The 144,179-nt window shown below is 30.9% G+C and overlaps 13 protein-coding genes and 1 non-coding gene across 20 annotated transcripts; 6 read left to right on the top strand and 8 right to left on the bottom strand.

The window, feature by feature from the left end:
• Positions 1–6,177: 6,177 nt before the first annotated feature.
• LOC130802340 (probable inactive purple acid phosphatase 29) lies at positions 6,178–12,030 on the bottom strand. Its single transcript, XM_057666312.1, has 4 exons — positions 11,615–12,030; positions 9,730–10,151; positions 7,316–7,757; positions 6,178–6,378 (listed from the first exon to the last, which is right to left on the bottom strand). Exons 1-4 carry the CDS (start codon positions 11,958–11,960, stop codon positions 6,332–6,334), a joined length of 1,257 nt encoding a protein of 418 aa, XP_057522295.1. The 5' UTR covers positions 11,961–12,030; the 3' UTR covers positions 6,178–6,331.
• Positions 12,031–23,602: 11,572 nt separating this feature from the next.
• On the bottom strand, positions 23,603–34,168 carry LOC130802339 (protein trichome birefringence-like 19). The gene is made up of 2 exons (XM_057666311.1): positions 33,547–34,168; positions 23,603–24,748 (listed from the first exon to the last, which is right to left on the bottom strand). Exons 1-2 carry the CDS (start codon positions 34,048–34,050, stop codon positions 23,924–23,926), a joined length of 1,329 nt encoding a protein of 442 aa, XP_057522294.1. The 5' UTR covers positions 34,051–34,168; the 3' UTR covers positions 23,603–23,923.
• An 11,406-nt stretch (positions 34,169–45,574) lies between these two features.
• On the top strand, positions 45,575–45,648 carry TRNAN-GUU (transfer RNA asparagine (anticodon GUU)). The gene has a single exon. It is a non-coding gene; the product is annotated as a tRNA-Asn (tRNA).
• A 1,476-nt stretch (positions 45,649–47,124) lies between these two features.
• On the bottom strand, positions 47,125–50,075 carry LOC130802338 (late embryogenesis abundant protein 2-like). The gene is made up of 3 exons (XM_057666310.1): positions 49,980–50,075; positions 49,090–49,158; positions 47,125–47,392 (listed from the first exon to the last, which is right to left on the bottom strand). The coding sequence occupies exons 1-3, from the start codon at positions 50,031–50,033 to the stop codon at positions 47,318–47,320; spliced, it is 198 nt and encodes a 65-aa protein (XP_057522293.1). The 5' UTR covers positions 50,034–50,075; the 3' UTR covers positions 47,125–47,317.
• A 2,284-nt stretch (positions 50,076–52,359) lies between these two features.
• On the top strand, positions 52,360–56,284 carry LOC130802337 (uncharacterized). The gene is made up of 3 exons (XM_057666309.1): positions 52,360–52,815; positions 54,543–54,911; positions 55,680–56,284. The coding sequence occupies exons 1-3, from the start codon at positions 52,496–52,498 to the stop codon at positions 56,185–56,187; spliced, it is 1,197 nt and encodes a 398-aa protein (XP_057522292.1). The 5' UTR covers positions 52,360–52,495; the 3' UTR covers positions 56,188–56,284.
• Positions 56,285–62,506: 6,222 nt separating this feature from the next.
• On the bottom strand, positions 62,507–66,917 carry LOC130802336 (proline dehydrogenase 2, mitochondrial-like). Its single transcript, XM_057666307.1, has 4 exons — positions 66,245–66,917; positions 64,180–64,831; positions 63,261–63,501; positions 62,507–62,683 (listed from the first exon to the last, which is right to left on the bottom strand). The coding sequence occupies exons 1-4, from the start codon at positions 66,770–66,772 to the stop codon at positions 62,641–62,643; spliced, it is 1,464 nt and encodes a 487-aa protein (XP_057522290.1). The 5' UTR covers positions 66,773–66,917; the 3' UTR covers positions 62,507–62,640.
• Positions 66,918–69,699: 2,782 nt separating this feature from the next.
• On the bottom strand, positions 69,700–71,867 carry LOC130802335 (ribosomal RNA-processing protein 14-like). Of its 2 annotated transcripts, none has more exons than XM_057666306.1 (2): positions 71,115–71,867; positions 69,700–70,280 (listed from the first exon to the last, which is right to left on the bottom strand). In XM_057666306.1, the coding sequence occupies exons 1-2, from the start codon at positions 71,782–71,784 to the stop codon at positions 69,874–69,876; spliced, it is 1,077 nt and encodes a 358-aa protein (XP_057522289.1). In that variant the 5' UTR covers positions 71,785–71,867; the 3' UTR covers positions 69,700–69,873. The 2 variants fall into 2 exon arrangements, with proteins under 2 accessions (XP_057522289.1, XP_057522288.1); XM_057666305.1 differs by having other exon boundaries at positions 69,700–70,283; positions 71,115–71,861.
• Positions 71,868–73,377: 1,510 nt separating this feature from the next.
• Positions 73,378–79,953, top strand: LOC130802334 (uncharacterized). Its single transcript, XM_057666303.1, has 9 exons — positions 73,378–73,670; positions 74,049–74,290; positions 75,287–75,482; positions 76,232–76,402; positions 76,481–76,597; positions 78,346–78,543; positions 78,718–78,777; positions 78,865–78,963; positions 79,406–79,953. Exons 2-9 carry the CDS (start codon positions 74,151–74,153, stop codon positions 79,721–79,723), a joined length of 1,299 nt encoding a protein of 432 aa, XP_057522286.1. The 5' UTR covers positions 73,378–73,670; positions 74,049–74,150; the 3' UTR covers positions 79,724–79,953.
• A 1,241-nt stretch (positions 79,954–81,194) lies between these two features.
• Positions 81,195–86,594, bottom strand: LOC130802332 (pentatricopeptide repeat-containing protein At5g38730). 4 transcript variants are annotated; one of them, XM_057666299.1, is made up of 4 exons: positions 84,241–86,594; positions 83,919–83,990; positions 83,649–83,829; positions 81,195–82,226 (listed from the first exon to the last, which is right to left on the bottom strand). In XM_057666299.1, exon 1 carries the CDS (start codon positions 86,343–86,345, stop codon positions 84,591–84,593), a length of 1,755 nt encoding a protein of 584 aa, XP_057522282.1. In that variant the 5' UTR covers positions 86,346–86,594; the 3' UTR covers positions 81,195–82,226; positions 83,649–83,829; positions 83,919–83,990; positions 84,241–84,590. The 4 variants fall into 4 exon arrangements, with proteins under 4 accessions (XP_057522282.1, XP_057522283.1, XP_057522284.1 ...); XM_057666300.1 differs by having other exon boundaries at positions 83,919–83,987; XM_057666301.1 differs by having other exon boundaries at positions 82,400–83,829; positions 83,919–86,594.
• On the top strand, positions 81,458–82,504 carry LOC130802333 (S-adenosylmethionine decarboxylase proenzyme-like). The gene is given in 3 exon segments (XM_057666302.1): positions 81,458–82,119; positions 82,121–82,257; positions 82,260–82,504. Coding segments are annotated over 3 exon segments (1,044 nt in total).
• A 13,348-nt stretch (positions 86,595–99,942) lies between the features above and the next one.
• LOC130802331 (nuclear matrix constituent protein 1-like) lies at positions 99,943–107,861 on the top strand. The gene is made up of 8 exons (XM_057666297.1): positions 99,943–100,503; positions 101,893–102,102; positions 102,298–102,551; positions 102,646–102,916; positions 103,006–103,089; positions 103,937–106,017; positions 106,370–106,526; positions 107,073–107,861. Exons 1-8 carry the CDS (start codon positions 100,321–100,323, stop codon positions 107,316–107,318), a joined length of 3,486 nt encoding a protein of 1,161 aa, XP_057522280.1. The 5' UTR covers positions 99,943–100,320; the 3' UTR covers positions 107,319–107,861.
• A 2,137-nt stretch (positions 107,862–109,998) lies between these two features.
• Positions 109,999–118,456, top strand: LOC130802329 (protein decapping 5-like). The gene is made up of 8 exons (XM_057666293.1): positions 109,999–110,408; positions 113,234–113,334; positions 113,940–114,011; positions 115,822–116,730; positions 116,973–117,041; positions 117,137–117,310; positions 117,403–117,513; positions 118,132–118,456. Exons 1-8 carry the CDS (start codon positions 110,255–110,257, stop codon positions 118,324–118,326), a joined length of 1,785 nt encoding a protein of 594 aa, XP_057522276.1. The 5' UTR covers positions 109,999–110,254; the 3' UTR covers positions 118,327–118,456.
• Positions 118,457–119,392: 936 nt separating this feature from the next.
• LOC130802330 (UDP glycosyltransferase 9-like) lies at positions 119,393–122,028 on the bottom strand. 2 transcript variants are annotated; one of them, XM_057666296.1, is made up of 2 exons: positions 121,086–122,028; positions 119,393–120,465 (listed from the first exon to the last, which is right to left on the bottom strand). In XM_057666296.1, the coding sequence occupies exon 1, from the start codon at positions 121,903–121,905 to the stop codon at positions 121,105–121,107; it is 801 nt and encodes a 266-aa protein (XP_057522279.1). In that variant the 5' UTR covers positions 121,906–122,028; the 3' UTR covers positions 119,393–120,465; positions 121,086–121,104. The 2 variants fall into 2 exon arrangements, with proteins under 2 accessions (XP_057522279.1, XP_057522277.1); XM_057666294.1 differs by having other exon boundaries at positions 121,386–122,028.
• A 2,967-nt stretch (positions 122,029–124,995) lies between these two features.
• On the bottom strand, positions 124,996–132,505 carry LOC130802328 (uncharacterized). Of its 2 annotated transcripts, none has more exons than XM_057666291.1 (7): positions 131,770–132,505; positions 129,161–129,283; positions 127,826–128,160; positions 126,557–127,301; positions 126,369–126,456; positions 126,194–126,248; positions 124,996–125,451 (listed from the first exon to the last, which is right to left on the bottom strand). In XM_057666291.1, exons 1-7 carry the CDS (start codon positions 132,293–132,295, stop codon positions 125,389–125,391), a joined length of 1,935 nt encoding a protein of 644 aa, XP_057522274.1. In that variant the 5' UTR covers positions 132,296–132,505; the 3' UTR covers positions 124,996–125,388. The 2 variants fall into 2 exon arrangements, with proteins under 2 accessions (XP_057522274.1, XP_057522275.1); XM_057666292.1 differs by lacking the exon at positions 131,770–132,505 and adding an exon at positions 129,947–131,747.
• Between the last annotated feature and the right edge of the window lie 11,674 nt (positions 132,506–144,179).

Here is a 144,179-nt window from a genome sequence, read left to right as displayed (position 1 = left end):
TAATTGTTTCAATGCTCACCTTAGTTAGCAAGTGTTGAAGTGAATCAACAACCAAGACTTTGTCCACTGACAAATAATCTAGCAATGTTCCTTCTCTTGCTTGTTTGGTTTTGTTCATGTGTGGTATGTGGTAGTCAAAACCACCTTTTCTTTGTATGACTTCAATCATGCAAGCTTGTAAGCTAATGAACACAAATCTCAAAGACTGAGGATTTAAATTCTCAAATGCCAAATTCACAACTCTTAATAATTGTCTTACGTTGTATGTTGCCTTTTGAAATTGTAATGCTTGAATAGATCTAAAGAAACCAAGATCTAACACATTCATGTCAGGTGAATTTGGTGGTTGTTGCACAAGTTGTATATTAAATCCATCTTTTGTTGCTTCATCAACAAAATCCTTGTCATTGGGTGCTATGTAAGGCTTTGCATGATCTTGTTGAATGATAATGTCTTTTGAAAGCATACTAGGCCATTTAGCTCTGATTTTTGGTATGACATTGGTTATGAGCGTTGCCCTCATATGCTCTTTGGTGATTAATTGAATCGGATTAGTTTCTAATTCTCCCTTCCTCCTGTTCTTTGAGCTCCTCTTCGCAGGTTCCTGACTTATAAAAGGCAACATACCTATCTTTCAATCAGAAATCACATCACCATTAGATGAATATATTGGTTTTGCTACAGCACACATAAACATGATTTTAGGAATGAACCTTTTCGATTGAATTTCCCTATGTGGCTCTACTTCACCCGGAGCAAGATAGTAAGTCTGTGTTTCACGGGTTAGATAGAAATGCTTTTCATCTATGTAAATAATGTTATCTTGTGAGTTGAATATATATGCATCAATTTGTTCATCATAGTATCACTTAGAAATCGCAAAAAATAACTTGTGCAACTTATTTTTTTCAGTAAGGGCAGGTTTTAGAGGATTTGTGTGCTTCCTTATGATTTTCTTCTTCTTCCATCTAAATACAGTTGATTGTGAGACCCCCCCCCCCCCCATTTGTTTTGCCACTGAATGTTGCGTTGTCTTGAGTTCATATTTGATTGCTTTGAATTTGTCATCATCGAATTGAATCTTGTTACTTGGTTCTCTTTCAATCCTCTTACTCCCCAAGTTGATTACTGTTTGGTTGGTGTTGATTTGTCTTTGAACTTCCTTCCATAACCTTGTTATGGTTTTCCTACAAAGTTGAAATTCAGTAGCTAGTTTATTGATTGTGCCAAGCTCTGGTCTTCCTTTTTTGTTCATGGATGAGAGGAGTTTTTGCATAATTTGGTTTTTTTTATGTGGAGTAACATCTTTTGTTTTACCCATTATGTTTGTTTGGTGTGCAATTAATGTGTGCAATTAATAGAGCATATATAGAGGATTTTTTATTTTTTTCCCTCCTGAGTTGCTATTTTTAGCTTTGGATGTTTTGGATTTTCATTTTTTCATGGTTCCCTCTCAAATTCTGTTTAGCTTATTTTTGAATTTTTTCCTCATGAGTTTCTGTTTTTAGTTTTGGATGTTTTGGATTTTCCTTTTTCATGGTTCCCTCTCAAATTTTATTATAACTTATAAATATACTAGTACTAGTTTATAACATAAATCATACTTAATATCATTAGATCATATAATTTTGTACCCAACTTCCTAAACTCGTTCAAAGATTATTAAATTAACAAACTAAAAATACTTTTAGCATACACATACTTAATATAATCTTGATCTTAATTTCATTAAACTAACTTCCTAATAAAACATATCAACATATTTCATACTTTGCATATTATAAAGTAAATATAATGTAAAATTTCACAAAAAGAGTAGGGCAAAAAGTTATACCATACTAACACCAAGGATTAGTACTAAGTACTAATTAGAAAAATAATAAAAAATAGGACCTCCAAGATAGATAATAATGTTCCAAAGATAAGTAATACAAACTCCCAAAATACTGATGATCTTATAAGCTCCCAAAATCATTAAATCTAAACTCGAAAAATAGTGATACATTAAGTATTCAGAGTAATAACCCAATAATGCTCCATAATGACGATGATTTAAGCTAAATAAAGAATATTCTAAGCTCCATCTTCTTTAATTTCTTCAACTAATAATAATGGTATTAAGGTAGTAGGAGTTTCATGAAGTGAAAATATAAGAAAGAATGTTAGAAAGATTTGATGATGGTGGTGTAAGTGATCTCATGGCTAAAGGGGTAGTTATAATGGGTTTGGGCAACTTCGTAGTTCATTAGATTGTATGAAAAAGAGTGTTAGGAGTATAGAATAAGGGTAACTTGTGTGAGTGATTTAGAGTGTGTAAATAAGTGTGTAAGATTTGGAGTGTGTAAGTGAATGTGTAAGAGTTTGGAGCGTAAAAGAAAGTTAGCTTGTGTAAGGCATTAGTGATAGCTTGTGTAAGTGATGAACATCATGGGTTACTATAGAAAGGATTTTGGTTCATCAAATTTTTGTTCTAATATGTACAAGTGTATATACTTTATAATAACGAGTAAATTTGATCATGAAAATATGTAGTTTACTTAGAAAATTTTGCTTAAACTATACTTAAAGTTAATAATAAAAATACGACTCATTTTTATGTAATAAAATAATTAAATCAAAATCATAAGGTAAATTATTTCACTTGCTAGTAGTCGGCTCACAACCACTGTTGCCGACATTACCGCCGCCACTGCACCATTGTTGCCCACAGTCTAGAGCCCCCACAATACAATCCCCCATATATATATATATATATATATATATATATATATATATATATATATATATATATATATATATATATATATATATATTAGGTAAATTATTAAATTGAATTAGAATTTAGAATTTTTTTAGAGTTTAATTAACTATTGTATTGTGAATTTGAGTATAATTTGATTAGGGTTTAATTTTAATTTGCTTTAAATTATTATATAATCAATTTTTTTTGTGTATGATTTGGGTATTATTACAATGCAATCCCCCATACTGCACCATGTTCGCGGGAATTAAAAAATATTAAAAGAAAGTTAGTGGAAAAAATATTAAAAGTGAGGACCACAGCTAATAAAAAATGATTTTATAAAGTTAGTGTAAAATATAAGCATTATTAAAATATTAAAATGATGATGAACAATGTTATTTTTTCCAAAATTTGTGAAATAAATTGAAAAATTCTGTATAGGAACAACATATAAAACGCTTTAAAATGACAAATGGGAACTTATTTAAGGAATGGAGGCAGTTTGTGTTAGAGTATATAGCATATCCTGGGACTTCAGCCCAGTGGCGAACCCAGGAATTTCAAATTGGGGGGTCAAAATCCGAACGTCACGTCGTTCGGATAATCTGATCGTCATCCGAATAATTTTTTTTAAAGAAAAATAGAAAACATAATAGAAACAATATTTACAATTTACAATATCAAATCCGATGTTAAAAGTTTTACAATCCAAAATATAAAAAAAAAATATACAAGCGTTCAAATGAAAATTACAAATTCATCCTTCGAATTTTCATAATTTTAAAGCGATCAATAATCTTTTCATCAGAAACTTGTAGAAACACTTCCTTCTCAATGTAAGTAACCAAACAATCATTCACTAGTCGATCACCCATGCTATTTCTCAACTTATTTTTGACAAACGTCATTGCGGAAAACACTCTTTCTACACTTGCCGTAGCAACAGGAAGAATCAACATCAACTTGTTTAGCAAATGTATAAGAGGAAAAGTCTCATGTCTCCTTGTTTTAACAAGCATCATGGAAAGACAATTGATATCTTGCAAATCATGAAATCTTTCATCATTTTGCATAGAATCCAAGAAGACATCAAGTTGAAGATCAAGAGCCGTTAAATCATAGCATGAAAACTCTTCGGGATATAAAGAAGCAAGTTTAAGTATCCTCTCTTTATCAAAAGATGAAAAGTTACCTCTAGGACTCAGGGAAGCCATGCATGTAAGTAACTCCATGTTCTTCTCATTAAAACGGTTATCAATCTCTTGAAGATGCAAAACGTCTTGATCTTCCTTGAGGTACATATTGAGCATCCATAGATGGAACATCAATCTCGTGTTTAGTACAAAATAAAATGACTTTGTCTAAGAGACTATTCCATCCTTGATCCCTCATCTTTTGCAACACATTCGTTGTACTTTTAACAAGGCTAATGGCATTCACAATATCTTGTTCCTTTCTTTGTAAAGCAACACATAAATCATTAGTGTAGCCAAAAATAGTCAACATGAAATGAGCCATAAAAATAAAATCAAAGGACTCCAAAGATCCTAAAACAACTTGAGCTTTGAGCTTATCATTCGGAGAGCCATTTTAATTCCTCCAACATGCTTCTCAAGCCTCTCAGGTTTATTCCACGCTCTAAACCCTCCAACAATAAATGCATCACCCCCCCTTGTTAATTTCAACATCCCTCTTGAACAAATAACAAACAAAACAAAATGCGGCATCCATTTCAACACTATATTCAAGCCAATCCCATTTTTTGAACCAATTCAAACTAAAACGGCGTAACCTACCGGAGATATTTGTTTGAGGGAAATCATGTGTTTTTGGTTGGCAAGGTTTTTTAAGAATATATGCTCTCATAACCGGATTTCTTTCATTAGGGGGATAATCCATTATGTTTTTCCTCAATCCCGGGTCATGAGGAAGAAGTTCAACATCATACACCCATTCATCATCCAATGGTTCATCACAACTACTTGAACCACCTACTTCCATATTAACATCTTCACTTGGAGGGGAACTTAAAGGAGGACTTAGAGGGGAACTTAAGGGGGAAGATTCATTGCCTTCGTTAGATGTTTGTTGGGATTTCATTCTTTTAAACAATAATTCACGAAGATCGGGTTGTCTTCCCTTTGCTTTTGACTTTTTCGAACAAGGTGAACTTGAATTACTTGACATTTCCTAATTAAATTAAAAATATGACTCAATTATCAAATTCAATAAGACAACGTTATCAACGTCAAATTTTCCAATGCAAAAATCAGTTTATAAACCCACATCAAAAAGGAGGAATTTGAGATGGATTGTTCTTATTTAAGGTGGGTAAATTTATACAAATGAGGGATTCAATTTATGCTAATGATTGTAATGCTCCATCAACAATTCAACATAGGAGAAAATCAACTAAAACAATAATGAAAAATGAAAACCCCACAAATTTTACAAACCAATGCAAAACCCTAGAAAAAAACAAGAATTACCAGTAATCAACCATCAATTGAAAAGAGCAAGTAATCAACAAATTAACAATTAAATAAGTAATGGAATTGAAGGTCACGAAGGTCACGATGAGACGAAGGTCACGAAGCTCACCATTGACGAACAGAGTCAGACGAAGTGTCGAAGTCGGACAGTGAACAGTCGAAGCGAAGGCTGAGCTCGAAGCAAAGAGGAAGGAGCCGGCGTCGTCAGCAAGGAGAACAGCCGGCGTCGGCGCGTCGGAGTGCAAGGACCAGTCGAACTGTCGAAGTATGGAATTGAAGAGGATTGAGGAAGAGGAAGGCAGGAAGGCCGAAGGTTAGGGTTTGTTTTTTATGGTTTTCCTCTTTCTTCCGCCTCCAGCACGCTTCTTTTCAATTTATTTATTTATTTATTTATTTTAAAACCGAATTTAATTTTTTCAGATTGGGGGGTCCACTGCCCCCCTGCCCCTAGTTGGGTCCGCCCCTGCTTCAGCCATCAACTTAATCTTTTGGTTGAGTTGGTTCCTTGACATTGTATTAGAAGTCAAGGTGACAAGAGGTCTCAGGTTGAATCTCAATCACCTCTCATTAAAAGTGGAATATTTAGCGCCAAGTATGAGGAGGTCTTGTGGTGCATTCACACTTCTAACCTAAAAGACTCTCGTAGTCTCGTGTGAGAGGGCGTGTTAGAGTATATAACATATCTTGGGACCTCAACCATCAGTTTTTGATTGAATTGGTTCCTTGACAGTTTGTTACTATTTTTGCAAACAATTACTATGTAAATGTGTACTTTACCTATACTTTTTTACTACTTCATACGTTTACACCTATGATCTCTTTCTAGATTACGAGGATCTTTTTAACTCAAAAATACACATTTCTTAGTTTTTGTGCAAAAATCGTATGTAGCAACTAAAAGCAAAAATAAGTATTAAATCATAAACAAAACACTAATTAACATTTTAAGATAATGTGAAGTTTTCATAACATTAGTAAATTGTGAATTATTAAGAGTGACTACATAACATTATTAAAAGGATAGAAAACAACAAAAATATCATTTTGGAGTATTTCCGTACAGAGTCTTTCAATACAACCGTAAAGTCTAAAACCTTCATTCACTTTGAACCGGGTTCAACAGCGATTTAGATCCCTCGCGGTCTGCATTCAAAATGACAACAATTATTAGGATGATCAACATAATCAGTGGTTGATCTTAAATCTTAAATTAAGGGGTCAAAGTTATTTAAAACAACTAGTGGATGTATAATTATCTTAAATTATTAAAAGAATATTTTTTAATGTAAAAGTTGGACAATATTTTAATTTTAATAAATGATCCAAAAAATTTTCATTGGCCAAGCACTTTCCAAGTTTCCATATCGTTTTATAAACTATCTCCAAATTACGTGTCAAAATATTATCTTTTTATTTTTAATTTTGTTTTCTAATTTACTCTTTCAAATATATTATTTTTCTAATTTACTCTGTTAAATATATTATTGCTATTGTAACGAACGTCTCAGCCTTAGGGGTATCCTTAAGCATTTGCAATAATTAAGCATTTGCAATAATTAAATATTAACGAAAGCTGCATGTTGTTTATTTATGAAATTTCCATAAGGAATATATATTCCTTCCGTTTCTTAATGAAGTTTCCATAAGGAATGTTTACTACAATTAAGAAAAATAGAATCTTTTAGACATAAAGATATTATTTTTTTTGAATAATAAATTTGATAGAGGAAATATGAGGACTATAGATATTAAAAATATATTAAAAGAAAGTTAGTAGAAAAATATGGGGAAAACTGATAAAAAGGTTTTTTTTATAAAGTTAGTGGAAAACACGTGGGGGCGATAAGGAATATAAAAAATGTTAAATTAGAGTTAATGAAAGATATGTGAAGGCTAAAGCAATGAGAATGAACAAGGTTATTTTTGTCTAAATTTGTAATATAAATAGAAAGATTCTTTATAAGAACAACAAATAAAAGACTTCAAAATAAAAAGTGAGAACGTTTTTGAGTAATTTATAGCTTCATAACAAACTATTTAAAGACTTTCATTAGTTAGATAAAGAGTAGAAAAAACTTACTAGAAGTCCAAAGGACTTCAGGATCGATAATAGTGAGATGATCATCATGAATTCTCTTCCAAGTAACAATAGACTTAACTGGACCCCAGTTACCATCCTCAGTTTTATCAAGTTTAATATGGATAACTCTAGCTCTTCTGGGCCAACCCGCCAACCCGTATCCGTGGTACCCGAATCCAGCAGCATTACAAAGTTGAATGTCACAAAGCTTACCACAATAGTCATTTAAGTGACCATGTCCTACAAAAGCCGCTTTAATGTCACCTGCCTTGACCATAGTATCAAAAAAACCCGAATTGTATCCGGGGCAACTGACATCCTCTTGTCTTACACCGACCATATTTGATTCGGTTATGTTGGTGAATTCGGGTATTGGGATGTGGAAGAACACCAACCCTGGTGCGGCTTTGTCTTGTGGCAGTACCCCAGTCTTGTACGTTTCCTATATCATCAATACATTCTAGAAGCGTGTAATACACGAATTTATAAGTGTATAACATATAAAAATATAACTTTAAAAAATAATGAAAGTATATTATCGCCATTAAATTGATCGAATGTATGATTTTTTTAAAGCAAAAATTAAATACTGATTTATTTTAAATTATTTGTTGAATACATTACTTTTTTATTTAATTAAATATATTAAATTTTAGGTTAGTTATATAGAATTGCTATAATAAATTATACTTCATACTGCACTTAATTTTAGCTCTAATTTTATAAAGTTATCAAATTCTAAATCAGATAAATATTGTCATGTAATCAACAATCAACCACTAAAATAATTATATTTGTCATGTTTTCTTAGAGAATGACACTTGAAATTTTCCAACTTTTTTATAGTATTGTATGATTTATCGAATACATGACTTTTTTAAAGCAAAAATTAAATGCTGATTTATTTTGAATTATTTATTGAATACATCACTTTATTTAATTAAATATATTAAATTGTAGGTTAGTTATATAGAATTGCTATAATAAATTATACTCCATACTATACCTAATTTTAGCTCTAATTTTAAAATTTATCAACTTCTAAATTAGGTAAATATTGTCATGTAATTAACAATCATCCACTAAAATAATTATATTTTTCATGTGTTCTTAGAGGATGACACTTGAAATTTTCTAACTTTTTTTATAGTATTGTATGATGTTTTTCGTAGAGGATGACACTTGAAATTTTCCAACTTTTTTATAGTATTGTATGATTATTAGGCAGAGTAAAAATTAAAAAATATTTTTAAAATTCTATGCACTTTTAATATTTAAGGCGAATATTATTTTGTATCAAAACTTTTTACATCTATTTTTTGAAAAGTTAAAAATTGGTAAACTAGCTAAAAAATTAAGGTTGATATTATTTTAGGAAAAAATCCCTCTAATTTGGTATTATTTACCGTTATTAAAAGTTGATATTATTATACTTTCTCTGTTTCACTGCACTTGTTACATTTGACTTTTTATGCAATATAATATGTTATTTTAATTACTTATATATTGAAATATGTACATCTAGAAATTAAATAAAAGTTAATTTTATGAAACTATGGGATTAAACAATTCAAACAAGATTCCACTTGTCTATATTTTTTCTTACATATAAGTCGTAATATATAAAATAAGCATAAACGATGAATAATATTAATAATCGTCCATTCTACCACTGCGATTCATAATATATTTTAATATAATATAATATAATATACTCAGTATTAGTTGATGACTTAGCATATAGTAATTCTTACGTGTGCATTGCTTTTTTAAATTTCAAGTAGTTTCAAGATTCCTAGCTGGCTCCATATGAGACTAAAGAATTTGAAATTAATTCCAAGTTGTTGTAATAATAATAAGGGATGGAAAAATAAAGGGGCAGGTGCACATACTTTCTTTTATATTTTATTATATTTTTATAAATTTTTTTACTATCTTATTTATTATCTATTGCAAGTTGAATTTTCATATATATGCTTGTTCATATAGGAAAGTATTTCTATTAAGTCATCACTATTATAATTATTTTATACGCGCCTCATATGCATTCAGTATTCGTAAATATGCACCATATACCATCATAATAGCAAGCACCTACCCACTAGTATGGTGGGTTATACTTTTTAGACATTGAATTCACACTCACACCCACTCTAACTAGGATGGATGCGGTACGAAATTCGTAAAATTATACCGCCTGCCATCTCTAACTCTAGATCCCTAGCTTAAGATGAGAATAATGACAATTAAGGATTTAAGTTTAAAATTTGTAAATTGTTTGAAATTCACATTGAATCAAATTTTCAAACTCAAATTCACTATAAAATATAATAAAAATAAATTAAATTGAAAACAAGTGCAGTAAAACTGAACAAAATAAGGTTGAATTGAAGAAAAGTATGAAATTAACATACCTGAAGTTTCTTAGAAGTGCGAAGAAACCAAGATTGTTGAGACGGTTTAATCCAATCATAACCGACATAAAAAGATGGAGCATGACTATAAGTAACTTCACCACTATCCAGAAAATAAAGGTTCAGAATAGACTTATCTTGAAAAGATGAACCATTAACTCCACCAACCTCTAAATTGAAATTGCCAAATCCCCAAATTGATTCATCTTCTTCAAGATTTGTAGGGTTTTTAAAGGCTATGATGTTCTTCATCCCAATTATGTAATCCATAATTGCCTCTTTTGGGTATCCGGTTGCGATTTCATTAGCATCATGGTTTCCTAAAATAGCAGTCCATGGAATGTTGGACTCTATAGCGGGTGCAAATGCTTCATCCATGGATTTATTATAGTTTTTTGAGTCTAATGCATGCACATTGTCACCTACATCATGTATGCATGTTTTCATTCATCAATAATCATAATTCATAAAAAAAAATTTAATCCCAAAAGTTCGACCATTAATAAGGAATTACTTCCTTCATTCTGAAATAGTCGCTATATAGTAGGTTGTTGTAGGTTATTTCAAAAAAAATTGTCACATGCATGTCCAATTATAATTGGTTATTTGGCTGTTTTTTACATTGAAAACTATTCTCTTTAACTTCATTTTAAATGTCTCATTTGCTTTATGCATATTTATCAATACACAAATTTAATCTTAAATATCTTTAATTATACATAATTTAAAATAATGAAAAATAGATATTAATATTCCTTACGTTGAGATCAATCAAATAACATCCCATTTGACTATATTCTCATTTATAAATTAAGAATAAATTATAAATTAAAAGTGATTAATAAATAGTATAAAAAGCAAATAAATTGTTTGAAAAGAGATAAAAGAAATATAAAACTAATACTCGAAAATAAGAAGTTAATTTAAAAAAAGTAAATCACAAAAAAAAATCTAATTGTGGGCAAGTTTTAACTTTTAACTGCCCATTCGTACACCACCCTGTAGGGCACTACCCATCTACTTCCTTCGTTTCGTTTTAGTTGCTACATTTGCAAGGGCACGAGATTTAAGAAAAGTGATTGACCTACATTATAGCTGATTGGTTACTTTATAGAGTATAGTATTTTATTATTGTTAATTGAAAAAGAAAAAGGAAAAATATGTTAAGGTTACTTTAGAGTATTGTATAGTAATTTATTATAAAGTATAGAGTATAGAGTAGGATAAAAATAGGGATAGGTAGAACTTTAAATGATTGTTTTATTATTAAAAATAGAAATGTAGCAAGTAATATGAAATTGTCAAAAATAAAAAATATAACGGATATTATAATTTATTATTGTTTTATTACTAAAAGTATGATCTCAACATCTACCCACCGTATTGTCCCCACCTCTCCACCCTCCCCTTTCACATAGACTATTATAATGACTTTTACGATATATTTTCTCTGATTTTAATAATAGTTACATTTTTGTTTTTTACTAATTTTATATGATAAAAATTCTTAAAGTTAATATTATGAAAATATGTGTTAAGATAAATCAAAATAAAATCTCATTTGATTTTGTTTTATATTATATATGGAGAATTATATGTCAAATAAGATCAGTTGATGAACAGTATTTGCTACAGAAACTGTAACAACTATTAAAATCGAAGAAGTATAAATCAATATTTCTCGCATCGTAAAGATGTAAAAAACTAAATATTTTTAGGCTATATTAAGGAACATCTTATGATTTTGACAGATATTTAGATATTACGATAACCGCATCATCCCAAACATAACCATTACCGCATTTTTACAAGATGGGTGAGAACTTTAGAATAAATTAAATAAATAAGCAATAATTAGACAATAAAAAGAGGAAAAAATATATACCAGAGAAAATGATGAAGTCAGGATTCTCAGCCTGAATATAACGACGGAGAAAATCGGTAGTATTAAGATCAGAGCAACCTTGTTGAATTTGAGAAGGTAAGATATCACTACATGGAGTATCTTTACCATTGGCATAATGCATATCTGATACTTGCAATATCTTGAATTCTCCATTTTTATTAAATTTCAATTTTACATCATTATCATCATTATGTGATGATGGTGATGGTGATGATGATGATGATGATGTTGAGATCCCAAGAATGGACATAAAAATGATAAGAAAACTCAATAATTGCATCTTACTCCATGCTTTAGAAAAGCTCAATATTGTTGACTTACTCATCTTTGTGTGTATTATTCTAGATTTCCCACTTGCTATATTTACTTGAAATCACTAATTTGTTGGTTCATACGAGCTAACTAAGGATGTGGTAGGGTTATATTTATAATATGCTTGATGGCATGACCATGTAGCACGTGGCCCTTATTTTTTTAGTGTTGGAAAATATAATGTAGATTAAAATAAAGATATTATTTTATAATATTATGTTTTAGAAAGTTAGAATCTTTTTAATATTTATGATATTAAGGTTATTTTGTTTTTTGTTATTTAAGTTTAGGTTAATATTTTGTTTTCTTATTTTAGTCCTAATCTTCTGTATAGATAGAGGTGTTACATCTCATTAATAATTAATACAAATCCACTACTCACCAAACTAAACTCCAACCAAATTCCGCATTATGATTTTCTACATGGTATCAGCGCCGCAAGGTTTTCCTGGACGGAAAAACTCTACCTGTATTTTATCATTGATCATAATCGACCAAAATTGATCCAAACAAAAACCAAATCAAAACAAAAAAAAAAAAAAAAAATCAAACCAAACTAAAACAAAACAAACCAAAAAAAATAATTTCAATGGCACATGTGGAACAAATGTTCTTCCTCTTCCAAAAATTTAACCAAAAAATCAATACAAGACCAATAGTATCAGAAAAATTAAACTACCAAAATTACACCAAGTATTGTAAAAGAAACAAAGACCGAAATTAGTGATCAGGGAGGCTCAATCATATCACTATCGTCCCTCCAACCACCACAAACGATTAATGGGAGCAAAATGATAGTATGGTGATGTCATGGATCATCGAAAATATTGACAGATACCTTATAAAATGTTTTCTTGACTACACTACCAGCGCTCACGAACTATGGACAAGAATTCAATTCATTCTCGGACGAATTTCGCTACCTCCCATAAATGACCTCATTCAGCGTGAGATCGCAAGGGGAGAAATAGAGAAAAGGGAGAAGAACCAAAAGAGAACCGAGGAGACCACTCAACAATCGCCCACGGCCCACCCCAACAATGAGTGAACGCCAACAACGCTAAGATAAACCGAACCGGCAGCAAGACCAAATTCAACCAGACACCTTCCGATGACTGGCCAACGCCTGAAATTCTCAACAAAAAATTGAGACAAGCCACTTATGTGGAAAATGTGGTCAACATCCACAAGAGTTTGAATGCTTCTTTCTCTCTCTCTATATATATATATACTCAATTCAGATATTGAAGGGAATGAAAAAAAGTAAGTCAAACTGGAGAGAGAAATGTGGTTGGGGGTAATTAGGGCAAGAATTTACTTTCCAAAATGAATCCTACCCATTTCTCTTGACCCACACAAATCCCATGACCCACAAAAATCAATCCTACTAATTTTCCTCATGAAAATCCACTACTCATCTACCTTACAAAAATCCCTTCTTACAAAACAAAATAAAAAGAAAAATCTTACTTCACCCATAAAACCTAAACTCAAAACTCAATTAAGACCACACCCTAAAATTAGAATCTTTGATCCAAATAACAAAATAAACCAGCCCAATTTATTTCTTGACCTTTTATCTAAATCCGAAGATTTGAAAGTTAATTATGAAAAAATTTGCAGAAGAGATAATCAAAATTTCCTTTGTATAATCAAAAGATCAACTAGCGGATTTTCTATTAAAGGCGATTGGATTTGAAGACTTGAAAACTATTGTGCAAGCTCGGTTTCAGTGATCCCGAGACCTAACACTTGAGGAGGAGTGTAGGAAAATATAAAGTAGAATAAAATAAAGATATTATTTAATAACGTTATGTTTTAGGAAGTTAAGATTTTTTTAATATTTAGGATATTAAGATTATTTTGTTTCCTATAATTTGGGTTTAGGTTAATATTTTGTTTCCTTATTTTAGTCCTAATCTTCTGTATAAATAGAGGTGTTACCTCTCATTAATAATTAATACAAATCTAGTATTCACCAAACTAAATCCTAATTAATCAAATTGCGCCATTATGATTTTCTACATGTAGCATTTTAGATTATTGGGGGTGTTTGGTGATTGGTTGTTGGTTGTTGGCATTTTTAGTTGACTTATTTGACTAGCTGAAAATATTGGCTGTTTTTGTTGGCTTTTAAGTTAGCTGAAAAAGCTAGCTGTTTATGGAGATGTTTTATAAATTTAGATATTGGTTGTGTATTAGAGAAAAAGTGATTCAATAAGCAAAAAGCCAATAAAAAAGCTAGCTTTTCAGCTAGCTTAAAAGTCATTTAACAAATAATTTTTTTGGCTGTTTAACCAATCAACATGCCAAAAGTCAAAAGTCACTCAAAAAACTAAGCAAAAAGCAATGAATCAAACGCTTTCTTTGATATGAGAGCTTTTTAACTTAATTGTTGTAAAAATAATTGGAAAATAGAAATAATAAATACTTCCTACGTTTAATAAAGTTGTTTGTATATGTCATTTTGAATTGTTTTATTTGTTCTTTTTATAAAAAATCTTTCTAATTATATCATAAATTTTGGACAAAATTAACATAATTCATCCTCATTTTAATAATTTAATAATGTTTATGATCTTCAAATATCTTCCACTAACTTTATTTTGGCATTTTTATATTGTTTATGGTCCACAGAAAGAATATTATGTTATAAATTATGAATAGTTTTAGATTTAAAACATAGTATCCTTTTTGTATATTAGCCCGTCTTGTATGAAACTATCTCACGGTGAAACGACCTCAAAACAAGAAGTCTATAAGCTAAAAATTTTATTAGAGGGCTATTTAATCTAAATATGAGATTTGTCTCACAGTGAGACCGTATCATACAACAATTCGTGTTTGTATATGCAATATTTTTACTGGACCCATAAAGAATAATGGTTGACGTGAAACTTGAAAGCAACATGTGAAGTTGATCATTGTTTAACAAGTAGGACCATATATTCATATACTTTTTTAAACAGTATTTGTTAACAGTATTTTTAATGGGAAAGATAGGAATACGCGCATATCACGTAGTATTATAGGAGCATATATTCATCGTACTTTCATTTTATTATTCTTGTTATATTTAATTTTTTTTAATTTAATATATCCCACAAAAAATATATTATGTTGTAGGAATGAGTGATCATATGGATTAAGAAAAAGGTTTCTGTAATACATAAAAAAATTAAAAATTCAAAATTATCACAGAGAATTTTCCTATTTTTTATAGATTTATTAAATACTTCCAGAAGGAAAAAGCCACGAGATACACATAAATTTATCATATACTTACTAGTACAATAATTCATAAAACTAAAATAAAAAAAATATTTCCTAAATCCTAGTGCAAGGTAAAAGACATGAGATACATACACAAATTACAAAAATAAGTAGAAGCCACACCCACGAGGTGCACGGGATAACGGGACGAAATGACCATTTATAACAACTTTTGTCTTTTATAGTTTTATTTGCAACTTTTGTTTTTTAGTTTTATATTAGATATGCCATTCAAACATGGATATATATATATATATATATATATATATATATATATATATATATATATATATATATATATATATATATATATATATATATATATATATACATATATATATATATACATATATATATATATATATATATATATATATATATATATATATATATATATATATATATATATATATTCAGTTATTTTTGTGAGAGATTATCTTTTAGAGAGACATTTTCAAATATGAAATTCATATTTTTATTTTCTTTTTAAGTTATGTTATTGAGCTATTTAACCAATATATGTAATGTGTTTTTTGAAGAAACCGTCTCTCATAACATTTTTTGATATATATTTATGCACCTAGCATATGCTATATTTGCTTATATAATTGCACCTCCATATTTATACATTTTCTTTAAATTTAGGCCTTACCAAAAGGTTAGTGATCTATTTTCATACTTGGTTAATTTTTTTTTTTTGCCAATTTTATCTGCATCTTGGCTGAACAAAGTTTTTAGTCTGTACACAAATTAAATCATCAAATTGTAATTTTTAATATTTGATCTAGACCATTTTCTACACTGTCTGGTTTGGGTTTTTAAAAAAAATTATTTTTTTGGGTCATGTCTCGGATTTTAATTTTTAAAACAACCTTACTAGATTGAAAATCGTAAAAAAGGTTATTACCTATATATTGTGAGATGCTGTTTTTTATGGTAATATATACTATTATAATGATGTAATTATTGGAAATGATTTTCACTTGATTTGTCATTAAATTAATATGCAATATATACAAGATATATTCCTAAGTTATGAAAACTAAATAATTACAATGATTTTGCATATAATCAAAATATTGACATAATATTCTAAGAATCATGAAGATATTATTCTAATAAGCCTCTGCAGTCGAATCGAGAGGCTTGTGGACGCTGAGACTGGATCGAAAATCATCAAATAAAATTTTAGGAAGGCCTTTGGCGAAAATATCTGTAATTTGAAACCGGGAAGGAACATGAAGAACGCGAACATCACCACGTTTGACCTTCTCTCGAACAAAATGAATATCCATTTCAATGTGTTTAGTGCGCTAATGATTAACGTGATTGCCGGAAAGAGAAACTGCACTAACATTGTCACAATACTCAAGAGTGGCAGTAGGAATAGAACAATTCAACTCAAGAAGCAAATTGCGAAGCCAGCACGTTTTAGAGACAACATTAGCAACACCGCGATACTCTTCTTCAGCACTCGACTTAGAAACGGTGGGTTGGCGCTTGGATGACCAAGAGATCAAGTTATCACCCAAAAACACTAAATATCCAGAAGTGGACCATCGAGTATCCGGACAACCACCCCAATCCGCATTCGTATAAGACAAAAGAGAAGAAACTGAGAACTGGTAAAGCTGTAAACCATGATCAATAGTACCTCGAACATACCGAAGAATACAATGAAGAACAGCCATGTGTTCAACTTTAGGATCATGCATAAAGAGGCAGACTTGTTGAACAGTATAGGAAATGTCAGGTCGACTAAATGTGAGATACTGAAGAGCACCAGCCAAACAACGATACAAGGTGGGATTATCATAAGGAGATCTAGAATGATTACTAAGCTTACTAGTAGCAGCCACAGGAGTGGGAGCAGGCTTGCAATCAGACATACCTTGCCTTCTCAAGAATGGCAGAAGCATATTTGCGTTGTGCAAGAAAGAGCCCCGTAGAAGTACGAGTAACGGCAATACCCAAAAAATAACGAAGAGGACCCTAATCCTTTGCAGCAAACTCAAAACTCAGTTTAGACATTAGAGATTGACGGAGGGAATCAGACGAGGTAGTGAGAATAATATCATCAACATACAAGATGTGATAAGCAAGATCCGACCCATGAGAATACACAAATAAATAATTATCACAAATGCTATTTCGGAAACCAATGGTAGTAACAAAATCAGCAAAGCGTTAATACCAAGCACGAGGGCCCTGTTTACGCACGTATACAGATTTTCGAAGAAGAAAAACATAATCAAGATGCACAGGGTTACGAAAACCCAAAGGTTGATGCATATAAACGGTCTCATGCAAATTACCATGCAAGAAAGCATTTTTAACATCAAGCTGGTGAATAGACCAAGACTTAGACAAAGCAATACTCAAAACTAACCGAATCGAAGCAGGCTTAACCACAGGACTAAAAGTTTCATCACAATCAACACCTTCTTCCTGAGACTTCCCATCCCCAACAAGACACGCCTTATAGCGCTCAAAAGAACCATCAGAATTAGTCTTAACACGAAAAATCCATAAAGAACAGATCACATTAACATGAGTTGGACAAGGCACAAGATCCCAAGTATGATTCGCAATTAAAGCATCATATTCCTCTTGTATGGCCTTTTTCCAATTCGGATCACGGAGAGCATGTATTGGGTTTTTGGGTAAGGGGGAAATAGTGGTGATGGTCAAGGCTTGAGAATATTTGGGATTAGGTTTGAAAATACCATGTTGACTACGAGTAGTCATGTCGGGTTGCTAGGTAAATAATTGGTGTGTAGGAATAGCAGAATTAGAAGTAGGGGAAAGTGGGCCGTGAGAGGCTGGCCCAGTTGTTGGGACGGGGTCAGAATGTGAACTTGGGAGAATGGGGAATAAGGGTACTGGGATGTGTAGGGGTGTTGGGTGAGGATACTGGGCTGTGTTGGGGTGGGGATGTGGGAATTGGGCTTGGAGCAGGCCCAGACGAGGGAGAAGGGGGGTGATACTCAAGGAGAGGGAGTGGACGGGGAGTTTCTGTGGGTTGTGTAACTGGGCCAGACATTGATCCATGACAAGGAGGTGGGCTGGAGCAAGGTGGGTTAGTATATGTAGGCTGGGCGTTGTCAGTGAGGATGGCCAAAGGAGAGCCTTCTTCATAAAAAGCATAATCTTGGTAACGAGGAGGAGTTGAACGGGAAAAAGGAAAGGTGGATTCGTCAAAAAGGACATGACGAGAAATGATGATTTTATTGGAGGAGATATCATAGCATTTGTATCCACGATGTGAGGACGGGTAACCCAAAAAGACACATGAAGATGAGCGGGGTTGTAATTTATGAATAGTGGTGGCGGGAAATAAGGGAAAACATAGACAACCAAAAACCCGAAGATGAGTATAAGAGGGGGTTTGATGATAAAGTAAATGGGTTGGAGTTAGATGGTGAAGTAATTTGGAAGGTAGAATATTGAGAAGATAAGTAGCGGTGTTTAAGGCGTGAGGCCAAAAAGAAGGAGGAAGAGACGCATGGCATAACAAAGTATGAACAATATTATTGATGGAACGTATTTTGCGTTCTGATTTGCCATTTTGAGAAGATGTATGAGGACAAGAAAAGCGAAGAAAAATACCCCGATCAAGACAAAATTTATGAAATAATTTGTTATCGAATTCGCCCCCATGATCACATTGAAAAGATTTGATGTTAAGCTCGAATTTAGTTTGAACAAAGGTATAAAAATTGAAAAATATGTCATAAAATTGGGATTTGCGAAGCAAAAGAAAAGTCCATAAATAATTTGAGTAATTATCAAGAAATAAAACGTAATACTTATAATCAGACGGACTTGAAACATGAGAAGTCCATAAATCACTATGTAGTATTTCAAAGGGACGAGAACTAACATGAGTAGAATTAGGAAAGGGAAGTCTAACATGTTTTCCTAAATGACAAGAATGACAAAAAAACGGATTTTTATTATATTTGATCAAACTAAAAGAAAATAAAGATTTTAGAGCTCCTTTGCCCGGATGACCCAAGCGAGAATGCCATATGATAGAAGACAAAATGGAGAAAGCCGATGAAGGGGTAGATGAAGAGGAAACTCCATGTGTTGATTGGAATGGATATAAATCACCAGTGCTATTAGATCGAAGAATGATGCTCCCTGTGGCCAAATCCTTCACAGAAAACCCGAAGGGATCAAATTCAACAGAAACATTATTTTCATGAGTAAATTTGCAGACTGAAATGAGGTTTTTGATAAGGTTAGGAGCATGAAGAACATTTGTTAGGTTAATTGTTGGGTAGGGGAAGGGATAGATACATGTCCGTGACCAAGAACAGGAATCAGATGACCATTTCCGACAATAATAGCATTATTAAAATAATGCTTTAAAGGAGAATAGTGAGAGAAAATACCTTGGAAATGTGTCATGTGAGACGTAGCACCGATATCCATATAAAATTTTTCATCCGGAGAAGAAAGAGAAAGAGTATGCATTGCTTAGTCAATATCGGTAGGACAATACCCATTTGAAGAGGAAGAGCGAACAAAAACTTTGTGCTGGATGTGGGCCAAGTATGCCAGACCCAGAATGAGATTTGGGCCGTGGCATATGGCGTGACATAAAAGCCTACTGCTGTGTAGGATGAGGGCAAGGTGGAACAGCCCAAGGAGAAGGATACCAGCCTTGATAAGGGAATTGAGCCCATGAATTGGAGTTTGGGCCTGGAGGTATTAGGCCTGATCCAAAAGATCTTGGTGATTGAAAAGGAACCTACTGCTACTGGAATGAGCCACGGCCACCATGGGGCTGCTGGTAGTTACGGTAGGTCCGGTCACCACGCCTTGGCTGCCAGCGGCCACCATGGTGGGTGGCGGTGGTGGTGGTGATGCCCTGGAAGTCCAATTTTTCAAATTTCTCCAAATTTTGTGAAACAAGGGCCGAATCTTGAGGAGGAATTTTATCCTTAACATATGAATGCTCTTCTAATTCCAACATAGAGCGGAGATCATCAAAAGAGGGAAGAGGTTTCATGTGTTGAACCGTGGACTTGAAAGGACGGTAATCGGAAGATAAACCATGAAGGAGTTGAAGGGCTAATCGATTGTCCGAGATAGTGGTGCCAAGATTAGTAAGGATAGTAGCAAGGTTTTGGAGCTCATTGCAATAGGCTTTTACATGAGGAAAGTTAGAAAGGGAGAGATCATTAAATTGGGATTCAAGGTGAAGGATACGGGAAGTTTTATTGTTTTGAAAATTGTTTTTTAAGGTGATTCCAAGCAGCAAGAGCACTATCTTCGGAACGAACAATAGAAGGAAGAAGAAAAGGACTAATAGTGCTATAAATCCATGTGCGAACAATATCATCGAGACGTTTCCACTCAGAATCCATAGCATCCGATGTTTTTGATGAGTCCTTGGGAGTAATATGATCGTCGACAAGATTAGCCCGACATTGAAGTTGAAAAAGAGTAACCCAAGTATTGTAATTAAGTCCTTCATCATCAAGTTGGATAGGAACACAAGTTTTGATGTTAGTAAAGAGGGTAGCCGGGTGTAATTTTGTGGAAGAAGCCATGAGAAGAGAAAGGGAAGGAAGGCAAATGAAGGAGGCGACACAACCAAGAGGTGGCGACACAACCAAGAGAAATGGAGGAAGAAAGGAGATCACAACCTAGGCAATGATAAAATACTGGAAATGATTTTCACTTGATTTGTCATTAAATCAATATGCAATATATACAAGATATACTCCTAAGTTATGGAAACTAAATAATTACAAAGATTTTGCTTATAATCAAAATATTGACATAATATTCTAAGAATCATAAAGATATTATTCTAATAGTAATCAACTAATTACAAATCATTATATTTGATGAATGCAGGTGCGAAATATTTGTATAAACAAATATATTAATTTGGAATAAAAGAGTTAAAAAGAAAAAAATAGTAGATTAGATTAAAACAGTTTGTTCCGGTTTGATTTTATCATTTTAATGTCCCGTATGATCTTAAGAATTTCGAGACTAAAATTTTTTGTCTAGTCATACTAAATCGATTGGGATTGTATTCAGCCCTATCCACAACTCATTTGCTATATTTACATAAGGGCATTTTTATGCATCGTTACTCGAGGAGAGCTCATGCTAGAGCTAATTATCCTTTTTTCAAGTCTTTCATGCTTATGTAATATATCTCTCCCCATATTTCTTTTCACATTCCATAGTTATCTGAACTTAAGCAATACATGTGTTGTACATGAATAAGCTAGTAAATAGTAACTCCATATCATAAAAACATCATCATCATTGACCAAAGTCCCGCTCGAAAGAAGGGTCTGAATAAGAGAAGGTGACGAACAATTCATACTCATACTCCCATTATAGAGAGGACTAGAGAAATACGATCAGTTTTACCTCCAATATACAAGTAAAGTGGGTGTTCTTATTTGTTAATTATTTTGAATTCATCTTATTGCATAACTTGTCTAGCTTATTGGTACATATTTAAACCATTATATTCAATATAATTCATACTTTGTCGATCGCTTTCACATTATATTATATACTAGGTATTTATCAGTGCTATATACGATATTTAAAAGATTTTTTTATAACAAATTTATAATATATTTTTAACCAATCTTGCTAAATTACAAAAAAGAGGTTTAAGTTATGAATGGAATTAAACAATAACGACACATGTATGTATATTACTATATAAGTAACAATACATATTTAAATTTAAAATACTATTTTGTAAACTTTTATTATTCCAGAAAAATTATATATTTATCATTTATTTATTATACTAGTAATTTTACAAAGATTATAAAAGTAAATAAACACAATGGTTGTACGTGAATATATGAACTTAATGTAAAAATGATAACAAAATGCAACTGCACAAAAGATACAAAAATGATTTGTCTTATTTGATTTTTTGAAATCATTTACTAATTACTTTTAATTTATATTTTATTCTTAATTCAGATGTCAAAATATATTTAAGTAAGATTTTGTTTGGTTTGTCTCAATGTAATATTCATTAATTTTAATTTTTATAATTTTTAATTATGTGCAATTAGAAATATTTAGGGTTGAATTATATTAGTATATTGAATAGAGTATAATAATTTAATATTAATAATTTTTGCTTTGAAACGAAGTAAACCGATCAAACCTTACTATGTTTAAACTTATAGATTAAAAACTAATTATAATTAAGGATGATAAATAAATAGTGCAATATTTCTAATATTACACATACTTTAGAACAAAGAAATTATACGTTTAGTGTTTTCTTGGTTGCTAGCTATTTATATCGAACAACATCCTTGCCCAGACAAACAAAGATTTTGATATTTTTATATTTATTCTCTTCATTACTACTTGATATTCTCATGATGATAATCATTAATAATAAAAAAATATTAAAATAAAATTAGTGAAAAATTCACAAGTATATTATAAAAATGTAAAAATAGAGGGAATAAATTTTAATATTGTACCATATAAACTATTAATTTAAGCCTAAATTAAAAATTGAGTTGATTCATCTTCTTAATTATCATGGCACTAAATCGTTATTTGTAGCGTTCGTGACCTAATTAGTAAAAACGTGCATACTATATAATTACAAGTATATAATGACCTATAATTCATAAATAAAGATTTAAGGAATTGATATTACCTGTGGAATTCCGGTGATCAAGTAAAATGTACTTTATATTCTTGTTTCTTCACTTTTGAATTATTATTATTATTGACAAAGAAATGGTTTAAAAGTAAAGTGCTCAATATTCAAGATGGCGTTTTCAGATCCTTTTCACTGTAAACAACTTATAATGAGAAAGTATTATCATTGTGGAGGAATTAATGCTTATTCTTAAAAGAAGTGCTTTATATTCTTTTGGTGTGCACTAAATATGTTAGTAAATTTTGCTTTTAATTGAAGTAAAATTTTATTAGTGTTACGATTTGGTTTATGATCAAATGATAGTAATTAATTAAACCCTTTTATATTCAGTTGTATACCTAAAAAGAGAAGTACTCCTTACATAGAAATATATACTTTATTAGGTTGGAATATGAATGAAGTAGTATAGAGTGGCGGAAAAATTATATTTAGAAATGACTTTAATATGATTACACGTGAATAGAAGTTCCTGGATTATAATATGTGTATGATTATATATTTCCTTGTCTTGGATAAAGGTGAATATGATTAGCAATATTTGACGAATTTTATGTATAATTGGTAAATTTTTCTAGAGCTAAAATCATGGGTTTGCAAGAAAATTGGGAGAAAAGAATTTGATGCAACATCCAACTTCCTAGCAAAGAATAAAACCGTATTTAACCCCATAAATAGGCACTTTTTGCTCCATTGTATACAATCATAAATAATTCTTGAAATAATTAAATCCATCAAACAATACAAAATATTCCTTAAGTAAGTCACATATTCCTCAATCCCATCAAATCGCTACATTCATGTTTTTAGTATTTTTTAAAGTATAATAGAAAATAAGTGAAAAAAAAGAAAATAATAGGTGAAACATGGTGAGGATGTAAAAAAAGAAAGTTAAATTTATATATCAGATGTAGAAAAAAATATAGTTACATTATCTATTTTAAAATATAGTATAATAGTACCAGAAATACGGTTTTCCCAAATAGAAAATGTAACAAAACGAGTGAAACGAGAGAATATTATGTACTTTTCAACTTTCTCTCCTTTGAATGTAGCAACATGTCCTCCTTAAACATCTTTCCTTCACTTCTTAGCATCTCAAGTAGAAAATCATTCCAAGTATCAATGGGCCCAGGTAAGCACCAATGAACACAATCATTGTACAAGGTCACATTTTCATTGGGCCAATGCCCAAATCTACTTGGGTGCCCATCTGGCCTCATCAATGAGGTTTGTGTCAAATCAATAAGCCTAAACTTTTGGCCTTTTTGTAGGCCCATCTTTTGGGCCACCTTAAATTCCCCTATTTGGGCCATGTACAAGTCCAAATCAATCCCTTGTAAACTAATTTCACTACTTTTATAAGGCTTTTTCCTTAAACAATTCCCACCTTTGTTCCATTCCCCCCCTTCAAAATGTGATGGTGCAAATGACCTTAAATACACTACACCCTTAAAATTTTCCCTCTCCAAAATTGCCCGAAACGCTGTCCGAAACGCCTTTCGATAACCATACGTGATGGTGTAGTCGGTGATATTTTGAATGTCGCAATAACGACACCCAATGAGGGTTTTCTTCTCGTAGTACATCATGGATCGGAAAAACCAATGGCCAGCGGATACAATAATGTAATCAAACTCGTCGATTTGGGTCGACCAAGCCTCATCGACCTCGTCTAAGAAAAGCCCAAAAATACCCGTTCCTGATGGCCCGTTCGGGTCGTTCTCTTGAAACTTCACTAGGAAAGGACTTGTGTACATTGCTACCGTGAAGTTGTAGTTTTGATACCACCAACGTTTGTAATGCTCATCTTTAGTGTAGGAGACATCATATGGATATTCTACCTAAAAATTAATTGAAAAAAAAGAGTTAAAAATTAATGAAACTATATTAAATAAAATCTCAATCTACCTAATTAAATGACACAATTAATAAAATTATTAACGATACTAATTTTTTAGATATTTAATATATCTCAAAACGTGTAACTAAATGCTCGATTTTAATTCACAATGAGACAATGAGATACGCCCCAACATAGCTTAAATAACCCAATTAATATGAATTATGAGAATATAAACTCCTTATTTTTAAATTTCACACTGAGATTCTGTCTCTAACAAGAATAACTCTTTGTAATACATACACTAACTAAAAGTCGAAGCTCAACAAATCCACATATTTCTAAAAGAAACAGTCTCATGGTAAGAAAAAATGTCTATTGGGCTGACTTATATATATTTAGTGAGTTAAAGTAATCATTTACAATTTTAAAGTGATCATTTACAAAAATAAACTAACTGTATGAACTCGTCTCATTATAAATGGAATAATTAAGAAAATAATTTCATACAAGACGAGTTGCTAACAAATCAAAACGACCAAAGCTCTAACAAAAGAGGCCCATAACCCATCAAAGTAAAATAAAGAGGCCCAAAAATACGGGTCAAGTATCTTACTCGAAATCTTTTAATCTGTAGATTTTTTATGCATCAATAATAATTAATAAAATGGTCAATTGGTAGTTAAATTGGGTTAAAAATAAAGAAGATATTTTTAACGTCCCTACGACCCTACTTAACCGAATACAACACCTATGAAAGAAATGGAGTTATCAAATACGAATTATCATCCAAATAATCGCCTTGTTGATAATAGAATTAAATTCGAGAACTTTAATTAGAAATAAATAATAATTGCAAATTACAAATGAAAATTGCTCCTACTAACATCCTGGACTCACTTGTTTGTATGAAGTGTTAGTATCCCCAATAACGCCAAAAACATTCCAAATCACAAATTATTAAAAAGATTATTAAGATATGAATTATTATTATTATTATTATTATTATTATTATTATTATTATTATTATTATTATTATTATTATTGGAAAAAAAAAGCCTGTATTTTGACTAAAAAGTTACATTAAATCACAAATTAAACATTCACTAGAAATTAAACATTCCAAATAATTAGACATTCCAAATCACAAATAATAATAATAATAATAATAATAATAATAATATTATTATTATTATTATTATTATTATTATTATTATTGGTTAGTTGTATTTTGACTAAAAAGCTAAAAAAAGACAGCTATAATTCACTAGAAAGCCAGCCATTTGTGGATAAGTGCAAAAAACTACTGCTGTTTGATTTGACTTCATCTACAAACAAATTTATTAAATCTTATTTATCTCTACTATTTAATTTTGTTATATTGCAAAAATTAAAATAAGAGATTTTTGTATATTTTGTAGTAAAATTAAAGAGTTAAGAGGTAATATTCATATACTTAATTCTATAAATTTTATTATTATACTTGACCTCCATATGTAACAACTGAATCTCATTAGACCGTCAGTAATTACCTATGGAGGCTATAGACTGGTCTCACATATTAACACGAGTCTTTTCAACACATTTTGGTCTCGATTACTCACGTGCACCTGAAAATACTTTTCAAAAGGTCAGCCACGCATCCTAAAATTGCTATTCACCAAGGACGCTTAATTGCAGAGTTCTTAGCAAATGAATTGTTTTGAAAAGAAATTGCACCTTATTTTTATATTGGTACTCTATCAATTCTATTAAAGCTGAGCTTAAAGTATCATACCATATCTCCCGTGATAACGCTAGGGTATGATCTGTCATTTCTATTCCTTCTTGAATCTTAATTATAGCGTTTATGAGCGGGATATGAATAATGGTAATAGCTTAGACAAGTAGTTTAAGGCATGACTTTCGCTTACTAATTACTATTACCCTCTTCTCTCATTTGAACAATTCATTAATAAGAATGATTGACTTGATGTTTACTAATTATTAGTAAATGATAATCAATTTGGGGACCCCCAAGCTCATACATTGAAATTGCCAATAATGCATACTTCATTAGATTACAATCAACAAAATCATAAACAGGAAATAAACTTTTTAGGGTTAATAATTTTTATATAAATAAATTAAATAATGTAATTTCTTGTTCTATGATTGCAATAATTTAAAAAAAAATGTCATATACTATTATTTTTTGATTGCTATAATTTTAAATATAGCTTTTATCTTTTATGATTTGGAAGGACCACTACTCCAATAATTTTAAAGATGTTGCTTTTTTTTTTAATTTGGTATTCCAAAATATTTTGCTACAAGTATATATTATGGAAATATCAAGAATAATGAGAAAAAAATTAATATTTTAAACAAAAATATAAAAAATACATAAATAAAATAAAAAGATAAATTAAATATGTAAACGAGAACAAAAGAAAAAAGGTTGATCATAATAAAAAGTAAAAATATAGCATATCTGATTAAACAAATCAAAATAGAGTAAGAGTAAAAAGTATAACATGTGGGACGGAGGAAGTAATTATCATTTAGGATTAAAAAATTACAATTATTTCACAACTTCATGAATCAAATAAGAGATGAGTAAAATAATGTTTATGATTAATAATAATTATCTCACGTTAGGCTTTGGGGTTAAGACATGCCGACAACCAAATTTGTAGAGTGAGATATTAATACTCTATTTGTTTACCTAACAATAATATTTAGTAAAAATAAATTTAATTAGGTAAAAGTAAATTCAATTAGAAGTAAATCAAATTCAATAAATAATCAAATCAATAAATATAAGAAATTGTCGCTAATAATATCAAAATTTTAATTCTATCAGTATTATGTTAGCTACACAAATATAAATAAATAAATCTAAGAGATTGTCGCTAAAAAAACACATTAGATTATCACAAAATAAGATTATTTTGCAAACAAATGTTAAGACAAGTTGATTTTAAGTAAAAGAAAATTGAAGCAAGACATGACATAAATTGAACTATTTTAGTGTGTGATTTATGAAATTCTACCTACTACTAATAAAATTCAATATTAATAATTTATTCAAGATCAATTATTATGAATTGAAATTATATATTTTATATACTTTAATTTATAATCAAAACTTAAATTATGACAAATAGAGGGAAATGAATAAAGAACAAAACATAAGAGGATGAGCAATAAGAAGAGTATGGATACTAGAGCCTATAAAACAAAGTGAAATAAGAAGACAATATAAACCCATCACTTCACATGTTGAATCGGTGGAGATTATTAAATTATTTATTATTTAAGTTTATTTATAAATTGCGACTAATGTATAAAAAAATTATATTCTATGTAGATTATTGGTTAATAATATTAATAAATTATTAAATTACGTATAAAAAATTAAATATAATACGTATAAAAATATAACACGTATAATGAAACAAAAAATTATATTTTTAATCAAGTATACGCTGTAGCAGACAATGGTATTTGCAAATAAACACAAAACTACAACATTTTCAGTTTCATCATATTAAATTATATTTAATAATTTAAAAATGGAATAATATATAGGAAGTATTTCTGTAAGATCTGAAGGAATTTCTCGGAAGAGAGAAAAAGGATCTCAAAGAAAGAATTGAAAAATGTTAATTGTTTAATACATAAAATTAAGCGCATAATAACTGGACTGAATTTTTAAAACTCAACTAAAATAAAAAAAATGAAAATGAATAAGCAGAAATTCAAAGTCAATTTTGCAGCGTATTTTCCGAAATTTGTCGTCATAAATGTTATTTTTAATGTTCAACTCGTCTTTTATGAGACCATCTCAGTATAAGGCGTGCTCATATATTAGACTAATTTTTTAATTGATTATCTTAAGATCGTGAGTGATCGTTTTAAGGTTATAAGTAATAATCACTCTAAAACTATAAGAATTGATTATTTTAAAATTATAAGTGATCACTCTAATGTTATAAGTGATTACTTTAAGACAGAAAGTGCATATTGAGTCAGCCCAATTGAGATGGTGTCATCATGAGACCGTCTCATTTAAGAATTAGTGTTTAATGTTTTTTAATATTTATTTTTACCAATAGGCTGCTTATATGAGCTCGTTTCATGATGAAACGGTATCATAAATTTAGGTTAATTTATCAAGTTAAAGGCTTTAATTATTTTCTTTATAATCAAAAATTAATTATTCATATATTATGGAAATTATTTACAATTTCAAGGAAAAATTAATGCAAAACACCAACATTAAATAAATATTTAATGGATCCAACTCAAAATTAACTATGAAAAATAGTCGAGTTAAAATTACCTGAATTATAACAAGTTTATTGGTTTTAAACTTTTAATCATACTTTTTAATAAGTTAGGTCCACTGTATACTTTTATAATATAATATCTTCAACTACTCCATATAGTATAATTATTTTAAATTTTAGAAGTAAATAATAAAAATTCAACCTTATAATTAATTTTCACCTAATATTTTGAAAAAAGTACTTTATGAACCTTTTTTTCTTATATCCAAACAACTACTTCTTTTTCTATTCCTATTTTTAACAGTCATTGCATTAATATCAAATTCTGACACAATGTACCTAAACTATCTACCTTTGTATTATTTAGTCAATAATTCGGCTGTAAAAAAATTTAATAATAATAATAATATAAACAAAATAAAAAAAAATTAAAATTACAAAACTTTCGAATCTTATCACATAAGGATGATTTGTTACTTTAAGAATAATTGTTATTTAATTACTTAGACCTCCTCTAGTTTAGTTGAGAATCCACTCCATTTCAGACAATAAAAGTTTTTTAAATTTTAATTCAAATAAAAAAATAATTGAATTATATTAAAGTTGAACTAATATTCTCAATTTATACTCACTCCATTCTTATTTGTTTTTTCTTTTTTCCAAATGAAAATTTTACAAAGTTTTCTTTGTTATAAACCAATTTGGGATATTTTTTGGGACAAAAATAACGGTATTTGCATGACACATTTTACAAATAGAACATCACGTATTTACAATTTTATTATCACACAAAATTTACTTCATTTCCTCATATCAGTGATACGGCGTCCCTCACTAGAACCCTTCCCTATTTTTAACAAAGCTATTTACTATTTTTTATCATCTCAAAGATTAATAATTATTATTTATTCTAATAAATAATAATTTTAATTAAATATAATGTTTCATTATTCTCTTTAATTTCTTTCCATATACCTAAATGAGAAAAAAAAATAAGATCGGAGCTACTATAGATATACAAATTATTTCAATTATATTATACTTTCTCCGTTCTGAAATATTCGATACATTAGACTTAGAAATACTATTCATCTTTCAGTTTATTTTATATATAATGGTTAATGTGTAAGAAAAATATAGTCAAGTAATATTTTATTTGAATCGTCTAATCACATGTTTTCATAATATTAATTTTTTTATAATTTTTAGCTAAGTGTGATTTAAGATATAAATAATTAAAATTACATATTAAATTCCGTTAAAAGTGAAATGTTAATGAAACAAATAAAGTAATACTCATTGGATTACTCAATTTACTATAATTAGTGAATTAATTAGTCCTAGGGAGTAGTGTTTACTAAAATTAAAGCTTAACAGCATACAATAAACGTACAAATCAAGTCTTGAAATTGGACCATTTATTGTGAGAGACGGTCTCTTTAAATGATGCGTAAGATATATGCGCTAAATAACCTAATTAATATAAAGTAAAGAGAAAAAAATAAAAATGTGGACTTTTTATTTTGATGTCGTCTCTTTAAAATACGATATCTAACAAGAATATATGTTTTGACTTTTATTAATAAGGATGTTGCTAAGTCGGCACCCTAGGACGTTTATTAGTAAGGATAAACTTAATTTTATACAGTATACTAAAATGCATTTTAAACTTTTATATAAATATTAATTATGTTACTTAATGTAACATAAAATTTAGAATTTATCTCTAGGTCAACGTCAAAAAATAATACTCCCTCCATTTTTAGTTTTTTCGTTCTCTAATGTGCTTCCCATTTGGAATATTCTATCATGAGAGAAAATTTTAATTAATGTTTTTTACACATATTTAGAAGATAAAATATATCTATTTGAGATCTCATTAGATTCGTCTTAATGTACTTTTTTATTATGTATTTTTTTAAAATTTTTATTATATATATTTAGAGATATTGAAGTTTAAAATTTGCTTTGAAAATTGCGTAAAAAGTAAATGGGAAGAACAAAAGGAAACGGAGGGAGTAATTCTTTCAATTAAATTATTATTATTACTAGGATAGAAACCCGTGCAATGCACGGATTTTTAAATTTATTACTATTTTAAGGAAATTTTAGATTGCAAATCATACATCACATTTTTCATAAAATTCAAAATTGTAATTATGGTAGTATAACAATGTAAATGACTGATTTTAATGATAATTAATTGAATTTTATGTTATTTTAGTTTTAAATAACAATTGATGGAAAAAGGGGTAATTATGTACTTCAAGTAATTTCCTAAATTGCTGTATAATTTTATACACAGTGTAATCTTCCAGTATAATTTTCTGTGTAATTCCAATTGCACTGGAATAAATATAATTTATTCTGTAGTATAATTTTCTACGTGATGTAATTCTAAAATTTTATCAGACAATATATAATCTTCTAAATAGTATATATAGTATATATTATATATTTTCCATTATAATTTTTTAAACAATGCATTTATATACAACTGTATAATTGAAATAATTGTGATTTATTGTATTCATTGATGTATGAATTTTTCCGAAAATATACATTTATAAATATAATAAGTGTAGAAAATGCAAATCATTGCAATACTATCTAATAAAAAAAGATAAATAACATGCTAACAATCAAACTCCCTTTTTATTATTATACAGTAAAATTATATTCAATATGATTGTTAACAAATACCACTGGAGTGTTCGTTATCGTCTTTGCCAACTAATAATTAGTTTGAGCATTTATGTTACCTAGTCGACACAAATAATCTCGGATGTATGGCAAAAATGACTATTATTTGTTTTAAGTTTTTTTCGTTCATTTGTTTGATTAGCAAGAAATGTAAGTCGTTTATTTTTATTGGCTTTTAAACTAGCTAAATAAAATTATTCTTTAGAAAGAGATTTGTTGAAACTATGTAATAGTTGTTGATTGTTTATTACAAAAAAAATAGATTTGCAATCCAATTAGAGCATATTTTTTATTTTGGTTCAAAATGCAACTTTTTAGTTGGCCGAAAAGACTTTTATCAAATTTATTTTTAACTTTTTATCAAAGTTAACTATGAAACACTCCTATAAATCGAGTCGACTTGTTATCAACATATAAATTATCTAATTATATTTAATTACTTTCTACATAACATTAGTTAGTTTAAATGAGTATTTTGAAACTTGTGTTTTTAAATTCAATTAATTATTCTTACCAATAATATTGACATTCTTAAAAGAGTAGGAGTAACAACTAAAGTAGACACACCATGTAGTCAAATATATGCTTCTACTACAACTTTACATCAATTCGACAAAAAATTGTCTCCTTTAAGATTTCATTTGCTTGCCAATTACTTCATCTTATATTCTTAGTTAATTAATACTCTTTACCTATCACATGGGCATGCTATATATTATAGAGGAGTAAAATCTTATTTAATTTATTTATAATAAAGTATATTAAACTAATCTACAACAACACAAACTATAAATTATATTTACTTTCTTAAGAAATAATTATAAATGTTGAATATCTTAAATAAAATTTAAATATCACGGCCCCTTTAATTTTCTTGTTTTGCTTTAATTATTATATAGAGTACTCAATTTCGAAGACTCTCAAAATTATAATTTAGGATTCTCGACTAATTGGGAGTTTATAGAAGATTTTTTTTTAGTTTTCAACCAATCATTATTAGGAGAAATTGTAAATTGATAAACTAATCTTTGTTTTATCTGTTGAAAATAAACTCTTCTTCTGTTTATTTTAAATAAACTCATATATTAGGTATGTTTGTTAAAAATAATTAATTCGTCTATTGTTTATAATCATCTTCAAATATTTAAGCAATTAGGAATAAACAATGATTTAGTTTATTTTCAACAATTATACCAAAAAGGTGGGTTTATATTAAAATAAACAATATTTATGTTTGTTTTCACCGTATCGAGTAAAAGTTAATTTAGTTTCAACAAATTTACCTTATTATATGTACGTATTCTATTTATTCTATCTGTAAGTTGCAGGTTTCTCTCTCTTTGAAGACTTTTCTCGAGCTAAGAGACTCTTTGACTGCACTCTGTTCTGTGGGTATAAGCTGCCGTCTTTTTTTTTTTCCCAGACCCTAACCATAATTTTCTACGAACAAGATACACTACTGGGTATGATGATGATGAAATTTACCTTATTATTATCAATTTCAACCATGCCAAAATTAAAAATCTTGAATCCGCCCCCATCGTAACAAAAGAAATTTATAAGAGGAGATCTTAAACTACAATATATACATTAGAAAATCTTAGTCAATCACAGTTATTTTAAATAATTATATAAAAAACAAAAATAAAACTAATAAAAAACCAAAAACAAAATTGTAAAAATAATAGACCTATAACATAGTGCCTCATACCAATAAATAAAATAAATCTTAAAAATCACAGTTATTTATCCGGTGAAATTCATATATGCATATTAGTCTGCATATAAAAATAATAAAATAAAATAGAAGAGTAAAACGTACCCGGGATAAGAGACAAATTAAGGATTGCATTTGATTTCTTGCAACGGAATCACCAATAAATGCCAAAGATTTTCCTCTAACAATCTCAACAAATTGTCTTGGATTAAATAAAGGAAGTTCACACCCATCTGGTTTCCATTTCCATTTCATAAACTCATTATCTTTTCTTCCATATTTCATACAATTTTGATGTTCATGGATAGCCCAACAACTTGTATTTGTATAATATGGAGCATCCGGATTTGGTACCCATTCACCCGAAAATATATCACATTTCTTTGTTGTGGGGGGTAATGACCCATGTATTTGATCATTTTGATTAGTATTAATTAAGTTTGGATTAGGGGTGTTAATTTGTTTTATTAAAGGTTTGTTTTTATTGAATGAAATGTTTTTAGCTAATTGTAAGGGGATTATTGTAAGGAGGATTAATGGAAATGCTATTTGTAGGAAGAGTTTTAAGCTTATTTTAAGGTTTTGATTAATGGGTATTAATACCTCCATTTGTTGATTAAGTGAGGTTTAGAAAGAGATGATGAGAGGTTATTGAAAATGATAATATATTGAGGGATATTAAGAGATGAGAAGAGTGAGTGAATGAGAGAGATTTGAAGGTTTACTCTTAAAGAGTTTTTTTAGGTTAGTATGCTTGCATGAAGTTGTTAAAATACTGTCTCGTTAAATTTGCTCTATATGTTTTTTGATGGTAAATAAAGATAATTGGCTAAAATGATACTTTTTCTGTTTCACTATGCTTGATAAATTTGACTTTTTACGAAAACTAATATATTAAATTGATTATTTATATATTGAACTATGCACATATAAAAATTATAAAAAGTGAATTTTGTGAAAGTATGAGATGAGACGATTCAAATAAGATCCCATTTGACTATATTTTTCCTTACACATTAGCCACAATATATAAAATAAGTTTGAATAATGAATAACATCAATACTCGTAATATATCAAATATTTCAGAACAAACAAGCATATTATGGAGAAGTGAGAAAAATGAATGGATATGACGTGAATATAAGTTAAATATAGATGAAAATTAAACAAGGTATAATAAACAAATAAAATACGGTAAATTTGGTGTCACGCACTAATGAGTTAAATTTAGTAGGATAAATGCATAAATTGTTGGATTTGGTGGTATGTGCCCAAGGTTTGTTGTTTATTATCATTTGTTTTAAAGGAGGGCTATCATTGTAGATATTGTTATTATTTATATTTTTTTTGTGAATTTTTCTTTATCATTATCCTACTCAGTGTATTCCACTCATAAAAAATTATGGACAGGGTCTGGGGAGGGAAGGACGGCAGCAACTCATACCCATAAAGGAAAGCACAACCAAAGAAGTCCCCCCGGCTCGAGAAAGATAAAGAGACGTATCTACACGGGAAAAATAAATTAAATGCCTATAAATAAGATAAATAGGTAGAACCACTACAAAATAAAAAGAAAACAATAATACTAATAATAAAAGAAATGAGAGAAGCAAGGGGGCAAGAACAACAAAAGGTAATCTAAGAGGAAATCAGTAGTCTAAAATATAGATATGACGCCTCTAACTACCCCTATCCTTAGTCAGGTCCTCAGAGAGGTTTAATTCATACAAGTCATCTTTTATTTGCTCATCCTAAGTTCTCCTGGGTCTTCCACTACTCCTCTTACCCTATACTAAAATGCTTTCTACCCTTCTCACAGGGGCGTCGAAAGTCTTTCTCTACACATGTCCAAACCACCTTAATCTATTCTCGCGCATTTTTCCAGAAATAGGGGCTACCCCTAGTTTGTCCCAAAACTCTTGGTTTCTAATTCAATCCATCAATGTGTGCCCACACATCCACCTCAACATATGCATTTCTGTAACTTTCATCTTATGTTCAAAAATTTTCTTTACAGGCCAACATTCGGTCCCTTATAGCAAAGCAGGTCTGATTGCCACCCTGTAGAGTTTTCCTTTTAACTTGCTTGGGAATTTCCTATCACATAGAACCGCGGTGGCTGCTCACCACTTAATCCGACACACATGTATACGATGATTTACATCTCCGTCAATCTCCCCATCTCTTTGAATGATCGATCCCAAATACTTGTACTTGGTCGTGCCTTTAACAACTGCTTCACCAATGGACACCTCTGGTTCACTACCGGTGATGTCTCAATAAAGTCATAACGTAAATACTCGGCCTTCGTATGACTAATGCGCAACTCTTTACCTTCTAAAGCTTCTCTCCACTCATCTAATTTATTACTAACCTGCTCTCTAGTTTCTGTTACCAACACTATATGGTCAGTAAAAATGACAGTAAAAATGAAAGGGCTTAGAGCCGATCCCTAATGTAGCCCAACTTTAACCGGAAAAGCTCTATTATTCCAACCGGTGTTTGAATGTTAGTCGACACTCAGTCGTACATATTTTGTATAGCCTCAATGTACATTGAAGAAATACCTCTAGCCTTGAGGCTATTCCAAATGACGCGTTGTGGTATGCTATTTTATGCTTTCTCCAAGTCAATAAACACCATATGCAGATCCTTCTTTCGCTCCTTATATTTCTTCATCAGCCTCCTCAAAACATGAATTGCCTCAATGGTTGACTTTCCTGGCATAAAACTGAATTGGTTCTCTCTAATTATCGTTTCCTGTCTAATTCTCCTCTCCATTATTTTATTAAAGGATATTATTTTATTGAATGTTGGGCCGTCGATTTACATTTGTGAAATCTCGTACAAGGTCTCAAATTTTTAGGGCCTAATTTTCAATTGAATATTTTTAGAATATTTTTTCATCAATTAAATGCATTAAATTTTAAAGTAATAAGCTTTGGTGTAATAAGTTTTGGTGTTTTCTTTAAGTATTTTTTATGAAATAAATTTACTTAAGTTCTGATTTTATTATTGTTGCTCTAAACATTAAGATTGGAATAGGGTATTTAAAACGTTTAAGATGATCTAATATGACTGAAAAACGACATAAAAAAATTAAATGTATACAAGTATATAATAAATTGAAAATCAATGGGAATGAATGGAAGTAAAAAAATAACCAATTGATCAAAAATTATGCAAATGGTTTTTTTTTTTTTATTTTTATTTTTTTTTTTTTTTTTATTTTTTATTCTCACCTTTCATACAACCTACTCTCTTTATCTCTTTAAGATTTGAGTTTGCACCAGTATATCGCACTTAATTTTCACCATATCTGTTTTTAGTAAATGTCTCATTTTTTTTTCTTAAAGTTTATCCCATTAAAATAATATGGACCAAATCTATATAAGATTTTATGGTGATTTACGCGGTAATGAGTTTTATATTTACCAAATATGTAATGTAAAGATTTGTAGTACATGATGGAGAGTATTATATATTAATATTGCATTGGATTTACATAATTAATTGCATCATTTGATAATAAATTCTTTTGCACAATCTAAAGTCAATCATACTGAACCAAATTGGGAAATTGTCCCCTATAATCTTATGATTTGGATCCATAAAAGATGGGAAAATTATAGAATGAAAACATGAGATCTAAGATTTTTTATATTTGTTTTCTGTTGAATCAATTAGACAATTATATATACTCTATTAATCCCTTTAAAAATATTATTGATAATAATATTATTTTTTATACTCTGTTATTACAGAGTTAAAAGTATAAATGTATAATACATGGCTGTGAAATTAAGTTAGGTAACATGATCACGTGGTTAAGTTCATCATTAGGTACGAGCATGTATCCTTTCAAAGTTTTATTATGCTCTAGTTTATTTATTTAAATGTGAAGTAGTATTAAATTTTTTTTTTTTTGATTTAAAATTTTATCCGGGAAAAGTGATAGACACTTTAACTTTAATAAGATTTGATCATTTGAAGATAGTATATTTTAATTGATATTAACTTGTTAAACTAATAAATTGTCATAATTATGATACTTAAAATTAGTGACGAATATTCGGTTACAAGTATTGAAATAGCTGAGCGCTTATCTTTACATATATGTTGACACAACCTGACCATCATCGTAATTTAATTTGCACTTATATATTCTCTTCTTTTTCTCTGATGTGGGACAACTCACATGCTAACAAAATGAATATTTCTGTACTCTCCCCCACAGATGAGTGTCCTTAGAATTTTAGTCCACCAGTCACATTTTCATGGGAATGAACATTTAATTAAGGTCCCTAATTTACCAATAATTTAATTAAATGTCAAGTTATAAGTGTCCAACAACAAATAAAGCTTTGATGTGATTTCAAGTGACCAATTTAATCAAAAGTTTAAGCTAAAATAGAGACCCTGACATATTTTATATACTCTTTAACACTTTAATTTCTTAGTATTTGATCAATGATCTTTTTGTGATTATAGCCATCGAAAGGTCTTCACAACAGTAGCTCAAAATATTTCACTCATTACCAAAATTGCCCTTGAATTATTCCTTCGCTGGGCTAGATGATCTGGCCCAAATAATAGCCCAACAGTACTATCATATTCAACAGCTAGCAACTGTATTTGAGCCCGTTATCACGTTTTCAACCCATAATGCCATGAGCCTGCACTGCACATTTTTTAAGTACTCGTTTTTTTAGCTCGTTTTGTAAGAAACCGTCTCATTATGAGACGTACTTATATAATTAGCTTATTTTTCTAATTAATCACTTATAAGTGATTACTTTAACATACTAAATTTACTTGACCAACTCAATAAAAATGGTTTCACCGTCAAATGGTTTCACCGACAGATGTTAACATCTAGTTGTGAGTAGCTATAGGCCTGTAGTTATAGGTAGTTGTAGTCGACAATTGTATTTGTTAGATACTTGGATGTCTAATTAGATATAAATTTAAGATTGTTTGGAAATAGTAGTAGTTATGAAACTGTTGGAATAGAGTTTGTCGAGGAAATATTAGAAAAAAGTATTAAATCACTACTTTTAACTTTCAAACATCATAAGTTGTAACATTATAAAAAATAATTAAATACACCATTAAATGCTTTTTAAAATACTAATTTACTGAATAATGATATTTTTTTAATTAATCTTTAACCTAATTAAACCACAAACAACTACTCACATTTTTTTTATTTGCCATTATATTACTCAAACTACTTAAACCTTTGACCTCATTATGTTTGTATGAGCTATTGTTATGAAGATTGTGGAATCGAAGGGATAAAACATTTTTTTTAGTTTATTACTTTTGGTTTGCTATAATTTTTTTTATAAAAATATCTCTACAACATACTTATTTAATATTATTTTTTACAGTCATTTATTTTAACTCTTTTTTAATATTATTCACTCATTTTAAATTTTAAATAGTATCATTATTTTTCAATTTGGATGTAATATACTTTTTTGGTTTAATATACTTACAGTTATAAGTTACAACTAATAATAATAACATTTTCGCAAACAATATATCAGAATTAGTTATAAATATTTCAGAAGGAAAATAAATATACAACAAATATGCAATTCATGCAAGAGAGGGATTTAATAGCTAGTCATCACAAGTTATTGGAATCTAATAAAGTGAGTAATATATCCAAGAACTACCAACCAAATAAATATGTTAATCTCATAAGAGATACGTATTTACGACACAAGATAGATCGTCACATCCGAAACGTATATAATATGATTTTTCTTTTTTATATGCTTTATTTAAGTAGAGGTGTAGTATTTGAGGAACTTCGAGTGGATTTTAAATATAATATTTTAAATATGTTAATTTTGGTTTTTGATTATATATATAAATTTAATATCTAGATAAATTAATTTGATTTTTATACATGGGTTTTATTCTGTTCAGTTCAAAATATTTGAGCCTTGAGGTGCTAAATTGGTACATGTTCAATTGAGTTTTGAATATGATATATGATATTTGAAAGTAATTCAAATTTTGACACTTTTGAGTTTTGTGTATACTTGATCAACATTTTATTGTATTACTTTTTCATATATCATTTTATGTTAGGATTATGTTGTGTTCAAGTTTGAATTTATAAAAGAGAAATCTAAAATTTTTTATAGTTGAAGCATCTATTATTATTTCTAGGAGAAATCTAAGTTTAATTTTCACATGTTTATTTTTTTTTCAACCTACATAAAAAAAATTATATACTTTTTTTGGTTTTTAATAGTTGCCACACTTTTGTTTTTCAAGCTATCTGATGCACGATTTTAATCTTTAATATCTTTTTTTCATACGATAAAAAATTTTAAAAAGTTAATATTATGAAAATATATATTAAAATGAATCAAATAAGATCTCATTTGACTATGTATTATATTATACATGAAGAAATATATAACATATAAGATCAGTCTATAAATTGTAATTTTTACAAAAACTATAGCAACTATTAAAATTCAGAGCAAGTATATAAAACTAAATAAAGGACAATAAGAATAACCCTTCAAGCATTTCTCTTTTTGTGGCATAAACACTTGGCAAACTTTGTGTTTTTGCACTCATAATTTTCTTTACTTTCCTTTTCAAAGCTGGTCAACAAGAGGGTATGTCTTGGGCCTAATAAGGATTATTAAATACATAATGCAAACTTGCGGAATTAGTTTTAGCTTCACTCATTTCTATTCGTTGTAGAAATTTCTTCTGATTTTTCTCTAGTTGAGGACTCTTTGGCTACGCTTTCCTTTATGGGTATGAGTTGTCACCTTTCTTCCTTGCCCAAACTCTACTAATAATTTTCTATGGGTTGGAGACACTGGGTATGATGATGATGATAATAAAGGATTACTAAATAGTGCAGTTAAGATTTTCAATAAGAGAAGATGCGTGGATAAAAAATAAAGAAAATAGTGAAAATACTAATTAAAATACAAATATTGCAAAATTAAAAGAATAAGTTCAAATAAAAAATGTGACAATCTTTTAAGAACAGGGAAAGCATTATTCCATGTTTTTTTATAATTATTTTAAAATCATGAAGTATATGTAATGGTCGATCGACCATATATAAGCATGTTCAAAATTGAAACCAACACATGAAAGAGAGATGGGAATAGTCGAATAGATGATACATGATGCATGGGGAGTAGGAATTAGGGAGTGGCAATGCATGTGTTTCTGACATTATTATTGTATATACTTTGGATTCAATGTGGATAATAATTGAATTTGGTAAATGTTGGTATAAAACTGGATTTTGTGACTTACCTGATCTTAAATCCACTCTATAACCCAACACCTCTAACCTTAACCATCTCAAATTAACTCACAATTTGTAAGTTAATTTGAGATGGTTAAGGTTAAAAGTGTTGGGTTGTCGGGTCGATTTAGGGTTAGGTAATTAGGTCAGTTTAAAATCGAATCTTATATCTTTTTTTATTTTTATATAATAAAGTTCTTGTTGAAGTTGGGTCAAATTCAAATTCAATTACAAGATTAGATAAATATCAAATCGTTGGGTCTGTTTTGAACACTTCTAGTTAAGGAAAAGGTTTTGGGAATCGCACAACCTCAATTGTAGTTTGAGCTGATGAGAATCGAGTCTAGCGTCAGTTCGAGCATATATCTTTTCTTCGAGAGAAACCCGAGTTTGATTTTTGCTACTCCTCTTTAGCTTTCTCCTTTTCTCACTCTACCAGACATCAAGAGACTAATTCAACAAAAAAAACTTAAGCTGATAATGACAACGAAATATTAGTGTTTTTTTCATCATATATGTGGATTCAAGCTCATAATTGGTAAATTTCCAAAAAAAAAAAAAAATTCTCATTCATTACCACTTAAAGGAGTGATATTAGTTGATAATGAAAATTATGAAGAAAATGACATATTTGAGGATGATTTATTATCCCATAATCATGAAGATATACTGCTGTTTAATAAAACTTATACTAAAAATATTTTTACAATTATAATTTACAATACAAGCGAGATTAATTTTAAACATGTGTAACATATCTGACTAAACAAACCCTAAATTAAAAGTATAGAACATTAGTTTATATTCTTTCATGAAATAAATAAAAATCGCAAAAATAATAATTGTGTATAAGTCATAAAAAGTAAGTGATGATCAAATCGTTAGGTGACTTGGTCTCATCTACCCTACATCACATACTAATTACTCCAATAAATCATAAATTAATAAGACCAAGTTTGGAAATATACATTTGCATGAAAACTGATTAAATTAGTGCTTAAGTACAAAAATTCTTTCAACCTTTAGTCTTCTTTAAAACTACTCCAATCAACCAACAAATAACAACCGCACACAAGATAGAGGATGTCTGTTTTCGTGTCTAGTCTATTTCATTTTGCACCATTTTCATTTTAACTAATAATCTGACTGTTTTCATTAATTTTTGTCGACCTATCTTTTTTCTTATTTTCATTTCAATTTTATCCATGCAATTTTAACTTTTAATGTTCCTACTGCTTTCCTAATCTTTACGTTGTTTCTAAAGTGATTTACGAATTACAGCCTTAAAATAGAGTACTTTTGCGAATTACAGCCTCAATATATATTTTTTGCGAGTTACAACCACCAAAGCAAGTTTACACGTTTAGCCAAAAACATAGAACTACGACCACTAAACCTAAAATTCTGATCACCAAAATGATCGAAATTCTGTGTTTTGACCTGATCCTGTAAATTTTGATATTTTGGTGGCTGTAATTTGCAAAAAATAAACACTAAATCTGTAATTCATAAAAATATTAAACTTTAAAACTGTAATTCCCATAATATTCTTATTTTTGTTGTATAAATCTCATGAGGAGAAAGAAGTAGTAACGAAAAATCCATGTGGGTATGTACATTCATATTCTTGGAATATCAATTCAAAGTTTTGCAAATTCCATCACCAATTTTTTTTTATGATGCATAATTTTACTTTAAATGCATAGCTACGTTGCTTGTTGACTTTCACTCTCGTTCATTATGATGCTATATACAATAAAGATTTAATGGTTAATATCTTTCAAATTATTTTAATTTTTGGAGTACCTATTGCAGAATTGTGTTTTAGTTGTCAAATTAGGTTTGGGGTATGATTAGGTTGTCAAGAAACTTAAATAACTTAAGCTAATAGTTAAAGTTTTACGACATATTATATACTCTATTACGCCCTTTTCATGAGATTCCTTTGGGTTATGAATGTAAATGCAATACATACACTTCTCATATATGTTGCTGAATATTCCAATTATTATTATTATTATTATTATTATTATTATTATTATTATTATTATTATTATTATTATTATTATTATTCACTAGAGTTAAGAGTACATTGTCCTACTCACATATTATTTTTTTGAGCTTCCTACTCACATATTATTTTTTTTGAGCTTCCTACTCACATATTAATTAGTAATTTCACCAGTTGTATGTTTTATGTGTGTAGCTTCCTTCTACACGTAACCCATTTCTACCCTTCGTATAAAAATGTCTCAATTGTGAACCTTCATTTGCTTGTTTATATACATTGTCTCCCTCACTTGTTCTCGCCCTCATTACTCTCTAACACTATCACTCAATTCAGAGAGTTTTTTTTAATTGAAGAGCAAATATTATTTTTCAAAAGATTAAAATCATGTTTATTTTATCTAATCTTCTTCTTTCTTCAACCTAATTTGCCTGTAATTTGATAAACAACACAACCCACTTCAAATACATATATATGTGTTATGTTAGATTTTTGTAAAGCTCTCTAAGAACGTTTTTATACAATTATAATTGCCTTTTTTGGTATGTTGTCCTGTACTCTCTATTGTGTTTGGAAATTTGTATTTTATTTTAAATTGTAAATTTTAAATGTAAAATTTGAGAATAATAAATTTCAAAAAATTATTCTAAAATTCTCTATTTTTACTATTTTTAAAATATTAGAGGAAATGGTTCAAAATCTGAATTTTGTTTTTTTACTCGCTATAAACTAAATTTGAGTAAATTTTAAATTTTCAAATGAAATTATTATTTTCAGATATAACACAAAAGTTTTATTTTATATTAATTGAAGGTAAATTGTAGCAACATGAGTACGACAAGGGTATTTGCTGATACAGTATATAATAAATTCAAGAGTTTCAACTAAAGGTGTTCATCAAGTTGATTTATAATCTGGTGTTTTTGGTCAATTTAAAGTTATGATAGAATATTATAACATATTTTAAGCCTTAACTGAAATAAAATGTCAAAATATGTTATATAGTTGTTGTTTCGCAACATACATTAAGTTATGTGACTTGTGTGAGATCTTTATATTTTATTTTTGTATATTATTTTCTATTTCTGAAGTATATATCATATAATTTGATATGATTTTGGAGATAATAATATATTTATTTATCATTGTAGGAACGTTAAAAGAAGAAAAATGATGAGTATGGGGTTGGAAAGGTTGATGGGGACAATGAAGATGAAGTTAAGAAAGTCTTTCAAAGGGAAAAAACACTTAAATTATGATGAGATCGAGAAGTGTGAAAGTATGAGAATTGAATTAAGAAGTAGAAAAGCAAAAAAGTTGATTGAAGAAACTCTTAAATTTGCCGATTCTCCTACTAAGAGAAGTCTTTCTATTTGATACTTACTTGTATACACTAAAACAATTAATAAATAAATACTTATAAGTGGGTATTTTGTTTTTTTTTTTTTATTTCAATTTTGAGTAGGGTGGCGAAAATAAAAAATTAGAATAAATAGAAGCGGAAATAAAGTTATAAATGCTCTAATTAAGATATGATCAGAATCTCGAATGTTTTGTTATTATTATTGTATTGAAAATTGGTATATCGATTACTCCTTGCTTATAGTTGAAAATTAAGTCTTAATTAATTATAGTTTTTCTTTTTCTCTTTATTATAATTATTTTTTTTGTCTTAGAAACATTTTGCATAATTACAAACATTTTAGCATAAAATGTAAGTCAAACTTAATTTTTTTAGAAAAACTGTAAAAAAAAATTGTGTAATATCTTAAGTAAAAGACTGTAGTCCCTCCAATTTATTTTTTTTTCCATTTAATATATAAAGTTTATTTGAACACTCGAGTTATTTTTCAATATTTTTAGGTTGCGTCACTATTGATTATGGGTTAAATTTCCGTTTATAATCCTAACTTTCGGCTGGATTCTGAGTAAATTTCGATTGGGATAAAATTTTAACAGGTTTATGTGCTTGACTTGTGCATGTATTAGTCATTTTGAAGCACAAAAATAACATGCATTTGACAACCAAATATACTACTCCCTTCATATTATAAGCTTAGTCATATAATAGTTGTGGTATTGTATGACACCGTTTCACTATAGAGAATCTCATATAATTAGCTCATTTATTTAATAAATTCCTTTAAAATACAAGTGATCACTTTAATAAATTTATGGCTACTCTTGTGAGAGACTTTCAATAAGACGATCTCAAAATAAGAAGTTTATATGCTAATAATTTGTGTTATTGAACTATTTAATCTATGTATGAGACACTTCTCAAATTAAGACATTCTCATACAAGAATTTGTGATACACTAGTTATTCCATTAAAAATTATTTCACCATAAAACTGTCTCATTTAAGAATTTGTGACAAAAAAATACACTAGCAATATGGTAAAGCAAGCCCAATTTGCAATTTGATATATACATTATCGGCAAGTCTTATATGAGACTGTCTCACCGTGAGACAGACCTATACAAGCAGTTTAAAGTTAAATTTGTATAGCAGTTAACTAAATAAAACAATTTTTTATTTAAAATTAAGAAATTTTAAATTGGATCAGTCAATATTAACCGTCTCACGATAAAGCAGTCTTAATAAAGAATCACAAATTCTTATGAAAAGGTACAATCCCTAACTAGACTGGCCCATAAAGAAATACAGGCCAAGAATTTGTGATACTTCATATAAACCCGAATGCAAATGGCATTAGATTGTGCCCTTTATTCTCACCGCTTTTCAATAAATCAAAGTCCAGCCAATTCAAATGTTAATTTCCAAAGGAACAATATATTTTTAATGACATATAAAATCGAAAGCTGGAATAGCTCAGTTGGTTAGAGCGTGTGGCTGTTAACCACAAGGTCGGAGGTTCAAGCCCTCCTTCTAGCGATTTTAATTACTTTTTTCTTTTTATATTTTGCAGTTGGTTAGAGTGCATTGTGATTTTATTTTCCATTTCTGAAAAAAAACGTGGTTTGCAGTCAAGGAATCAAAATAATACAAAACATCAAAAATTTACAAATATATATATATAGAAATGTAAAAAATAGTTGTAGGAAATAAAATATTACAAAATAATATGGAGCATTATACAACTAGAATAAAATATTTATAATATATACAAGAATAAAGTAATATCCTTATTATAATAATAATAATTATTATTATTATAATAATAATAATAATATAATTATTATAATAATAATAATAATAATAATAATAATTATTATTATTATTATTATTATTATTATTATTATTATTATATGGTTCAATATTTCTTGTACACTTAAGTTGTCTGTAAAGATCGATGTGTTGTCGATGATGTCTGTTATTAAAAATTTTTAAATTCAAATCTTCAATTCTTAGATTGTCCCTAGTGTGATCTAATTATCAGATAATTAGTCTAGTAGCTTCACGTTTCCTAGTTATGAATGATTTAAAAATAAAACCGTTTCATTAATTTTTGAGCTTCGCTGCAAAAATCTAAAATTAAAAGGCATAAATAATATAATGCCTCCTTCCATATATATTTTGTTGATATTTAATTTTTGTGGCCAAACATTAATTACCACGAGGTAAGCACGGGAAAGCGTACACATCAAGTTAAATTTTAGTAATTAAATAAATTTTTATAATATAAAAATTAAAATTTAAAATGTGAAATTTTGAAATAACTAAATTTGATCGGTTAGTAATATTTTATATTGTATGTGTAACTTTCTTCCTCTCATTTCTCAAATAGAAGTATAATAAATTAGAGATCTCCTAATAAAGAATTTCATAATTTAGCATAAATTAAATTAAGAAACAAAACATCTAAGAATTAAGAATACTCTATCTTCAACGTAGAATTACTATGGTTTAGATCTTAATCATTCTACAAAAAGACTGAAAATTCAAAGAAAATAAAAAACAGAAGAAAAGATGATACTTATTAAAATATCATTTTTACCATATCAAAATCTAGAAATTTTCATTCTAAGTTATGGAATAAGTTTTAAATTAGTGTTATTCGATTTTGGTGAATTTAATACCCGTATTTTGTGCAAATTTCAAATATGAGGCTGTCTAGGGCTGAGGGCCCTATGCTATAGCCCAAGTTGCACAGAGCCATAGCTATCTATTGTACGTCTTTTTATATGAAACTTATATATCGAGAAGTATTATAATTTTCTTCTGTTATCTAATATAAAAATATTATGTTTATTTTATAAAGAGTAAAAATGATAATTAGGTTAGATAACAAAATAATTCAATCAAATAAGATTAATTAGAAAACTAAGCTAACATTATTTGCATTAATATAAATGTCAAAATAAATTTGAATTATATAGTATTATAAGCATGTCTACATATAATTAAGCATCTCTTTATTATATGATAAAATAGAAACATCCTAATTTATAACGGCCAAAAATTGGTGCTACAAAAAGCTCTCCATAAGCAAGCTTCACATATTTATTAATAAATGATAATTAAATTATAGAATATCTCTAAATAATAAAACACCCATTTCAAAAATAAAATAAAATAACAAAACATAAATAAATTAGGAGCTTCATTTCTTCATCCCGGTGGCTTCCTTCACTGATTCCATTGTGTCTTGTGCCTTGGATTGCATTTGTGATCCAGCCTAAAAAATTTAATTAACCAACACTAATTAATTAATTTTCTAACACTAATTAATTAATTTTCTATCAAAATACCTTAAAATTTCATTAATTATTTGAGAAAATTTTCCTATTGAAATATAAATAAGATCAATAATAATAATGTTTAAATCTTTAATTTAAATAATGTGTTTGATTTAGCTAATAATTAGATAGATTCCCGTGCCAAGCACGTTTTATGGATTATTTAAATGAAAAATTACTAATTTTATATATGTAATTAAGTTATTGCATGATCTAAATCAGATTGAGATATATATTACTAATATATATAAAACATAATCATAATATCATACACTTAACAATATAGATCATAAGTAATTACATTAAAATAATAGAAAATTTGAACACATACAAAATAATTTAAATAATAATTTTAATGTTTAATGTCGTTGTAAAACCTTAAAATAAGTTTTTAGCCTAAAGAACATACTCCCTCCATTCCTTAAAAAAGTTCCTATTTGCCTTTTGGGGTGTTCCATTTATTGTTCCAATAAAGAATCTTTTTATGAATGTCACAAATTTCGAACCAAAAAGAACCTTAATCATTCAGATTAAATATTTTAATAATACTTATAGTCCCACATATCTTCCATTAACTTCATTTTAACACTATTATATTTTTTATGGTCCTTATATATTTTCCATTAACTTTATAAAAATATTTTTTATTAGTTGTGATCCTCATAGTTTTTCCACTAAATTTTATTTAATATTTTTTAATGTTTATGTCTCTCCTTTTCCTCCATTAAATTTATTATTTAATAAAATAATGTATCTATCATTTAAAAGATTCTATTTTTCTTAATTTCCGTGAACATTTCCTGTGGGAACCTTATTGGGGAACGGAGGGAGTATTTTTTTTTACTATAATAATCAATAGGTGATAGAATTATCATTTGAAATTATTTCACCAACATCTTTTTCTTATTATTTACTTAAATAATTAATGTATAATCTATTTAATTTATTTAAAAATTATTTTCTTTTCTTAGTTTATTACAAAAATGTTTTATCGAAAATAATTTTTGTACATAAATAATTAATATGTTATCCAATAATTATCCATTGTAATTAAAAGATACTACATATCTTAATTGATTGTATATGGTAAATTTTAGTAAAATAAGATATAGTTTTAAAATCTTTTGTAACTAATCTATTAAACAAATCTAATCAGAAAGATATTACAAGATATGCTAAAAAGATATTTGCCTAATAAGAACATGAAAAGAGTGGGAAAATATTTACTGTGAAGTCGACATGTGTCCTAATCATTTCTTCATTAGTATATTATATAGATAGATAGATAGATTATATACTTTTTGAATATCTATAAAGTGTGATCAATTTAACTTGCTGCCCAAAAATAAAAATAAATTTATTTTATATGTTTAAATCGTTTATTACTCAAACTAAATATTTAATATATTTAAAATGGTTTGAATGAAAATGTAAATAGAAATATTGTTCATAATTCAAAAAAGTTACCAATTTATTTATGAACATTTTTTTGAAACTAATATGTAAAAGATAATATATTGAAAAAAAGTTCATACGTACATTAATTAACTTTTTCAAGTATCATTAAACCGACTTTATCCTTACATTTATATTTTCATAAAATCAAATAAAAAACTAATAAATCTCAATTAAGTACCTCTTGAATGGATTCCTTTGCAGATTGGGCAGCAGAGCTAGCCTTGTCTGCCATGTTGCTGGCTTTCTCCTGAGAGACAACAACAATAAGATCTACCAATCCATACAACCATAATAATGACAGAGTTTTTAATTTTAAAAAAATTAAAGCAAAAATGCATTAAAAAAAGTTAATAATTACAATTATATTGTTTGGCTTAATGAACTTAAAAATTCACCAAAAATAATTTTATTGTCACAATTACATAATGATCCATGAAGTGGTAGTACATTACAAAACTTAAATATTTAACATCCCCATTATTGAAAATAATTAAGGAGAAATGAAAAAAATAATTCTAATTTATATGAAGGTAACATTAGGTGCAGTGTTATTTGATCATTATTGTTATTATGAATTTGCTTTTAAATTCTTTAATGTAAATTAATGTGACTTTTTTATAAACGGAATGATTTAAATTAATTTCTGAAAAGGTTAAGAGGAAAATGTTGAATTATGTTTCAATTAGAAGAGTAATTATGAATTAAATAGTTAAAATGTACATTAATTGAATACCGTTTAGGTTATAATTTTTTTATTATAAAATAGGTTGAGGAAAGAAAAAGAATAGTTGAAAATTAATCAAAAAATTTTATCTGAAAAAGACGATATAATATTGGCGAAAATGCAAAAGTTTAGAAAATTCGCAAAACCTTTGTTGAGACGGTCTCTACAAAAGACCTCTCTTATATGGGCCAGCCCATATTTCAAATTTAAAAAAACCCCAAGAGGGGACAACAGTTTTTCTATTTAAAAAAAAAATATTAACTAAATATAGGATTTGAACTGGGCTCTTAAGAACCATTTTTACAAAAAATGGTCTCTCAAGAGAGGACTTGATGAAAATTTACCTCGGTTGTGGCCTTGGCTTGACCGGCATGGTAACTGGCGTTCTCGGTATTCATTTTCACTAAATTGAATTTGTTTTTAGATTGAAAAAAAGATTTTAATTTGTATTAAACTCTTTAGGTTTGAAGCTTGGATGATTTTTTTCAAATAATTAATGATTTTAATTTATAGTAAAGCTTGACATAAAAAAGGGTGGTTCATATTTTTTAGAATGTGATCATAACACATGTATGTTAAAAATTGATGTTTAATCCAAATATTAAGGAAATGATTTAAATAGCAAAATTCAAAGATTAATTACAAACACGTGTTCAATGGAATCGGTTTGTATATAGTTTTCTCAAGTGAGAAAAAAAAAATTTAACCAATAGCAGAATTTGAATTAAAATTTTAAAAGTAAAAGTTTATAGTATTATTTTTTCAGCCAAAAAAAAAGCTTAGAATAGAAAACGAAAAGAAAGTTGAAGATTTAAATTTTTAATCCTTTTATTGATAAAAAAAACAACTTTATTGTTGAATTAATAGTAATCCTATAAATTTTAAAGCGGTAAAAAATTTGCATAATAGAATTATATTTTATATCGACGAAAAAAGTTTGAGGTGATTCCCCATCTACCCTTCCCTCACCTCGGCTTCTAGCCATGTTATGTCCTAAAATTTTCATGTTATACTTTCTCCCTTCTAATCTACTTGTAACATCGAAAATGCTTATACTATTTATTTATCTCTCTTAATTTGTAATTAATTTTTAATTTATAAGTTAAAACGTAGTCAAGTGGAATCTTATTTGATTCATGTCCATGCAAAGATTAGTAATCAAATTTTTATAATTTTTTTATTATACATAATTAGAGATATTAAGAATTAAATTAGTACATTGAACTGTATAAAAGAACAAATATTACAAGTATTTTGAACGGAGAAGGTATTTACTATCATTATTAAAACTCTAAACTATATGGCATACTGTATGGTTATCAATTTTTTATGTGGGTCACTCCAAAATATGAAATACTCTTGTAAATAACTAAAAATCACTAAAACTCTTTAAGTTCTCACAAGCAAACTAGCAAAAGAAAATCAATATAAACTTACTCCCTCCAAAATAAGAGACTTTTACGACTTTTTCTAATTCGTCTATATTATTTTATATCGGTACCACTATTTTCTTTTATTGACATCTTCATATTTCAATTGTACTTTAATATATTATTTGCATAAGTCAGATGATTTTATTATTTCTTAATCTTTGGATAATATACAACGATACAACTAAATCAATATAAAAATCAATATAAAATATTAACAAATATTAACAAGTCAAGTAGTTGCTAAAAGTATTGGTCATTAGGGGATATGCATGAAAATGTAGGTTTGTTTTGTTTTCTAGTAGTGTCTTTGGAACACTTTGATTAAAGCTCATATGATATGACCCACTAAGATGCATAAAATTATCCACAAACTTTAAAGAACTTGCACTATCCTTGTATCTTCATCTCTAAGGAATTCTACTTCAATCACCCAATTCTATTTTTCCCCCTTCAATGCTATAATAAGATTTGGTTTAGAATTGTGGGAGAATCAAATAAAAATTAAATAGATAGAAAATACTCGCTCCCTAAGTTTTTTCTATGGATTTGCAATAATTAATTTTTTTTAAATCGATAAAAGGAAGAAAAATTAATTAAAAAAAATGTGAATTGCTTTATAGAAAAGTGAGAAAAATATGTAAATCAGATAAAAGTAAAAGCTAAATGTGTGATACAAATTAAAGAAAAAATGCAATTTATAATCAAAAATAGAAATATAGTCAGACTAATAAGACATACTAAAAAGCAAAATGTTGCAAACTCTATGAAATAAAGTGGGATGAAAAAAAAGGAGAATAAATCTGCATATAATATTGAAAAAGAAAAAACGAGACCACAACTAAAAATAAAAATATAGCAAATTAAATAGATCACTCAATATGAAAATATAGCAAAATCAAAGAAATACATATACGTATAGATATATTTTTAAATCCCTATGGATAGTTAAAAAGAGAAAACTGATATTTTTTAAGAAAATGATTTGGTGTAAATGAAAGATAGAATGAATTGTGTGAATGAAATTAAAAGAGAATTATAATGTATGAATAAAATTAAAAGAAATTGTATGTCATTATTCAAAAATAAAAATAACGCAAAATAACTAAAACAGTCTTGTGGATTGAAAGGGAAAGATAATGTTAAATAAAAGAGAGGAGAGAATATATCTAATTGAAATGACTCCCAGGATAAAAAGATTAAAGTTTCATACCAAAGTTTACAATAAAGTATAAAAAAGATAACCACTTAATTAAATTAAAGATGATATATGCATTACATGTACCTGCAAATGGACAATATCCCCATATATATTTGCAAAAACCTAAATGTAATATCACAAAAAAAAAAAAAAAAAAAAAAAAAAAAACAATCAAAATTAATCCCCAAAAATAAAATAGAGTGATTTTGTGATTTAATTAATTTAGGATATGTATGTTACAAGGGGTCTATCATTGTACAGGAAAGATCCCAGTAGCTTATCATTAAGGGCACCTGATTATGCACCAAATACAGGTGTATTAGTTATAACAGATGAAGAATCAGAAGAGTTTGATACTTATTGTTGGGGTGGTTGTGATTATAAGAACATTAAGAATTTGCCCTTTCCTCAGAACAAATTTTTATCAATTGTTCATTCATCTGAATTTAGAGAACCTAGTGTTACTAAAGTGTGGTTCCTTCCTGTTGTTGGGGAGCCTTTATCTGCTCATAGGTACTATATCATACGTGCCAAAGGCCATCACAAAGGGTAAGTCTCTATCTCACCCTAGATGTACTACTTTCATCATGTTTCTCATTTTAATGAACTATATATAGTTTAGTGCTCCTTCAATTGATTATGTGTTTTTCTTGTTTATATAGAGTTAGAAGAAATATTTTTTTATCGATTTGAATTAATGGGGTGTTTGGTAAAATAATTTATTGGATAGTTTTAGCTTATTTTGATACAAATTGAGGATATGGTGGTCAAACAATCTAATGCTGGTGTTTGCTAAATTAGATAGCAGCGGATTTAAAATCATTGGTCAAAATAAGTCATTTTAATCAACTATCAGTCATTTTTCAAACACCCTCAATATTTTTCTTTTTACATGGATAATTGTTTGTAGATGAATAGTGAGAATTTCCTTTTTACTTTGCAACCTCTACTCTGTTCTTCTCTTCTTCAGGGGCGGAGCTATTATTGCGTGGTTATAGTAAATTATAGTTTAATTACTCATAAAATTTTGTGCAATTCTTAGTTCAACGTATGTATAATATTCATCAATTTAGCATTCCCACACGTAAGATTCGAGGGAAACGATAGTGGATGGACCATACTTGTACCCTCTTACGACAAAGCAATAAGGAATCAAATAGCAATTCTTATTTATGATAATCCATAGTATAGTAGATGATAAGTGAAAATTTTCACTCTTTTTCATAGGTAGAGCTATTAGTGGGTGAAGATCAGCCACGTCTCGTAAAAATAAAAATGTAGAGTAAAATTTATCGGATATTTGACCAATAAATTATTTTCACTCTAATTTTAAATTAATGATAATATTTATTGATTTTGCTATCAACACAACAAAATTGAACAAATAATATAAAATTTTCATCTGCACCAATTAATCTTTTTGAGATGTTAAAATGAAAAATAAGTCATTCTCTTCTCACCAAAAATTAAAAACTTCGCCTCCGCTCTTTTTCGAGTCGTCTGTGGTGGGAGATAATATGCTAATTGGTGCTTCAAAAGATAATAATAAAGTAAAAGAGAGTTGAAAGAAATTAAAGAAAAAAAAAGGACTAAAGAAGGAATCACTAATTAACCAGCAAACTTTTGACCATGTACTATTATTAGCCTACTTTTGGATTGAAATTAAACCAATTATTTGTTTCATAATTATCTCCTAAAAAAGCATATATTACTAATAACATAGTCTTACTTGTATATTCATCCTATAGAATCCAAGATACAATTCAATGATTATGTGGATTTTTTTTTTTTTTTTTAATTTCCGAAAATTATGGATTAGTCTAATGATGATTGAGAAATTTTCTTTTTGCTCTTGTAAAATTATTGGGTTTGTTTCTCACCAATAACACAAAGCATGAATTTTCTCTTGCTCGTTGTTTGTATTGTCAAGGAACTTACTCAACCAAAAGCTTAAATTGATAATTGAGGCCCCCAAAATATGTTATATACTCTAATACGCCCTCTCATACGAGAGCTCTTTGGGCTAAAAGTGTGATGCAACACATGCCCTCCTATACCTGATGTTGAATATCCCATTATAGCTTGAATTTAAGGGGTAGTCGAGATTTAAACGCATAATCTTTTGGTCACGTTGGCTTTGATACCATATCTTGAGCATTTGATTAAACCCACAAGATTTTTGTACTAGATATATTGTTCTTTCTCTTTGTTTACTTATAATTTGATGATTATAACTATATGCATTAATTCTTTAGCATGTGTCCTTGCTAATTTAGGAAAGCATGCACAAGTTCAAAAAAATCAGACATGTGCTCTTGCTGCTACAAAAACATGATACATGATGTAAAACCAAGACCATTTGATTATAGAGATGTATACCAACAATTTGAGATCCGGCGTTACCATGGTGGTGGCTTTTATGCAAAATCTGTGGCTTATGATGGTGTTCCTCCAAGATTCTTGCGTAAAAAAGGGTGGCTGATTCGAGTTCATCGCTCAATTCGAGGAAAACTACAGGATGCATTAGGCCTTGATGAGTCTGTTCAAGCATCTCTTCCTCCACCTCCTTCTTACCCATTACCATCTCGGAATCAACGTGCTGCGGAAATTTTAGGCCGATGGTATTGCCCTTTCTTGTTCCTAAGGTAAAAGCATGAAACTTATTGATCTATTCTACATGACTAGCTGGCTAAATGATCTATTGGGTCATGTAGTCGATTCTATATTTTGAGATTAAGGCTTTGGAATTGTTGTTGCTGCTTGACAGATTGACTAACTCTATCATAAGTTTAAGGTTATATATAATTAGTTTTATACTTTATATATGACACTAAATATTCTAACTTTTGAGAAGCCGTGAATAATGATTGTTGGCCATGAATTTAATTTTTATAGTATATAACATATTTTGGGCCTAAACTATCAGTTTAAGCTTTGATTGAGTTGATTTTTGTCATGGTATCAGAGCCAACATGACAAGAGGTCACGGATTTGAATCCCTACCACCTCTCATTTAAAGTAGAATCTATTGCCAGATATGAAATGGGTTTGTACTGCATACACACTTTTAGCCCAAAAGGATCTCAGGTGAGAGGGCGTGTCAGAGTATATAACATATTATGGGGCTCACCCATCAATTTAAGCTTTTGGTTTAGTTGGTTCCTTGACAACAATAAGATTTATATTTGATCATCATTGTGCTTTCTTTCACAACATTCATTAGCATCAATGTCATTAAATAGCTCTCATTTAGGAACGATTTAAGAGTTAGATGTACGCTACACAGTCATACGATAGAAGTGCACATAACTTAACGAGTCATTTTACTATATTATGCTGTAATCTAAAAGCAAAGAAATAATAATGTTGGCTCCAAGTACATTGTTTAAATATGCATTTTCATTTGAATGTAGGGAAGAGGCTAAGTTGTGGAGGCATATGAAGAAATCAATGTTCTATGAGGTAACCTTGGAGCAATATTGGGAAGAAATATATTCACAAGAGAATAAAAGCAACGAAGAAGATGAAACTATTGTGACTGATGTATTGGTAAAAAGAGAAGAAGCTTTAGTTTATGGGGCAGAAGCCATGATAGAAGTAAACCCTATGCTAGGATTTGTATGTCTCACAGTCCCTAGCAATTTGGGGAATGGTAATCGGGTCAAGTTTGGATTAAGTTTAGCGGTTTTTGAAGCCATGAGAGGAATACAAGTGGAAAGAGGTTGGATAGAAGATCAAGAACATGATGTTAGAGTGCAAAGAATTGATAGGATTAGAAGAAAAGGAAAAGGGGATAGGAAATGGAGAAGATTTGGTTGTTATGTTTTGGTTGAGACTTTTTTGATTAGGAGGATTGATGGGATTTTGATAATGAAGTATAATTTCAAGCATACACATCAAATTCAATGTAAATGGGATTGAATTGTAATCTTTTGTGACTGTCTTTTGATTTGTAAATAAAATAATTAAAGTTTCTTCTAAGGTAATGGTTAATCCAAATTTTATTTGGTTGTATGGTACTTTTTCTTATCCAAGTAATGAAATATATTGTTGTATATATTATGTCTTTTATTTCGATGAGATCAACGATTTATAGTTTTTGGGTTTTAAATTATAATAGATTAAAGTAAAATGACTCATTAAATTATGTGTACTTCTTATTTAAGTGAAGTTGTACACTAACGTTTTCTACCAAGGATCAATCGATTACAACATCTTTGTTAGTTTGTATAGTGTATCATGTCTTTTATTTCGATGAGGTCAAAGATTTATAGTTTTTGGGTTTTGGATTATAATAGATTAAAGTAAAATGACTTATTAAAACATGTGCACATCTTATTTATGTGAGGTTGCACATAACGTTTTTCACCAATTTTCACCAAGGATCAATCGAAAATAATATCTTTATTAATTTTATCATTAATAAGGGTAAAATTACGTACATCTAACCCTCCCAAACTCCATCACAAGCGTTTATCAAACATACAAAAAAGTACAATTGAATGACAATTTTTTCAATATCTATCATTACGGCACTCGAGAGTTGAGAGAGATTTGCAAATAAATGCATGCCAAGATAAAAATTATCAAAGGGTTTGAACCTCCAACCTTGTGGTTAACAGCCATACACTCTAACCAATTGAGCTATTTTTTATGAAGTTTGGTATTTGTCAGTTCACCTAATGTCGGCAAAGTTATGATAAAGATGTAAGTGTATCTAATTGCTTTCTTTTTGTTTTGTTTTTTAAGTTATTAAATAATAATTTCATTCCTAATTTGATATTATAATGTATAACATAAAAAATTTTTTAAAAAATTATTTTAGTTATTCTCTCCCTATAATTGAGTTGCTTTTATTTGTTGAACTTAAATCATAAAAATTGTAAAATGACAGTTGTATACTAAAAAATTTGTCTCTTCACCAGTTGTTGGCAAAGTTATGATAAAGACGAAAGTATCATTCGTGAGCACATGAGAAGATAAACTTCAAGAGGTCACCATTCACCAATCATAAAATTATTCTTTATCGCGCACGTCTAATTTCAGAGTTCTTAACAAATTAACTCTCTTGAAATGAAGATAAACTTTTATTGATATAAATAGTCTATCATCATTTTGAAGCTCAATCGGGTATAACTAAAGAAATACGAAAAGTGAAAAAGCTTCATATTTGAAACATAAATTTAAATCATAGGATATTTAATTTATAATAAATTAATCTATCATCTCAAAATAGCAAATAACAAGCTTTGCTAGATCTTTATTCAAGATGGGAAAAATTACAATTAATTAACACCTAAGAACATAAATGGGACATGAAAAATCCAAACAAACTATATAATGTAAAATTACTAAAAATAAAAAAATTCACATATTTAATTAGTGAATTATGTAAATGCTTAGAACTTCATTAGAGTACTTAAATTATTATTAGGTTGGATTAGTGCTTGTCTTCGGTGCTCATGGAATCCTTAACTGCTTCCACCGCCCCTGATGCCTTATCTTGCATTTTTGATCCAGCCTGTAATAATGAACAAATAAGTTGAGGGCATGCAAATTAAGGTTAGGGGAGGAAGTAGCGAGAATCAAACTTGGGATTTTCTTGGAGAATGTGGTATATATATTAATTTGGATTGTTGGAATATATAACATATCTTAATGTTTCAACCATCAACTTAAGCTTTTGGTTGAATTGGCGGTTGAAATTTGAACTTGTGACCTCTTATCACACTAGCTCTGATACCATGTCGACTAATCAATTCAATCAAAAGCTTAAACTGATGGTTAAGGCCCTAAGATATGTTATATACTCTAACATGTATAACACCTGATTATTCTCACATTCAAACTAGTTTTTTCGGTAAGCTAAGAGAACGAGAGGGATAGGCAGGGGCAGAGTAAAAACTTTTGAAGCCAAATTTATTTTTACGATCTTATAAAATTGGGCCCTTTATTATATGTAAAAATATGAAAAATTTCACTTCAAAAAAAATAATTTAAGACTATAGTGACATTTAAGAGAAATGTTATTATTTTATGTCGCGAAAAGTTTTAGTATGATTTTTTTATATTGTTAAAGATTCTAATAAATGTCACTAAATCTATTATATATATCATTAGAATTTTTAAGTGGTAACATTTAAATTAAATGTCACTAAATATATTCCACTAAAAAAATATATTATGTTATAGTGTTTTACTAGTAGTGTAAAAAAAATAAAAAAATAAAAAAAAATAAAAAATAAACCTCTTGGCATGATTCCTTGGCGGATTGAGCAGTCTCGTTAGCCTGTTCTGCCAAGTTGCTGGCCTTCTCCTATAATTACAAAAATCGTAAGTATTTAATTAGCCTAAATTCAGACTTAATATGCAAAAACTATTAAGTTAGATTATTTTTTAACAAATATCTAAATAGTAATTTATTTTGGTGATGATATCATGCTACATTTAGTATTATTTTTAAGCTTATTAGTTAAGAGGCAAATTCAGAACAAAATCGAATACTGTCGAATAAAATTCTAACCGAGGTTAATTGTTTTAAAATAGTTTGAAAAAAGAAAAAAATATATGTATACTAACGTTCAAACCCGAATCAGTAATGTCTTATAGGAAAACTCCTACCTATTTAACCACGACACATATTAGTATCTATAGATAATAGTTAAATATTAAACTTAGATGTTGTCAGTTAACAGCATTGATAGGCCATGTATCGGCCCTTGAGAATATTAAAAAGGGAAAGGAATAGGCCAAAATAAAAGTACGTAGTCCTTCCATTATGCTTTAAAATACGATAATACAATAACCCTATTTGGGCTGGGCTTTTGGACCTCAATTGAATTAGGAATGCTGCTTTAACCCAAATATACGATGGATGCACAACCTTTTTATAGACGGGTTTTAATTATAAATGATTTGGACATGACTTTAAAACTACTTAAAATCACAATTTTTGTATGGGACGGATTCGTTGTGAGATGGGTTCTATATATGGATTAGATAATTCAATAATACAAATTATTAGAATATAGAATTTTTTGATCGCGTTTCACCGAGCTTAAATTTGCAAAAGTAACTTGCTTTGAAGTTTACTAGTTTTTTTTAGCAATATGGGAGTATGAGACCCTATCATGGTAGAATATGTCCATATAAAAAACTCAATTCCAAAAAAATAATTTTTATATTTATCAATGTTAACATCCAATATGAAAACAATTAGAAATGATATTTAAATATGAAAGTGAATATTTCAGTTAATTTAAGTATGTTATTCATTTAGTCCAACTTTTTAAACTTTATAAGGATGAGCTGATCTTAAATAAAGTTGACTGATTTATTTTTTGTCACTATCTAGCGATATTGTTATCAGAAAGGTTTCACACACTAGTAAATATGCTTAAATTAAAGTTTATTTCAAAGAGGAGAAAAAATGTAATTTGTAAAAATTGTAATATTAATTTCTATAAAGTTACGTAATTTAATTCGGTTTAAATTTAGGTAATATGTCTATATTAATTTTTATATAATTTTAAATTTATTTTAAAGTCCATTCAAATTCGAATTCAATGTGTGAATATGGAATTATTAAGGATCGAAATTCCACATCAGCTATGGATCAGCAGCTGCTAATCTGCTATCATAAAAAACGTACAAGAAAACAATGCATCATTCAATGTAGACGCTATGCATACAAATCCAATATTCTGGTCGGTGGTCGCCTTTCCAACATGTGAATATTTAAGTTGGTCAATCAAAACCCATTTACTAGTAAATATATATCATTTTAATTTAATTTAATTTAATTAATTTTAGAGATTTATCATATGTTAACCTAGTAGTTGAAGATTTTTACATTTATCTTTTTAATAGGAATTCGATTATCATCATCATCATATTCAGTGTATTCCGTCCACAAAAAACTATGATCAGAGTCTGAAGAGAGAAGGACAAAAGTAACTCATACTCATAAAGAAGAACGCGGCCAAAAAGTTCCTTAACTCGAGAAAAATATTAATTCTCTTTTATCCTTGTTGGGATTATCAAATACTCTACACCAATGAATTAAAAATATTACACAAATTGTTGTATGAGACGTTCTCACTGATAGATACGCCTGGTGTATAGGTTAAATAGTTCATCATATACATATTATGAGTATATAAAGTTGATGTTAAAAGTCGCCTTATCGAGAGAAGGTTTTGAATAAGATCAGAGTAGCTCAAAAAATTATACTATGTGATGTGATTTATAAAGATTATGTGTCCTTTTATAAGTATAATAGCTATGAAACTCAAAATTAAGAGTTTGTTTGGTTAACGGTAGCTAGCTAATTAGAAATTTGAACTTTTTGAAAAATGTCAAAATAAATTGTGTTTGGTTAAGAATAAACCTAGCAATTTAAATTTTGAAGAGATACCACTTGTAAGAATTTTATTACCATTATAAGTTCTTTGTTATTAAAATTCATGTACTAATTGCAATTTTTAGTATGCTAACAAACACAAAAATCAAATTTTATATGAATTTTATAAAAGATGTTATATCGTTGTAAAAAAAAAACACCTCATGGGCAGTTGACATTCATTCTCAACCAAACGAATTCTAATTTAATTAAATAACTTCTACTATTCCTATTATAATTATTAAATGTTAATTAATTGACTAATAAATTTTTTTTCTTGATTTTTGGTCAAAGGACTATTGCTTAACTTAGTTAAATACTTAAACTTCGTGAATCGTGATGAATTAAGGAATATTAAACAATTACAAACTAAAATTTTCAAAAATTTGAATATTCCAAATAAATCAACAATTTGAAATTTTCTTCTTTTGATCAATTTTATAAATTTGACCAAATATCAAAAGAAAAGTAAATGAGGAAAGGCTAATGATCTATCCAGATTTATTATATTAAAAGTAGTAATACATGCTTCAAATATTCTCGTGTTAATAATTACTTTTTTCGTTTTTTTTTATTTGTCTATTTTTCTTTTTATACGCTTTTCAAAGTAAATTTTAAGCCTTAATATCTCTAAGTATACATCATAAAAAATTGTAAAACTTATATATTAAAAAACTTTACGTCAAGAAGAATATAACAAATATGAGTATATATTTTATTTTCAATACTTCAAAAATCAAATAAAAATTTCTCTTTTTTAAAATGAAAAAAACTTAAACTAGACAAATAAAAAAGAAGCGAAAGAGTAATTAATAAATCCAATGAGACATAATATCTATATTGTAACAAGTAAAAGCTTTTGAATAGTGTACTGATTGGACAATGTATAAATCACTTTCCTTTTGATTATGGAGACTTTCATATACTTCTTCGTTCCATAATACTTATTTTTTTTTATTTTTCGCAAATTTATATTACTTATTATATTTTTATTTTTAGTAATAAAATAATCATATAAATATCTATTTTACCCATATTTTTATCCTTACCTCATTAACTTTTATATCTATTTTACCTCTATTTTTAATTCAAAAGTTTTTTTCTTTTTTTTTTTCATGTTCAATTTAGAATTAAAATGGAGGATATAATTGTCTTTTATTTGTTGTGCCCACTTTTTCTTAATTTTTGTACCCTTGCAAATATAGCAAAAAAACAAAACAAAGGAAGTATTATTTATATTAGCAATGATATTTACAAGTTATATAGGGTTGTACCTAAAAACTTAATACTCTCTATATTATTAATAATTTTAGTTTTTTCAAGAGAATATAATACTAACGTATAATAAAAACGCATGTTTCTTATACAAGAACAATATCGAATTACATGAATTCAGCATAGTCTCTTGTCTTTAAACATATTATTCATTGATCATTAATATGTATATTTTATTCTGAATTTATAAGTTATAACATAGTCAAATAAAATTTTATTTGATTTGTCTAAATATAAATTTTATTGATATAAATTTTTTATAATTTTTAATTATGCACAATTAGAGATATTTTGATTTGAAAACCGCATTGGATGGAGACGTATAGTGTAAAATATAAATGAAACAATCGAGGTGAATTGAAGGGAGTAATAATAATCGAGGAAAATGTTGATGGAAATCTTTTTAATTGTGAAATTGTTCATCTCAAAGATTAGTTTATCTTTAAAAAATTCATGCTTATTCTTTACTACATGCATGATAAAAATTTATGCTACACCACATCTTAAAATTTTAATTTTATTTACAACTAAACTTTCATGAAAATTTATACAAATTCATAACATCACGATTATTATTTATCTACAATCATAAATTTCTTTGGTAAATGAGATGATTACAAACAATTTAATACTTCACAAAGTATTAATTTATTTACAATCATGACAATTATTTAAGCACTAATTATATCAATCATATTTCAAAGTCCAAAGCCGGCCTTTATTCTTCTCTTCAACTCCAACCTACACCAATACCAAGCAAAAAAAAAAATACATATATATGTCAATTTTACATCACATTCATTTAAATTTTATTAAATCAATCAATTCTTTCTTTTTATTTAAATTCCAAATTAAAGATATTATGATCAATATTTTTTATAATGGTGTAAAATATTTATATTATCAACATCATCCTATCAGATTTAACAAGAGCATACCATACCTTTATCAAAAGAAATAAGATTGCACCTAAAAAACCCTCCATAAGAACACTAACTTGTTCAGTATTTATAATAAAATTCTATTAAAGAAGAACATGTCTTGTATGGAACCGTCTCACCATGAGACGAGCCCATATAATCACCATATTTATCTGATTGATCACTTTACCATTGTAAGTAATCAGTTCAAGGTTATATGTGATCATTTGAAGACTCCACTTTATAATTGGTTATCTTATGATTGGAAGTGATCGCTAAAATATTATAAATGATTAATTTGAGACAGTAAAATATAAATTGGACTAGCCTAATAGAGATGGTTTTACCGCAAAACCGTCTTAATTGAGAATTTGTGAAAGAAATGATATAATGTTTACCCCATAAGTTGCCTATCAAGACTTGAAGAAGATAGCACCCCTCTATTTTCTTCTGCTCTCCTTAACAAGTATGGAATGACTTCTTCAACAGGACCAAAAGTTAAGTATTTGCTGACTTGAAAACCAGCATTTTTCAGGCCATGTGAAAGTGCCTCAGACATTCCATATAATTGTGCAAATTGTAACCTTTCATTTTCTCTTCCTATTCCCAAATCTTTTGCTTTGGTGGCTGCCATTTGCCCTATCAAACATTCAAAACAACTCTATATATAAGCATCAGATGTTACATGTCAAACTTTTCGACATTACATTACTTCAACGTCATTGCCAAGTCTACTAATTTGCCTACCGTGTCAACCTATTCCCAATTCAACTCTTTTGGCACATGATCAACTCTAACTGAATTGGTTACGTTATGATAAACCCTTACGGCCTGCTTGATAATCGGCAATAATTCATGAAAATGATGATAAAAAATTAATGTAATTCATGAAAATCACTTAAAAAGATTTATAATACTTGTGATATATCATACCCTAATCTTTCTTTTTATTCTTTACAAAGTTCATTCGCACTCATTAGCACCATAGAATACCAACAACTAATAGAACCGTTAGTGAAATTAAACCCGATACACAACTCAACTCATAGCCTATGATAAAGCCAAAATACAATACTTCATTCAAAGAGCTCTAGCCTCTAGGTAAAATAACATAGATCTGTCTCTTATATATGTACATCATAGGAACATGTATTAAGTCGCGAATCAAATCATCAAATCAATCATAACAAAAACATTGGTTTACAATTTTTTCTGCGACCTCTTATCCATCGCACTTTCAACCACCTCTCATATTTCAAAATACTGTCGTTTTAGTTTCATTAAATCACAATAAAGTTGAAAAATTGAGAATTATACCTGATTGAACATTATGAGTGGCAAGGACGACAGCACCGGACCCATTATCAATCTTATTAAGCATATAAGAAGCACATTCATTGTAACAATTATGAGTATCTTGAATTGTGTCATGTATAGGAGACTCAAACCCTAATGAATTAGCCAATTTAGTTTCAATAGACATATAAGCTCCTCTAACAAGCTTAAACCCTAAGGGTATCCCCATTTTTTCAGCTGCATTATATGCCAAAAACAATCTCTCTTTTGCATCTTTTAAGTAAGCTTGAATTGTCCCATAAACAATTGGTATATGATCACCCAATTTATTGAACTGAATGACTGATATATAGGTTAAATAGTCGATACCGGGTTGAATCTTAGTGTCTTCAGCATCAACTGTTAGGGTTACATTAAGATCAACACATTTTTGACAAAGTTTTGTTAATCTTTGATGGGTTAAGTCAAGATCTTGCTCTTCTTGAGGGGTTAAGGGTTGTGGTTTTTTAAGTGTATGGTATAAAGGGCTTGAATTTGAGAAGATTGGTAAGGTGTTTTGTTTCCAATTGAGTTTAAATGAAGGATCTTGCTTCTCCCATCTTAGTAAATCACTTATTTTCTCTAGTAATTCCATTGGACAAATTGCACTTATCTTCACAATCACAAAACTTATCTGCAAAAATATAAGAAACATGTTAGAGTGGTGATCATATATCATTATCATCCTACTCAGTGTATCTCGCTCATAGAAAATTATGGATAAGGTCTGAGAAGGGAAAAACGGCGACAACTCATACCCATAAAGGAGAGTGCAGTCGAAAGAGCCCTCCGACTCGAATAAGATTAAGAAAAGTTTCTACAACGGAAAAGATAATAAGATACATATGGATAAAATAAATAATAAAAAAAGTTAAAAAAATAATAATGAAAACAATAATACTAAAAATAATAATAGAAACGAGAAAAAACAAGAGAATACGAATACCATCAAGTAATCGAAGAGGAAATCATCAGTAGTCTAAAATATGGATATAGCGCCTCCAACTACCCCTATCCCTAATCAGGTTCTCAGAGAGGTTTAACTCATGCATGTCAACTTTTATAGCGCCTCCAACATGTTAAAGTATTAGATTACGACGTATCATGGGGCCTCAACCATCAGCTTAAACATTTGGTTGAATTGGTTTTTTGACATGATATTAAAAGGCCAGCGTAATAAGAAGTCACGGGTTGAATAAGCACCAGATATAAGAAGCGTTTGTTGCCTTCACATTTCTGACCAAAAAAACTCTCACATAAAAAGACTTGAGAACGCATTAAAGTAAGTAACATATCATGGGGTATCCTTGACAAAACCCATTTCAAATAGCTAAATATAGCTTATTTTTATGTTGTTTTTGATCAAGGATATTCTTAGCCTTTCAACTTTTTATAATATATATATAATGCCTCTATTTCAATCATCCATGCATCATATCTTCATGAGAAAGTTTATACGATAAAAAATTAGTCTTTTCATCGTTTTAAAATACCTCCACCTTAAGCGATGGTGGGTCCCAACTGATTTTGTTAGCTTAACAATGCCTAAAAACCAAAATTACCATGCAAAACTATTAACAATTAATATTACAAATTTCTACTCTTTTTTTTAAAAAAATTCAAATAACTTTAATTATGTGACTTAAAAAGTTATTATGAGTATATATATATATAATAGAAAATTTATAGACATAGACAATTTTTAGTTAAAGCTTCATACCAAAGTGAAAAAATACTATTTTAATAACGGTTGAAAAATGAATTTTACGGTTAACAAGGATAATAGACAATACTTTAATCATAATTAAACTCAAAAATCTTTACAATACGGTTACAATACGAACATACGGTAATAGTGATGCGGTCTTATTTTTCACAATGCTTGACATTAAAAACATAAAAATTTATCATCATAATCATATCTAATATATATCTAATATAACGACAGACTATATCTTTATCAAAGAAAATAAGAAGGTTATGGCTATCAAGACTGTCTCTTCTAAGACATAATTAAAAAAAATAAGTAACATAAATGGATTCATACCGAAGATGGAGGAAAAAACTTGGTAGATTCAATAGTATTAAGAAAAGTCTCATAATTCTGATCACATGAAAGATTATCATAAGCATGTTCTAATCCATAGTTAAGCATTCCCCTTAATCCAGCCTCATAAATCTTTTCAACAGTCTTACTCGTTTCCTTTAAATCTTTCCCAGCAACAAATTGTTCATAAAAACTATGCTTAACTGACCCAAAAATAGCCTGACGAAAAACGGGTACTTCAATCAATTTGGATCTCATTATCCAAATACCCATATCCACTACCGGATCCATGGATGCCATATTAAGATTAAATACAGATCTTATCAATTTTTTCGTGGAAAAAGTGGAAAACAGTTTCTGGGTATCATTAAAATTCAAAACCGAATCTGGGTTTTCATTTTCGGGTTGATTTGAGGATAATGATTCGGGTTTTGACCCGAAATTAAGTGATAAAACGGGTAGAGTTGAAGAAGATGAACTCAATGGGCGGAATTTTTGAAAAAGCTTTGGTGTAAATCTGATTGCCATTTGTTTTTCCTCTGTTTTGCTCTGTTTTTCTTCAGTTTATGTTTTTAAGAGAAGTTTTCTGGGTTTTATATAGGAGGAAAAATGGGAGAAAATGGTGTAAAATGGAGTATTTAGAAAAACAGTTATAAATAAGGTTAAGTATATGTGAGTAATTACTAATTAGAGTTTGAATTGAGAGAAAAAATGGTGTAAAATGCGAGAGAAATGGTAATTAATTACTAATTAGAGGCTAATTAAGGAAACTGACTGTACGTATGTTTTAGGATTCCAACGAGTCTGGAGTATGACGTGGCAGTGTAGGAAGTTGTTTTGCAAAATAGCATGTTGAACAATGTTTTAGAATTTCAGTCAACAACTTCGGTTGACATTACTAAAACAAAAAATTTTAAAAAATTGCACATGTAATTATGTAAATATATCATAATTGAATTGGTTTGTGTATTGTCTTTTATAAGTGAGTTGGTTAGTGTATTGTCTTTTATATATATGATCAGGAATCAAAATATAGTAACATATTTTACTTAAATTGACATTACTATTTTATTTTTTGTCTACATCCGTCACTAACGATGTTAGTTAGTGATTAATACAATTAAATGGTTAAGTAGTTAAATATCAATTTATCATATATATATTAATGCTATTGATGGTTGAAATTAACTTGTTGAAATAATCTTTTAACAAATTGTTGTTATGGCCTTATTAGTATTAATATATTTGAAATTAGTTGATAATATTAGTTATAAAATCACTCAGTCAAATTATTTATTTAATTTTCATTATGTAAGTGTATTTATCTTATTTAGAAAGGAAATAAAATTTTAATCTTATTCTCACCTCATATATTTCCATAATTAAAAAAATGGACGTGGAATATTAACAGTTAGTCTATTGAGAAACTGTCTTTTTGAGAGGCATATCTCAAACCCAGCTTATTAAAAATTAATACTTACTTATTGTATTTTTAATGCATATTCACATTATCCTTAATGCTTACTTATCTTATCTTTAATGCTACTTTCAATATCTTAAATGTCCTCTTATATCATTCTTAATACCTACTTATAATATTTTTAAAAATATATAATAAACCGACTCAGTTAAAGACGGTTTCTCAAAGAGAACGTCTCTCGAAACAATTTGTGAAATATTAAAAGGGGAGCTAAATGCATGTATCTATGGCAATGTGGCAATCAATCATAAAGCTAACTATTAAATTAGGTTATCTTGATACATATAATATATTTGTTTGTAAGTTTTATTTAACAAAGTAAATTGCACGTTTGTTATTTATAAATATAAAGCAAATAAAAAGTTTTTGAAGGGAATGAAAAGTTCACAAAGTGACAGATAAAGTATATCAATTATATTTGACAATTAATGACATAACTATATTAAAACTTGAACACTTGGGTATACATATAGGATTGTTTTTTCATATTGTTTTGATAAATACGTTAAGAATTATTAATTTGCTTAAAAGCATCTATTCCTTAAAATCGTTATCACCAAGAATATTTAATGAGAATTATGAAAAATAATATTTGTTGGATTAAATAATAAATTTAATTGAGTAAAAGTGGAGGTCATAATATTTAAAAATATTAAAATAAAGTTATTGGAAAAAACATAAGCCTCAACTATTAAAAAATAAATTAATAAAAATTTGTGATAAGTCATTTTGCATAAATAACTAAAAAACTGAATGCAAAACTAAATTATCAAAAAGTTAAAAAATAAAAAAATTAAAAGAGAAAAAAGTAAATTTATTATTTATTTTTAACTTTTAATTTTTAATATTTTTAACTTTCTAATTTAATTTTTTATAATCAACTTGTAAAAATCTATCACCATTCGGACAAGAATGTAATTTACTATTTGGATAATTTAGGTCATTTTTGAAATCCTGTGATGATGAATTGGGTTAGGGTTATTTTGCATATTCATTAGACTTATTCGGTTAATTTGTGAATACTGTATATGTATTGATGAACTTTCTGCATGTTTCTCGGTGGTAATTTCTTACTTTAGTTTATGATTGGAAATCTTTCAAGAGTTCGCTTTGATTCATTTGTGAATTTTGTTGTATTGTGCGGTCAGGATTATCTTGAAAAACATAAAGTTGAGAGGAATAGATTTTACGAAGAGAACGAGAAAATGAGATAATTGAAGTTGGACAGACACAATTATAAGGTAATCAAAAAAAATTTCAATTAAAATTATACTAGCTTTCATTCCATTACCAATATTTAATACCACCAACCAAACGGGCCGTCAATATCTTTCACAGCATGACTGAACAGAATATCAACTATTAACATTTCAGGCAAGGTGTAGAACCCTACCCCAGCACCCCAAGAACAAGTGCTACTCTATCCGAGAAAAATGATATTTTTTAAGAAAAAGGTGAATAATGATAATAAATGAAGAGAGAGAATAAATTATTTAGACGAAATTAAAAGAGAGTTAAAATGTATGAATGAGATTGAAAGAAGGTGGTGGGCTATTGTTCAAAAATAGAAATGATACAAATTAAGTGGAACGGACTAAAATGGCAAATGCAGCAAATTCAATACTAAAAGAAAAAGGAGAAAGGAGGAAACTTGACACAATGATACAGTTGGGCATCCATGTTAAAGAATAAAAAGGAGAAAATACTTCATCCATTTCTTGTTTCACTATGTAAACAATCATTTCTGCGTCCCCAAACTGAAAATTAAACTAATATGTAATACTGCAGTCTACAACTACATCATTTGATATTAAAATGCCAAAACATCAGAAGTTGTTCATGCCATAAAGCTGACTTTTCACCCTTGTTCTTCAGGACGAAACGAAACACCAAAATTCATCATCGCCCGAATCATCAGTAAGAAACAAAACAAAGTAAGTAGATCAAATGTGAACATGTAACTTGGAACTCAAAATCGAGAAAGAGTGAACTTCATTGAAATAATTGGGCTATAACAGCAAAGGAACTTAAAAGAGGAGGAGCATAATTCTGTCCAACCCCCAAGCAAACCACACGGCCACAACAATGACAATGTGAATAACATAACTATTAACTACTCATTTCAAATATTAGAGTTCTATTACAAACCTTAATTCCCTGTAATGAAGCCCTCTTTGCGGCCCTCGAACCCTGGCCTCATAAGCTTCTTTTCTCTTTTCTCAATTTTAGCTTGTTTCTTCTTGTCAATCTTTGCCTTAATATTTCCTTTTCTCTTATCCTGCTTCTCCTTCTTCATCTTCTGAGTGGTTTCAACCCTCTGCTTCCATTGCTCAACACTCTTCTTATGCTTCTTCTTTTCCTTCCGTAAACTTTCCTTTATCAGCTTGGGATTATCATGTACCTTAACCCCCATTGCCCTCTCGGTAGCTGCCTTCCAAGAATGCTTCTTCGCAACTGCCTCGCCCTTTTCAGGGTCCTTCTTAGCCTCTTCCAGCTCAAGTGCTCTCTTCAACTCCTTCTCCTTCGACAATTTCCTCTTCTTCTTCTTCTTAAGTACTGCTGTCAATAAAAATCAATTATTTTTCAGTGACCATGTTCAAAATCATCAATCATCCATCATCCATCACAGCAATTAGGCACTTCTTGTTTTCCCCAACTTGTTAAGTACATTACAATAAGTGAGTGTTTGGTATGAACTTTTTAATGTCGAGTAAGGAATTCAATTACCATCACTCTATTTTTTGTTTGGTATAAGTTTAGATCAACTCAATCCCTTTCATAAGGGTAATAGATACCCTTAATTTGTTACCACTCATTTATGTCAATTAACAAATCCCTCCCTTTCTTTAGATAGTAGTTGTCTTAAAGCTATACCAAATAACATATAACTATAACCCTTACCTTTACCCTTCTTTTATCATTTCCCTTTCTATTACATTCCCATACCAAACAGCCCCTAAGTTTATTTCAATTCTAACACATCCTAATCGGTTCGGTTCAATTCTAACAAATTTTTCCTACAACTTTCTTTTCCACAATGTCACTAGTTCCTTGAAATTAATTCCATTCTAATAAGTTAGAGATATTTTAACCTTAGTCTGTCATTATATTCATTTAATCCATTAAACTAACACAAGTTGCAATCACAATTAGAGTGGAATTTCATATCATATAACAAGCCACAATAACAAGAACAGCAATTAATTTAGCATTGAAATTTAAATCAATTGCATTCCTAATCAAATGAAATTCCACCAAACCTATGTTCTTCACATAAAATCAGAGTTCAATTTTCACATTTCAGCCATCAAAAAACTAAATTTCAATGCAAATTAATCACAATAAACACCAAGAAATTCTAAATAAAACGATGAACAATGAATTGCTTACCATCATCACTAGAACCAGCCAATTTGACTTTCCCAAACTCAATTCCTTTAGCAGCTTCAGAAGCTTCTTTCTCAATATCTCTTTCATTATCTTTCGTAACTTTATCTTCGTCTTCTCCATCATCATCTTCTCCGTTGTCATTCCTCTTCCGCTTCCATTCCCTCTTCTCTCTCCTCCTTCCTTCTCCACTACCATCACCTCTATTCGCTCGCAACTCTGCAATCTTCTTCCGTAACCTCTGTTGCAACTCTTCGTAAGTCACCGACCTCTTCTCCTCCGAATTCCTCAACTCCAAACCATCACCATCAATTAACCCTTCTTTCTCCGATTGCTCCTTCTCTAATGACTCTTTCAGCAAATCTAGGGTTGTTTTAGACGAATTCACAGGGTCTAACCTATTACGTCTCGCTTTCTTCGTGTTTTCAATCGATTTAAGTTTCGCTTCTGCTTTTTCTGCTTTGGATAATCCATGGATCCATGGTTTTTCATCGTCATTCGTCGGAAGGTAGAATCTTGCCGGAATCAACTCCACGAGTTTGTCGAAGAACTTTGCGTGGTCTTTTACTATGGATTTAACGTCGACAACGACGGAGGAAGAGCTTCCGTCTATAGCGGTTGAATCATCTACGGTGGTACCTTTTGCGACGGAAGTTTGCTTCTTCTTCTTCATTGTTGGAAAGCGACGAAAATTGATAGAGAAGAGAATATTAGGGTTTCAAAAGATGATGAATTTGCTTTTTTGTTCGTTTAAAACAAGTTTTCGGTTTTCCCGGGCTATGTATGAGTTCTCGTAAAAGTTTGCTAACCCGGTTCAAGGCCCAAACTTCTGTTCTACTTCATGGTTCATGACCATGAGCCCAAACCCATATTAATTTGGTATATTTTACATGGTAAACATCAACTATTACAAAAAGCGAATAATTTTAAAAAATTTTCACAAAATACCACACAACTCTTGAAAAATTAACTACAGTAGCATTATGGAGGTAAAAACTTTTAATTTCAGTTAAGTTTTGGTAAAAGTCATAAATGCCCCTATTAAATCTCAAATGTAAAGCCCAACTTAACGGAAATTAAACTTAACAGAAATGTTACTGTAGTTAATTCCAAGAGTTGAGTGATATTGTGTGGAAAAAATTTGGGATTTATTAAGGATATTCATGACTTTTACCAAAACTTAATGGGAATTAAATGTTTTTACCTTCATAATATTACTGTAGTTAATTTTCCAAGGGTTGAGTGCTATATTGTGGAAAAAAATTTTAAGAATTGTTACCATTCGCCTTTTACCATAGTTGATACTTACCATATAGAATATCTCTATTAGTTTTACCGTGGGTGATGAAAAACAAATCGCTATCTTAATGATGAAAAGAAAAACTTTCAACTATTAACTCTATTATGATTCTAAACTCTTGTTGATTTTTTAACTCTTGTTGATTTGTAGCGGAAGAATTTGAAAATTAAAAATTGTTTTTCTATAAAAAGATGATTTGTGAAAGTTATCTTGTATATTTGATAAACATGCAACCATCAAATTACTATTTAAACATTTAAACTTGATGAAGTTTATTTTTTTAGCATATTTTATAGGGTAATGATATTTACAGCTCTTACGGTTATACATAAAAATTGAAAAGTTTTCTTTATTATCAATAATTTTAACTTTTCAAGAGAACTTAATTTAGAATTTGAAAAACAATTAATGTGAAGTATTAAATAACTATTTTAACTTTTCAAGAAAAAATAAATGTACACACCTTTACATTTTAAATCATCAATTTAACGCAACTTTCACATCTTTTTTGATAATCATTTATCGTCATTCAAACTTTCCCAAACTCTAATCGAATACTCGACAATAATTATGATAAATAGTTCTATATTATCATATAATTAGGGGCTAGAGTATGGATTGGAAAATACGAAGCAATAAGTCATGAGATGGGTAAATTTTAATAGACATCACCTATGCACTCATGATAGCTAAGATTTATCATATCAACATGAAAAAATATAATCTAAATCACACCAATTTTAATACCAACTAAATTAAGACAATTAGGACTCAAAATACAAAAAATTTTATCTGTTTATCATCTCTATTAACTAAGATAATTATAATTCAAAATACGCAAAATTTACCTGTTTATCATCTCTATCAACTAAGACAATTATAATTTAAAATACGGAAAACTTACGCTAAATTTTACCTATTTATCCTCTCAATTGGCAAAGAGCACCAACAAAAGGTTTTACCGTTTTGTGGGTACGGCAATGTGCTGCCCCAGCACTAGGACTTTTCGATCAAGGAATCACAGTTCAAGTTCCAGAGTCAAATGCTCATCCTTTGCTGCTTGGTCTAATCTCATTCCCAGCTCCCATCAAAACAAACCCATCTTTTCCTACAAGAACCAATTTTGGTGATAATAATTATTCTATACCTGATCTTTAATCTTCTACTTACAAAATCCAGCGTTATTCTTTAAGAATTTCTGCTTCTGGATCATCGCTGATTAGAGAGAAACTGTTTCTGGGTGCTGCTATGCTCTCATGGTATCTCTTTTCCCTTTCTCTTTTTATATTAACCTTTTGTTTTAAGCTTACAAATTTGAATAATAAAAAAGACCCAACTGTCTCTGATCGAAGAAAAATTATGGGTTTTAATGGGGATTTAGGAATTTGAATTTTTTCCATTATTTGTCAATTACCCAGTAATTTGCTTGCGATTATCTATGATCATTGAATTTCTGTTTCTGGGTTTTAACAAATTTTTATGTTGAATTACCTTGTTTAAGTATAATAAGTGTTGATTAATTAGAACATGCATGCTTGATTGGATGTTATTGTGCAATGCTGGGTTGATTTGTGTGAAATGATTATTGGAACTTATGTCATTTCTCATTCTTTGTTTAATGTACATTGGATTTTCAGTTCTTGGTGTGGATTGATTTTGGATTGAAGGGAATTGCAGTATGCTAAGAATTGTGGTGGGTGGTGAGTATTGGGGAATGACATATTGTGTTAGATAATCTGATGGAAAAGAAGAAAATTGATGAACATGAACCTGGACCTTCTTCACCCAAACCAGTGGATAGATTTGGGTTCATTAAGGCAGATAATGGCAATTCTCCTGATGCTTTGAAGAGGAGCAAATCCGCATTTGAATATGAGAGGTAATGCTCGTGGAATTTACTCTCGTCTTAGTGATGATTACCGCGTAATGTGTTTGTTTGTTTGGTTGTCGATTTTTTGATGTCGAGGTTTTGGGAAGTTTAGAATACATAACTTAATGTTGTTGAGGGTGATGTTTCATCCTAGTAATATGAATTTGGCTTTTTTTGTTGAGCTAGCTTAAATGCTTGAGCTTAGCATAAATATTGTTGTCGTTTTGCCATAGCTATTAGTGTAACATAATTCTCTAGCTAATCGCGTTTAGAATTCGTGATTTGCTCAAATTTGCCCAAGAATAGCCCAAAATCGACCATAATTCGCTATTTTGATTCGCGAGGAGATTAGCAAATTACGTGACATTGATAGCTATCATATGATATAGAGCATGCTTAGACCAGACGGCTGGTTGTATTTGTTCTTTGCTTGATATTGCTTGTAGAGCAATAATATAGAGCTATTTGGTTCTAGTGTGTATCATGACTGAGTAATCATGTATTCTAAAATTAACCAATAAAACCAAATTTGGGATTTACCTGCATATATTACATTATCATTTAACTATAATCAGCTAACAGTTGACACATATTTTCTATCCTTGTGCTTTCATGAGTTTCATCCTCCTCACCCTTTTCTTTCTCGAGGGATTACAAGTATTGGTCATTTGTTGTTTTTTTATGTCAAATGTTCATAAATTGGACATGGTTACAATTGTTGATGCATGAAAATACCCTTTTTCTCTTCACAAATTCTTGTATGAAATGGTCTCATTGCTCGTACTTGGATTAAATAGCCCAATAATAGATACTTTAGCTTATGGGCTTCTTGTACTGAGATAGTCTCACTATGAGACGGTCTTATACAAGACGGGTGTTTTCTCTTTTACTTAGTGTAGAGTAGATATATAGCCGAGTATTTTAAGTTAAATATTGCTCCCTCTTTCTCTTGTTTTCATATGTTAAATGCATTGATTATACTTATGAGACGAGGGCCTTTTACAGGGAGGAAAGAAGAGTTCGAAAATGGAGAAAGATGATTGGGGTTGGTGGGAGCGATTGGAAACATTATGTAAGGAGGAAACCTCAAGTGGTTAAAAGGCGTGTTAGAAAAGGAATCCCTGATTGTTTAAGGGGACTTGTTTGGCAATTGATCTCTGGAAGTCGTGATCTCTTGCTCATGAATCCTGGAGTTTATGAGGTAATCTCCTTCCCAAATTTTCCAATCTTCTCTTTATCTTATTTCTCTTGTATTTTTCTTGCTTGATGAAATCATCCTAGAGTTTAGGTTCTAATTATTTATTGCCTATGGAGTCGATGATTCACTATCTTTGGGGTTTGGCTTTTAGGTTTTAATGAACTAAATTAAATTGGTTCATTGAAATTTGTGTTTTTCTTCTTTTGCGAGTCATAGACAATCCTTGTGTGTTGCAACATAAGTCGATTTAAAACAGATTCTTTATACTGTAAAGCAAAGACAATGTGCATCGAACCCTTTATTGTAGCTCATTGAAGCTGCAAAGTTCAAACCAATGAAACATAATTCACTAGTTAATTCACCTTTTAAATTCGCAAAAAATGGTTTAATAATAGCCTAAAACCGACCATAATTCGCTTTATTTGATTCGCGATTCGCAAGGCGATTAGCGAATCATGTGACACTGTTCAAACTCAACAATCGCCAATTTCTAGGGTAGTAAAGCATTGCTGGTTAACTTTGGTTTTAAGCTTCTATTTTGTTCATCAATAGCTAGCACTTCTTATTTATGTGATGTTGCAGTTTACAATTATAGGGGTTAATCAGAAACAACCTTTTTGCTCTTATAAGGGTAAAGCTATGTACATTTGACCCCTCAATAAACCATACCTAGGTGGGAGGCACTTGACAATTGGGGTTATGGCATAGTGTTGTTAAATGAGCTCGTATCATTTTTTTTTTTTTTTTTGCAGCAACTGGTAATATATGAGACTTCAGCATCTGAACTGGACATAATTCGAGATATATCCCGTACTTTCCCATCCCATGTGTTCTTTCAGCAAAGGCATGGTCCTGGTCAGAGATCACTGTACAATGTTCTAAAAGCATATTCTGTGTATGACAGAGATGTTGGATATGTTCAGGTTTGCTATATCTCATTTGTTTTTTAAGGTGAGTACAGCTACACTTTGCGCATGATTTCGCTGTTGTGTGGAATACAGGGCATGGGATTCATAGCTGGTCTACTGCTTCTTTATATGAGTGAGGAAGATGCATTTTGGTTGCTGGTCGCATTGCTTAAAGGAGCTGTTCATGCCCCAATGGAAGGTTTATACCTGGTAACATCTGCTTTCGTGTACAACTAATGTATATTAATGTTTCTTGCTTTACATATAATCTATATGTAGGCCTTTTTCCGTCATCATTTTCAATTGGGACCACTACATGCTTATTTGGGATGCTCGAACTTAATCTTGTAACTAAGTCAGATGGTTAAAACCTCCATTCCACTAAAACACAAAGTACTTGAAATACTCTTTAAGGTTGTCTTTATATCTCGTTTGGCCACCGTTGAAAAATCAACGGTGGGCTTTATATTTAACCTACCACTTGTAATTTACTCCCTCTATCCTTATTATTTTGCTACAGTTTCCATTTTGGGCGTTCTTTGGTTTTGCTACATTTCAATTTTTGACAATGGAATGACACTCTCTTAATCCCATCAATAAAATCTTAGATTCTCTTAATCTAATCTCATCCTTTTTGTCTTACTCTCGCACTGCTCTATACCATAAATTAATAAAGTGACAAAACAATATTATTACAAAATCTTAAGTACTGAATGAGTACTCTAAAAACTATGGAAATCTGTATGCTGCTGTGTATATTGATAAGGAGGGAATGACTACTTTAGAACTAAGGAAACAGTCGTCGTATGTCCTTTTGGTGCTTTCTCAATTTTTTGCTGTAAGGTTTCTGAGCGATCAATTTGCCTCCAAATGATATCCCCTTGTTTGAGGTGCTGATGTAATATAAAGTGTCGTTTTCATCAAGACAGATTGACTGGATCCTTTGGAGATAGGATAACAGATGCTGAAGTCTGACTGAGTTTCTTCTGCAATTTTCGTAACTATGCTTGGATATCTCGGACTGAATATTCTTCCTAGCAACAAGTAACAGAAATGTGCCGGGACTTTTGACTTTTGACTTTGACTCTATTCCCCCCGGTCAGTACAAGTTTGATCTGAAATAGTAAACCAAAGAGGACCAAGTTGAACCCACCTGGTTCCCTTGCTAGATAGATTATAAGCTGTTAATTTAGGGTATGGATTGAAGATGAATAAAAGGATTTGTAGGGGACCTTTTCAGCTTTTTGGGATGGCACAGGAGTAGCTAAAGCGTGTGATTTTAGCCTTTCACAATCATGAATCAACCATGTTGTTGTACTTTGCGCAGAGTAAGATTTTTTTGAGTCTCAGTCATCGTTACAGACTAAAGTGCTTATGAATTGTGATGATAACCCACGCCTCCTTGTCTGGGATCATATGTTTTGCTTTGTGAAATTGATAGTATTTGGGCAAGATTACTTAGTGACACCATGGGGTGTCCGCATCAGTAGTTTCGTTGTTTGTCTTGGGCTCTAAATGCTTTATTATTATCAATGTATTTATCTCTTGATGCAATTTTCTTCATGTTAGAAAGATGTCTAATCCTTGTGTGATTCGAAAATATATCTTTTTTAACATCTCTTTTTACAATTGTAGCTAATTTGCGACTCTTGAACATAGTGCAAATTAGGATCACATGGTATTATGTTGGTCAAGTTGTAGAGGTTTTCAAATGTATTACATGTATCTTGAAGGTGTAAAAATTCCCGAATTAGGCAGGTTCAAAAAATACTTGGCAGTACAACCACCACGACACCCCCGTATTGTATCACTATAACCGTTAGCACGATCACGACCGAAACTACATTGTTGCACTATGCTCTTGAAGTCATTCTCTTAATGTAATGCATAGATGGGTTTCTCCTTCATTTACCCTCTGAATTTATAGCCTTTTATAGTATTACTTTTATTATGTCCAGTCAGGATTGCCTTTGGTACAACAATATCTTTTCCAGTTTGATCTTCTGGTGAAGGAATATTCGCCCAAGCTTGGAGAGCATTTTTCTCAAGAGATGATAAATCCTAGCATGTATGCCAGTCAATGGTTCATCACTGTGTTTTCTTACTCTTTTCCATTTCACTTGACCCTCCGAATCTGGGATGTCTTTCTTTATGAGGTTAGCTAATAATTAATTACAAAATTACTCCCTCGGTCCCTTTCAGTTTGCACCACAGGACTCAAAAAGCTCTCAGTTGAGTCTTCTGGTGCAAATTCAACGGGATGCAGGGAGTAGAACATACCATAATGTGTCGGAGTTTTTAGAGACATGATCATGTTATTTCTTGCGCAGGGTATGAAAGTTGTCTTCAGAGTCGGATTGGCCCTTTTGAAGAGTTGTCACGATGATATGGTTCTTTTCTACTTCATTTTCTTTCTCTTAACCTTAGTATTATGAGTACTTGGTTGCTTACGATTGTTTAATTATTTGGTGAATTAGGTGACGTTACCTTTTGAGAAACTCATACATGCATTGCGTAATTTTCCTGAAGAAGTCATGGATCCTGATACATTGTTACCATTGGCATACTCAATTAAGGTTTGCCGCTCAATCTTTACGCAGTTCATTAGTTCTTTCTTATTATGTAGTTTCTTTTAATTCTAATATTTTGACGGGCTACATTTAGATGGCTACTTGTCATGGGATTTTAAACCGACAAAGTAAAGAAGGTTGAACGTAGATCTTTTCCGTTTCTTTAGGCTCAGTCCAAACCCTTGACAGTTCATATGATATAGTAACTTCTTTTAAGATCATGCCCATCAATTAGTTTCAATTAGTAAATATCAGTTTTAATTGGTAAAAAGCAGTTTTAATCAGTAAATATCAGTTTTAATTGGTAAAAATCAGTTTCAATCAGTAAATATCATTTGAATCAGTTAGAATCAAGTGAATTGAATTTCAGTATTGATTGATATGTATTTCTAAAGGGGAAAATTTGTATAACTTGTGTGGTTGTGCCTATTAAACTTTTGATGCTTAGATATCTAAGCGTTTGGAAGAATTGAAGTTTGAGTACGAGAAATCACATGGAAAAGAGGGTCAATCTATAACTACAAGAGGGAAGCAGAAAAAGCTATTAGAAAGGAGTGGTTCACGGCATAGCAACCGAGTCGAGAAGCAAAATGGTGAAGTAACCAAGTCTGTTGAAGTTGTCTTGCAACAAAATTTTTCAATGCGTAGGCATCATTCCCATCAAAAGGCGGAACATGGCAAACTTGATGGGCAAACGACTAAATCCGATAAGGAATCCTTACAAAGACGCGATGGTCACCTCATGTCTAGACATGCTACGAGTTGATAAAGACATTGATTCTTTCATTCTTTCATATTGTGATTGTACATTTGGGTGAATGTATACAAACATTAGTGCCATTCGGCATGTATGATTGCTCATGCAATCCATTTTTGTGGTTATTGATTCTTGGTTTTTTTGGTTATTGTAGTTTTACGAAAAAAAGATGCTTGGTTTTATCGTCTTGTACACGTTTACTCTTTTGTAGACGACAATATAGCTTGACGTTACCACTTTATTATGCATAAATTCCACCCTACCTCCCTCCCCATCGCCAGCCACCCTCTCTGGCATCCCCATCGCCAGCCATCCACCAAAAATTCCATCCTTAGTTGACACTCCCCCCCATTGCCGAAAAACTCCCCATTCTCATTTTTTGCACTTACTAACAGGCCTATTATGCTCGATGGTGTTCGTGGTTCAAAAAAATCAACAGCCCTGTTCTTGCATTGTAATTAATTAATTTTGAATATTTACAACATATATTTTAATCTCTATAAATTGTGTAGTTTGTAGGGTTTGGATGAAGCTCTAAAAGGGTTGTTCTTAAAAAAAATATCCGTCTTTTATCAATATTTCAGCCTTTACTGGTATATATTGATGTTGATTATTGCATTGTAATTCGGATTATATAATTTTGATTATCAAAAAAGAGAAACGGAAAGTTTTTAATCATCAAATTAACTCATGATTATCATATAATTTTAATTATTTCTAAATGATATATAATAATTCTGATTATTATTTCTCTTTGCTTGAATATATTTTGATTAGGGTCATTCGAAAATAACATTTCTTTGTTAATAATTATATCAAGGAAATGAAAAGAAAGTGAGGAATTATTAATGCGTTTTCCTTCAATCTAACGCAAGTTGGAACGATTTGTTTTGTCAAAATTTTGAAAGTTTTCTTTTCCCAATTCCATTTCCTCATTTTCATTCCTTCTTCAATTGGTTTTTAAACAAAGGAAATGCAATTTATCCATTTTCCTTCACCCCTTATTTGTATTTAAATCTTAATCTATAAATTTTAACATAATCAAGTGAGATCTTATTGATTGGTTGCATTATAATTTTTAATATCAACTTTTTCAATTATCCACAAATAGAAATACTATTTTAGATTGAATAGCATCGATAAACGTAAATGAATCAAATGGTAACAATAATAGTGAATCAAAAGAAGTAACTTATCTTGGTTGATATGCTAAAACTTTAAATATCGTAAGGCTTTGATCGTCATTACTTATATAATCGATTCATATTACACTCATACTTCGATTTAGGCGAATGATCTATGGAGACTAAAGGTGGGAAAAAGAAGCCAAGTAGTATGTCCTTTTATGAAGCTCCCTTAGGTTACGAAATTGAAGATGTTCGACCTTACGGTGGTGTTAGGAATTCAAATCTACTGCTTACTCTAACGTAAGTTCTTTACTCAGTTCATTTAAATTTGCTACATAACACAAATCAAACTAAAACTTTAAAAACGTTGTGTAGCAAATTCAAAGAGACGGATACAACATTCATCGAGTACAACTTATCTATGTTTCTTTCATCCTAACCAAATTTTTGTTCGGTCTTTAGCAGCTTGCTCGAAAGCCATCCTGATTTCTCTATACGATAGTTCGTAGAAGTCTATATAGATATTTCCCTATTCCTCATTGTTTGTACATTCTCAAATTTTTCACATTACAACTTTCTTAGCTATAGTCCATTTCCTCTCCTTGTGTACCACAAGATGGCTTTGCTTAGTTCCCCTATCGGCTTTGAAGGCTACAAAAAAAGACTCGAAATCTCCAATTCTAACGGTGTTGGAGATGGCCTTCGATGTTTCACTAGAAATCAACTCGACAAAATCCTAGAACCAGCTGAATGTTGCATCGTTGATTCTCTGAGTAATGAGTTTATCGACTCCTATGTTCTATCAGAGTCGAGCCTTTTTATCTACTCGCACAAAATCATCATCAAAATTTGTGGGACGACTAGATTGCTCCTCTCAATCCCAATCATTCTAGAACTAGCTGAAAACCGGTCTCTTACTGTAACATCTGTGAGGTACATGCGTGGTAGCTTCATATTCCCAAGTGCTCAACCATTTTCACACCGAGCTTTTTCTGAAGAAGTCGCCGTTCTAGATAGCTACTTCAGTAAGCTTGGATCCGGAAGTGAAGCATTTGTGATAGGAAGTATGCATAACTCACAAAAATGGCATGTTTATTCAGCCAGTGTGGATTCCCTTAATTCTCATCAGAATTTCACTGTTGAGATGTGCATGACTAGTCTGAACAAAAAACGTGCATCGGTCTTTTACAAGACGAACCATTCAGCACGTGATATGATCGAGTCCTCTGGCATACGAAAAATCCTTCCGGAGTCCACAATATGTGATTTTGATTTTGACCTGTGGCTATTCGATGAATTCAATCCAAAACAACAGAATATCTACAATCCATGTCACACCGGAAGATAGTTTCAGTTATGCCAGTTTCGAAGCTGCGGGGTATGACCTGAAAGAAATGAAGTTAGATCAGTTAGTTGAAACGAATTTTCCTTAGCTGTTCATTGTGATGATCACGAGGAACTTCTAGAATCCGACCTAAAGAATTTGGGTGTTGATGGATACTATACAGGATGCAAGAATTATGAAGACTTTGGAGATAATAGCGCGGTGATTTATTACCAGTTTGTTAAGGCCAATGCATGTGGATCGCCTAGATCGATTTTTAAATCTTGTTGGAAGGACAGAAATGAAAGTGATTCTGGCTCGGATGTGTCTTCTGCTTGATTAAGGTTTGACTAAAGTTTCAAGGCTCTCTTGGTCTATTATCATGCTCGGACTCTTAATTATACCTCGAAATACCATCATCGTACATTGAGATTCCGATATCGGTTTATACTCGAGCTTGACACGAATGCTAGGGTCGGAGACTTCGAGTAGGGAATAATTTTGTTGTTTCTCTGTTTTTTCTGTCAAGTGACTAATTCTGTCACTGTTGTTTACTTGGGTTTGCTGATAATTTCCATTGGTTTTTTTTTGTACTTATGGGAGATTGAAATTTTGTGATGCATAAATTTCCAATTTGAAACATTATTAATCTTTATGTTCATAATTAGCTCAAAATTTTCTACAATGTGATCGCAATACAGCTGATACTTTACACTATGAATTGCCAAGCCTTAATCGGTTGACTACCTGAACCACAACAAATCAATAATAAAGATTATACTTTATTTGGTCAATCTAACATTAACCTACAAATAAATCAATCAATTACAATGATCATCCATCGGTCGGCTACCTGAACCACAACAAATCAACATGAGAGATAATTGATGTTAAAGATTATACTTTATTTGGTCAATCTATCACTAACCTACAAATAAATCAATCAATTTCAATGATCATCCATTTATATTTCTCCTCATCTGTTTGATTCTATCTATTGTCATATACTCTTGCAAACCCGATTCGTAAAGTCATTATTCGGTCTTTTTATTCACGTCATCTTCAACCTACTTCCTCTTTTGAGCTCCTCAAAACTCCTTAAAGTTCAAACCTTTCGTTTTTCCAAGTGGTGCATTTTTCAGCCTCTTTTGCACTTGACAAACCAACATAACAATACTCTCTCCTTTTGTTATAAATATATGCATAATCCCATCAGATTTGTATTTTTAGTAACTTAAGAATAATAGGTTTGAAAGGGAAATAACAGAACAACATTTCATTACCTAATGGCTATCGACCAGGCAACCTTACCCTTATAATAACAAAGATGTTTCATGTTTTTGAAACACCCTTATTGAAAACATCATTTGCACTTTCACATATATAAGAAGTGCACATAATTTAAAGACTTATTTTACCAGAAACCAAAAAACTAAAAATCATTGGCTAAACCGAGAATGGACAAAGAGAACAATGGACATACCGAAATGGACCAAGCTACCCGCTAAAAAGCTTTCAAATACTAACGTATCGTTTGCTCTTTTCGTAAGCAACAACTCTGCAGCCAATGCCATTAGCCATATCTGAAGCCTAAACCCACGCCACGTTCAACATCATCCTGAATCGTAACAGCAGTCTAAGAGTTACAGAGCCAAAGCCTAAACCTGCAAACCAAGCATAGGCATAAGTCACACAGCATACTATCTGCAATGAAGAAATTAAACCCAAGATCGAGAATAGATAAGGTACTTACCGCTACACGGCATCTCTAATAGATATCGACCCAAAAAGCCGCTTATTGGTTTCTGTTCTTGTTAACTGTCTACTGCACATGCAGAAGAATCTTCATATATCTTTCAATTCAATGTTATTCAGTAATCCCTCCATAAACTTACCAAATTTTAATCCAAATCTAAGAAAAATAATCCAAATCTTCAGCTTTGAAATCACTAACTATACAAAATCTTTCAAAACACTGATTAAATTAAAGCAAACATTCAAGTGACTGAAAAAAAATCACACTTGTCATGTGAATTGAAGCCTAATTAAGAGAACAAAGCATATATGAAAATTACCTTATTTTACAGCTCAAAAATCCAAATGCCCCTTTCAGGCTATAAACATCTAAAAAGGTAAATTGGTGGTCACAAGTTTATAGTCCCAAACTCTGTTACTCGGACTCTTCATTTTGCTTTACGTACCCGTGTTAAGATCCTTGATACTCGGACATTGGTATGGCACTTAGACACTTCATTTTAGATGTAAAATTGAATATATAGACGTATCCAACACTTGGACACGTATGGGTATCCAACATCTGTACCCGTGTCCAATAATATAGGTCCCAAACCAATTTAACAAGCCATCAGTATTGCTCGCTTCATTTAAATTTAATCTTGGGCAAGAAAAAGCTATGATCATTCACTCAATCTAGCTCTTGCAGCTTCCTGTTGACAATCTTAGAGATCAGCTTTCTTTGTACCAAGTGATTCCAAAACACTCCTAGTATGTTCTTCTCCCTAGCATTCGAAGCAGTGAAACATCTATATATTCGTAAAGTTACGCTCAAACGCCTCTTGTACATCTCGTCCAAAAGCTTAGAAGCAGTGTTAGCCTTGCCTGCTTTAAAATAAGCAAACGCCAAACTAGTGTACACAAGACTATCTCCATTGATTCCTTTCTCTTCCATACAACTAAAAACTCGTTTAGCACATTCAATCCTATCCTTCTTACATAGACTTCTAATAAGAGCTCGATAAACTGATATATCAACACAAAGACCTCTTCCTACAAGCTCACTCGGCAGTCTAACTATTCCATCCTCATCATCCTGGTCACAATAACAATCAACAATCCACGAATAGACAGAAAAATTTGGAGAAAGGCCCGCATCAAGCATTTCGAATAGCTGCTTTTTTGCACTATCAATTTGTCTAGCCTTGCAGAAACCGTGTATTAAAGCCTTGAAAGTGAATTGATCAAGCTTCAGCCTGCTTTCCAACATCTTGTTTTTTACTTTTAGGGAAGATTGCATGTCTCCTATCTTGCAATACGCATTAATCAACGTATTGCAGGTGATGTTATCAGGTTCTAGCTTCTTCTCACCCATCTCATTCAAGAGATTGTTCGCATCTCTTATCCTACCTTGCTCACACAACTTGCGGAGAATCGAATTATAAGTAACAACAGAAGGATAGATACCTTTACGCTCCATTACTTTGCATAAATCTAACGCTTCCGCTAGATCATTAGCTCGACAATATCCATCAACCAAAGTTGTATATGTCACAAGATTGGCATTTGCACCCTTAATTTCACTAAAAAGCCTCAAAGCCTCCCCCATCCTACCTTCCCGACAAAACCCAAATATAAGGCTATTATAAGTCACAATATCTGGTTTCACACCGGCTTTTTCCATCCTATCTTGAACCGATAAAGCCTCATAGTGTTTACCCTTCTTCATATACAAAGAAATCAATGTATTATAAGTGAAAAGATCAGGTAAAATGCACTTCAATTCCATTTCAACCAACAATTCTTCTACCTTTTCTAAATCCCCAGACTTACAACAACCATGAATCAACACATTATACACATAAAGATTAGGAACAACTCCAAGTTTCAACATTTTCTTATATATCTTCCACATTATAGAAATCAACCCAATTTTCACAAGTGAATTCAAAAGTACAGTACAAGCATGTAAGTGGGGCATAATCTTATTAATTTTCATATGCTCAAACACTTGAATTGCATCATGGGTCATCTTAGAATTTGCATAAATAATCACCAACCAACTAAAAATCTGTGAATTTAACTCAGAATCATTATGGGCATCAACAAGAGCATTCAAAACAGTAGGTGAAGATAAAAAATCTCTATGAGCAATTTTCTCAAGCAGTTTCTGTGCAACTTTAAAGTGATTATATTTTGTAAGCAAATGAATCATTGACCAAGTAACTTCAAGAGAATGTTTATACCCAGGAATGTTTTCAACCCATTCATAAAAAGCCCATGAATTATAAAAGTCTAATGGAAGCTGTGATAATGCTTTCTCTACTGTTACTGATCCCAAATTAATTTGGGGATTCAAAAGTTGATACCAATTACCCTTTAATACAATTGCAAATAGGGTTCTAATGGATTTAGTGTCTCTAGAAATTGAAGCTAGTTTAGGCATTATACACCGAGAAATTCACTATAATCTTGCAAAGATGAAAGCTTTGAACTGGATAATGATTAATGGATATGTTTAAAGATGGGAGCTTTACCTGTTTTTATAACTGTGCTTCGTTTCTCTCTTGGGCGATTATTTCTGTGCTTCATTTCTTTCTCATACAATTTTTCGATTATTGTTGGGCCACTTTTAGGGTTTGAACTTATTTCTACATAATAATTTGAAATAAAATATTATGAAAATTCTACTTAAAAAAATTTATGAATAATGATTTTCGTTTTATTAATTAACAAGTTTAAAAAAATGCGATGAAAAAATTAGCCTTTAAACGAGTCGTTGTAACACTGTTAAACTTATTCTACAAATATAATCATTAAAAATCTTTAAATTTTTCTTATATAAGCTATTATAAAAAGTTGATTTGTGTAGTTATTGACGATGATATATATAATATAATACTACCTCCTATTCAGCTGAATTGTCCCATTTTTTTTTTGGCACTATTCACTTGTCACTCTTAATTTGTATTTTACTCTTAATCTATAAGTTAAAACATAGTCATATGGGATCTTGTTTGATTCGTCTCAATACAAGGATTATTAATATCAACTTTTTATAATTTTTAATTAAGCATAATTTGAGATATTAAGAGTTAAAATGTTGCCTCGGCAAGTGTGAAAAAACAAATGGGACAATTGAGCTGAATAGGAGGGAGTAATAATGATTCATATGACAATATATTTTTGGAATATACGTGATAAAGTTACAATTAATGTTCCAAGGATTGTCAATAAAAAAAAAATAAATAGGATATGATATTAAGTATATAGAATAAAACTTAAATATTTTTCAGACTAATTATAAATAACTAAAAATTATCATAAACACTATGAAAATTGTTGTTATAAATTATAATTATGAAAATACTTTTCAATAAAATAAATAATACAATTAACAAACATTAATTTTTACAGATTAAAATTTATTTTTATTGATTATAGTAAATTTTTACTAATTATAACCGATTTACAGAACTTATTTTACTTAATTGATTTTTGCTGATTATAAAATATTTTGTACCTGATTAAAGATAATCTTCCTTATTGTAACTGATTTACACCGATAAAAATTAATTTGTACCGATCAAAACTTGTTTTTTTTATCTATTAAAACTTATTTTAAATGAGAAAATATGTTGAGACGTGCACTTCTTCAAGCCTAATGAGCAATTAAGCCTCAAGTGTTCAATCTTAATTTATTTCAACACGATCATGTTTAAATTTTGGTTGGATAAAGGAATGAAATCATGTGCTTTATTTAATAAATGTGTTAAGTAAAGCTAAATCCTTTAATTCTGTCTATCCCACCGAATCCTAACCATCTTAAAGTTGATTTTCGAGTAAAAGCAACGATAGTTAATTTAAAAGAGTCATTAAAATAACACGGCCCTTTAAAAGATCAGTCTGTCTCCTGAGGGACTATCTTTCTAAGAGACGTTTACAAGAAATATTTAGGATTGAATTAGTGCATTAGATAATATGCAAAATTTAAAATTTTATCCTTCTAAAAAATACTCCCTTTAATTCATATCAATTGTCATATTTAGATTCATTGATCACTTTTAATTTATATTTAATTCTTAATTTAGACGTCAAAATATAGTCAAGTGGGATTTTGTTTGATTCATCTCAATATAATTTTTATTACTATTTATTTTTTTATAATTTTTAATTATTCACAGTTAGATATATTTAGAATTAAATTAATGCATTGAATAATGTATAAAATCTAAATATAAAAATTAATACGAGTTGGAGGGAGTACCAAGTACAAAGTCAAAAAGACTAGCACGTAGACTCTTGATCCAACTTATACACTATACAGCTATTGTCTACACGATCAAGCCTAAGAACATTGCACTAAAACCAAATTTGGCAGTCCCTTACCAGACAAAAATTGTCAAGAACTTCAATAATTCCAAAGTAACGAGTAGGAATGCAATAGGTATTGGACCAGATCCGAATTCGTATTTGTTTCACGGGTCTGGATCCTAAAAAAATTTAAACCCATCGAATTCGGGTCGGATCTCAAAAAATGTCCGGACCCTTTTTTTTATATACATCAAATATACTAGGCTTATGGGCTATTTAATTGGTAAAGTCCAACTGATTTTCTGATAAGCACAATCCGATCTTATGAAGCTTAATTAATTAGATGAAATCAAGTGCTAGTTGTGAGTGGAAATTAGTTATTTCCTACAGGATTAGGCCTTGTATAGAAAGATGATATTCATCACCAAATTTTGCTTGAAAATCTATACCCGTGGATTCGAAGGGTCTTGAAAATCTAGACCCCTGGATCCGGATCCGGATTTGGATCTGGGTCCTACTCTTGAAAACGAATTTGGATCCGGTCTAGATCCGACCCGTTGCTATCCCTAGTAACGACACCAATAATAACCACCTAAAATGAATCTTCTTATAAGCACCCATAGTAAAATTAGGCGCCCGGCCAATAATCAAATTGTTAAGGATGATTTGTTCTACTTTAATCAGTTAAAAATAGTGAGGACAATTTATAAGTCATTAGAATCTTTCTCCCAATTTAATATGGTATCCAAATGCACAAGTCAATGTTTAGTAATCGGTACTAAATAGTGAAAATGAAAAAGGAAAGTTAGTGTACTTTTTGTAGGAATATCTCATGACAAACGTTTAATGACCATGCTTATCTCCCTCAACAATCACATTTTCTTCGCAAAATTCATTTTAATGCATTGCCATTTAAAAATGTGGCATTAGGTGGTAATGGAAAATGGTGAAAAAAAACTTTTTTACAAAAAAACTTTCATTACCATGAGAATGACATAATACGTATCATGAAAATATATACTACAAATCATTCTCATTACCAGTAATAAATACCGTTAACCAAATAGACGTTAGAGTAATTAAAATTTAAAAGTGCGACATATGAAGCCATAAGAAGAAAGTAAACCAAAAAGTATGAAATTCTTAAATAAATCTTTTATATATAACTAATACTACTCCTACAATTTACGACTCCAACAACAACATAGTTTGTAGATACATAGAGAGTATTTTATTTGATATTCTTTTGTCTTGGTAAATTTCTTGAGATTGTTTGAATAATAATAATAATAATAATAATAATAATAATAATAATAATAATAATAATAAGTTAATTTGTGAAACATACTAAAAGAGAAGAAGAAATATTGATAATAAGATAACTAGTAAAGACACATTTTCAAAAATAGGAGGTTTAAAATTATTAGACATCCCATGTTAAAAAAAATAGTAGATAATCTCTTTCACTCTTGTAAGAAAGATTCGATTTAAAGATTTGATTTTCACCGTATAGATATGAAGTTTTAGAAAATAACTTTTTGATCATGAGTCAAATAGTAAATGACTTTTAAGCCAATACTTTTTGACAAATTTTCTCCTAACAAACAATTAACAACTCACATATATTAATTTTTTACCAAGCATTTTTACAACAACTAATTGAAACAACTAACTTAAAAAATGGCTTAACAATCAATACTTATCAAGAAAATGGCATGACGAATCCAATAAAGTAAAAAAATAATCCACTTACAGTTAAATTCAAAACATATTCACTATTAAAATGAATTTGTAATAGTAGAAAGTTACTCCTTAAGTTTATATATAGTGACATATCTCATTTCTTTCTTCAAATAGGACAACTCATATATAATTACTGATTACTAATAGACAATTCAATACTTTCAGGTAGTTAGCTTCGGCCAACAACTATTTAGAAAAAGACTAGCTAGAATTATTAACCAATTGTTGTCTAGTGTGGAACATTTTCCTTATATAAGGCAACACACACTCTTAACCAAAAACCCAACATCAACTCCTCTCTTTTAAGTCTTTTCCACATTCCAAATCTTCTTAATTTGTGCAAAAATGAAGAATACAACTAAAAACACCCATATTCAATGAATTACATGCATTCTTATACTTGGATTATTACTTACAAACACAATTATTGAAGCTACAAATATACCATTACCAAGTAGTATTTTAAGTAAAAGTTCAACAATCTTTATAGAACAGCAAAGGCTTATGAAAAGAATATATTTGTAAGATTTTTTAAACGTTATGGAAGAGATTTTTCTGATCCTAGTAATAGAGATGAGTTATGTACTAGGATTAAACAAAAACTTTGCCAATCTTCATCTGAAGAAAGGGAGATTAACTATCAAACTGTCCTAAATATACTTAAAAAGCTCTGCAATAAGGCTAATCCAAATTAAACCATGTATTTTCGAGGTAAGGTTGGAGTATCGTCTAGAGATGAGAGGGGATGGAGTAAGGCTAGAGTAGAGGTGTTCAACAGGGTGGGTCGACCCAATGGGTCAATAGTCGGGTCATATTTTAACGGGTCATTAGCGGGTGGGGTCATTAATGGGCCTTTGTGTAAAGGGTCGGGCCAGGTTGAATAGTTATAGAGATCGGTTGTAAAAAAATATTTTACCAGTTTTTTTAATATTTTTATATGATATTGTTATATTCATAGTTGAATTGACCTAACGGGCCATAAAAATATAATAAAAGAAATTATTTTATGAAATTTTAAAAAATAGGTCAAAGTGGGTCGTATTTAAACGAGCTTAACCCCCGGCCCGTTTAACATTTGATATGATCCGCTCTAACCCGGCCCATTGAACACCTCTAGGCTAGAGAGGAGTGGGGGTAAGACTGAAGTATCGTCTATAGATAAGAGAGGAACTTTTAACTATTGGACCAATATGTGGTTTTTATTTACGTTTTTATGTATTTTTTATTTTGGGGTATAGATGGAGGATTTAATATAGATAAGGGGGAGAGAGATTTAATTATTGGATCTTTGAAAACCTTTAACTATTGGTTCAATTTAATTCTCGTGTTTCTATGTATTTGGCTGTTCTGTATGATTTATTTTCGTTTTTGTATTTTTGTTATGAAGATTGAAGATGTTAATGTATTGTTGATTTTATTTTGTTAGTTTGTGTTAGAAGACTTTTATATAAATTAAATGAATAAAACCTAGAGTATTTGTATTAATTTGGAAGCTTGATACTAATCATGATTAAATCATAAAATTTGTCTTATAGGGTGTGTTTATTAGTGGTAAGTTATTTCAAAGGCATGTTTGATTATTTTAAGAAGTATTATCTAATTAGTAATAAGAATAAGATTCACCTTATATACACATATTGTGCAAGTCAAATGCCCGATCACTACCAAATAAAAAAAAATAATAAAATAAATAAATAAAAAACAATTTAAAGCTTGACCCAATGTTTGTAATATGTAAAATTTAGCTCAAACGATGGAGTTAGATTCATGATGGACATGATGTATTTCCTTGGTGCTTCTCAATCTAATTTTTCAATTTTGTTATCTGATTTTACATATTTTCCTTTTTTGAGAATAATTCAACCTCCTTTTAATCTTATTGACAAATTTATTATTTCTTTATCTAATTACTTAATTTTATCAACTTTTTTTTTTCTCATTCTCCAAATTAAATTTTTATTTCACAGCTAATTTTTATAAAAAAATACAGTGTTCATTGAGAGAGCGAAAGAGTGTTGAATATAGTTCATTTCATTATTAGACAAACAAAAAAGCACTTATATTAAATGGCTATCCTCATAAAAGATCTATTTCAATGGGTTTTGAATATGAGATTTTTTTAAAAAAATTTGAATATGAGATTTAGGTTATTTTTAGTTCATCTTAAAAAGAGTACGTAATTAGTAAAAGTGTATTTAAATTAGTAAAAATCAACTATAATTAGTAAAAGTTAGTTGATATTAATTGCAATCAATAAAAATTAGTTTTAAATAATAAAACTCAATTATAATTTCAACTACAAAAATTAGTATTTATTTAATAAAAATCATATCAATTGATAAAAATTAATTAAATAAGTGAAAGCGGTTGAACTGACCGCTACAAGGTAGGACTAATGTAAAACAGCAAAAAATCAAGTAGTTGATGCACTTTCCAATATAATTGCCTATTGGTGATGAAATTAAAATATACGCTCTAATATGAAACAACTATCATTATTAGGATGCGTAGAAAATCATAATACAGAATTTGATTAGGCTTTAGTCTGGTGAATAAATGAGAGGTAGTACCTTTATTTATACAAGAGATCAATAACTTAAACATAAAAATTAGAATAACAAGATATCTTAAATTCATAAAATAAAGAGAAAAATACTCTAACATAATATTTTCTAAAATAAGAAGATAAAATAATATCAAAGTTTATTTTGTTCTTTATTTTCCTACACTCCCCCTCAAGTTTAGTCTTGAGATCATCGAGACTGAACTTGCAAAAAATATTCTTCAACGCTTTTGGACCAATTGTCTTAAATAAAAAATCTGCTAGTTGATCTTTTGATTTGACATATGAAAGTCTGATGATTTTTTAAGCAAGTTTATCATAATTAATTTCAAATATGTTATGTTTGGGTAAAAACTCAAAAACAAAAGTTAAGTTGGTTAATTTTATCATTTGGTCAAAATTGCGGAATTTGAATTGTTGGGTTAAGGGGTTCATGGGTAGTTTAAGAGTTGAGGGAAAATAAGAAGCAACAACCTCAATGTATAAGGTAATTTTTAGAAATATTTTTCCATTTACTTGCTCTTTTCCTTTTTTGATTCTCTTTCTCCCTCTCTTTTCTTCTGGTTTGCTAGCATTGTCACCGTGGCTGCCACCACGCTCGCCGCCTTTACCTACTTTCCTGACGGCTTTTCTCTCATTGGTGCCTTTTCTCTCTCTCTCTCTCTCTCTCTCTCTCTCTCTTCCCTCTCTTTCTTTTTCTCCTCTTCTTTTTCTTCAAAATCGTTGATGACTGCTCCCTCGCCGACGTCTTTCATTTTAAAACTGAGATTAGGTTTGAATTTGGGATTCTTTGGTTTCGGTTTAGGGGTATCATTTTGGGTGTGTCGGTTTGAATCTTGGTTTCGGTTTGTTTTTTCTGGTTTTTGATTTGGTTCATTTGGGTTTGTTTTTACACCTGGTTTTTGATTTTCTAAAGGATTAAATCCCGATCCAATGATGTATTTTCTACCATACTTCTCCCCTTCACGACCTCATGCTGAACGGTCTCATCAACGGGAGGTAGCGAAACGGGTCTGAGAATAAAGTGAATTCTTGTACATAATCTCGAGCGGAGGTAGTGTAGTTAAGAAAATATTCTACAAGGTCGCGGTCGACATTATTGATGATCCATAAGATCTCCATACAATCATTTCAGACCCATTGTGAATTTGTGGTGGATGGAAATATGGCGGTGATATGGTTCAGTCTCCCCCGATCACCAATTTCTATTTTCATTTGTTTACACCACGTGGTGTAATTTTGGTAGTTTAATTTTTCAATTTGGATTGTTTGTTCAAGTTTTTGGGTCATTTTTGGAAAACGTTGGAACATTTGTTCCATTTGTGGAAATCATGGTCTTAGTTTGGTTTTGTTTGATTGGTTTTGTTTTGATTTAATTTTTATTTGGATCAATTTTGGTCGATTATGATCAATGATAAAATACCGATAAAGTTTTTCCGTTCAGAAAAACCTTACGGCTCTGATGTTATGTAGAAAATCATAATGCGGAATTTGGTTAGACTTTAATCTGGTGAATATTAGATTTGTATTAAATAATAATGAGAAGTACTACCTCTATTTATACAAGAGATCAATGACTTAAACATAGAAATTATAATAACAAGATATCTAAAATTCATAAAATAAAGAGAAAAATACTCTAACATAACATTTCCTAAAATAAGAAGATAAAATAATATCAAAGTTTATTTTGTTCTTTATTTTCCTACAGGATGTCATATGTATTTTATTTTATAAGATATTTTAAGGTAAAATTGTTTGATATTTTTAGAGTATATTCCCACCGTTCTTTTTTTGTCTTTCATTTTGGGTTTTTCACACATATTAAGAAGATAGAATCTTTGGGTTGTAGTGGGTATTATTTTAATTAAATAGTAGTGTGAAATAATGATTGTATTGGAAGTATGAGGTTGTAGTGGTATTATTTTAATTAAATAGTAGTGTGAAGTAATGATTGTATTGAAAGTATGAGAGAGAAAACAATTATAAATAAAAGAAAAGGGGTACATTAAAAGAAAAGGGGGGGTTTCTGCGAAACACGGACACGGCATTCAGCTGACGTGTCGCGTGTCGGACACGTGTCGGACACGTGACGGACACGCGAAAATCCGTGTCCGACACGCCAAATGAAGTGTCCAATATTTTAATATTTTTCCGGACACGGCAAGGACACGTGACGGACACGGCAAGGGACACGTGTGTTATTTTTAAAAAAAAATCAAAAAAGTTGAAAATAAACTATTCAGTTACTCACTCTCTCACTGTCTCAGTGAATGTATTCCCTTTCCCTCTCACTACTCACGCTGCAGCCTGCAAATCCATTTCCCTCTCAAATTTCAATTCTCTCTTTTGCTCTCATCTCACTCCTCTAACCCTAAAAATCTACGGCTGCTCCTCCACCACGCCACCGCCACCGACAGCTGCTCCTCCATTACTGAAAAACACTCGACGACTGCTGTAGTGCTGGCTGCTGCTCGGTGCTTTTTGATTTTGGCTGCTGTAGGGTTGTTCGAATAATCCCTAAAAATTAATGTTTTTGATTTTGTTTCAGGTATTTTCACTCTTTATCCTAAATCCTAATATTAATCTTGTTTTTAATCTTTAATCTTAGTGTTAATCTTAAATTTTTAATCTTGTTGAGTTGTTGTTTTAACATTTATTTTTAAATCTTGATTGTTTGTTCTTTTTGATTGTGGTTTGCTGGCTGTAAATTATTGGATTGTAAATTAAGAATTCAATTAAGAAATTATTGGATTGTAAATTAAGAGTTCAATTAAGAAATTATTGGATTGTAAATTAAGAAAATGTACTGTATTGGCTATTGGATTGTAAATCTGTAAAACAGTTGAAACAAAACGGTTTGCTGGCTTAAGAAAACGGTTTGTTGAGCTTGTACTTTGTTGAGGTTGTAATGTGATGGAATTTAGGACTGTATTAAATATTTGATTTCAATTCAAAAATAATTAAATTTATTTTTTTAATGTTAAATTGTTAATGTGTTATTTGTTAATCTTGATTTTCAAATCTTTAATTGTGGTTGTAATGTTGTTTATTTGGTACTTATTTGAATGTTATGTGAGTTTTATATTTTTAAAGTGTTTATTTACAAATATCAAATGAAAGATTGTAAAATTATCTTTAATTTGATATATTTATTATATTACCATTTACGTGTCCCCGTGCCCGCCATTTTTAAGTTGGCGTTTTCCCGTACCCGTGTCGTGTCCGTGTCCGTTTTAGTGCAACCTAGGGGGGTTTTATGGGGTAAAAGTGGGATAAAAACTTTCTAAAAATAAAAAGTATTCTAAAGTGGAAGAACTTTTGAAACTACCCGTTATAGTAATGTGAAAGATAAAAAAAGAACGGAGGGAGTATTATATATATACTCTAGCCTTATTTAACATCATATGAGAGATAATATATTCTTATGTCCGAGTGAATTTCCTACATTATAACAATTTTAAATGCAATGGTTCAATTGTTTAATATATATATATATATATATATATATATATATATATATATATATATATATATATATATATATATATATATATATATATATATATCTATATATATATATATATATATATATATATATATATATATATATATATATATATATTTCATTTGATTTTCAATTTCTATCACTTTAGTTGATTTTAGTTGATCCCGCACACACACATGAGTGAGAATAAAAAAATAATAAGAATTGCTTTACTAAAACACAACAAATAAAATAAGATAAACTAGATAAAAAATATAATAAATTGATTAAGAGAAAGAAAATATTATAATAAAAATTGATTTTTTAGTCGATATAACATATTCTGGAGTTCCAGATTTGTATCTCACTCACTTTTTAATTAAAGTGAAATATTTCGCGTCGGGTATAAAGAGGGTCTGTGATGGCATGCTGACATGCTACATTCACACTATTAATCTAAAAGAATTTCCGTGTAAGTAGACATAAAACTCAATCATAAGTTTAAGTTTTTAGTTAAGTTGATTGATATCGAACAAAATCTTTTGGCAAATTCCACGTGGTAACCCTGAGGTTTTGGGTTTTCCACGTGGTACAAAAATTTTAAAAAATTCACGCGGTAACCTTAAGGTTTACCAAATTGTTCCACCGTAACCTTTATGCACATAAAACGTTAGCAAACGTTAATTTTGAATCTTTAAGACTGTTGTACGCCTATTTATGTGACTCACCATTTCAAATTTCATCAGTTTCAACCTTTTCCCCCAAAGTATAAACCCAAACTCTACCATCTTTCCTCTAAATCATATTTTTCCCCAAATTCAAATATAGTACTAGAACTGTTCATGGGCGGGCATGGACGGGTAGAGGACCGGGTAATGCCTTAAAAATCTACCTGCGGGCTCAAATATTCAAAAGCCCGCCTGCATTTGTGTGCATAATTTTTTGTCGCTACCCGCCCATTTCCTTAGCGAGCAGGACTTGCGAGTAATAAGCGGGTATTTCTTATATATAAATTAAAATATAATACAAATTATAAAGTTAAGTCTTAATAACAATTATAATACTTCCTCTGTTTCCTTTTGTTCTTCCCATTTACTTTTTACACATTTTTCTATACAGATTTTAAATTTCAATATCTCTAAATACACATAATAAAAAATTATAGAAAATACATAATAGTAAAAAAGTATATATTAAGACGAACCTAAAGAGATCTAACATTAATATATTTTATCTTTTAAATATGTGTCAAAACATTAATTAAATTTCTCTCTCCTTAAGGAGGAATATTCCAATGGGTAAGAACATTAGAGAACGGAGGGAGTAATACAACATATTGTCTAAAATACTCTAAATACGAAAAAAACTCAAAATATTTAAATTACATAAATATAAAAGTAGGAGATTGGAAGATGGGAATTAGGTGGCGGGAATTGGGAGATGTAGAGAATATATGAGAATTGAAAAATAGAAATTATTGAGAAATTGGAGTATTAAAGATATTATGTGTAATGTAGAGCTAACATAAAAATAATATAATTATTATTTAATAATTAATATATTAAACTAAGCGGGCGGGCGGGTATACCGCGGGTTTTTTTTGCGTCGCTACCCCCAATTTATCTTGGCGGGCAGGTATTACTTGTCCAAATTTTAATATTTTTTCAAATATGTTGTCTGTATGCGCCCGTTTTTCAAGTCGGATGGGTCGAGCCTGGCGGGTAGCCTCTCCATGAACAGCTTTGAAATTAACGTTTGCTAACGTTTTATGTGTAAAAAAATTACGGTGGAACAATTTGGTAAACCTTAAAATTACCGTGTGAATTTTTTTAAAAGTTTTAGTTACAATATGAAAAACTCAAAATCGTCAAATTTCCCAAATCTTTTTATAACACCACAAGCAAACTTTTCCATTAAAGATACATACCAACACACTTTTGTCATTAACCCAATAAGGCAATAACTAAACACTAATCCTAAAAGCAAAGCTCAAATTGTGTGTATGATGGCTCCTTCGAGAACACATGGATAAAAGTTTATTCTTTTCCTCTTAAAGTTTCATTCACTTCTTCATTTCCCAATGTTTTTAACCTTTTATCATCTTATTTGATTCTTATCCATCACTTTTGTACTTCCATAATTTTTTTCTAATTTATTTTACTAATTTTAATTTTTATTTTTATTTTAGATTAACATATTCATTTTGCTATAATATTATTAGTATTAACAATAAATTATATTCTCATCCTCTCATTTATAAACTCGTTTTTTCATATGTATAATATGCTTATTTTACCTATTAGTATATATTGGTTAAATATTCAATATTAATTTAGTTTTTATTAGTACTTCTCAACATTTATGATAGTACATAACAGCCCATCAACACCATGGCAATTCAATTGGTGTATATATACTTCAATATTATATAATTTTGTATATTATTTCTTTATCTTTCTTCCATTGAAAATGACCTAAAACCCTAAAAATCATAAAACAATAAGTCTATATTGGGGGAACTTTCAGTCATTTTACCCACCTTACCCAACACACCCCATGTTCAATCCAATAGTGCATGTCATTAAATTCCCCAAATGCCTTACAACCAAAATAAAATCCATTTTACTAAAACAATAAAAAAATATGCCACATATTACTTTCATACATCACATTTTCCCTCTTAAATTTTAAATTAAATATAGAAATTTTGAGTTTAATTAAACTTTATTTTTTGATGAATAATAATAGTAAGAAGAAAGTCAATTCTAAAACCTTTAATTTTTTAAATACACTTTTTTAAGAAAAAAAAACATTTTGAGTAATTTTGATTTTAGTAAATTAAATGACTAAACTATTAATTATACCTTATTTACGATATAAAAATAATTAGAATATAAAATAGTTGTTAACTATAAATAACCTTATAATTAAAAACTCTTAAATTATGTAATGTCAAAAAACTTGTAAACTTAATTATTCAACTAAGTTCAATATTTACAAAATAATAACTATACAAGTATATATTTTGAGCGTGTCATCAATAAAAATGTCTGTGTATTAATATACCGTATATTCATTTCATAGAAGGAAGTTTGATATAATGTTTGCATAATAATTTAGCCTATGTTTAGTAAACCTTAAATTTAATATATATTCAGATTAATCGATCCATTTAAGAAAGAAAAATTATCATTAGTAAAAATTTTTTTTGTTAGTAAATATTATTTTAATCAGTAAAATAGAATTATTTTACTTATAATCGTTTTAGTTCGTAATATATAGTTAATAATGGTTAGTTTTGAAAAATAAACAATTATATTAGATCAAGTTTTTTACATAACTTAATAAACTAACATATTCGTGCATTGCACGGGACATAGTTTAATACTAATTTTTGATTAACGATAAATAATACTAATTTAAAGGATGTTTTCCTAAAATATTCCTAACATGTTAAAAATCAAACTATAAGAGATTATATGACAAAAAATTGGTAAATTAATAATAAATCAATGTTGGTATTATTTTAAGAAAAAAACCCTTCTCAGTTGGTGTTATTCATAGTTTATCAAAATTTGATATTATTATTGAAAAATTAATACAATATTGTAATATTACGGTACAGATAAATACTAGGCCCATTAGTCATTCTACTATATAATAAAAAAATCACCCCACCATAAGTCCATAACTCGACGTAAAATGGAAATTTAAGTTTTTACTTTTAAAATTTAAAATATTTTATTATTTGTATTTATTTAGTTATTAAATGAGAATAGGATAAGCTAATGAAATAAGAAGTAGCAAATCAAACTTAAAACTTTACTTTAAAAAAGAGATAAATACTTTAGCTAGGATAAAATTTAATTTTTATGATTTTCTATTTATTTGTAACTAATTATTACTGTATTAAATTTATTAAAGAGAAATAATTTACAGGAAGTGAAGAACGTGACTGTTCCCACCATTATACGAAAGGTGGGTGAGAGGAGAGAGAAAATTAAAAAATTGTTTCAAGAGAGAGAAAGTACCAAAAAAGTTCGTTATTGGGAGAGACGTTATCGGACTTGAAACGCTCTATTTCTACGATTCGCCGATGAATTTGAATTTTCCATTTAAAGTCCGGCGTTTTAGAAGGTTTTATCTTTTGTTTTAGTTTGATTCTGAATTTGCTAGGGTTAGGGTTTGGTTTTTTGGGTTGGTTTTATGTTTCAAGATTTTTGAAATCTTGATTTACCCGATTGAATTGGTGATCTTTTAATGAAGTTGAATTATTGGAATTTACTTCTGGTAGTTTGAATAATTGTTGAAGCTATGTTTACTTCTCAAAAGAAGGTTTTTTCGCCATTGTCTCTAACTCCTAGGAGGGAGAATCAGAATACTCCAGTGCCCAATTCGAATTCTAATGCTAGAGTTTCTGGAAATGGTGGGACTGTTTCTGAGAATGCTGATGATCTTGAAGATTTGGATGAAAGGGTTGCTAAACTTGAGAATGAGGTGGGTAATTATCGTCAATTCGCGACTTTACTTGCTTAATTTATTTTCTTGCTTATCTAGTTCTAGTTATTTTCAACTGGGCTTGCTTTCTTTTTTTGAACTAACTGGGCTTGCTTTATTAATAGTGAATTTTTGTTGGTTTGATTTGGTTTTAGTAGAACTGTAGTTTCTAATTTAGTTTGAGGTTAATGTCTTTGTTTCATTTTTTTATGTGATAATTTCATGTTCTTATCTTAAGCACTATACTTTTTGTAGATTTGTGGGTTTATTTTTTTTTTTCTGTTGCAGAAAAGAGAATTTTACTTTGATTTGGTTGAAAGTTGTATAGTTGAGTGTTGTTGTAGCCAATATGAGGTGTGTAGGGTTTTTGCCTTTCAGGCACTTAGTCGGATATGGTTTTAAATCTGTCATTTGCTAGATCTTGAATTGATAGTTATGGACTTATGGATAACATTTCGTTAGTTTGTCTCAAGGTGTTGTGGGCCTTTTGAGTTTGTAGTATGTACAAGTCGGTGCTTGATGTGAAATCTTTGAGCTTATTTTGCTTGTGAAATTGAGAACTTTTTCCACGATTCATTTACGATGATGAAGTTACAACAGAGTTGACTCTCAGAAAAAGCTCAAGTATATATATGTGAGGGCAATCATATCACATTTTAGGATTTACGCAGCTGGTATGTTGCTTGAGTGGTTATGCATTTAGGGGCTTAAAAGTTGAAGCATTTTTGTTAAGTGAGAAGAAGCGAAAGGAGGAGCTAGGAGCTTTATGATGTGATATGAAGTGACACTTTCTAATTTCCCCATTAGTATGGGAATTCACATATTTGGTATAGACCTTTTTGTAGTGGTAGCTAGTGACTTTTTGAGTTATTTATGGCATCTTCCCTTTGTGTGAGGTGGTTTTCTTCTTGGGGCACTGTTACAAGCCCTTGTTCTTCATCCTTCTCATCTTCTGTAGAACGATCAGGTTTAGTTTTGCGGAATTCTCTCTGTTTCCTTTTTCTGATTTCATTATATGCATGTGCCCGGAAAAGAAATCTTATGATGGAAGCTTCTTGTCTCAAAAAACTTACCTTGACTAATGACTGCTTACAAGCCTCCTCATTGAGGATGCTGCTACTGTTGCTCAAAAGTATACATTTTCGGCATTGGAATTTTGCAAAAAGTAACCTTTATCTAGAAAGTCATTTTGTTGTGGAATTCTAAGTGCTGGAAATTGAGCAGGGACAAGTTAGAAACCTGAATTTGCATTACCTATTATTAGTGAGGCTATTTGGGGTTGCATGTTGATTTAAGTCAGTAAATAATTAGTTATTGTGCTTTAGTTATTCTGAAATCTTCATAGAAGCTTTGTCTGCATATTTTTGATTGTTTACCTGTTTCAAACAGTTATTTGAATACCAATACAATATGGGACTTCTCTTAATTGAGAAGAAAGAATGGAATTCAAAGATTGATGATCTCCAGCAAGCACTGACAGAGCAGAAGGACGCCTTGAAGCGAGAACAGGCAGCTCATCTGGTCGCAATGTCTGATCTCGAGAAGAGAGAGGAAAATATTAGAAAGGCCTTGGGTGTGGAGAAGCAATGTGTTATTGATGTAAGCTTACAACTTCCTTTTTAAGGATTTGTACTAAATTATTTCTTGTCAAATTTAGTAAGATCATAAACTTTCTTTTTATGTGACGGATTTTTTTTACTGACTCCTTTTTGTGCATATGTACTTTTCTGCTATAGTGATTTTATTCTTGGATGATTTACTAGCTATAATATGATTATCTGCTGGTAATTGCAGCTGGAGAAGGCATTGCGTGAGATGAGATCAGAGTATGCTGAAATCAAATATACCGCTGATTCAAAGTTGGCTGACGCCAGCTCTTTAGCAGCTAGCATTGAGGAGAAATCTTTGGAAGTTGAAGCAAAGCTACATTCTGCTGATGCCAAGTTTGCAGAGGCAAGTAGAAAGAGCTCTGAGATAGAGAGGAAAATGCAAGATTTAGAAAGTCGAGAAAGTGCTCTTCGTAGGGAGCGGTTATCTTTCAACTCAGAGTATGCGACACGTTTTTTTTTTGTGCTGCGTTGACATCCATAATGGGCACCGTGTTTGATATGTGCTGATTGATATTAACTTTTTTTTTAATAGAAAAGATGCACAAAATGCTGTTTTGTCTCAACAAAGAGAAGATTTGATAGAATGGGAGAGGAAGTTACAAGAAGGAGAGGAGAGATTGTGTGAAGCACGCAGAATTCTCAACCAAAGAGAGGAGAGAGCCAATGAATTCGATAAGAGCTTTCAGCAGAAGGAACTTGAGTTAGCAGAAGTACGGAAGAAAATTGATAAAGCTAATATGGATCTGAAGAAGAAAGAGGAAGAAATAAGCCAAAGACTAGCTAGCTTAACTTTAAAGGAGAAGGTGAATCATGAATGTACTAATTGTAACTTTTGCATTTGAAATTCAACTTGTAATGGTTGCTAATCTATTTTTTGTTTTTGAGATCGCAGGAATTTGATGCTATGAAAAATAGAATTGAAATAAAAGAGAAGGAATTACTTGCTCGCGAAGAACAACTAAATGACAGAGAAAAGGTGAATATTTTTTCTGTGATACTCCCTCCTATTCCCATTAGTCATATTTATTTTTTTCACTATTGACTTATCACTCTTAATGTATTTTATTCCTAATCTATAAGTTAAAACATAGCCATGTGCAATCTTGTTTGATTCGTATTAATATAAGAATTATTAATATCAACTTTTTCTGTGATATTCCCTCCTATTGTTCCCATTAGTCCCATTTATTTTTTGTCACTATTCAGTTATCACTCTTAATTTGTATTGTATTCTTAATCTAAGTTAAAATATAGCCATGTGGAATTTTGTTTGATTTGTCTCAATACATGTATTATTAATATTAACTTTTTATAATTTTAATTAAGAAAAATTAGAGATATTAAGGGTTAAAACATTGCCTCAGCAAGTGTAAAAAACTAAATGAGACTAATGGGTTGAATAAGAGGTAGTATCTTAAAAGCCTTTGGTGCTTTTCTGATACATTTTTTTGGAAGTGCTCGCAATTTTTCTTGTTAAGTGCGCTAGTCTCCGTGAATGTTTGCTGGTGTAATATCTTAATTATTATTTGTGTTGGTTTTTCATCTTTTTCTTTTTTTTTCGTTGGTGGTTGAGGGGGGTTGCCAAATCAAAGGATTTATCCATGATTATGAGGTTTGGCATGCCCTCGGGACTCTGCATCTAAATTAGTATTTGAAAATTATCTCTTCTCCTCACTTGATGGAAATACAGCAAGAAGAATGTCTAAGTGTTAATTGTTGACACTAATTTGATAGGTTTGATTACAGGGAAGATTTGGAAGATGATATTTGTATGTTGTCATACTCGACTTCTTACCCAACGTTTTTCTTTTTTTTTTTTTCAGAATGAAATCCAAAATCTTCTTGACGAGCATAGTGCTCAATTAGCAGCAAAGAAGCAGGAGTTTGAGTTGGAGATGGATCAGAAGAGAAGATCTGTTGATGAAGAATTGAAAAGCAAGTTTGTTGAATTAGAGAAGAAAGAAATTCAAATCAACCATTCCGAAGAAAAAATTGCAAAGCGTGAACACGCTCTGGACAAGAAATTGGAGAAGTTAAAGGAGAAAGAAAGTGCTCTGGAATCAAAAACAAAAGATCTCAAGGAAAAAGAGAAGGGCATTAAGCTAGAGAGTAAGCAATTGGAGAAGGAAAAGAAACAAATACAAGAAGAGTTCGAGAATTTACTAAAGTTAAAAGAGGATTTGGAGAATGTTAAAGCTGCCAATGAGAAACAACTCTTGAGGATACAACAAGAGAAGGAAGAGCTTCAAGTGACTGATGAAGAGAAATCCGAACATTTACGTCTACAGTCTGAATTAAAACGAGAGATAGAGAATTACAGATCACAGAGTGAAGCACTTTCAAAAGAAGCTGCTGATTTGAAACAGGAAAGGAAGAAGTTTGAGCAAGATTGGGATTCACTTGATGAGAAGAGGGCAGAAGTTGAACAAGAGTTGAAAAGGCTAACGGAAGAGAAAGAGAAATGGGAAAGGTGGAAGCACTTGGAAGAGGAAAGATTGAGGAATGAGATTATAGCTTCTGAGAAGAAGATTGAAAGTGAGCGTAAAGCTCTTGAATTGGAAAAAGATTCCTTTGCAGCTCACGTGGAGCATCAGAAGTTGCTGTTGTCAGAGAGAGAACAGTCTGAAAGGAGCAAAATGGTTGATGAACTTGAACGGAAGAAAAGAGAACTTGAGATTGAAATGCGAAAGATGCTTGAAGAAAAGGAAAAAGATCTTTCTGAAAGAGAGAGATTGTTTGAAGAAGAGAGAGTAACGGAACAGAGTAACTTAAATTACTTGAAAGAAACAGCTGAAAGGGGAATGGAAGAGGTGAAAGAGGAGCAAAGGAGGATTGCTAAGCAAATAGAGGAAGTGGGTGCAAGTAAGAAAGACTTGGAAGGGCGTAGACTTGAAATTCAGAAGGATGTTGATGAGCTTTTGGTTCTTAGTGGCAAATTAAAGGACCAGAGAGAGCAGCTTGTAAGGGAAAGGGAGAGGTTCATTGCGTTTGTTCAGAGATTTAAGAGTTGTGAGCAATGTGGTGAAATAACTCGCGAGTTTATGGTCTCGGATCTTCAGTATTTACATGATTTGGAAAAAAGAGAGATTCCCCCTCTGCCTAAGTTAACTGACGCTTACTTCAGAAATAGCGTCAAGGAGAATCTTCAGAATGACAATAGGCTTCCTGATTCTGGGCACATAGAATCTTCGAATCCAGCAAAATCTGTGTCTTGGTTGCGTAAATGCACGGAGAAAATACTGAAGTTGTCACCCATTAAAAGAGGTGAACCAGCTGCAATCGAGAACGATGCTCAAGAGGCCTCTCCAGTTGTTCGGGATGCTGATGCCGGCCCAGATTCTGATGGGCATGATATTGTCGAAGAAGAATTGTCATTAAAAGTGGTAAGTGATTCGTTAGATAACGAGGCAGTAGTCAATGAAAGTGTTAGGGTAGAAGGTGATCAAGATCCTTCAGTTGGAGCATGGGGCAATACCAACAATGGTAAAGGACCTGCATTGTCCCAGAATTCTGATTTTCATAGCCAGCATGGAAAGAAACAGAGGAGCAGAGTAATTAGGACACACTCAGTGAAAGCGGTGATTAAAGATGCTAAAAACATAGTTGGTGATTCTATTGATCTGAGTGTTAGCGAGCAACCAAATGGTGATGCAGAAAACTCTACACATATGGACAATGAGAGTCGAGAGGTTTCTAGTCTTGCAAGTAAAGAAAATACAAAAAAAGGAAGAAAACGTGGTCGTACTCATACTTCACAAACAACCGCATGTGAGATGGATGATGGGGTGAGTGAAGGTCGTTCTGACAGTGTTGTTGCTGGTGGGCCTAGGACTAGACGGCGAAAAGTGGCAGCTAATGTACAAGTCCCTGCTGAAAAACGATACAATCTACGAGGGTCTAAGAAGTAAGTGCTGTAAATTTATTGCCCCCCCTTCTCTTCCACTTAGGATGTGTGATTTTGACTGTTTACATATACACACGAGGGAAATATATGGCTGATCCTTTCCATTCCTATGTTTTCATCGAAGTTGAAATATATATACAATGACTGATTTGTGGGACTTGTCCTTTTTCTTTCATGATGTATCGGTAATTAGCGTGCTTTTCTGTTGTAGTCTATGTTGAAAGAACTAGATAGTTCAGCACAACTTGTTGGAATTACTACTCTTTATAAAGTTTGGCTTTGTAGTGGAGTCGGATAGGGGGTCATTCGTCAGTTGGTTCTAAGTTCTGACCTTTGCATTTGTTGATTGCAGTGTTGCTAAAGGTGCAGCCGCAAAAACCTCGTCTGGAGCTCAACAAGATCTAGATGAAGATAGTCAAACGGATATTGTAGGTGGAAATAATGATCCCGAGCCTTCGCATTCAGCAGGAGCTGCTAGTGATTATATTGCAAGTATAAACTTGATGCAGGTAAGGGCTTTAGTAATGGTTGTGTATTGAATGGAAGTTTATTTGCAAAATGCGTTTGAAACCGGAGAACATTGATCAACCGAACCAAATCCGCCCCAAGCAATTGATTCTATCATCTTTTTTTTTTATTTTTTTTTCGGGAAATTTCATATGGTAACCTTGAATTTTTGGCTTTTCTACGTGGTAGGCAAACCTTTTTTAGCTCGACGTGGTGACCTTGACCTTCCAATATTTCCACGAGGTAGACGAAAGGAAAATTTTTTCGTTAACTTTGTGCTATTTTTAGCCAGAGTAATGACATTTTTTTCAAAAATAAATGTCGTGATATTGACCACATTTCGAAATTCAGTCGAAATAAATACTTAATTTAACTAAAAATTGACATTTTGACTGCCACATGGAAAAGTTGGAAACTCAAGGTCACCACGCAGGTTTAAAAAAAATTCTTGGAAAAGCCAAAAACTCACGGTCACCACGTGGAATTTCCCTTCATTTTTACTGTACCAAATCTTTTGTTGGTTATACTTTTCCTTAAAAAACCCGCAGGTTCAGGCAGAGGAGGCAACCACATATAGTACTCCTGTACCTAAACGGAAGATGGAGAGTATTGCGCAAAGTGAAGAAGTGAATGGAACTCCCAATGGACATGATGACCATGACGATGTGAATCACAGCATTGCGGAAGGGGACGATGATGAGGACACGGACGAGGACGAGGACGAGGACGAGGAGGTTGAGCACCCAGGAGAAGCGTCTATAGGAAAGAAACTGTGGAAGTTCTTGACTACATGATTCGAGTTGTTGAAACATTCCGATCATAGCTTTTGCTTTGTATTTCTTTATCTCCTTAATTCTTCCTTTTGGGGTTGCCCCGAATGTATTTGTGTATTGCCATAATCGAATCTAGAGCTGCAAACCGCGGAATTCTCTACAAAGTTTTAGGAAGGGATCCAACGTCTGCGCCTGGCACTTTCTGTTTTAGGAAGAGATTAGAGTGTAGTCATGGGCTCTGCCTGTGCGTTTCTTGCCATGAGACTTAGTTTACCACATTGTCTAGTGATTGTTAAATTTGTGTGTATCATTTGGTTTGGAGATTATTCAAATATTTGCTAAATTTTGTATTCTTTTTGTTTTGTTCTTTTACCAACAAGAAGTCACTTTTTCCCTATTAGCATAGGTAAAAAATGTGGATGTTGGCACGATTACGGAAACGGTTGTAATGTTGTGGATGCGGCATCTCACGGTATCACAACTTACAAGTATGGTTATCAAAAATTACGATTTTAATCTGCGATTTTATAATCTTACTTACGATTTAAGAATAGACGATCGATCCAGATCGTACGTAGGATTTTAATATTGGTAAAGTTATTCGATCCTGGATAGCTCAAGAATCTAAGTACTAGGATCATAATACGATTTTACAATCCTACGATCTAACGATTCGATTCTATAACAGTAGTTTTGATCGTAATTTTTTTTTCATATAATTCAGAATTTACTTATGTATAAAAATATATATCTAAAATAACTATATCAATATTATTATAAAATTAAAGTTTTTCTTGATTTGCATTTTAAAAAATAATTATTAATATGATTATTTCAAAACTTAATACATGAAGTCAAATTAGTTTTAATTACACTTTAAAACTTAAAAAAAAATATATAATTTATAATCACTTATCCAAAGCATATGAATGCAAATTTGTAGGAGCATACCATCTTATGATCCAATTCTACCGATTTTAATCTTACCCTTTTAATTAACACAACAACACACATAAGTTCTCAAAATTCCCAAAAACACAATTAAAACTATCAATGTATATCAGTACCATGGAACTGGAAGCAACATTATTTGTACACTAAAAAACAGTTAACAAAGAATGAATTAAATAGGTGATTCAGTATTCACTATGAAAAAAATTGCATCCATAAAACAACTTTTATTTTTTTTTTTTTTAGATGATCTATAAATCAACTTCAATAATACTTTATTATGGATTTTATTACAATTTATTTTGGCTCCACAATAAAGAGCGAAAAGTGGGAGAAAAAAAATTGCAAGGTAATAACTTATAACCGAATATATGAGTTTATTTAAAAATAAATAATAATTGGATTTATTTTTAGCAGATCAGTAAAGGTTAGTTTATCTTAGTTATTCATTCTAAATATTTTCTAATGCAAAAAAAAAAGTTTAAAAATTACAATTGATTTTCATTGTTCTTCATAATATTCATTTTATATTGGTGATATTATATTTAAATTACTTTTCGTAACAATTTTATTTGTTTATCAATTCGCATTATGATGAAAAGTTTTTTCTCCTAAATAATACAGAATGAATGGAATAGAGGGAAATTATAGATGAACGGGCCCTATGGAGGAAATTTGTATCCCTATATAACCCCAAAACTTCTTTACATCTAATCTCAAAAAGGTAAGACAAAATATATAAGAGTGAGTATTTCATATCATTTTTTCTGATTAACCAATTTGTGATTGTGAAGATGATATTGCCTCATCATAGAGAAATCTGTATCACATGTTTATCACTGACTTTTCATTAATACATTTTTTAATAGCTTATTAATACATTTAAAATTTATTAACAAGATAATTTATGTATACATAATTGTTTAATTACAAACGTTATTAAAAATTGATTCTAAAAGAATCCATTAACAAGTGACCAATCATTTTGTTGTCCTTTAATAGGGGAAATTGATGTATATATATACAAAATACAAAAAGAGGTGGTTAAACTAACTAACCAAAAATATATAATCTATCAAAATTAAACTGTATTCTCAACAGTAATCTTATTGCTCTTCGTCTCAATCTAATTTTGATATGTAGCTGTCAATTGCAAACTTATATATTTGGTGGTAAATTCGCTTTCTCTTCTCTGAACTTCTTCACTCTTTCAAAGACTTTGCCTCTTATATTGTTTAAATCATATTAATGCTCTAAAAATCACTAAACTCTTGAAAATTAATTTTCCAAATAAAATCAAATCAACAAAATAATAAATCGAAAACCAAATATAAGGAGAGAATCATATATGTTATGAGACCGTCTAATCATGAGATATAATTAGTATATTTCTTTAATTAAAAAAAAAAGGACATTTTCAGTGTTCTGCACAAGGTAGGGTTTGGGTGGGGTTTTTCTTTTTCCTGAAAGATGCGGATAAATCATAACCGTTTTCCTAAAGAGGGAGTAAAGAGAAATGTCCGCAGTCAACAAACCCCCAAGTGTAGTCGGACCCTAAACCTTCTGCTCCACATGTAAATCTTTATTTGTTTAAGTGATTACTTTAAATTGTATCTTTGTAAGTAATCAATCTAATAGACTATATATACATGAGTTAACTTAATAGAAATACTCTCACCTTATGATGGTAAATTTATTTTTCTTCTTTCAGATTTTTTTTTTGTTAAATTTCGATTTTGGATCGGCACATATTAAGTATTAACGTTCTTAAATAGATAGTTTATGAAAGAATAACATCTCAAAAAAAAAAAAAAAAAATTTGTGAAAGAATAAATGCAGACATAGGGTTTGTATGCTTCTTTTCGATGTTTCTCTCTTTTTCGTCAAAACAAATTCACAAATCACAACCCAGAAAAAATCAATAATTGTCTCACTCTTTTCGTAGTAGTTGTACTTCAATTCTCTATCTCTCTTTCGTTTCATCTGCTTGAAAAAACCAGACAAAAATGGCAGCGGAAGCATCTAGATCTAGTTCCAGTGCTGGTTCTGCAGATTCTTATCTTGGTAGTTTGATTAGTTTAACTTCAAAGTCTGAAATCCGTTATGAAGGCATTCTTTTCACCATTAATACCGAAGAGGCTAGCATCGGTCTTCGCAACGGTAGATTTTTTTTGCAGATTTTATTTCGGCTATGTTTTTTGGTTTACGGTGTTGTTATGCTGTTGATGCGGATTTGTTCGGATCTTTTTTTAGGTTTTTGATGTTTATTCTGAAATGTTTGTGTAAAGGATGTGAAATGTTGATTTGTTGAGTTCTGGTTTGGCTTGTGTTTCTAGAGTGTTCTTTTTTTTTTTTTTTTTTTTTTTTTTTTTTTTTTTTCATTTACTGATGTTTTTGAATGTGTGATACTTTTGTATTGTTTGCTGATTTGAGGTAAATTTGGTTTGAGGTTTTGTTTGATATCTGATGCATTAGATTACTGGTGGAGCTTGTTTGATTGATTGAGTTTTAAAGATGTTTTGAAAGGAAGGGGATTCGAAAAGATGCAAATAGCTTGGTTTTTAGGTATAATTGTGCTAAGTTAAAATGAGCCCTTTCTTATAAGGGATGATACTGAGGAAGTTGCTTGACTTTTCAGTATATTTGGTTGTGCACTTGATGGAGTTATTAGAAGACACTTCTGTGCGAGTACAACATTTCATTGCCTCTTACTTAGGGTGGGGTTTGGGGGTCGCATATACGCAACACTGCTGTATGTGTAAGGAAAGAAATAAAAAAAAGGTCAAGCTCGACTTTATAACATAGTTGTTTGTAAATGAAAGGAGTTGTATGCTTAGAAAAAAGACATGGAAGTAGCTTGCTTGCTTGTATTATTTGTTGGAATTGAAAGAAGTCATTTGTTAGCTATAATTGGCTTGAGTTGATTGGAGTTTGTTTCGTATAAGGGAAGAAATAAAGGAAAGAGAGTTGCTAAGTTTTTTTTTTTTTTTTTTTTTTTTTTTTTTTTTTTTTTTAAATTTATATTCATTGTGTAGTTGGTCGGAGTAAAAAGTACTCAGTTATGTATGATTAAGGTAAGAAATAAACTAAACGAAGTGAAGCTTGAAGTTTTGTAGTATAAATAGTCGTAGTTGAAAGGAGTTTATGTTTGGACAAGGAAAGAAATAAAGAAATGGAACCAGTGCATGTTTGTATTATTTGTTGGAATTGAAAGGAATTATTTGTTTGCATAAGGAAATAAATGATGAGATAATTGAAGTATAAGTAGAGCGGGAGGACTAGCTCTTGTTGTTTGATGCAGTGTGTGGGAATTCAAAGGAGTGTTTTGTTTGCAACGAAAACTGATATAAAGGGAATCTAAGTTGGTTCCTTTTTTTTTTCCTTTTGAGTGCTAGTTATTTTTTCGTTTTCTTCACCTTACCAATTCCCCTGCTCTAGATAACAGTGTTCACGAAAGATAAAAGAAAGGAAAGACGCAAATACAAGGTAAGTGAATGTAAAGAAAAGGAAATGACTTAATTTATTGGTGTACTTTGTTGGTATAATTTGTTGGGATTGAAAAGAGTATTTTGTTCGGATATGGGAAGAAACAAAGTGAAGGGAAGTGAAAGGAAATTAAGGGAACTATATCTGTTGTAAGTTTAATGATTTAAAGGGTCAATATTGAAAGGATTACCTATTTTGCATTACTGAAGATGATAAGGAAATTTTAAGGTAATAATTTAGATTCCTTTGGAATTCTGACAATTTGGGGTTACAACGTTGTTCTTGTTCTTTTCTATATGCTAAACGAGTACATGTGCATTAAGTGAAACTGAGCACCGGAAAGTTGATTCCTTTTCTATCAGTTTCTTTCCATTTAGTTATTTTCTATAGGACCAGTTGTGAAGGTCTTAGAAATTAGCTAGTTTGAACGGCATTTTCCGAGGTTCAATTTTTGTATGTAGCCTTTAATTTAGTTGCTTTTATTGGTAGTTTGAAACTGATTTGGCGTTTTGTGGATTTGTTTCATTGCTATAATTAAAATTCATCGAGTTTGGTACCTTAAAAACTTTGAGGTTTTCATTTTTAAAAAGTGAGAGAAGGATTTTTCTACTGCTTTTCCGTGTATTTAGATGTCTTGGCTAACGTTGTATTTGGATTTATCTGTATCATGCAACGGAAACTTGTACTCCATTACTTTTCTTCTGTATTGTTCCTCCTTTCTACATAATGGCTTGTGAGCACATGTTCTCGTGGACCATGTATATCTTAAAATTTGCAACAGCATCTCAAAACTTTGGGTAATTTCACCCCTTTTCACGCCTTGAAAAGCTGTAGAGGTGTGGGTAATTGATAGTAATTATAGTAACTGTGGTTATTAGTTGTTCTTTTGTGTCGGATAGTTGAGCTGAGAGCTTGTAGAGTATCTTATCTTAATACTAATATTTCTTAACTCCTGATTATGGTGACCTTGAGAAGCAGGCAAGTATTAAGATCAAAAGAAAATGGGCGAATTTGTTTGTATGTTTCTGATTTATTTGGGGTCTTATTCTCCTTTAATTTATGCCTATATAAAGCAATTTTGGTCAAAATGATTTTGTTATATTACAGAATGTAGACTAAGGTAATAATCTATGTAGCTGGAAAGGGTGGGAGCAATTGTATCTGATTGTGATTTACTTTATTCATTGAAATTTCCAGTTTCCAACGTAATGATAATATGACCAACTTTATCAATCTTTAGTGATAACTTATTGTTATAGCTCAAGTATATTTAAGCTATTTTCTTGTAATGTGGCACAGTATCATGGTAATTGGTATGCTGTATCTCTAATTGTGGTCTACTGGACCAAAAAAGTTTGTATTGTTGCAGACCTCCTTTTTGAACTATAAATTTGGTTTAATTTTTTTTCCTTTTCATCAACGATGAATAACTTCTTATTTATTAAAGAAATGCCTTGTAGCACAAAGCAACATCCTGACAATGAAAATTTGTTTTGCAGTTCGATCCTTTGGAACAGAAGGTCGCAAAAAAGATGGTCCACAAGTTCAAGCGAGTGACAAAGTTTATGAATATATTGTATTTAGAGGTAGTGATATCAAGGTAAGTTGAACTAGTCCTGTTGTGTTCTGTATAGTTTTGTATGCTATATTAATTTCCATGCATGAGTTTGCTAGTTCTTTTCTTCAGAGTCATTCTCACTAAGTGCACTTTAGCCGTAATTTGATATAATCAAGTTCCGTTCACATGATTTACTTCAGTCATTTGTCGAGGTTGTGTGTTTGTATCGTGTAGATTTTTTTCATCATCCTTCTTGTCTTCAGATTGTTTGACATGAGTGATGAGCCATTTACTGTCGTTCGATACATTGACTTCATTTCACTTCATAGTACCCCAACCCGTGTGCAAGAATTTATCCTTTTTTGTTGCTTCATATCGAGGTTGGTTAGTCAGAAACAATCATTACCATCAGTTAACCTATTAAAGGAAAGCAGTATACTTGGATTTGGTACAGATCTTATTGTGGGTGCATCTGGGCACCTTCATTTCCCTGCACCACATCATCATCTTTCGCACCATATATTTGTTAGACTTGTCGGGATTTTAAATTTGGTTGAAGTAATGGTATTGTTTCAATATTGGTAAAGATTGACATAATTTTTTTGGTAAAGCTGAGTAATTTTTTACCACTTTATTTCATTTGACAGGACTTGCAAGTCAAATCTTCCCCGCCTGTCCACACAACTCCTCCAGTTCACAATGATCCAGCTATCATACAGGTAACTGTATACTAATATGGTCTGTTGGATTTGGGGAAGCTCTAGTATAATGAATGTCTGTGTCTTATTTTTAATGAAGGATTGATGCTTATAAGATGCCCCTTAATAATTTGTAACCAAGGATTATGTCTATGTACTAGAGCAGAGGTATATTGGAATAGGTTTTGACATTTGTTTTTAAATTTTGTTTCCTTGTTTTATTTGATCGGGTTAGACTAGAGATTCCTACAGGCAAAGGGGAGAGGGAAATAATCCTTACTCTAGGTGGTGAGAATCAAACACTATCATAAGGGTGAAAGGGAAAGCCCTTAACCACTAGGCTAATATAGATTCTCGTAAATTTTAGTTTCTTAACAACTTAGAACATGAGCTGTTTTTGCTTGTGTATTAAAAGTTGCTCATAGTAAATAAAGTAATTTGATAATACCGTTTATTTCCTATGGGAAACATGATTTCTTGTGAGATCTCACACAAGGTTTTTCTTGGTGTCATTTTCTTAGGATGATTTATATCTGTTCTTTATTGTACTGTACTTGCCTCAGAAACTGAGATTTTGTGTGTTTATATTGGATTATTTTCCAATGATGCACTCTTTTACCTTATACTTCTGATTTTTCTTCTTTCCCTCTAAAAAATAATAAGGCATGGATTTTGGTACTGTATACTTCCTCTTTGTATGTAAAGGATGAACAATTATCCTAAACAATGATAGAGCTTTTTACAAGTGTTGCATCCTTAAAACGATCAGGAATGACGGAGGACACATCTAATGTAGCAAATAGTGACCAGTTGCGAACATATCCTTCATTCAATTCAATATATTTCTGCAGCCTTTTTTTCTAGTCAATACTCAATAGCACTGTTGCGCTTGTGTGTACACCTTGGTTTTCTTTGTTGAAAATTTTCTCATCAGTTATGGAAGATTACAACTTTCTTCCTGACATTCATTTTCCCAGAACTGTTATGTGATATTTGGGAAGCAAACAAATTAGATGCGTTGGGTTTGAGAGAAACATGAAAGTGTGTAGGGTGAACCAGTGTCTAATTCTCTAAACTTATTTGATGCAACTTTGCAATCCTCTTTATGTTCAATCAGCCCAGAGTGGCCCAAAATATACAAGTTTTGTTCACAATAGTTGAAAAGGGGGGTTATGTTTTACTGAAGCTTAAACTTAGAACCCGGATTTTTTTTTTGTTTACCATGCATGATTATGGCTTGAGTAGGAAATGAAGTTACATGAGTGAGAAACGTGGGTTAGTTTGATGATAATGAATAAAGCTCTGTTGTTTGAAGAGAAGTACAACCATCTTACTTGAGAAGAGAAAAGTATAGACAGTAATCATCAGTAAATACTTTTGGGAAAGAAGTATGCCGATCTTATCTTCTCATTCTTATTCTTCTTTGGTAACAGTACATTAGTACTAGTAAATAACTGAGATTAACAAAAAAAGGTAATTATTCTTTTAATCTCATTTTAAATTAGAGTTTAGTACTTTTTAACATGCATGATGTAACCCTGAAGACCTGAATGGCTTGTATAAAGAAACAGAGTGAGTAGTATTTTTTAAATTTGTATAGTTGTCAAGTGCTCTGCATTCTGTCACGTGTAAATGTTGACTATGAGGGGATAACCAATGACTCAGGAATTGACTTAGTTTAGAGCAGATTTAGTTTATTTTATTTGAAGAACTTGATGATCTTTAAATAAATAAATTTTATGTGAATCAGATGTAAGCTAGTCTCCTGTTTTTTGATTATAAGTTTTTATTTCTCTTAATAATTTTTCATTCATTTCTGCCTTGAAATCAGTCGCAGTATGCTGCTCCAACTGCATCTGCTAGTTTGCCCCCTGCTTCTGGTACTGCTGCTGGACCCTTATCAGATTTTAATAACCAGATATCGCAGCCTGGAGCACCGGTAGTCCCCATGTATCAACCTGGAGGGAATTTGGCTTCATGGAATCCTTCAACTCCATCCGCAACTAATGGCAGTGGTCTTTCTGTACCTATGTATTGGCAAGGATATTATGGCCCCACTGGTTCTGTACAGACACAGCAGCAGTCATTACTTCGACCTGCTCAAGGGCTGTCAATGCCACCTTCAATGCAGCCCCCATCATCGCAGCAACTAGTTCAGAATTCAACCATACCAAATGCTGCTTCCAGTACATCTTTTTCACAATCCATCGAGTTTCCCCCTCCTTTGCTACAGCCCATTGTTAGCAGCTCTCTATCTATGCAACCTAATATGCATACTGTTCAGTCTTCTGCTCTAGCTGCAGACTCCTTAACTAATATTATGGCTTCGAAGGTTCCTGCCCAAGTTGAACCAGTTATATCCCAGAATAATAACTCATCCTTTGTGTCTCCTGCGTTGCCTAATCTATTGGATAAAAGTACCGTTCCACCTTTGGTCTCTAACCAGGCTAGACCAACATCTACTACAATGCCCTTCAACAACTTATCTGAAAATTTGTCTGCTACTGGTTTAAAGTCTACTTCACCTGCGTTGGTGACTCCAGGTCAATTTTTACAACCTGGACCCACCATCTCATCATCTCCACAAATGCAGCTGAAGGATGTTGAAGTAGCTCAGGTATCCTCAATGGCGTCATCACCAATTCCATCAGTAGTTTCAGCAACAGCAGCTGCAACAGTTCCAGTATCAAATGAAGCTCAGGGACCACTTTTGCCGCTTCCCTCACCTTCAAATTCAAAGGTACTTTAAACTTCCATCATTCCATGTGTTGGTTGTTGTGTTGATATTTAAGTTGATGCTCATCAACTTTGCAAGTACCTTGTTATCTTGATATTTAAGTTGATGCTCATCAACTTTGCAGGTACCTTTTTGCTATTTCATTGTTATCACATCCGGCATAGAAGATATCTAGAATATTTTAAAAGGGCGTGTCTTGTTTGCTTATTAGCTAATTTGTTATGTTCTAAATGTCATTGTTCTAGATGAATGGAGTTCCTTCTCATAGTCGTAATGTCAATCGGGGTGGCCGTGATCGAAGAAGAGGGAATGAGGTTGTTTTTTTCAAATCATACCGATGTAATCCAGATTATTTTTCTGTGTTTGAATGTTCTTTGTAGCATGTCTGATATTTATCTTTGTTTTGCAGTTTTCTCATTCTGCAGCCAACTTTACTGAAGACTTTGATTTTGAGGCAATGAATGAGAAATTCAAGAAAGATGAAGTATGGGGACATCTGGGTAAAAATAAAGTCAAGGCTGATGAGGGGTTAGAACTTCAAGATGAAGATGATGATGTTGATGTGCCAATAGTTGATACAAAGGTAAAGTTGCTTCATTATTCTGATATTAATTTATATATTGTTTTTTCCTTAATCATTATTCTTATGTCTTGAGTATATTTTTTGTGATGTAGCCTGTTTACAAGAAGGATGATTTCTTTGATACTTTGTCCTGCAACGCACTTGATCGTGAATCTCGTAATGGAAGGACTCGGTTTTCAGAACAAATGAGGCTTGATACTGAGGTATTGAAAATGAGCATTAATTTTTATAGCTGAACAGTGGTTGTATAGCATTAGCTTTGTTCATAAGAAGAGTACTTAGGTGGTTGAACAAACACTTAACTAACTTTACGCTCCAATTTTACTTGATACTAATATACCTGAAAGAAGTTTGTTCCGAAGTGAATGTTTACGTATTCCCGGTCAACATTTAACATGACTTGATGTGGTAAGTCAAGATGGATGTCACTATTTCTTGCAACTGAAAATTGGAGCCTGGAGGAGTATGTACCTATCCAATGTACTATGCTCATTGCTATAATTTCTAAAAATTTTCACCAGTTTGAGTGCTCTTTTGGCATCTCGACTCAAAGTATAGTTTCTTCTTTGTTCGAAGGCTGGTTCAATGATGTTTGCTTTCTGATTTTTTTTGTCCATATGTAATTTTGTATGATATTCTTCTATGTATTGTATAGATTAGTAAATGTTTAGAAATGCACATATCTGAATGTCTCTGAACCTTGCTTTTATGTATTGATTAATACGTTGATTCATGTTTGTGTGATTCGAGGACAGAATGATCTTGTATGCGTCCCCTTTGCTAGATTGACATCTGAGATGAATCTTTTTATGTTTGTGCAGACATTTGGCAATTTCCAGAGAAACAGGGGATTTCGAGGCGGTAGAGGACCTGGTGGTGGCCGTTCGCGAGGTGGTTGTTCACGACCTGGTTATCACGGAAGGGGTAATGGCTATGGCTATGGTTACGGCTATGGCTACGGTTATGGTTATGGTGGAAGGGGCGGGCGAGGGCACAATGTGTACCGTGCCATCTAGCCGTCACTTCGTAATATCCCAGCAATATAAGAGCTAGGTCTTCTGGCCTCCCTTGTAGCCTTGGTGGTTTAGCCTGTTTATATGCACCCCAAGACCAAGAATTGGAGGTCTGGTGATAGGGTAGTAAAACTCTAAAGGTAGTATAAGCTCTATATAGTCGTATGGCAAATCGAAGAATTACTTGCTTGGATCGATGCTCTAAACAAGAATTGCCGCTTGCGATAGAAGCACAAGATCAATACCTATCTTTAGAATAATAAGCTAATGAGTAGAGTCTAGCAGTGGGTATATACTCTCGCACCCTTCTTTATTCTGTTTGATTTGCGGTAAATTCTATGCAGCTCTGGGAAGAAGTTGGTGGTGGCTTTAGACGCAGATGATGCGAGTTTAGAGTAAATCTAACTTCACCGGTTATGCTGGTCAAGAAACTATGTATCTTTGTAGTTGTCATTCACAATGACTTGGGTTGGGAGTTATTGTGGAACTTAGATAAAACCCATAATGCAAAATGACTTGTTTTTGTTTTACTTAGTTGTATGTCCCGTATTTGCGTGTTATTTCACGCTATTTGTCAAAACCATATCCTATGTTAATGTGAGCCTCGGAAATATTAGTTTAATAAGTCGACTAGCTATGTCCATCTTTTAGGAAAATTTGAAAACAATAAGTTTTTGGGGAATTTTTTTTTCAAAATAAGCTTCAAAAAATTTAATTTTCAAAATAATTGTTTCCAAGTCAAATTTGATTATATATTCGTTCGTTGTGTCTAACAGTGAACAATTAGTTGGTAAAAGTTAAAATTTTTGTTTACTCTTATTAACAGCGACCAAAAGAAAAATATTTTCATAATATTTAGAAAGACAAAAAAATAAGTTAGATGGTTTGATGTTGGTTATAGTGAATTAACATATAATTGTTTATTTTATCTTCTCTATCGTTATAACATTGTCTTCTTTTATTTGCTGTTAATAACAACGAACAAACAATTTTGACCTTTTTTATCACTTTTTTTGTTCGCTATTAGTAATAGCAAACAAGACTCGACTTTATGCTTGATACGTAGACGTTTATTTTAGAAATAAAAATTTTTAAAGCTTATTTTGAGAAACTTTTTTCTCAGAAGCTTATTTTATTTAATTTTTCCATCTTAAGAGCTCTTGATTCAATCGCCCCAAATACTAGAAACATTTTTGAAAATTCAGGCATTACAAAGCTAATTAATTTTCAAACATGACCCAAGAGTTTACAACCTTAAGATCAAAATGATTCAAGTCGATCAATAATTTCATCAGTGTTCATATCAGAACTACCTCCTATAAACAGTCTGCTGAGCCAATTCTTTCCACATTTCCACATTCTTTTTAATCTTCTTTGTTCTTTCTCCATCCATAATTTCCTCTAAACATCGCGTAAATTCCTCGCGAGTAACTGAATTCTTTTCATTAGCCTTAGCTTTAACTCCAACACCCCAAACTTAAATACCTAGGTAAAATAAGAACAGCCCCCACATTCAAACCCCCCTTTTGCCCGTTAGCAAAAACTTATTTTAATTGCATATCATAAGGAATTTGAACAACCGCTTCAAATACAGTATCTGGAAGGACCGCTTGTGGAACTTTGATATCCACAGGCTTATTAGCTAAATGGCAATTGGTGATCAACAAAATAAGCATTAAGCACTTGATCCATGAAATGTGGCATTGCCAACATCAGAACACCAAAACACATCGCCTCAATAGCCAAGTTTGATCCACAATGTGTCACAAAACACCCGACTGATTCGTGTGCTAACACATCTAATTGAGGGCACCAAGGCAACACTAATCCTTTATCTAATGTTTCATAAGTCTTTAGGAAGCTTATTTTGCTCTATATCTCTTATTGCCCACATGAATTTGCACTGAAAATGCATTAAGGCTTGTGCTAATTCTGTTATTTGATGTTCACTTAAAGTAGCAACTGTGCCAAAAGCAATGTACACAACTGAGGAAGGTTGTTGGGCATTTAACCAAGTCATGCAAGGTTCATTGCTTGGATTGTAAGGGTTAAACCTTTGTCGATATGCTTGTTGAGGTATGGAGATGGTAGTAACGGTCAAATAGTCTTCACTCTCCATATATTTTCCATCCATTTGATGAACTGCAAGATTAGTTATTTCCTTGGAATTAGTAGTGTCAATTCATTAGAATCAAAGATACATCATCTATTTAACACAAATCCTTATGTGAGACGATCTCACGTGAGACGCTCAATGTATGCTGAATAGTCCAACTAATATATAGTAATCATTAGCATATATGCTCCTTGTTTGAGGTCGTCTCACCGAGGATCGATCTCTCACAAGCGTAATTCTGTATTTAATGTGTGCTTCTTTCGGGTTCAACGGTTCATTTAAATGTTGGTGCTAAACTGTGAAAATGATAATAAAGATTTAACGTAATTCAACTATGAAAAAAATCTTGATAGATTTATGATCATCCACGGTCATAGAAATTAAGTGTTGAATTTATCAAGGTTAAAAACATCTTGATAGGGTTCTAATTAGATTAGAAATATTTTGCGTACCTATAAGTTATTTATCCGTAATAAAATATGTAAAATATTTTGAGCCTCTATCAGCTTAAGCATTTTTAGTTTATTTAGTTAGTTTCTTTACATGGTATCAGAATTCTAGGTTACAATTCTAGGTTACAAGTATCCATAAAAATTTAGCTCAAAGTGCTTTCGTGTGAGAGCTAATGATAAGACATACACCTTACCTTATAGCCTCAACGACTATCAACTTAAACTTTTGATTGAGTTAGTTCCTTTCGCCATCAAAAATGAAAAGGCAACAAAAATTAAAAAACAAACCACATAATCAAGACGATCAAAAGAATTGAAAAGAACCCAATCAGCTTGATGAAGATTAGTAAGAAAAGATATCACCATTTTAATAAGAGGATGAAGCAATTTCTTATCCCCATTACTAGACTCATCACTACTTTTAAGTCTAGTTAAGAGTCCATGAACAAGCTCATCTTGGGTAGGACCCACCAAAGAAAAAGGAAGACTATTACCATCTAGCTTGTTAGCTGCAACAATAAGAGGATGATCAACATTTTCCTTGAATTCCTCCACAAAAATGGGGTAAAATGATGCTATATAAGCACATGAGTGTGGAAAAAAAGCAGCTGAAAGTATCCCATTTTGCTTGGCTATGTTTAGTGCCCATGGTAGATAGGCATCATATACTAGTAAACTTGGCCTAATTGGGCTAGTTGAGAGTAGGTTGACGAGTTGAAGTGGAGCTTTCGACTCGAATTTCTCCATATGGGACCAAAAATTGAGTCGAAGATCATCGTTGGAGTTGTCGTAGATGGTGAAAACATCCATGTTGGATGAGATTTTGTTGAGTTTAAGTGTGTCAGAGGTGGTGGTGGCGATGGTGATGTGGATGGTGTCATTGCTTTTGAAAGCTAAGTGATTTGCAAATTCAAAAATCTGGTTTATGTGACCTTGTCCATGAAATGGCATTACTATTACCTTTGTGAAAGTTTCTTGTTTGGGCATTTCTTTGACATGGTGTTGGTTATCCATGGGTGTGATTGTGTGGAAGAAATATGGTTTGAGTATAGGTTTGTGGGTGGTTAAGTAGGCACTTAAAAAAATGTGAATGAAGGGTAGTTTTATAATGGTTCGCTTTTGAACCTAAATGTACCAGTATACCACTATTAATCAACTTTCATAGAGCATGGATCGAAAATGTTGTGTGGGCCGTCTAAGTACTGCACGATACTGTTTACAACGTGATTTGACATGAGGTACAATGGAACGACACACAATTGGTCTCGCATGACATGATTTTCATGTTTAGGCTCCATTTTTGGTGACCAAACACAACATGACACTGTTCACGACATGATTTGGCATAATATGATTTAACATGAAATACGATATATACGATATGTAGATGGCCCATCACAACATGTGGGTGTCTCATCACGATACAATTTCATAATGAAGGACCTATCAGGTCACGTTAAAAATAATTCTTTACAAGTATTGGCAATTTATGAATTGTGACCTTGTCTTTGAGTTTTTGTTAGCATTTAGCAATTAGCAATTAGCAATTAGCAATTAGCAACCAGCCAACTAGAATCACACATAATTTTCTATCTTGTTAGTATTGGCCCCACAGTACCTATCATGCTGAAAAGTGACGCTTTCAATAATATGCATCATAATTGATTATTATTTGGAGGTGGTCATTCAAAATATACTTAACGATTTAATTTTAAATTGAATATTTCAGATTCTGCTGAAAATTGAATTTTGTTTATATTGACTATTTTCATCATTATAAAGCGATTTTTGAACTCGGATCAAATCGAATTCAATTATACAAGGTCAGGTAAATGTAGAGTCGGGTGCGTTTTGCACACCACTTCACTTATACTTCTATTTTTTGGCAAATTGTGCTAGGAAGTGTCGTTTTAACCCAAGAGAATTCTGAAAACGTCAGCAAGTATATGTCACCATCAAGAACCTTGGCTGTTGCCATTTGTCAAGGATCCAATGGATCGACAGAGAAGATAAAAAACTCCTATGGTTTTAAATTTTTCAAGATAATAATATAAACATTGAAACAAAAATATAGAAAAATAAGAAATATCTGGGTACTTTGTAAGAATAACGTATGAATAATTTAAACGATTAATAATAAGCACATATCTCTAACCTCTTCAAAACCCAAATATAAGACATTGCCGCGTCATCTCTCATAAGGCAGAAAGTTACCAAAATATCACGCCCAATCCTTAAAGTTCGCCACCCCTTTTCATTTTTTCGCCACCCTCCTCCCCCTAAAATTACGTATTTGCCCCTGTAGTTTAAAAAATTACAAAAATGCCACTCCTTACAAATTTCTTATTTATAATAATAATAATAATAATAATAACAACAATAATAAAATTAAATAATAATAATAAATAAAATTAATAATAATAATAAAAGTAATAATAATAATAATAATAATAATAATAATAAAAACAACAATAATAAAATTAAATAATAATTATTATTATTCAAAAAAAAAAAAAAAAAAAGTTGAGTCGCCTAAAATTGGGCGACTGAACCATGGTGGAGTCGCCCAGATCTGGGCGACTGGACCATGGTGGAGTCGCCCAAAATTGGGCGACTGAATCATGGTCCAGTCGCCCAATTTTGGGCGACTCAAATTTTTTTTTTTTTTCTTTTTGGAAAATAATAATAATAATAATAATAATAATAATATTAATACTAATAATAATAATTTATAGATTAATGTGGTCTATTAGCTCAGTTGGTTAGAGCGTTGTACTAATAACGTGAAGGTCATAGGTTCGAGACCTGAACAAGCCATTATTTAATAATTATTAATTTTTTATCATAAATATGATAAAAAATTAATAATTATTAAATAATGGCTTGTGCAAGTCTCGAACCTGTAACCTTCATGTTAATAGTACAACGCTCTAACCAACTGAGCTAATAGACCACATTAATCTATAAATTATTATTATTAGTATTAATATTATTATTATTATTATTTTCCAAAAAAGAAAAAAAAAAAAAAATTGAGTCGCCCAAAATTGGGCGACTGAACCATGGTCGAGTCGCCCAGATCTGGGCGACTCGACCATGGTTCAGTCGCCCAATTTTGGGCGACTCAATTTTTTTTTTTTTTTTGAATAATAATAATTATTATTTAATTTTATTATTGTTGTTTTTATTATTATTATTATTATTATTATTATTATTATTATAAATAAAAAATTTGAAATAAGTGGTAAAATTGTAATTTTTAAAAAATCAGGGGCAAATTCGTAATTTCATTTGGAGAGGGGTGGCAAAAAAATGAAAAGGGTGGCGAAGTTTAGCAATACCCAATATTACGATCCGTGGGTGTCCACTTGTCGGTTTTTTTAAAGATGTTGATTCTTGAGAGTTGAGACCATCAGCACGTAAACTTAAATAATGTGCACAAAAATTCATGTGAGAGACGGTTTTTTTGAGAGATCATTTCTAATTAGACTGACTCATAAAGAAAAATGTGGAATAAGTTACTCGGTGGACATTAAAAATATTGTAAATAGACATTAAAAAATACAGTAAGTAGGCAAAAAGAATGATGTAAGTAGACATTAAGGATATTATAAGTAAGCATTAAAAATATTATAAGTAGGTATGAAGCAGGGGCGGTGCTAGGGGCAAGGGGGGCAGTGGACCCCCCAATCTGAAAAAAATAAATGAGCTTTTAAAAAAAAAAAAAATTACTGTAGCGATTAATTGGCGACGGATTTGCGACCATATTCCCGTCGCTAATTCGTCGCTAATTTGCTTTTCCATTTGGCGACGATGTTTCGCCCTCGCCTTTCCGTCGCCACAACCGATATTCGAAATTTTGACCCCCCAATTTGAAATTCCTGGGTCCGCCACTGGTATGAAGTATACAACATGTAGGCATTAAGGTTTAATGAACAAAGGCATGAGACATCGTCTCAGGAGACCGCTGAATGATGTGGTATAGAATAGATAACCACCGGTCTCTTCCAGTCTAATTACCTGCGTCATGTTATACTATATATGTTCCATGCTTACGTAGACAACAAAAGAAATAAGAACTTTGACAATTCAAGCTTGTAGAAATGTAGAAAGTCGAAAACCGAACAAAATGATGATATATAGATTACTGTAAAATCGTTAAGATTCTTACAACTCCGGAAAGTACATTTCGAACCACGCAAAAATGGGGAGGGGAAAAATTGCATTCACTACAAACATGGGCTACAAATGCATATCAATATAACTGCCCGGAGAGGCGAGGATTCGCACTCTTCACAGAGTCAGAATAAAACCCCAAAACAAATAAAAAGCAAAACACAGGGAAAATTGGACACAAGCAAACATTATTCAAACAATTTAAGACCATGGTGTGATGATAATAGTGACTCGGGCTTTATCGCCATGTTTCTTTCGTTCTGCAACACGATTTCCACTGTGTTGTACAAAATTGTGTTGCGGTATTATCTGTTATCAAGTCTAGCTCCACAAATGTTCCCTACGATATTCCCGCACAATCACTGGCACACTTGTTGGTGGAATCTGCGATAAATACGTTATAATAGTCATAAGCTAGTAAATCAATATGCTAGATAAATACACATCGGAGAAGGTCAATTATAATAGTTGCTACACACAAAATAGAAGAATCTTAACACTACCAAAAAAGGAAGATTGAATACGTAAAAAGATACGAATAGCTATACTATAAGGAATTCCAAGAGCACATTTAAGGTTCACAAGAAAGAAAATATGCAATACTCTTAAGTTATGACCAATGAAATTGGTGTAAAGTGCGATGAATCAGTTTCCTTCAAAACACAAGCACCGGTATGCAGAAGATAAAAACAATTGGCTGGGATAGAGCAATGAGAAGGACGCAGGAACTAGATACAGAGAGAAAAAAGAGCATCATGACGGCAAGAGCATGTCACTTTATTATCTACACTCCATAGCTTAAAAAGGATTACCCTAGAAAGCATGTTTTTTTTCCTATAGATAGATATCAAGAAGATTTCAATAGAACTTGCAGCAACAGAAACATCCACTGCCAATTATGTCAAAATAAAATACGATTTGAAATTCTAGCCACGATAAATTGTATAATGATCTGACATAATTTTTGCATCATTATTTCTATCAATATCCAAAGGAAATCCACATAATACAATGTCAAGATCATATTACTCATAAGATTCAAGTGAGTTTTAGGTATAGAACTAAGCTAGTATGAAGTGAACTTAAAAGTAGTTAAGAATCGGCTTTGTTGCATAAGAAATCTCACCATGCCATAGTCTGTTACAATCATAGAAATATAATCCGAAGGAGTTGTGTCGTACCTGTTAAAGAACCAGAAAAGAAGTCATAAACATGTCAGACACAAACCACTAAATGCAATACACATTACACACCCATATATATACTACTGTTGTACTTGTACATTGCTTCTAATAACTTACATCAGATTTAAAAGTTGCAAATTCTCGCTACCATCCAAGTAATTGATTTCTCTTCTACCAGGAACCTTTAAAATTGCATCGGAGTCGCCTGACGAGTAGTACAAAGACAAAATAACTCATGCTGGACAAAATTAAAAGAATAGACTAAGGGAAGCAGAAGGTAACCAAGGGCAAATGGAAACACATACCGAGTTCATTAAAACATATAGAATCAAGTTGAACCCTTTCATGAAATTTATACGCTTCACAGCAAACCAACACCGGGACATGGAAGGTATGAGCCACCATAGCTACACAAGCAGTCCCAACCCTAGAGTAAACTGTTCCATTTGACAAAATTGCAGCAGCCCCCAAGAAAACTCGAGAGACTTCATGCATAATATATGATACAGCATTTATATGAGTGTATGAGCACTTCAGACCCCTGGCTACCAATCTGCGAAGCAAAAGTTGGCCCTCAAGCTTTGGACGTGAGTCAACTATGACTACGCGGAATCGTTTTCCCATCTCATGTGCATGTAGAAATATCAATTCCACAGCCGATGATGACCCATAAGTGAGGAGGACATCCCCATCCCTGATTTTGGTAACAGCATGTTTGACTATGGCTTTGTCAGCAATCAGTATTTTCTCATTAATAAAATAATCAATATCAGATTGCAGAGAAGTCTTTGCTTCAGACTCAGACATACTCAAAGGCAACTTGGCAATTCGATTCTTCAAGAATCTAATAGCATTACCCATACTCACTGAAAGAGGCCTGCATTCAATCAGAAACGAAACATAACTACCAATTCTTGCAGTAAGGTCTCTAATCATAGCCTTTTCTGGCGGTGTCGAATAGTCTTTAATAGCCTCCTGAAATGCTTGAAGCATCGCAATGCAGCGGGCATTGCCACCTGAAATGTCTCCAGTTATATATCGGAGTCCAACCTGAAAATCAATCATCGGAATGAACTATCACAAAAAAGGAAAGGAAAGAAAATTCCCAAATAATTGTGCATGTTGGCCAAAAGAATGTTATCACTTTCACAGAACAAAGAGCTTTTTCATTATCACTATGATTTTAAGCAGTTCTAGGCAAGATGAAGGAAACAGGAGAGAGCAGGGACAGAGAGAGAAAGAGGTGGCCAGCTGACAGCCAACAGAGGTTTAAAAAGTTATGTAATAAGAAAATATGTAATGAGTAAGTCACCAGTTATTACTTTCAAAATTCAAGCACATTGCCATCCAGAAAATTGAAGTTATGAGCGATAAAAAATTGACCAGCATCCAACTCTAATACTCACACAACAAAGTTAAATTCTTCATCCCAATAATGAGGTTGGCTACTTGAACCAAAACAAATCAACGTGAGATTGCTTGTAACAAATATTATACTTAATTTGGCCTTAGCTGATACTGAAACCTCAAATTTTAGCCCAAACAAGATAACAAGACACAAAATGCAGCAATACCTTGTAAACAGCTGGATGCATTGGCTCTAATTGGAAAAACTTGGACTCTAGATCAGGTAGCAGTGTTCCATGTTCATATTGAGGAAGATGCCTAAAGAGTTCAACTCTGTTTCTCACTTCTTTCTTGTTTACAACAGCGCGCTTTTTTGCTTTCTCCACTCGTGTCTCATCATCAAACTGCATTCGAGGATGCGGGACATCCTTTTTCCTCTCCTTCTCTGACTGACGATCACCACCTTTCTTTTCAGATGCTGCAACAGAAGCATTATCTTTATTCTGCACAGAAGCCTTTGCAGCTTTAGCTTGCTTGGAACTCCCCGACACCCCAGCTCCAGCTACAGACAAATCATGTCAAAGTATAAAGAAGTCAATACACATACAGAATAATATGTCAAATGAAATTCATAAGATCATGTACCGTATAGCATATCCAAAAATAAAGTCACAAAACACAAGATAGTAAATAATAGAAAGGAAATCAAAAAAGCAAAAAGCATATAACTACAACAATACTAATAAGAAAGAAGAGTAAGCTCTGTAGTTTTTTTAAAAGCTAAGTCACAATTATTCGAGAAAGAGGTGGAGCAACAACACAGAAAATTTCCAGCAACAGAATTTTTATAATGAATGGCCCACGTCTGAATATATACATACTCAAAGTCTCACCAGTGATATCGATGAAGTTATAATTGTAGTATATGCCTACCACCTAGAAGAGTGAAGTATATTGCTCAGAAATCCTATATTCTAATTGATCAAATATAAAAAAGATTTAAAAAAAAAAATAGGACGCCAAAAAATATAACATCTTTAATACTCCAGGAACACATGGACACTGGATATTGACCAAGATAGACATCGCTACCGTTATTTTCATGCCAGCAAAAGACCAAAGGAACAAAAAGGAAATGGAAAAAAGTAATCAACTGGGGGGATTATGAAAGGCAGTATGGCACGACAATTAAAAAATGAGAACGTATCAAGTCTGTTGCCACCTGACAGGAAACATTGATAACTTAACGCCAAGAAAAGGAAAGGAAAAAAGTCATTTCCAAATAAAGAATTCAATAACATTAGAAGTTAGGTTCACATTATAGGTATATAAGACACCTCAAAAATTGCACTTAAGAAACATAAATGCAACTATGCCACAACCATCAGGGTTCAGACACAATCAAAACTTCCTTAACTACTAATTAATGCAAATGATTGATTGGTTGTATATTACAAGCAAGAAAGAATCTAGATTCAAAGTAACTCGCATAACATCGACCAAAATTTTTCATAAGAAATAACATGAACAATGTGGGACATGAAGAAATGAGTAATACACACCTTTTGCAGCAGCCTTAGCAGCCCTTTGGGATTCCTGAAGGGCACGCCTTTCAGCTTTAGACATTTTTTCCTTTGATGACTTGACAGGTTGTTCATTTGGAGCATACGCTTCTCCAGCTTTTTCTACAGAAAATCTTCAGGTTTTAATAATGCTACAACTACTCAGATAAGCAAATTTGAAGCATAGTATAGGCACAATATTCTCATAGATGTGCATACTTTGAAAAAAAACTAACTGGAAGGACGGGGCTTGGAGAAAGCTTCAAATCAACATAAAAGGCATAAAATAGTAGGAATGGGATTTATGTGAACATCAGTCCATCAGTACATTCTCATCAAAATATAAAAGCTGCTTGATAAGTTGGCTACTTGGCTTGAAGCCTCAAGAATCTACCCTATTGAGCACTAGCCATCTTGTTTCTACCCATGTTAAATAGCAACAGATGCTAATCAAAAGGATTAATACAACATCAAGTCAACTTCGAGTACATGCCTTGCGAATGATGTAAATCATAATAAATTAGTCAATAACTCATGACATCTACGATCGTTCTTCTATGTATAGGGAGAAGATCTCATATTCAACAATAAAAAAGTTGATAATGACAATGGGACGCAATTATGTCATACATAACAGACAATAATTTTTGATTTGGTGAAGATCATACAGCTTAAATTATATCCATGGATGTGCAAATTGCAGATATTGAAACATCAATGGTCAATTAAATGCAGCAAAGAACGAACAGCGTAGCATAACATAAATAAACTAAGAAAATGAATAACCTTCCTTTTAAATATTCCTAAGCACTGTCCACTGCTGAAGTCAATGTTCTCACCACTCACAACACCGCGAATATAAAGAGTCGTCACAGATTCACATTATACATTCAAAAAAAATACATTAATCCAACAACAGTAGCAACAAAAACTATATACTAAAAGAACACCATAGCAGCATATAATAGTTAATAACTCAAGAGTAAAGCCATTTTGGAGGGAAGCATCATCAAGACAATTCAAAATTTCCTTCTCATTGGAAGGAAAAAAATGACATTTTGTTTGAAAAATGTTTTAAACAAAATTTGATGCCTTTTGCTACTTTGTGTTTGTCAATATTGCACTTCACTAGATTATTTTAAAGAAAATATTGTAAAAGAAAAAAACCTACTATTACCCATTTGCTTAAAATAAACTCGGCTATAGATTAACTCAAAATATACCCAACTATTAGATGTATCTTCTAAAAATAAACAACTATTATATTATCTTCACAAAATAAACCCTAAAAAGACCAATAAGCTTATTTTGAGAAGATACATATAATAGTTGTGTTTGTTTTGAGCTAATCAATAGTTGATTTATTTTGAGCAAGAGGTCAATATTTAGGTTTATGTTTAACAAATAACAAATTTTCCTAATAAGGCATTTTACTCTTCATTTATGGAGTTGATGAACCAAGTTTGAACTGAGCAAATATAAATCATTATTATAAAAGTATTAAACAAATGGAAGCCTTATTAAAAGTTTAGATTTTAGAACTACATACATTTTATCAATACCAACTTTTACTTTGACTTCTTTAAACGTGAAAAGACGAAGATCATCCCATCAGTCACCTTTTCCTCTTCTAATTTACATCTCTCCTCTCCAATTTCTCACAGCCAAAAAAAAATCAATTAGATTGAAACATTACCCACTTCAATCCCTTGAATATTTACCCCACAATATCTTCAGGTTTGGAAGCAATTTGAAAATTTTAGGTGAAATAGGAACTCACGAGTACGCTCAAAGTAAACCCAAATGCTTCTAACACACCCAACTCAAACCCATTGTTCAAAATTCTAATCACACCTTCCTACTCTCATCTCCAATGCAGTGAGCAGATTCAACACTCCAATGGCTAGTCTCATCTCAAAAATGAATTGAACAAAACATGAAAGTGACAAAAAAAATAGAAAATGTACATCAAATATAACCTAAAAACCTACACCAGTCTAAAGTCTTAGCTTAACAATGCACCAAGCCACTACACCAGAACTTCACCACAAATCCAAAAATAATCAACATTTTCCTGAATTAAACTACGGCGGTGATTGATTTATTGGAAAACATTTTTTATGGTCTGGATAACAATTTCAAAGGAAAACACGAATGGCAATTGATTTTCTTTTGTTTGGTTTGACGGAAAACTCAGGGAAATCCAATTGTTGGAGATGGTTGAGCGGACAAAAATTGATTTCCTTCTAAATTTTGAAGGCAAATATTTGCAAAGCAATAATAAAAAAAAAATTTAAAAAAAAAAACTCTTTTCCATCCAAGTTTTCTGCTTTAATTCCCTTTTAATACGGAAAAATAATTTCCACCAAATTAAACATCCCAAAAAAGTAAATCGAGAATTTCGCAGCAAAAATAGCTAATTAACAATGTATAGCATAACCAGTTAACCACATTCAAACTCAAGTACTCAACCCCTATGAATCCGCTATTTATCTCACTCATAAACCCACCCAAACAATTAAATTTCAGCATACCCAATTAAATTCTAGCTAACAACAAAACAAATGCATAAGCATTCAATGCAATTTAATATCAAATTAACAATATACCTGATTTCCTAGACGACAAATTAACCCCAGTTGATGAAACTAGACTACTACTATCAACCACCACACTACCATTCCTCCCAACCTTCCCTACCATCAATTCAAACCCACCACCAACACCGCCACTCGGCAACGACGAAGCGAACTTACTACCACTTTTCCTCCCTCCTTTCGAAGGAGTAACCACAACATCCTCAGAATATTCCGACTCAGACGGAAAAATGTCGGAAGGATTGTAACTCCCAACAACAAGATGAGCAGTAACAACATCCGATGAAGGACGACGAAGCGGCGAAGAAATTACAGGACGAGAAGAAGTGAGTAGAATGTGAGTATCGGAAGAATGCCGTGGCGGTGGAATCATTACAGGAGATAAAGAATTTCCGGAAGGAGAAATATCGGCAACCGGAGAAGAAGAAGATGATGAAGAGAGAGAATCCGAATGAGTTCTATCGGGTGGTGCGAAAAATCCGACTTGACGGATTTTCGGGTCGATTACGGAACGAGTGTTGCGACGTGGAGGATCCATTGGAAGATTAGGAGAAACAACAATTAAGGTTAGGGTTTTGGAGGAGGGAGATGAAGGAGATTTGTGGAGAATTGCATATTGATATTTGAGGAATTGGGATTGGGATTAGGGTTTAATATTAATGGAGGGATTTTAGGGATTTGGGGAAAATTTGGGGATTTTATGTGGTAGAGTTTAAGAAGGAAGAGAGGGCGGTGGTGGATACGGCATCAAGCTCATCGACGATGATGGTACATCTTGATGGAGGGTAAAATTGTAAATAATGTACTGCGACATTTCACACGTGTGTGTGACTCATGTACCTAATATCTTTAACATTTTTTTATTAAAATATATATGTGAATGTGAATGTGAATGTAAATGTGAATTTTTAGATGAAAAAATTGTCAAAAACATAGGATAAGTTTTGTTTTGGTAAAAACTACTCTTGTTTTCTTTTGTTTTACTTATTATTTTTTTCATAAATCTCAATATAAATGTAGAAGTCAAATACATATCAATTGGGAGTTTATTATATTATAGTTATGAATGTTATTATTTAGAATTATTAATCGAGACGAATTTATTAAGATTTCATATGTAAAGAGTTTTCATAAAGATTGATAAAATATTGCAGTCAAAATTTGACTTTAATATTTATATATTTAATTTGGGAAGAACAAAAACGAAGAAAGTATTTGATTTTTAATCCCACAACTACTAAGAATAATATCTTTTTGTCGAAAACTACCAAAAAAATCTATTTTCATTGTCAAGACATATGAATAACAAAAGACATCCAACTTGTTGTTAGTATGGAGATGTAGAAGTTATGTATTTCTTATTTACATAAGAAAACACAAAAAAGAAACAAAGAAGAAGAATGACAACAAAAACGCCAAAATTGCTTAAAAAAGAAAAGCTATATTAAAAATTTTTAAGTCTCTACAAACATATAAATGTGTCTATTTTGACTATTATTTATGCATTTATCGTAAGTGATAGAGTTATTGGACTTTATAAAAAAAAATTGGAGATCCTCCAATCAAACTATTAATAAAATAACTTTGATGTGCCTACTCGAAAGACTAAATATTGTGACTTTGTGTATTGTTTTTTATTAAGTAGAATACGAGCAAATTGCTTGAGTATTGTTATTTGTTTATAAGCAGAATATAGGCAAATAGTAGCCTATGTCTATTGTTATAAAAATAAATTAATCCTCGAGATACTATTGGAAATTCGACAGTCTATTTTGAATTTGAATTCAAATTCAAGTTAAAGTTTAAAAGTCCAACTTTAATTTATAATAAAGTCAAAGTAGGCAGTATCGAAACATTTGATATAAATCCAACCCATTGTCATCATGCTTTCACCTTAGTTCTTACAATAAAAAATTAACCAAAATTTTGTGAAAAAAATTAAGATCTTAGAGACTTAGACAATGGTTGTAACTTGTAAGGATTGTTGGACATGTCATTTCAACAATAAAGGTTAAGTGTAGAAAATTCGAACACCAAACATACTCAGGTCCCTATAGACTATAGTCACTTACAATATGGAGACACACATAACCAACAAATTGTTGAAATACCATTGAACTAGGATCATTATTATTAATTTTTTTTTATTTTACTAAGATTTAGGCATTTATTATTCAAAAATAATAAAATCTCATAATACGTTTTATTTTTTCTCCATCATGCAATTTTAATCTTAGATCGAGCAATGGACCACTTATTATTTTTGCGGTCTATTTAGTCATTGGTACTAAATGGTAGTATAATGAGAATAATTTATAGTGTAAATTTTCATAATATGTATGTTGTTATTGCCATGGAAATAATACTTTGATCATATAAACATTTATTTGGTTCACTCATTATTACCTAATACTATATTTTCACATAATGATGATGCAATATATTAATAAATTTTGTAAAGAAAAAGAGATTGTTAAAGGAGAACAAGTATGATCATTAAACATGTTAATAGATATTCTACCAAAAGTACCCTAATTAACCTTCTATTTCATTCCAAACATTTAATGTCGATGACCAAATGAGCCGTTAAAGTAATGGATATGATCCTAATTAACTCGACAAAATCTTATTGTTGAAATTTGTGTCATGGAGTCGCAAATTTTTTTTAATTCTCATCCACACATTTAACTTATGTATTTTTCATTTCATCCACATATTTCTTCCTAATTCGCTCAATATATACTTCACCTTATTCCCACTTTTACTTTTTTTTTATATTTCAACCCACTTGACATCATGATTATCATTATCATATTCATACCTAGTTTATCCACCTCATAAAAACTATGGATATTTCATGATATACCACTGAGTTTCTCCGAAATTCACCATATACTGCACAAAATTTTTTGATTCACCATATACCATTGAGTTTTCATACGTTAGCACATAATACCATTAATGACAACTGCCGTCAGTGTGCCGTTTGTGGTAAATTAATAATTCACCATATACCATTATTTTTTTTTTTGCGTCAAATACCATTTTTTAAAAAAAATATAGCCATTGGCAGAGTGTAAGGGCTAGTTTGTGCATACATTGGAATTGTGATAAACAAAAGAAGTGTCATACAAACCAAGTAGTTAACATTTTGTTCAAAAGCAACTTGACACTAAACACTGTTCACCAAAAAATGACACTAAACAATGCTAAGCAGCGGCCTTTCTCTTCCCCCTTGTGTTGCCTTGCTGTGAAGAGGAAGCTGCATGTTTTGCCTTCTTTGCTGATGCCTTTTTTTCCTTGCATGTCACTGCATTGTGGCCTAGTTCTTTGCATAGGCTGCATTTGTTATTCTTGTGCCTCTTTTCTTTTTTTGCTTTATGATCAGCTCTTCTCCTTTGCTTAGGTGGTCTGCCAGCATTTCTTTTCCCTTGGCGTGGTGCAATTTCTGGCACATCAAGTGAAGGCCAGTGAGTTGGATCAGCCATGGGGTGGATGTGGTCTTCATAAGTGAGTTTGTATGCAGCCCCCTTGTAGAAAGGTGAGACAAAGTCCCTAGGATCAAGTCTCTGGTTGTAAATGACCCTGAGACCATGCTTGCAAGGGATCCCTGATCCTTGTCATTCCCCACACCCAAAAGTCATATTTCCAAGGGTGACAGGGAACTTGGCATGACCATCCTTCACCTCAAACTCTCCACCACCAGCTGCATTGACATGGCAGAACCTAGACTCATCAGTCGTAGTCGCCAGCTCCCTATTTGCATGCTCTGTCAACTCACTAGGTTCCATGCCCACTGCTTTATCGAGCCTGGAACCCATCTTTTTCATGCATCAATTCCTGACAGCTTAATTATTCAAAAAAAAACCATAGTAAGAAACAACATTCTTTTTGCATTTAAATGGGCAAAATAGGGACACAAATTTACCTTCCAGCAATGTCAACACAGGCATGTCCCTTTTGGCCTTTATTATTGCATTGAATGACTCTACGAAGTTAGTTGTGTTATGATCACAACAAACTGTCCTGTCAAATATGTGCACACTCCACTGCTCTTCTACATTTGTGAGATAATCATATGTTGTTGCATCAAACTCTTTTATCTTGGATATAGCTTTTCCAAAAACATACTCATTGTAGGCATTTGCAACAATCCAAAACTGCTTATGAAATGTTGTCTCACTCCATCCTGCAGCCTTGCAATTTGAGTACAAATGCTGGCAACATATTCACCTGGTAGCTCTTGGGAACACCTCAAACAATGCTGATTCAACCCCCTAAAAAAACAAGACTAAGTTAATAAAAAACTTCATAATCTCAAATTAAAGACAAAGAAGAAACTTACCCTCATCCTGTCACTGATAGAAGTCCAGTCATCTTTCTGAGATCCATACTGAGCAAACAGGCACCTCAAGTTTTTGAAGAAATAAGTCCGGAAATCAATGCTCTCTGTGTCAACAATCCTATAGGCTAACACAAAGATCTCATTATTCTCATCTATTGCAATTGCAGTGAGCATAATCCCTTTGTAATACCCACTTAAATGTGCACCATCTATTCCTATGATAGGTTTACAACCACCTAAGAATCCTCTCACTTAAACTGCAAAAGATATGAAACAGGCCTTGAATTTCAAATGTCAGTCCATGTAACCAGAGCATAAGACCTAAGATTTGTGGACTTTATCATTTCAGCATACTTTGGAAGAGTTGGATAGGACTCAGCAAACCCACCATGTAATTGCTTCCTAGCTAAACTCTTCACTTTGTATAACAATCTCAACTTCACATGGATCCTGTACCTTTCCATGCACAACCTCTGCAATGAATCAACTGAAATGTCTAGGTATGCCTCTAAGTTTTGTAACAATTGTCTGCATAGCCATGCTGAAGAGACCATAGGATTCTCTTCCAGCCTCCCACAAGTTGCATGCTCTCCTTCTAGCTTCTTTATGGCCCAACTGACTTTGTCTCTTAGAACTGAAGCATGAATCCTTCAAGTGCAATCCCTCATCAAACACCTTGCTATGTACCTCTTACTGTCAGCATGGTCAACTGAAATAGAGAAGCCCTCTTGTATGCAGTAATCTCTGAATACATTTAGAAACTATATTTTGGTTTCAAAAATCAACCACTCCTCAAGAACAATGGATCCAAATGGTAAGTGAGACCAGATTTTACCCTTTTTGTACATTTTGTCTAATACATGAGACCCATCTAAGTAATCCTCAAAGGTCTTCTCATGTATATTATTACGAACATCTTCTTCTCTCACAATATACTCGTCTTCAATGTCCAACTCCATATCAGAATCAGCCGCAACATGAGAAGCTTCATCATCACCATCTTCGCTATCATCAGAATGCCAACCTCAGACTCAACATCAATTTCTTCAACCACCAATTTTTTTTTTCTGCTCCTAGGGTTGATTTGCCTCCCTGCTGCAGTTTTATTGCCAACATCAAGGCCAAACTTAACAGTAATGCTTCTAGGCACCCTCCACTCTTTAGGTTTAAGCCTGGTTTGTTCTTTGGGCTGGGTTGGTTGCCTAGGCTACTGTTGGGTTGACTGTGCAGGGGGTATTCTCTTCTTCTTTGGAGTAAGCTTTTTTCTTCTTGGAGGGTTATTTGGTTGAGATGTTTTTGATTGTGAGCATGGAGGTTGTGAGGGTTGAGGTTGTAAATCTCCTGGTAAAACTTCATCAGATGCTGGGGTAGCAAACACTCTTACATATTCAATTCTATCATCATCAACATTCAAAACAGGAACCTCTACAGCCATATTATATGTCTGCTGGGCCAAAAGCTGCTCCTCAGCTTTTGCTTCCTCTGCCATCCTTCTATTCTCTTCCTCCATTAGCCTAATATTTTCAAGCCTGTTTTTTAAAGTTTTTTCCCAACTAGCTTCTGCAGATTGAAACACAAGAGATGGTGTAACTGTCTCTTCTATAAACACTTCAATTTCACTCTTCCCTTCATTCCACTCCCACATTTTTAACATTGCCCCATCATTAAGTAACTCTAACTTACGATTTGTTCTAGGTTTACTCACAAACAGGGTGAAGTATTTAGGGAGATATACGTTCTGTTTCAATGAATCCTCAAATATATACTCAATCAACTCCATCAAATTGGTCTTATCACTGTCATCCACCCTCACATCAAAAGTACTCCCTGGAGCACGAACTAACAACCACATTATACTCATCCTAACAAACTGACATAAATGTATCGTTTTCCACCAAATCCTAACCCTAACTCAATTTTGCAAAAAAAAAAAAGAAAATCAGAAATCAAAATGCAAATGGATAAGGATAGTAATACCTTGCATATGCTTAATCCACCGAATTATCGAACTTTGTGCGAAATTCAGTCACGACCACCACGCTGCATCACAAACCTGCAATTCACTTCACACAAATCGACACTTTGCGAATTTTTGATGGATTTTAAGGGTTCCAGATCAATGAGGACGAATAGAGAGTTTCTTGAATGGAAAAGAAGAAAGATGGGGCATCAATTTTTTGAAGACATACGTTGTGTTTGGGGAAGTTAACTCTAACAATGGCGCCAGTTGAATGCGTAAGGCATACTGGTAATTTACCACAAACAACACACTGACGGCAGTTGTCATTAATTTTATTTTGTGCTAACGTACGAAAACCCAATGGTATATGGTGAATTAAAAAATTTTATTGTGGTATATGGTAAATTTCGGAGAAATTCAGAAGTATATGATTAAATATCCATAAAAACTATAATCAATAAAGTTTGAGGAAGAATGAAAGAGGATTACCATATTCATAAAGGAGAATACGGTTAAATAAGTCCTTCAATTTAAAAAAGACCTACAAATTAAAACAAGATAAGATAGGACAAAAAATACGATAATATAATACAAGATAAAAATTAAAACTAATAATATAATTAAATATTCTTAATTTTCACCCACTTATAATTGCGGTTATTTCTTTGTCACACCGGATTATAAATTACGAACCCAAAACTTGGCCACGTACTATCTGAAAATTACAGTACAAAATATATTATAGTAGCTGTCATATTCTACTATGATAATACATAGATCATAATTTAAACCCTATATTTTATACTAATATATTTATCTCAGCCGTTTATTTAACAATTTAAAATTAGATATTCAAGAGATTTTCCTTCTGCATTAAAATATTATCACTGCAACAAATTAAGAATATTAAATGATAAATTGATACCTTCATTATTATATAATAACCATGTCCATACTCCTACTATATAGCTTCTATATCAATTATATCTTCATTATTACTTATACCTCTTTATTTTCAAACATAAAAATGGTTTTTTTTTCTTCTTCTTCCATACAAAAATTCAAGCTTTATTAAATTTCCTGTAATTTCTCTTTAAATGGCTACAAAATTTTGCTACAAGAAGAATATAATCATGAATTGTCTGAATAAATTAATAAGGGTACGTAAAGTTTATATTTCATGCATTTTAAGTATTTTTTTGGGTGTTTTATAATTTATATGCTGTTTACTTGGTTTCACTATTTACTACAGTATTATAATATGTATATTTTTTTGATTTAAATATTTTAGAACTAATATTCCCAATTAAAGTCATATGGATAAAGAAAAAAAAATCTTTGTCAAAGTGTAATTAGAATGATTGAATTGGAAATTATACCCATATTGTACTACTATTAAAAATTAATCCCCAAAACAAATATTAATAATATATCCTAATAATATTATTTCTAGATATAAGATATTAGTTAAATATAAAAGTTTTCTTTGAAAACAGGGATCGAGGGAAGAGAAGATCTAGGTGAAAAACGAATTTTTGACTATTTTATTCTCCAATTGAGACAAAATCTGATTTTTTTTGTTCAAGATTAATAGGAAAAAAAAAAGAAAAAAATAAAGGGAGTATGTACACAGTAGATGTTAACTTTTTTTTTGGTGAATTATAGATGTTTGATGATCAATTATAGAGATATTTGCTTATATAGTAGTAGATGCTTTATGAATTAATATTAATTTGCTCATATAATTTGTTTTTGATGAATCATTGATGTTTGCTTATAATAGATCATGTTACTTATAGATGCATGTTTGATGAATTTATAAAGTATATATATAATGTAAAAGCTATTATTAAATGTATAATAGAAATATAAAAAACAAAAAAGTTAATTATTAGGAAAGGGTAGATGGAATTCTCGGTTTCAAAGAAATAACTCTAAGTATAATTAATGGAAATCTCCGTTTCAAAGAAATAGCTCTAAGTATAATTAGGATGAAAATCAAAAAATTGAGTTAAAGCTGTAAAATTGTGTATAATTTATTAGAAGTAAAAATTTGTAGATGAGAGGAAAATATACGTTAAAGTGTTGATATTAATTAAATAAATAATTTAAATTATGACAAAAAATAAAAATATGACACATTAATTGGGATATTCTTAAAAAAAATAAGGCTTTTTTTTTGCAAACTTAATTTTGATTTCAAGTACTTGGTGTTCTTGACTATGATAATTCTATGCTTTTTAGCTGTTGTAAATGTAAAGTTTTATAAATACACAAGACACCACTGTCATAAAAATAATAAAAAAAATAGTTAGAAAACAAGGTACACAGGTTCGATTTCTAATTTCCTACTATTTTAAAGAAGGTTTAATTTTTGTATTTTTTTTGCTGTTATGTAAGGATTTTTTAGCCTATTTTTAATTAGGAAGAAAATTTTCATGAGGTGACCTAGAGTTTAACTTGTTCATGTGGTAGGCAAATGTTTTTTTAAATCCGCGTTGTGCAAAAGGTTAAGGTTTTTGTTAAATTTACGTTATTATTATCTATTATAACATTCTTTTTTATAAAAACAAACGACCTGATCATTCTTAAGGGACATTTTAAAAAAAATCTATTCGAAATGAGTTCAATAAAAAAATTTAACATTTTGTCTACTATATAAAAAAGTTGAAAGCTTAAGATTACCATATGAATTAAAAAAATATTCATCAACCACGTAGAAAAGTCTAAAATTGCGCTTAATTAACATTTAGCAATGATAAATTTCTTATTGTAATTAGCCGCGGATTAGGGACGACCGAAAATTTATTGTTCGGCCATATCTTAAAACCAGTGACTAACCCGCGATAAACAAAGAAATGGTCGCGAAAAGCAACGACATTTGCGACGGACAACACTTGATTACTATGTTTAATAGTGACATACTTTGCGACGAGCACCACTTGGCCACCAGGAGTTTTGATGTCTATTTAGGGCCGAATTACCTGGCGATGGCAAGCTCATCATCGCTAAACATGTAGCCCAACTTCGTTGCTAGGTGGGGCTGTGTGCTATTGATGTGTGATGCACAACTATTTGAGGCACAACACCACTTATTATTTTACATGGCTCGCTTTGACCTAACACATAATGGCCCAACCTAGCACAAATTCCATATATATATATATATATATATATATATATATATATATATATATATATATATATATATATATATATATATATATATATATATATATATATATATATATATATATATGTGTGCTGTCTAAGTAATTATTATATATTGACTTGGGCGTATATATATAGTTAAGTTTCTAATTTTCTCAATATTTCAGATGTTCTTGTTCTTGATTGATATGCTGAGATGAAGCCTTTTACATCATCGCTCTAGCTTGGCAATTGGCCTACTTGTACCTTTCTTAACTCCACTTTCATCTATTTTAATTGTTACTCCTTGTGATGATGTATTTGCATTGATTTATGATATATGATACATTTTGCATCATATATGAGGAGAGTTTGTGCTGCATCCTCTTCTAGTTTGAGTGGGTGTGTTAGAGTATATTATATATTTTAAAGTCTCAACTATCAACTTAAACTTTTAGTTTAGTTAGCTTCTTAACAGTATATACCACGTGATAAACCAATACTAATAAAAAAAAAGCTTGTTGATTACAAAGATTATACTTCACTCGGCACACTATTAGTTAATATAGTTATACAAGTTCTATTAACTCCCAGTAGCTAGAATTACTTAATTTTCATTGAAGTTACCAATTTGAGAATGTTTTATGTTACATACATTCATCTTAATTCTCATGCATCCTTTAGAAAAGTATCTAATTGATCAATACACTTTGTTTTTTTTTTTTTTCTTTTTGGTAATGAGCAGTTAATTGCACCAATAGTCACAAACAATTTACAGCATAACCTATGTCGGAATCAAGGGGAAACCACTTAGCACCATCAATTTTTTTTAGTTTGATTTGTTTTATTGTTTGACATTATGTGTCGCTTTCAAATTACGAAAATGCGATAGGGGCATTTGTCATTATTTATTTAATGGTGATTGTGAGTTTTTATTTTAAATTATTGACATCACTTCTTTTTTACCCGGGTCCGCCACTGCTCAGCACCAAATACTTAACAAACTAATAAACACAGAATCATTAACCTAGTAATTGAAGACTTTTTCCTTTCACCCCTACAATTGGGGTGCGACTATCACCACCTACATGACCAGCTACAACAAGGATCAAATTTTTTTTCCGTCTCACCGGTAAAATATTCTCTAGCCTCACTTCGAAATAAAAAAATAAACCTAAATTATGTTAATTAATGAGGTTCAATCAACATTAAAGGACCTTAATTAACAATATTAAATGCTAAAAAATCTGAATTTGCCCATGAAACATACTGTAAACCCATAAGTGATTATATAGACTAGAACACCCAACAATCCCTAAAAGTATGGTTATTTTGAATGTCCCATGAAATTGGGGTATGCACATTAAAATCAGTAATAGCCTACCTATGACTTGATTCCATAGTCCTTATGAACATGAACAAGAAACATCCACCAAATTTTCTCTTCATTTGATGCCCTAACTCCTAGCTCCCAAGGAATAATTATTAGACTATTGATTTTTACCACCACTGGGCAATGGCAAAAACCCTTGGGATGATTTATGACCTCTAGCTAATCTTATGCTAGGCCTACTTTCCATGATTTGAGGGTGTAGATCATGTTAAATAGTTAAAGAATCATAAAAGCAATTGACAAGAGAACATGCTTTTGATACCGATTGCTAGAGGTATTCATTCGGGATATCAGGTTGATTTAGAATTAGATGTTTTGAGTCTGTTTTGAACACCTTTACCAATTATCATGCACACAAAATATCCTTAAGCTGGGTTAGCCTAGTGTTTGAAATCGAGCTTTCCCTTTATGCTTATGATAATTTTATTCTCACTAAATATACGAAGAATTAATTTCCTCTTTCTTGCACGTAGGGTTTCTCAAATGACCTCCGAACAAAAAAAACTTAACTAAGTTTTTCTTAATAATTTATTGTAGAAATACAATCACTTACTCTAGTTGAGAAGGAAAAGTTGATATCCTTTGAAATTTTGCATTTCTTTGGAAACAAGAGCCGAATATTCGTCTCTACGTGTGTATATGTATAGAATCAACTTCGGTAGTCATTTTTTAGTTATATATTACACAATTCAATATTAATATGTTTGCATATTAACATGACACGGGTCATGCCCTAGGCAATCCCAAACCTAGATTCTCTCCTCTTGGAAGCAGCATTACATTCTGATTTTGGATACCTAAAATAAGCTGGATTGGATAAAAATTTCACATATTTCTAAGTTAAAAAAAATCAATTTATTCTCATATTTTTAGAAGTACACAAGTCTCTTAGTTTTTCCAAACGTATGATTTGTTCTTCTTCTGATCCAAAACAATCCTTCAATTTACATAGAAAATGATGAGCATATTAATTGAAACCCATTACAAAGATGCTAATTAATGTTGAACATTTTGTTAGTGTTTTGAATGAGAATACAAATATTATGGTTTTTGGTATAAAGAAAAACAATTTGATTCTCAAATCACTACACGGCTATCTATACACATAACACATTACTATCTATACACATAACACATTACTGGTAAGGTGATGCGGTAACGGGAGTAGTAATACAGTTATTGTTACACCAGAGTAACAATAAGAAGGGAAAAAAAAACTTCAATCACTAAACTAACTCATAATACTTAAATTTTTAACTCGTTTTGATTAATTTTATAATGATTGAATTCACTTCTCTAATCCTAACTCCATTGTTCCATTTTCATATTATTCTCTAACTAACCTCCCCATATAAATTCAAAGTCAATTATTCTCCCAAATCTAATTCCAAATCCTCATTAAGCAAATGGTCCCTTTGATCTCCACACAAATCACCAATTTCGGCCTTTTTTTTATTTAGAGTAAGCTAAGGAATCCCTACAGACAAGGAGGGAAAGAAAACTAATACTTCTGATAGGTGATCATGAGAATTGAACATACTAGACTAACACATAATTCTCTACAATTTCTGCCT

This window comes from Amaranthus tricolor, chromosome 16 (assembly GCF_026212465.1).
Source record: "Amaranthus tricolor cultivar Red isolate AtriRed21 chromosome 16, ASM2621246v1, whole genome shotgun sequence".
In the NCBI taxonomy this organism is placed as follows: domain Eukaryota; kingdom Viridiplantae; phylum Streptophyta; class Magnoliopsida; order Caryophyllales; family Amaranthaceae; genus Amaranthus; species Amaranthus tricolor.
This window is presented reverse-complemented; position numbering and strand designations above follow the sequence as displayed.

What these genes read in the sequence shown, in the direction of transcription:
- LOC130802340 (XM_057666312.1), bottom strand. Translation starts at nt 11,960, where the DNA reads ATGAGTAAGTCAACAATATTGAGCTTTTCTAAAGCATGGAGTAAGATG. An exon ending in TGACTTCATCATTTTCTCTG is followed by an intron (nt 10,152 to 11,614) that starts GTATATATTTTT and finishes TACATGATGTAG; the next exon opens with GTGACAATGTGCATGCATTA. An exon ending in GCACTTCTAAGAAACTTCAG is followed by an intron (nt 7,758 to 9,729) that starts GTATGTTAATTT and finishes TTGATGATATAG; the next exon opens with GAAACGTACAAGACTGGGGT.
- LOC130802339 (XM_057666311.1), bottom strand. Translation starts at nt 34,050, where the DNA reads ATGGAGGTATTAATACCCATTAATCAAAACCTTAAAATAAGCTTAAAA. An exon ending in TAATTTGTCTCTTATCCCGG is followed by an intron (nt 24,749 to 33,546) that starts GTACGTTTTACT and finishes ATTAATTTTTAG; the next exon opens with GTAGAATATCCATATGATGT.
- LOC130802338 (XM_057666310.1), bottom strand. Translation starts at nt 50,033, where the DNA reads ATGAATACCGAGAACGCCAGTTACCATGCCGGTCAAGCCAAGGCCACA. An exon ending in AAGCCAAGGCCACAACCGAG is followed by an intron (nt 49,159 to 49,979) that starts GTAAATTTTCAT and finishes GTTGTCTCTCAG; the next exon opens with GAGAAAGCCAGCAACATGGC. An exon ending in CAAAGGAATCCATTCAAGAG is followed by an intron (nt 47,393 to 49,089) that starts GTACTTAATTGA and finishes TAAATTTTTTAG; the next exon opens with GCTGGATCACAAATGCAATC.
- LOC130802337 (XM_057666309.1), top strand. Translation starts at nt 52,496, where the DNA reads ATGTATGTTACAAGGGGTCTATCATTGTACAGGAAAGATCCCAGTAGC. An exon ending in GCCAAAGGCCATCACAAAGG is followed by an intron (nt 52,816 to 54,542) that starts GTAAGTCTCTAT and finishes TTGCTAATTTAG; the next exon opens with GAAAGCATGCACAAGTTCAA. An exon ending in TGCCCTTTCTTGTTCCTAAG is followed by an intron (nt 54,912 to 55,679) that starts GTAAAAGCATGA and finishes ATTTGAATGTAG; the next exon opens with GGAAGAGGCTAAGTTGTGGA.
- LOC130802336 (XM_057666307.1), bottom strand. Translation starts at nt 66,772, where the DNA reads ATGGCAATCAGATTTACACCAAAGCTTTTTCAAAAATTCCGCCCATTG. An exon ending in AGTTTTTTCCTCCATCTTCG is followed by an intron (nt 64,832 to 66,244) that starts GTATGAATCCAT and finishes ATATTTTTGCAG; the next exon opens with ATAAGTTTTGTGATTGTGAA. An exon ending in CTTGATAGGCAACTTATGGG is followed by an intron (nt 62,684 to 63,260) that starts GTAAACATTATA and finishes GTATTGGTGTAG; the next exon opens with GTTGGAGTTGAAGAGAAGAA.
- LOC130802335 (XM_057666305.1), bottom strand. Translation starts at nt 71,784, where the DNA reads ATGAAGAAGAAGAAGCAAACTTCCGTCGCAAAAGGTACCACCGTAGAT. An exon ending in GGCTGGTTCTAGTGATGATG is followed by an intron (nt 70,284 to 71,114) that starts GTAAGCAATTCA and finishes TTTTATTGACAG; the next exon opens with CAGTACTTAAGAAGAAGAAG.
- LOC130802334 (XM_057666303.1), top strand. Translation starts at nt 74,151, where the DNA reads ATGGAAAAGAAGAAAATTGATGAACATGAACCTGGACCTTCTTCACCC. An exon ending in TCCGCATTTGAATATGAGAG is followed by an intron (nt 74,291 to 75,286) that starts GTAATGCTCGTG and finishes GGCCTTTTACAG; the next exon opens with GGAGGAAAGAAGAGTTCGAA. An exon ending in TGAATCCTGGAGTTTATGAG is followed by an intron (nt 75,483 to 76,231) that starts GTAATCTCCTTC and finishes TTTTTTTTGCAG; the next exon opens with CAACTGGTAATATATGAGAC.
- LOC130802332 (XM_057666301.1), bottom strand. Translation starts at nt 86,345, where the DNA reads ATGCCTAAACTAGCTTCAATTTCTAGAGACACTAAATCCATTAGAACC.
- LOC130802331 (XM_057666297.1), top strand. Translation starts at nt 100,321, where the DNA reads ATGTTTACTTCTCAAAAGAAGGTTTTTTCGCCATTGTCTCTAACTCCT. An exon ending in GCTTAACTTTAAAGGAGAAG is followed by an intron (nt 102,917 to 103,005) that starts GTGAATCATGAA and finishes TTGAGATCGCAG; the next exon opens with GAATTTGATGCTATGAAAAA. An exon ending in CAAGTATAAACTTGATGCAG is followed by an intron (nt 106,527 to 107,072) that starts GTAAGGGCTTTA and finishes AAAAACCCGCAG; the next exon opens with GTTCAGGCAGAGGAGGCAAC.
- LOC130802329 (XM_057666293.1), top strand. Translation starts at nt 110,255, where the DNA reads ATGGCAGCGGAAGCATCTAGATCTAGTTCCAGTGCTGGTTCTGCAGAT. An exon ending in TTAGAGGTAGTGATATCAAG is followed by an intron (nt 113,335 to 113,939) that starts GTAAGTTGAACT and finishes TTCATTTGACAG; the next exon opens with GACTTGCAAGTCAAATCTTC. An exon ending in CCTCACCTTCAAATTCAAAG is followed by an intron (nt 116,731 to 116,972) that starts GTACTTTAAACT and finishes TCATTGTTCTAG; the next exon opens with ATGAATGGAGTTCCTTCTCA.
- LOC130802330 (XM_057666294.1), bottom strand. Translation starts at nt 121,905, where the DNA reads ATGGATAACCAACACCATGTCAAAGAAATGCCCAAACAAGAAACTTTC. An exon ending in TGCAGCTAACAAGCTAGATG is followed by an intron (nt 120,466 to 121,385) that starts GTAATAGTCTTC and finishes CTAATCTTGCAG; the next exon opens with TTCATCAAATGGATGGAAAA.
- LOC130802328 (XM_057666291.1), bottom strand. Translation starts at nt 132,295, where the DNA reads ATGGATCCTCCACGTCGCAACACTCGTTCCGTAATCGACCCGAAAATC. An exon ending in TTTGTCGTCTAGGAAATCAG is followed by an intron (nt 129,284 to 131,769) that starts GTATATTGTTAA and finishes GATTTTCTGTAG; the next exon opens with AAAAAGCTGGAGAAGCGTAT. An exon ending in TGCATCCAGCTGTTTACAAG is followed by an intron (nt 127,302 to 127,825) that starts GTATTGCTGCAT and finishes ATTGATTTTCAG; the next exon opens with GTTGGACTCCGATATATAAC.